Genomic DNA, 105,964 nt, shown 5'->3' on the forward strand with positions numbered 1-105,964 from the left:
TATTAGGCTTAGACTTGCCTGTTTTGTTTTATTTTGCTTGGTAACTTACTTTGTTCTGTATATTATTACTTGGAACCACTTAAATCCTACTTTTTATATTTAATAAAATCACTTTTGCTTATTAATTAACCCAGAGTAAGTAATTAATACCTGGGGGAGCAAACAGCTGTGCATATCTCTCTATCAGTGTTATAGAGGGTGGACAATTTATGAGTTTACCCTGTATAAGCTTTATACAGAGTAAAAAAGATTTATTTGGGGTTTGGACCTATTGGGAACTGGGTATCTGGGTGCTGGAGACAGGAATACTTCTTAAGCTGTTTTCAGTTAAGTCTGCAGCTTTGGGGGACGTGGTTCAGACCTGGATCTGTGTTTGCAGCAGGCTAGCATGTCTGGCTGAACAAGGCAGGGTTCTGAAGTCCCAAGCTGGCAGGGAAAATTGGCTCCTAGGTAGTCTCAGCACATCAGGTGGCAGTCACAAAGGGGTGTCTGTGACTGAACCCGTCACAGAGGGAGCCAGGCAACGTTTGTAGAATGTGGGGAGGAGGTGGTGGGTGTTGTACCGCCCAGGGACTGCAGCTCAAATTGCAGCAAGTTCTGCTCTTAGAAGTTGAATTAGTGCATTTCCTCAAGCATCATGAGGCCTTACATCAGGCATAGGCAAACTTTTTGGCCCGAGGGCCACATCTCGGTATGGAAATTGTATAGTGGACCATGAATACTCGTGAAATTGGGGGTTAGGGTACAGGAGGGGGCGGTGCAAAGGGGGGGGTGAGGGCTCCAGCTGGGAGTACAGGCTCTGGATGAGGGGTTTGGGGTGCAGGAGGGGGATCAGGGCTGGGGCAGGGGCACACGAGGCAGCCAGGGGTGCAGGCTCCAGTCGGCACTTACCTCAAGCAGCTCCCGGAAGCAGCTGCATGTCCCCGCTCTGGCTCCTATGCAGAGGCATGGCCAGGGTCTCTGCGCTCTGCCCTGTCTGCAGGTGTTGCTCCTGCAGCTCCCATTGGCCATGGATCCTGGCCAATGGGAGCTACGGAACTGGTGGTTGGGTCGGGGGCAGTATGCAGAGCTCCCAAGCTGCCCCTACATGTAGGAGCTGGAACAGGGACATGCCGCTGCTTCCGGGAGCGGCACGGAGCTATAGCAAGCCGCTGACCCCGCTCCCCAGCTGGAGTGGGGCAAGCCCCTGACCCTGCTGCAGCGGAACCTCAAGGGCCAGATTAAAAGGCCTGATGGGCCAGACACAGCCCGTAGTTTGTCCATAGCTGCCTTATATACATTGATAAATTTTAATGAAATTATTCTCTCACTTTTAAGACCAGGGCAGCTCCACTGGTGCTAGCAAACATAAAGCTTTCTTGTACCTCTCTGCCAAGCTAGCACCTTCCACATACATTCCCCTTCTACCTAGCAGACTGATTAGGAAGTAATGTGAGAAAATAGACAGACTTGTTGCAGCCTGGGTATTCCCTCCCCAGGTACCTGCACAACCTTCACCCAAACCAAATCAATGTAACTGCTTTGACTGAGGTATAACCAAAGCCTCAATAGAACAAATATCCTTCCCTTTTCTCAGGGCATAAAAGAGCTCAGAGACTTGAACTAAAAGTATCTCACAGGGAACAGCTGATGCTATTCATACAAGAGCACCACTTTGCACCTGAGTGCTCGTCTGTGGCCTTCTCCTTTTATACCCAGCAGCTGGGCCTGATAGGTCACCAAGCCCAACTGCACTTACGCCACACCCCTTAACCCTTTCCCTGCCAGCTTTTGCATGCTGCAGAGTAGACAGGGAAATAGGATTGTCTTGCAGCCAGCCAGATATGGGTGAATCCCGAGCATCCAGAGCCCTCACAACCCAGATGCAGTGTTGCCAACTCTCATGATTTTATCGTCAGTCTTGCAATTTTGCATTTTCCTTAAAGCTCCAACTGCAGAGTCATGTTGTTTTGTGAGAATCTCAGTTTAATTTTTAAAAATAACATGTTTCTAGCCCTCATGATGAAGAAAATTTTTAAAATGTGACCTGCATGTATGCCAAAGGCTCAAAAACCAAAAGGCAAATAAAAAGAACCCAAAATGAATATCTTTTAATGCTTGGTGATTTTTGGGGGGTTGGCAATACTGTTCATTCCAGTCCCAAACTATAGATAGGGTGTCACTTTTTTCTCTCCTTCAGTTTTAAGACTCCTTTACAGGATGGGCTACAGCAGGGGTGGGCAAACTTTTTGGCTCGAGGGCCACACCGGGGTGCAAAACTGTATGGAGGGCTGGGTAGGGAAGGCTGTGCCCCCTGCCCTCTATTCACCCCCTCCCACTTCCCACCCCCTGACTGTCACCCTCAGAACCCCTGACCCATCCAACCCCCCTTGCTCCTTATCCCCTGACTGTCCCCTCCTGGGACCCCCTGCCCCAAACTTCCCCCTAGGACCCCACCCCCTATCCAACCCCCGTGCTCCCTGTCCCCTGACTGCCCTGACCTATCCACACCCCTGCCTCCTGACAGGCTCCGCCTGGGACTCCCACGCCCTATCCAACCCCCCCCCCCCACTGCCATGCATGTGTGAGCATGCCACCACCATCCCCTTACCATGCCGCTCAGAGTGGCAGGAGCTTGCAGCCCTGCTGCCCGCACGGCGGCATAACTGTATTGGAGGGGGAACAGCGTGGGAGGGACCGGGGGCGAGCCTCCTGGTCCAGGAGCTCACGGACTGGTCAGGATGGTCCCACGGGCTGTAGTTTGCTCACCTCTAGGCTACAGCATTGTTTTTATTCTGGTTGCTAGAGCAGTGATGTAGCTATCACTGTTTGTCAAAACGAGAAAACAGAATGTGCAATACAGCAGATCTTCAATCAGTCTGATTGGCCATTAAAGAAAGGTCCAGCTCGCATGCTTTAAACATAAAGCAAGAAGGTGATGCTGGCTACCAAGTAGGGCAGGAGCAGATTCACGCAGTGTGCATGTTACATGCAAGTACAGAATTAGCAGGAAGTACTTTAAATAAGAGCAGAGAGGAAGGATGGTCCATGATGGTACTAGCCTCAGACTTGAGAGACCTTGGTTCAGTTCCCTGTTCTTCCACAGACTTCCTGTCTGATGTTGGGTGTGTCACTTACTCTGTCTGAGCCTGTTCCTCTGTAAAATGGAACACTAGTACTTCCCCGCCTCATGGGGGTGCTGTGAAATAAAAATAGTAAAGATTGTGAGAAGCTTAGCTGTAACTGTGATTGGGATTGTGCAAGTGCCATAGATAGAAAATACAACTTTTGGTGATTTAATGAAGTTACTGAATCAAGTGCTGCATGTCCCAATACAATGTGAAACTGTTTAAAGAAGAGTGAGATTATCAAAAGGGTAAATACTTGTTTCAAATATTGCAAAAACTCAGTGCTTCAAGGAGTGAAAAAAATAGTGTAGAGTCTGGTTTGGCAGGCACACATCACTCACTGATTACAGAGCACTTTATGATGGGCTCAATGGCAGGAGAGAGAGAGAGACGGAGAGAGATGAGTAATGGGACTGAAAAGGCAGATATGTGCTTTCGATGGCAGAGAAGACAGAATTTAGAAAGCATATGCTGTGATTTACACATCTAACACAGGGCGAGACTGTGACAGACCGCAAAAGAGTGAAATATTGTTTAAGAGTCTGGAGTGACCACTTGAATTCTGCCCCCCACCCACTGTTTCCAAAAACCACAGGTGTTAAATACATACAGTGGGGAAGAGATTGTAAGCCGGGCTGACAGGAGTGTGAAATGTTTGGGCTTGCACTATTTATCTATTTGAAGTGTGGGTAGGAGTAAAATACAGTCACTGAGGACACTTGAGAACCGTGGGCAACTGCCTAACTCTTACAGTGAAACCTCTTCTCAGCCCTGTATGGTTTCATAAATGACCATTTCATAATGTACACAGCTACAAGAAGACAGCTTCCCACTGCAACATCTCAAACAGAATAAATTGGCACTTGCCTATCTAAGCATTTATACCACACTTATCAGCATAGCACAGCCTTACAAAATTTCCATAAAAATGCACAATATATTCCTGCCTTCCTTTTATCAGACTGAATGATGATGATAGGATTTTGCATAGCTGCCATAATATAGTGCCTCATATATTGGGTCAAATTGTGCCCTCAGTGACTTCTAACTGAACTCAGTCAGGTTGCTCCAGAGTAACATCAGTGAAAATAAGGGCCCAAGGTTTTGAATCATAACCAGTGATGTCATGACAATATTTTAACAAGGGACTCCTATGAAGTTTTTTCCCATTTATCCTGTGATAAACCCTACGTACCCAAGGACTGGTTAATCTAGTCATTTATTTTACAGTTTAAACAAATATTTTCTCATAACCTCCAGCCAGGAGGGAGGTGGCACTAATTGGCAAACAACCTTATAAATTCACTGAAAGTGTTTGTTTATTGTTTGCACTCAAAATATACCAACCATATTCAGAGAATAGCAGTGTTCAGCTTGTGGAATTTGAGTGTGTGTATGGACCTTGGACAGTGAGAGAAGTGATAGTTTATCCTGTGAAACTATTTGGAAAACTCAACACACATTGTACACCAGGGTGCTTTCTAAAGACAAATGTGCTCTGATAAATTATTTTCTTGAAATGTAGTTGCAGACAGATATTAAGACATTATACAACTGCAAGCCTGAGTTCAACTCAAGGGCTACTGGGGTTATCAAATCTAGCATATGTCCATTGGAGGGTTCATGAATGTTCTTTTTCAGGAATACGAAAGCTCTTCAAATCTACCACCAAAGCCCACTGGATAGAGCACTAGACTGGGATCTAAGGCTACATCTACCCAGCACTTTGGAGCCCCCAGGAATGAGCCTCCCAGCCTGGTATGAGACACTTGTGCTAGCAGGGCTCACACTAGTGCTCTAAAAATAGCTGCATAGACAGTGCTTTGAAGTTGCAACTAGGGCTGGAGCTCAAGCTCTGAACCCTGCCGCCTCCCTAGGGTTCAGACCCCAAGCTTCAGCCAGAGACACAACTTCAAAGCGCGGCCTATGCAGCTATTTTAAGAGCAGTAGTATGAGCACTACTAACCTGAGTCTGTCGACCCAAGCTGAGAAGCTTGCTTCCAGGGGCTCTAAAACTCTGTGTAGACATACCCTGAGAGACTTGGATTCTCTTCTGTTCTATCACTGACCTCCTGGGTGATGCTTGGTCAGTCACCTTGTGACAGATTGGATCACAGAAACCCCCTTTGGGACTTCAACCTGATGTGCTGAGATTACCTCTGAGCCTGTTTTCCCTGCCAGCTTGGGACTTCAGTGCCCTGCCTGGTTATGCCAGACACGCTAGCCTGCTACAAACATACACCCAGGTCTGAACCACGTCCCGCACAAGCTGCAGGCTTAACTGAAAACCGCTTAAGAAGTGTTCCTGTCTCCAGCACTCAGATACCCAACTCCCAATGGGGTCCAAACCCCAAATAAATCCATTTTACCCTGTATAAAACTTATACAGGGTAAACTCATAAATTGTTTGCCCTCGATAACACTGATAAGAGAGGTATATACAGCTGTTTGCCCCCCCCGATATTAATACATACTCTGGGTTAATTAATAAGTAAAAAGTGATGTGATTAAATACAAAAAGTAGGATTTAAGTGGTTCCAAGTAATAACAGACCGAACAAAGTGAATTACCCAGCAAAATAAAACACGCAAGTCTAAGCCTAATACAGTAAGAAAGTGATTACAGATGAAATCTCACCCTCAGAGATGTTCCTTTTACAGACTAGGCTCCTTCTAGTCTGGGTCCAGAAATCACTGACACCCCTGTAGCTACTGTCCTTTGTTCCAGTTCCTTTCAGATATCCTTTGGGGTTGGAGAGGCTACCTCTTGAGCCAGCTGAAGACAAAATGGAGAGGTTTCCAGGAGCTTAAATAGATTTTTCTCTTGTGGGTGGAAACCCCTTCTCCTCTCCTATGCAGAATCCAGCTGCAAGATGGAGTTTTGGAGCCACATGGGCAAGTCACATGTCCATGCATGACTCAGAACTTTACAGGTTGATGCCACTTTCCCAGTAAAGCTCAGATGTGGATTGGCATCTCTCAAAGTTCATTGCCAACTTAAGTGTTTCTTGATTAGGCACTTACTGAGAATAGTCTTTTCTCAAGAAGCTGACCAAATGCTTCACTGAGGCTACTTAAAATCAAACAAGTACATAGCCAATATCCATAACTTCAAATATAAGAATGATACATGCACACAAATAGCATGAATATATTCAGTAGATCATAACCTTTGCAGAGATATGTTACATGGCATATCTAGCATAAAACGTATTCCAGTTATGTCATATTTACACTCATAAGCACATTTCTATAAAGCATTATGGGGTGCAACGTCACACACCTTACCTCCTTGTGCTTGTTTCCTTTCCCAGCCTTTATCTATATAGACGACAAGCTTTTTATAGCAGGGACCATCTCTTAGTAAAAGTTTATACAGAGCTTAGCACAACAGGGCCCTGATCTCAGTTGAAGCCTCTGTCTAATGAAACCAACAATCTGCTGGTTAGATATAGAATGGGAAATGTGAAGAAGCTGCAGTAAAGTGATCATCTTGGATCCTGTGTGAAGTCTGGTTATAGAATAAACATCATTTGCGAACCATAAAAAGGTAAGTTCAGGAGTGGGGGGATTCAGCTAGTGGGAACACCATTCCATGCTGCCCGGAGGTGAGGACCCACCTAAACTTGGGTCTAGAGCTTCCTTGAACTGGGGATTCAGAACGTCTCGTCTGTGAGGCACAGCACAGAAGACACAGGCCAGGAGGAGGCTAGAAAGGTGGCTTTAAGCCACTTTTGCCCCTCTGGGATTCTGAGCCGCTCCAGGAGTTAGTTAGCACACCAGCGCACCTCCAGCTGCCTGTTTTGCAGAGCACTCAGCCGTTCTCTCTCACGCTCCTGCCATGTCCCCACTACCCTTGTCTCCTCCCCTATTCCCTGGCATATCCCTGTGCTAGGTGGTGCACAGGTTGGGGGACATGTATGTGCACATGTGCGCCAACCCTACATTACCCCTCTTCTGGGGGGATTTCCCCAGGGCGCCATTCTGCCCCATTATGCTGCCCTGGTAACAAACAGAGGTTGTAATAGAGGACAGCATCTGACCCCCAGAATGAACAGGGTTGAGAGGCTGTATCCTTTGCTTCCTCTATGCTCTCCCCCACAAGAAGGGTGATTACTTGTTAATGCCTTGTGTTTTAACTGGGGAGTTCATGGTGTCTTTGCCACAAGTCCAGTGGGTTTTTCTTTGGGACAGGATGACTAAACTAAAGTCTGTATTTTAAGATTAAAAGGTCTGAAATTACATTCCAGTGAACTTAAGCACTTAATGTAGCTACAGTGCAGTCTAATGTATGTGAAGAAGCATATCCCTAAAGACAGATGATCCAGTGAGATGCCAGCCTATCCTAATTATTTTTGACAAAGCACAAGAAAAAGTAAGTAGCCTTGGGGATAATTTCTGCCTTCATCTACACTAGGCAATGACAGAGAACTTAACTTTTGAGTTATGCTTCATTTACAATGGAATAGAAGTATGTCAGTATGCACAAATATTTCCGCCAAAAGTGCATCCAGCAAAGTTAAGGGGGAAAGAGAGAGAGAGAGAGAGGTTAAGTAAATTGATAATATGCTACTTTGTACTTTTAGAGCACGTTCCACCCAAAGATCTCAAAGTGCTTTACAAACATTAATGAAATTTACAACACCCCTCTGAGGTACCAGTAGGAACATATCATAACCATTTATAGATGAGGAAACTGAAACACAAGGATGAAGTTTTTTGCTCAAGGACAAAGAGTAGGTCAGTGGCAGAGCCAGGAATACAACCCAAAATTCTGGCTCCCAATTCTGTTCTTTGTCATGTAAGCTCGTGATCTGAACATGTGTAGAATCTGATATACCTGTTTAAATACAAATATTTCCCCTGTATTTTATCATTTCCCTAGAAAATGAAAACTTTTAGAAGAAATACACACACTAGAATTTTCTGTGTGCTTATCCTTTAAAGAAAAATGCTGGAGCTATGGCACAGTTCTCAAAAACAGTTCTCATTTGGCACAGTTCTCAAAAACAACGTAACAAAATTATTTTTAAAACATTAGTTCAATTAATCTAATGTGACTAATTAATTTAGTCACACAATTTACTGGTAATGTTTTTTCCCCCTTTGCTATCTTTTTTCTTGAAAACAGATACCATTGGGTTTAATCTTAAATTAAAATTTGAAATGTGCTTGTGTCAGACAAGGAAAAAATAGTACATACAGAAACTTTTTCACTTGTTAGTCACCCTGCATAAAGATACACTCACACTTCCACTTGTGTGAACTTCCTAAGGACTGGCAGAATAACAAAAGGTGTACAGGAAGAGAGAAAACACAGACACAAACACACTTATACAGAGAGTCAGAATCTCATTTTTATTAATGGATTTCTTATGTTAGATATCATTTCTAGGTTATCACAGCACTGTGCCCTTAATATTTATAGCACCAAGGTTTTAAGGTCTTTAGAAACATAAATGAATCATACTCCTGTGAAATGTTAGCCATATTTTACAGATGATGGAAAAGGAGGCACAAGAAAGAGCAGGTCCTCATTTTTGAAAGCAGCCTCTAATTTTGGCAACCTCAAGCATTGCATTCCCAACTTGAAACAATTATGGCATGATTTTCAGAGGTGCTGAACACACTGAGTTAAGTTGTAACTGCAAGTGCTCATCATCTCTGACAATCAGACCGTGGTATTAAAACCAGAAGCACTCAAAATTAGAGGCAAACTCACTCAGCACTACTTAGGCAGGAATTTGCAAAGGAGCCTGAAGAGTTGTTATTCCCAAGGGGCTTGGATATCTAACACCCTTAGGGTTCGTTGAAAAGCCCAGCCTCAATTTTACACGTGGCCAAATCCATCCCTGCTGTGCAAAAATTTAAGCATGTAACTAAATGCTTTGCTGAACTGGGGCCTAAGTGACTTGCAGAAAATGATTACCAAAATGGTGCTGAACATGGTTTTTGGTTTACACTTGCAGTTAGACCATGTTCAGCACTGGTTCATTAATAACATGCATTGCCAGCAACAAGGAATTTTTCGAGCATTTTGGAGCAGTAAGAGTGGTACCTAACAGCACTGCTGGTTTGCTATTTTCACTGTTTTTGAGTTGTCCCCTAAGAAAGTAACTAATGCATTAATTTTCTTAACAATGGGCAGATAAGCAGATCAAGAAAATTCACATAATTTCATGTCTGAGGACTTGAGGTTTCCACAAATATTCAGTTTATACCGAATAGCAATTGCAAATAAAAGAGGCCCTTTATAGCCTAGCAGGATTCTTCAATCTACTCTGATGTTTCTCATTGCATTCATAGGCCCCTTATTGGCCCAGTCCTGTTCCCAGTGAAATCAACTGCAAAGTTTCCATTAAGTTGAATGAGAGTAGGATCCAGTATTATGTCCCTTTCAGGTAAAGATTCTGCCAGATTACAAATATGCAAGCAGTTTGGGATGCCAACTTCATGAATGCTGTTGTCAAGTACCTGAAGAGGGGTTTCCAGATGTCTCAGCTGAATCAGCTGTTCAAGGCATTTTCTCCAAATACTGAATGGGTATTAGATAAGGCCATATTCATTATTTTGCCTTTTCTGTGCAGTAAATTCCCACATGTGAAAAACTGCAACAATTAAATCAAAGCAAGAATTATTTCTTGTTTGTAACTAGTATTGGATACATTCCTTTAGCCAAAGCCTGATCAATTAAAAATAGCCCACATAACTTCACACTGTGGCCTTAACACATTCCTTAACCCTTTAGTCCCAGTGAAGTGGCATAGTCAGAAATCACCTAGGTGTATCACCCTCAACTGCTACAACACTTTTTTTACAAACCACCTGCTGTTTCTTTGCCCAAGACACACCTTTTCTTCCCCCCACTACCACTGCCAGCTGGCTGACCCCTCTGCCTTTGTCTACAGCTGGCAGGCACCTGCAACTCCACCCCCAGGCCAACTGGCACAGCAGCAGCTGGTAAATATGTGTTGACTACCCAATTAATCCTCAAATTCCCCATGCTCACCAGATTACTGCTGTTCCCTCAGGCAGCTGCTTTTCTTAAATAGCACCGCCCTGGCCATTCAGTCCTAGGCCTCAGGAGCCTGTTAGTTAATATTGTTCTGCCCTTTTCCTTCTACCTCAGCCTAATGAAGGATACATAAATATTTCTGGCAAATTAGCGTATGTGTGACAGCTGATGTTGCTTTCAGTCTTTGATTATGGGAAGAACTGGTTGCAAATATCTCTGTCAAAATCAAATTTTGACCCAAAAGAAACTCTGAATAATTTTGACCAATTCACTATTTTATAACCAGCTCAAGTCATGAGTGAGAAATCAGTTTTGTTCAAATGGGAAGGCAACAAATCTCCAGTCAATCACCTCTCCTCTCTGTGCAAAACATCTGGAGTACACCAAAGCAGCTGTTTAATGGCCTGATCCAAAGACCAATGAAGTCATTGGGAGTCTTTCCATTGACTTTAGTGGGCATTGGATCAGGCCCTAACTGTACACACCAGTTTGAAATGAAAAGGATATGCCAGATTCCAATGAAACTCTTGGTGTATGCTGGTAAACTGAACTAATGAGCTGCTTACCACTATCAGCACACATCTAGATATTTATGCAACACTCCACTTTCTCATTTTAAGTGACATCTTATATGTTATTCAACCTTATACAGGAACTCCAAGAGTAGTTACAGAAAGCCTTTAGAATTGTATCTAAAATGAACCATACCTGAAAAAAATACACACTTCTCTCCGAGCTGAAATGTCATTGATGGTAGTTTTAGTTGCTACTTGCACATAATAAATAAATTATCTTGTAGACATTGAGTAAAAATTACATTAAAGTCAGAACAGAAAACTTCTAAGGGCTTGTCTTTCCATCCTGCTGTATTCTTAACTATTTCCTGCTCAGCATCACAGTCCTTTATCTAGGAAACCTCTTTAAAAAGGTTAAAACAATACACTGTTTATATTTCTAGTGACCTTTGTCTTGCCTCTTTTTCCCCGGCCAAGAGATATCCTGTTAGGGAAATAGCTAATTACCGTCTCTTGAATTTGGAAAACGTCTACAATGGGACATTTGGGATTGTGTTACCTACTTCCTGTTTAAGCACTTGTCTCTTGGAACAGATGGAGATCTAAGCAAAGACTCTGTGGAAGCATTTTTACCCTCTTCCCTTCCTTATTTTGAGTGCCATTCCTCTCAGGTCTGATCCGATTTCAAGTATAAGACTGATTCTAAGTCTGAGATCTTTCCCACCTCCTCTCTCTCCATTTTACAGATTGATGACTTGAAAACATGATATTGCAGCTGTATCTTCTTGCAAATCTTATTTCAAAAGTAGTTGCTAAATTGTGTCTCTGTAGACACAAGCTTCCTCACATGAACTGAGTAAAAATTGAATAGACACACTGTTAGTTTTGGAGGTCGCAAAAAACTTGACATTAACCCATAGTGAGGGGTTAGAGATGAGGATAGAGCTAAGTGGGACCCAGATTTTCCATTTTGTGGGAAATTCCACAATTTCAAAACCATTTTAAAAAACAACCTTCTGTTCCCAATTGGAACAGAAACAAAAAATCTTTAAATTTCCTGTGAAGTGAAATTCAAATAAAATTCATTTTGGGTCTATCAAAACACGACATTCTGATTTTGACCTTTAAAACTTAAAAAAAATCTAAAAACAGTTAATTTATTTTCAAAAGGTCATTTTGAAATGAAAAAGCAAAACATTCTGTTCTTAAAATGTCAAGACACTTTGCTTCATTCGTTTTCTAAACAAAATGTTGTTGAAATGGACACTCTTCAAAATATTTCGATTTTGTAAAAAAACATTTTGAATCAAGAAACCATTTCAACGAAAAATTTCCAAACAGCTCTAAATGATGAATTCGAGTACTCATCTGACACCATATATAGGCTTCTATTTTTCATTGGAGTCAGAATTAAAAGTATCTTTCAGTTTTCATGATACAGAGTATTGATCCAGACAGGCAATATCATGACAATCTCGCAATGCATAGCAAAAGGTACTGTGAGATCTCACAAACAGTACAAGGTATGCTGCTTCCAGTGCAGAAAGACTTGAGTGTGGGAGGCAATTACATTGCTCATTCTAGATGGGTGACTCAGTGTTTGTTGCCATCCAGCATTACTCCAGGCAGGAAAATGATTTCCTCTTGGCATACTTTTTCATTGGTACCAAGATACTAACTGTAGGCCTGAGCCCTAAAAATGTGTAACTCAGAGTGTGTTTCTATTCCGAAGAGTTACTATGTAAGAATGGCACTTTCTAACAAACAAGATCTGTTCCCTTTGTATATTCTGAAAGTATCTGCTTGGTGCTTACTTTAATGGCAAAGATTAGTTTTAGTAAATTATTTTTTTAAAGTCTCCCAGTTTAAATGATCTTAAGGCCTTGATCCTGAAAATCTCTGCAGTGCATAGTAGAGTACAAGTTTGCTGAGCTCCCTCAGAGTGTGAATGAAGGTTACACACACGCACAAATAAGGTTAAGCCTTTGATATATTCCTGGGCACTGAGTGGAAGTCAGTCACAAGCCCCTTACAGGCCTATTCACTTACTTTTCAGAGTGTGGACTGAAAAAGGGGCAAAGAGTAGTTGGAGAATGGGAGTGTCTGAGAAGACACGAATTTAGACATGATCCGTAGCATGGAAAAGAACCTCTTAGCTATGTGCTCTTCTCTATGCCTTGCTTCTAGTACTAGATCTTGATTCAGGTTAGCACTTAAGCAGAAGCTTAAAGTGTAGATCTGGTCAATTTTTTTGGATTGAACAGTTTTTGGTCAGAAAATGCAGCTTTGTTGAGATCAGCAATTTGAGACACCTAGGACCTGATTTTTCAGAGTATTTAGCATTGTATACCACTTTATATGTTCAAAGCGCAGCTTCCACTGACTTCAGTTTTAACTGTGAGTGCTCAGCATTTCTGCAAATGAGATCTTAGGATCTGGAATCAGGCACCAAGAAAATGAGGCATGCACAATTAGTGACCACCTGGGAATAGTTTGGTTTAAGTGACTTGCCAAGCATTACAAAGGAACTTTGTAGCAGAGGCAGGGATAGAAACCAGTTCTCCGGGGCAGCATTCAACTGCCTTAATTCCTGCCTCATTCACTTTTACACATCTTCCAACTTCTGCAACAAATGAAGCAAGGAGTCCAAAAACAACAGTCTCCTTCACTACACAACCTTGATGCACCCCCAAAGCAGGTCCATCCTGTGCTCTGAATGAAGCAGGCGTCATGTAATTAAAGACTATCATAATTCATACACACGAGGGAGCAGAATTAAGGTTGCATAGGCACTGGCAACGGTAATTCTGTCATCTCCTAATTTTTCTCTGCTTGACTTTGCAACCTTAAAAATGTTCTTTGCATATAGTTTTTTGTGCATATTTTCCTAGGCTTTAGAAAAGCAAACTGAAAAAACCCCAGACATTCCATTATAAGACAATTTATTGACACCCATGTGGGTCATCAGCAGAGTTGGAAATTTTAGATCCACTGCACAGACTTCTGCCACTTGAGCTAACAGAGTAACTGGTAGCAATAGTAGGTTGTCATCTCCTCTGTGTACCACCACTAGACAGGGAAGAGACACACACTTTGCCAATGGGTTTCACAGATATTTGCTGACAGCAGAGGAATAGTAAGACTCAGGAATCTTGGATTTCATTCCACTCTCCAGAGGGGGGCGAGGTGCTCTAGTGGACACAGTACCTTCTGCCTGTTCTCCCAAACTTGCCTACTTCTGCCCTGTTCCTGTCTCTTCATCCCAGTCCCATTCTCCTGACCTAACCAGGCCCAGTCTTTAATCCTCAGGTTCTCCTCTTAGCCTCAGTTTCCTTGACCAACCAGTTCCAGTGATCCCCTTGCACCCCGACTTGTTGTCAACTCTCTCCCCACTTCCCTCACCCACTGGTTCCCAGTCCCAATCTCCCTGCAGATCTATGTCCAATCTCAATATCCCACATCAGTTTCCTACCCTGGCTCCCTGCCCTGCCTTTCCCAGTCTCCCTGGCTTCCAGGCCCCCGCAACTCCCAGTCTCAGTTTGCCCACACCCCAGTTTCATGCTCCTTGTCCTAATCTACTCCCACAATACACACCCCTTCAGGTCTGACTCTTGTCCCCTGTGCATTTGAATTAGGCAGCTTCCCTCTTTGCACTGCCTTGGTGTCAGCAGTACAGACAGCACAGTAGAGACAAGTCCCTGTTTTTAGTGCCAGTCCCCAGACCCAAACGCAGTGCACCCAGAGTTGCAGTGGCAGGGAAAACCCAGCTTACCCCCGAGCTCGAGCATGCGCAGTGCGGAAAGCATCTTCAATGAATTTAGCTCTGAATCTCTAGCAAGGGTCTAGTGAACACATGCAAACTGATTTTTCAAAGGCTTATAACTGGGCTAAATTTGGAAGATTTTCATAGGATGGTAAAAGTCACATCCCTGACACAAAAGCCACTCCTCTTGCCAAATTTCAAGTCCCTGTTCCAAAACATGGGGGTGCTGGAGCACCTGAAAAAAGGTCAACACAATTTTTTTAACATGGACAAAAAATATGTATATTTTCCTCTACCCTCATTCTTGGAAACTACTGAAGTGGTTTTGCTGAAATTTTCCATAAAACTTCAGCCTGAGGTAGACACCTGGCATGGACAATTTTAGCCCAAACTGGTAAAGTTTGGCAAAGTTATAATCGACTGAAAACAGGCTTTTACAATGAGAAGTGTTAGGCAACCTTAATAATAGGTGGTGCAACCAGCCCCAGCTAAAGTCTTAGTATTTGCATTATCTCTACGTGCCCATGGAAAAAAGACAGTCTGGCACTGTTTGCCTGAAACTCTGCTCTTTGAGGGTTGGTCCTCTTGGGAAAGGGTTAAATAGGTCCTGTTGACTCACTCAGGCAGGTGACTCATCACCTCACTTGAATAGAGGGGACACTTGGGTGCCTAGACTGAGTGAGGATACAGCGTGTGGGCTGAGCAGTCCTTCAGCTGGAACCCTAGGAGCACTCAAACTGAGGAAAAGGCATGAGATGGAACTTGTTATCCTAGTGTTAATGTATTTGCTAATAAAGCCAAACCCCAGCAAGGGGGTGAGTTTTAAACTTTGCACAGGGTGTAGATTGTTTTTTTTTTCTTTTTTTTTGGTGTGGGGGAGTGCTCAGTGGGAGAAGTGTAAAAATACCTATCACCAGGATTTACTGGTACTGGAAAGTGTTGCAAAAAACAAAAAATTGAAAAACTGTTAGTTTTACAATGAATGTCGCCATCACACAGGATTTTATGAAATATAATCACGTCATTTAGCTATCATTAAAACTCAGTGTTGTGCTTATCTTATTACAGTACTTGTGTTCTGGTGAAATGACACAAGCTACTCAAAGAAACATTCTGAAATAATTTTGATTCTGATTTTCATTCTCTGAAATACACAGGCAACTCTGTCAAACGTGCACACACACATCTTCTCCCTGAGCTGCTATTTCACAGGGAGTCTTATTTTCAGGAAACGTAGAGGCTTTTATATTGTAGTATTATCATATTCTCCCAAATTAAGACTCCCAGATGATATGTACATAAATTCAACCATGTATAGAGTACATATATTTCTTTAAAATACATGTTTGGGAACCTACAGAATAAAGCCTATTTTAAATAAGGAACAGTCTTTATTTACCAGTGTAGTTAGTTGCTTGTGCTGAAAACTAGGAATATTTTCATTGGAAGTGAGAATCACTTTAGATAATTACTCCTCTTGCTTTTTTAAAAAAGCCCCAGAGACATCCTTGAATATGTATAAGATCTGAAAAACGTTAGAATGTCTGAAGCATATCATATTACTTCATTTATTTGTTGGGGGAGACACCACAAACTTTATATACAGTATGTATTGTCCATTTGCACCATGGATACAATAATTCTTAGCATTTTTCTATATATAATTTTTGTCTGTACATGCATGTGAATTTGTTTGATTTTTTTTGTCTGTATGGGCAAACTACTTCTAGAGTTCCAATCTGATTCACATGAGCAAGGTGTCATTCCAGTCACAATTTACTGTAGGTGTGAATGCTGTCAGAAAACTTCAGAACAAAAAAAATTTTAATTGGGGGAAAAAAGGCCTTTTAACCAATAGGATGATAGCATGCTACTTTATCATTAGAGTTGACATTAATAATGACTTAATTTTGCATAGCACCTTTGATACAGAATGTCCCACAACGCCTTATATATAATGTATAAGAACTGATTCACTACCACTGAAATGTATATTGTTAGATTAAATTAGTAGAGCAATAATGAGAATACGTGGCAGCCCTTCGTAGAATTTTATGTAGATTAATTTAATGCCTGTGTATCTACAGGGGATGCATCATGAGCCTTTTGGAAGATCTTCGCTTTGTTCTCCATCCCATATGATTTTTAACTTCAAACAACATTATTGAATTGGGACCTCTTGCCACATCCCCCTGTGAATCTTCATGCATAAGAAACAATTATTTTTTTTCTCTGCAATTTTCTGTGATACTTCCTACCCCAATTGTGTTTCTTGTATCTACTGGTATACATATAAACCCTGTTTATCTGAATTTTGTTTTCTGTCCTCTAACTCCAATATTTTTTATCTAAAACTTTGATTATACAAAGAATTTGGATGTCTCCTGAGACAGTTGGACAGCCAGGGTATGAGTACATAGCAATTAAACACCCATGGCTGGCCCAGGTCAGCTGACTTGGGCTTGTAGGGCTTGGGCTATAGAATTGTGGTGTAGATGCTGGGGCTGGAGCCCGACCTCTGAGATCCCCCACAATGGAGAGTGTATCAGAGCTCAGGCTCCAGCCTGAGCCCAAACATCTACACCGCAATTTTACAACTCCACAACGCAAGTCAACAGACACAGGCCAGCCACAGGTGCTTAATTGCAATGTAGATGTCTATCTAGTATCACATTCTATAACAGGGGTAGTCAATAATTTTTTGTCAAGGTCCAAATTTCTTGTTCTAGGTATAGTTAAGGTCCAGACTCCAGACAAAATAATAATAAAAAGAAAACCCCAATGATAATAAGTAAATAAAAAGAATTTTTGGGGTCTGTTCGAAAGCGTCTGGTGGTCTAGATTTGGCCCCTGGGCCACCTATTGACTACCCTTGTTCTATAGGGTTCTTTAGCTCTAGTGAGTTAGAATGCAGTTGGAGAACAGAAATCATAGTATTTTTAAAAGAGAGGATAAACCATAAAATCTACATATCACAGTTATCTCTGACCACAAAGCTGAACTGTACTATATCTGCATTTGACAGAATGATGTATTGTGTATGCTTGCTTATACAGTGTTCAGGAAAAAAAATTTATTAAACTGAAAAGCAAACAAACCAAAAGATAGACAGCATATAACTGCTCAAACTGGAATTTGGCCAGGATGCTGGGCTAATACACTCACTTTTGCATGAAGTGTCACAGGCTCCCTTAAGGGTCTTATGTGGTCAGGACTGGTTGACATCTGGAATTTCGATTCCCTGGGAAATACTGACATTTAAAAAAAAAAGTTCTACATCAGAACAAAACCTCAATATTTCTTGCAGAACAGAATTCCAAAATTTTGTTTCGAAAAATCAAAATGCCATTTTACTTCGACTTTTTGAAACAAAATTCTTAAGGTTCTCTGAGCTGCACAAAAGTCCAACACCCATGCTTCCAAGCTCCCTGCCACAGAGCAGGGAGCCTAGAAGCCCTGAGAACCTAGAGCTGCCTGGCTCTGCAGCAGACCACCAGGCAGGCTGCCAGAGAACTGGCAAGAAACCTGCCTGGCTTCCATTGGAAGAGTTTGACATTGACACATTCCCACGGAACATTTTGATATAGTTGAATCGGAATTTTCCGACAGAAAACTGTTCTGTCAGAAAGTTTCCAACAAGCTCTACTCAGGATTTTTGCGTTATGTCATCAGACAGATGGCATCTCATGGACCACAGTGATCTTCAGACAACATGCTGGAAACTGGCTCCGTGCTGACTCAGAAGAATAGCTCCTATTGAATCACTAATGCTATTTCCTGCAGCACCTTGCTTTTCCTGGATGTCCTCTATAAACGGAGGGCCAGACTTGAAAAAGTGTTCAGCCTCCAGAAGCTTCCATTGTTACACTTATCACCAGACTGGCTCAAAAGTTCAGCACCCAATACACTGGTTCTTTTGAAAATCTGTCCTCTTACCTTGGTGCCTAAATAGAAGCTGAACACTCTTGCTAATTTGGCTCTGATTGTATGTACAGAGCTCCTTTCAAAATCTGGACCCTACTGTCAAATGATGGATATTGCATCCACATGCAATATCTTTGGGGACCATAATGTATTAAATGTATGCATGGTTTACATATCACTATGGGCCAGGGACTGTATGCAACTCCAGGAGGAAGCTCCAGGAACCAAAAACAGTGGGGGTGATTAAGATGAATCACTTAGGTTGTAAACACTTCCAGAGAGGTACCTCCCACTGCAGAGGCTTCATATACTGCTTCTAACTGGGTTTTCCAGAGAACCAACAGACAAAGAAAGGGCTTTTGATGTAAAACAGCTGGGTTTAAACTGACTTAGGCCTTCTTTCTGATCCAGAAAATAGACAGGATCATCTGTTCATGGGGGAGGGGAGGCAACCCTTGTGGAAGGGTTGAAAAGACTTTGGCCAATTTGGGCCCCCATAAGACTGATGGGTGAGTCCTGTTATGTTTACTGTGCTTAAATCGGTTTTTATTATGTTTTCTCTGTAATGTTTTTGCCTGAAGATTGAATGTGCTTGCTTAGGAAAAGTGGAGTATTAACTGCTGGTAAAAACACTGTCACTGCCTGCGGAGGGAAAACAAAGTGCAGGGGCTGTCCTTTAGGCAGTCTGTTTTGCTAGGGATATCACAGAGGATGGCAAGGGGTGTGCAGCCTTGAAATCCTGGTTAGGAGGGGGAGAGATGTGGTTCTCCATCCAAAAGAGGAGCTGGCTGGGAACGGGGAAACCTTAAGTGGCTGTCCTTGATGGACAATGGAGGGTAAATACAGTACCATTAATCCTGAAACTGTGTGACACTGAACCCTGCTGTCGAAGCCTACATTGGCTGGCTTATGAAATCTGACTGGATCCCATCCTTAGGCAGGATGATGACTGAGTTACCTTTGATAACACAATCCCAGCACCTAAACATGAGCCGTTTATAGTGCAGCAGCAAAGGGTTGTGATTAATGAGCACCGGTGGCCATGCAGGTGGTTCTTCAAAGAGAATCTCTTACATAGTTTTTCTAGCACCTCAAGGCTCATCCCTCGGCCTGCGCCACTTCCCACAGCCCCCATTGGCCTGGAGCGGCGAACCGCGGCAAGTGGGAGCTGCGATCAACTGAATCTGCAGACGCGGCTGGTAAACAAACCAGCCTGGCCCGCCAGGGGGCTTACCCTGGCGGGCTGCGTGCCAGAGGTTGCCGATCCCTGCTCTAGCAGCATGGTGAGGAGAGAAGAGGGAGTGAGAAGTGGAGTGAGAGACAGAACAGCACCAATCAAGGATGTTCTGGGAACATCTACCAGCTAGAGAGCAACAGTCCCTAAAGAAGTATTGGAAAGTACAGTGCTGTATGCTTTCATGACATGTATTTACTGCTGTTAACGTTATGACTAATGTTTGCCCTTTCAGTTGAAACTCTGAATCACAACTAAAGAGCCACTCTTTACCTTTAGTCCTTCATCCAATTGCATTTTTAAACAATGACCTACTGTATGGCACAATTCTTATCTGCAGACACATCTGAGTATCCTGGTCTTGAAAGTCTGAGTCACAAATCTCCACTGACTCTTATAAATCTTTTTACCAAATCTGAACTATAATGTCTATATTTTGACAGACATTAACAAAATGAGGTTTTAGTTGATAATTAAAATGGATTTGGAAAGGGCCACTGAGTCTCATTTTTATATCAGGCACCCTCTGAGAAGGTAGTTTGCCCATACAAAGTGATGCAATTTCATGCTATTGCTTTCTACTTGAACTAGAGGGTAAAGGATGCTCCTTTATTTGCAGAAATGTGGTTTGGGAAGGAGAGGGGACTGGTGTGACCAAGTTCAACATTTGAGGCTCTCCCTGAAAGTCCAGGGGTGTGATATTGTAAAATGCGCTGTTATGACTGACATAGAATTCAGCAGAGCAGTTAAATGATTGGTTTATTTGTTCCTCATGAAAAGTGTTGTACTGATGTCCTAGGGGATTTATAATTATTCACTAAACAGGGAAGGCACTGCCAGTGAATGCTCTCCCATCCCACCAATGTGCTGCCTCAAGTCACCACCTCTAGAACTCAATGGGCAATTCAGTTTCTATGCTCATTCAGCCTTTTGGACTTTCTGCCAGGACTGTATATGAGGATGCCAATTAGTACGAACTGGGATGGTGAATTTTGATGTGACCTGGGATGTTCCACTAGGAACTGAACTCAACAACTCATTTCACATAACCCACAGAACATCTGGAAGGTAACTTCTTTCAGCCACTACCAAACTAGTCAGACTTGAATTAATGACCTTTGTATTCCATTAAAGATTTCTTGAGCCACCTCACTCACCTGCCAGTAGCTTTTTATGCTGGAAATGAATATGCTGAGATAGTCACTACTCTGATGTCACATAACATCCATTATTCACACCCTGCTAAATTACAACTTCAAGGCCTTCAATACATCCTAGTTAATTTAGATTTTTAATCCCTCAGGGCAAGAACCTTGGATCAGATTTTCCCCTATGTAAGAGGCAGGAAATGCAGAGTTTGGACTCGCAGATTTTCTGCCTGATTGGGCGAAAGGGTTTGTCACCTCACAGAATGAAAAAGAATTTCAGGCCCTTTGTTTAAGCCAGGTAAGAGGACAATGAAAACGGATCAGTCCCTCTTTTTTTACTCTGTTCCATAAAACAAGGACTAGGAGGTCGCACAGTGAAACTAAGGGCAGGAATTATTTATTTTGAATGAGAGAAATAATTCTAAATCAGCATGCTCACACAGTTCCTCAATCCCTCCAGCCTTCACAACAGCATAGGATGGATCCTCCAGTGATCTTCCCCTTCAGGGGTTTACTGAGTGTCTGGAAAGGCAGGAGGCACCACTGGTCAACCTTAACTGTGTTAGTGAAGTTTTGGAACATTTAGTTTCTTGCTGGAATTCCTGCATGATTTACTCCGGAGGGCATTCTGAACCAAAAAAATTAAAAATTCTATGCACAATATTTTAAAATTCTGCACATTTTATTTGTCAAATAATTGTGGAGACTCCAGCATGGCATTGGGAAGCACTGGCCACTGGTTGCACAGAGGTGGGAGATCGCTGTGCAGCTCTCCACCTATCCCCTGGACACTGACTCAACGGTGAGGCTCCACCCAACCCTGACACAGCGCAAGGACTGGGCCTGCCTGCCCCAGAAACACCCCAGGGCCCTGCCCGTCTGTGCCAAGTGCACCAGGTAGGCTCAGCAAGTCAGGATCCATGTGGAGGAGCTTAGTATGGGGGGATCCCAGTGTGGGTTGAGAGGGTTGTGTGTGGGGCAATCTGGGTGCAGGTGGCTCAATGGGGAATCTGCATGTGGAGTGTTCTGGATGCACAGGGGCTTGTTCGTGGGTTCTGAGTGCAATGGTAATGGGACTCTACAGGGGGGTCCAGGTGGAGGTGGTTGGGGATCAGCTGGGGGGGATTGGGGGTGAGGGGGATAGAGCTCGGCAGAGGGGGTCTGCATGTGGTGGGCTCAGTGTGGGGTCCAGATACTGAGCATGTGGGGTAGAATTGGTGCAATTGGTTGTGGCTTGGTGGGGATCTGGGTGTGGGTGACTCGTTGGGGTGGTCCAGGTGCAGGGCGACTCATCGGGGGGCTTCTGAGTGCGGGGGCGGGGATGAGGGTTGGCAGGAGGGTCTGGGTATGACAGGGTCTGGATGCACAGGGGTTGGGCGGATGGGGGAGCAGCTCCCTGTACGGCGATCCTTCTCCCTGCAGCTGAGGAGCAATGGGTTGAGGAAGTGGTGGGTGGGGGTGGGTCTGACCTGGCCCTTGATGCCGTGCAGGGGAAGAGGGAGTCCCGTCCTCCCCAGCCCAGACTAGCAGATGAGCCCAGCACAGGGCCAGAGCCACCAGTCGGGTCTCCTCAAGTTCTACCTCCTGCCCCACAGTGATTTACCTCTCTGATAGCTGCCCTGGGGACCCAAAACATATTGCTGAGGAGGGTTGCATGATCGCTGTTGTGGCTTCCCTCTGCTTCCCCATCAGAAAATCATTTTTCTGTGGGGAAGCAAAGAAATCTGTGGGGGAAATAAATCCTCTGTATGTGCAATGGTACAAAATTCCCCCAGGAGTAATGGTTGAAGGGGATGATGATGTGGAGAATGGCTGCCCACTCCAGCCCTGCCTCCTCCAGATCAATGATCAAAGGGGTAGAATGCATACAATATGAGCAAAGGCTGAAAGAACTGGGTATGTTTCACTTGGAAAAAGAGATTAAGGGGGGATACGATAGCTGACTTCAGATACTTGAAAGGCTGATACAAAAAAGATGGAAGTAGTTCTTTGTCCACACCGGGCAGGACAAGAAACAGTGGGTTCAAACTACAGCATAGCAGATTTAAATTGAATCTCAGGAAAAACTTCCTAACTGTAAGAACAAGTAAGACAATGGAACAGACTGCCTAGGGAGGTTGTGGAAGCTTCTTCACTGGAGATTTTCAAAAGGAGGCTGGACAGCCATCTGCCGTGGATGGTTTAGACACAACACATCCTGCATCTTGGCATGGGGTTAGACTAGATGACTCTTGTGGGCCCTTCTAATCCTGTGATTCTAATGGAACATGGTCTCCACATGGGGCTTCCTTGGATCTGGCATTTCTCCTGCCATTTCCCTCCCTCCCCTTCTGTTTTTTGCTTACCTTGACTTGCAGAAGGGCAACTCTTTTGTTTTTTCCTTGCCCATAAGCTCCAGGCACATCTATGGTTATATAAATAAATGGAAGAACTCTTAGTATATAGAGAGAGCTCTTAACAGATAGATCTGAAACAGATAGATCTGACAGGTGTTGCCAGGCATCTTTATCCCCATTCTACAGGTGAGGAAGCTGAGATGCAGGGAGGATAGGGTATGCTATCAATTGATAGGGGGAATAGAGGGTCTCGATGGGTTTATAATACAGTTGGCTGGGAAAGGATTTTTGTTCCGGGGGTGGGGAGAAATCAGCAAATATGAACAGAATTTAGTTTGCAGTGAATTAGGTCTTTGAAGTTTTTTGGGATTTTGTTAAAACCCTGAACATTTTCGGAACCAGTTTTTGGCTGCCGGGGGGACTAAAATTATGCAACCCCCCCCCCAAAAAAACACAACCCCCCACCAAACCAAAAACTGCGTTCCACTGAAAAAAACCCACAAACCCTTTCGATGGAAAATGAGTTTCTCCGGTTAGCATGAAACTCCGCTGGGCTTTGAAGCCCTCTCGGCCCGCCAGGGTAAGCAAGTGGGTTGCAGACGGAGCCCTGCCCTGGAACATGCTGCTGCTGCTGCTGCTGCCATAAGCCCGCGCGAGCAGGAGGAGTCTGCTGCGGTTCCATACCTGTGAAGCGCGGTGGCTTCGCAGAAGAGCAGCTAAAGCACTTCCTTCTGGCGATAAGATCTTCGCTCTCATTTGTCACAGCTGGCGGCGCCTGCTGCACCGCTCGCAACTGCTTTCTCTAGAGAAGCTGCTCGGGGGGGTGGAAATAGCGAGCGGGGAGAGATGCAATGCCCGGGGCTGCTCCCCCAAAACCTCGCTGCTCCTGGTGACCCCGCTCGCCATGTGATCCCGGCAGGGCTGAGGCTGGCTCCGAAATGGGAACCTTAGGGCAGAGGCGAGAGAACCCGTAAGCTTGCCGTGACTTGGCTTCGTGATCCCTCTCCACGCGGGAGCTCCCCGGCGGCGCGAGGGGATGAAGGGGCCGCAGGCGGCAGGGAATGCAGGGCAAATGGACGGGCCGGGGCCGGTCCCGGGGCCCCTCTCCCTCCCCCACTCGCGCTGTCCTCGCACTGAAAGGCAGAGTTAACGGCCCCTGTGCCTTGGGCGCCCAGTCCCACTCCTGGCTCTGGAGAGCCCGCGCTGGGCTGGGGCCTGGCCAGAGGTGCCTCGCTGCCGCGCTTGCAGGGAGGCTGGGATGAAGCCACCCACAAGGGAGAGCACTGCCCTGAGGGTTGAAATCCAGGCTGCTGCAGTAGAGTGTCTAGAGCCCGTCGCGTTCCTACCCAGTTACTTCGGGGGAAAGAGGGGAGGGAAATGTGGTGGTAAAAACATCCTATTTCCCCATCTTGATTGTAACTTTCCCAGCTGGAGCTGGGCTTTGGCCTTGCTTTGGAAAGCGGGGTGGACTGAGAATACCCGAAAGTTGTAATAAATGGGGAGGCCTAGCAGGAGTGCTGTTGGCCTGATCTTGCGTCCCCCTGGGGCTGCTGTTGCAGGAATGTCAGAGCTGTGGAGTCTTTGATTCTGTCTAAGGACTCTAGTCACCTGTCCCTTTGGGGTAACGCGCATTAGTCTATAGTGTGGCGTGAGAGATGTCACCACTTCGGTGCTAGCCCTCTCACACGGGAAACGCCGCCTACTGCTGGGTGCTAGCCCACGAGCTGACCGTTCATTACTTTGTGATTTCTTTTTCCCTTCCAAAGTTTGCAATGGAAATCCAGGGTGGGAAAAAAAGAAGCTTCCACTCCCCTTACACACGCTGACTAACTGCTGTAAGTGGATATAGTTTTAATTAATTGATGAATTCAGCTCATGTCATTGATTAGTTACCCTCTGTACCCTGCTTTTTGAAAGCAGAAAGTTGCCATGCTGTAAGCTCTCTGGGGCGGGGACTGTCTTTATTTCATGCACGGTTCAGTTCTGAGTGCATTCTTGGTACCAGCCAAAATAAATACATGCCTGCTACATGTAACTTTTGTTTCACTGCCCCTGTAATGCTGTAGCAGCCTGGCTTGAAGGGGAGGTGGAAGGGAATCGACAAAGGGCATCTTGTAAGCTGATTGGTCCCTTCCTGTTACCTAGTCCCATAAAATGAGACCATGAGGTCACACAATAAAGCTAAGGGCAGGAATATTTAGACAAAATAGGAGACATGCTGTGTGAAGAATTCTAACTTCAACAGAATGGATGGGGGTGTTTAGCATCTGCTCTATCAGCAGCACCATCATACACTAGCTTTGTATTTCTGGTGATCTGGCTTCAAGCGTGGTTATACCTGAAATGAGTTTCATGAACTACACAGCACTGTAATAGCAGAGAAATTGCAGAAAAGGATTGTGATTCATTGCTAGAGCTATGGCATAGGGGTACTATTCTCTTCATGAGGCATGCATAACTCCCCTTGGAGCACAGAGCTGGAGTCAGGGATGCCCGAATTCTACTTTCAGCTCTGACACTAAAATCACTCCACCTGTAGTTTGTCTTCCTTATCGGTAATATACAGACAGTGGGTTTACACCAGAAACAATTTAACTCTAAAAACCTACCTTACAGGGCCCTTGCTAGACTTCATTAATTAATATCTTAAGTGCTTTTGTTAGGAAAAACTGTATTGAATAAGTATTTTATATTTACACCTGAACCTACAGGGGTTAAAATATGAGTTTCACTGCAGGGTTCGAACTGTGCATGGAGGAGATCTGCACTGCTGCTTACTGTACAAAGTTTTGTTCCAGGCAGTGCCATCTGTGTTTTACTTCCATCATCAGTAAAATTCACCCCACATATGATTTTTAACATTCTCTCTTAGAAGATGTTCCAGTGGGGTGCAGCTTACAGTCCTTGAAACAGCTAACCATTTTATCAAATAGAGCGGTGATCACTGACTGGGAACTATCAGGCCATATTTTCAAAGGCATTTCAAAATGGTGCCTGCAGCTTTGCAAATGCAAATTTGAGCACACATTTTATCTATGATTTTTGTGCCTTCTCAATCTCTTTATGTTTGCATGAAAATTGTATTTACAAATAAGGTAAACTCAAATGCTGTTTGTAAACACAAGCTTTTTGTACTTATAAAACCTTTAGGTGTGAAAAATAGACACTAGCAGAATTATGGGTGCAGTTTTAGTGGCCACCTTGGAAAGTCTGACTAATAAGATTGTTACTAATGATTGTATTAGCTTAGCAAGAAAACTTCAGAATAAGTGGACATTTACAGGAGCAGTTAAGAGTAGAAACAAAACATGTAACTATAAAATATTCCACTGTAAAATCATGCTGATATTTCAGGCATGAGCTCTATCATTATTTCTTAACAGGTTTTTTTTTTTTTTTTTTTTTTAAGTAGATGTCTTCCAGAATTGTTCAGGGTTTGACTATGGGCTTAAATCCGTTCACTTTCATCATAGTGCCCAAATGTAAATATCCATAGGCTGGATGGTCATTACTAGGACACTTTCCCTGTGTTATAATATACATTGTTTGATTTTAGATGAAGTGTCAGATTACATGAATGCCTGTTGCTTTGCTTGGGAATTATGTTTACATTAAGTTTGAAATATATAGATTTAAAAAATGAAGAGCTCTATAACCATGCTCTAAAGAGCCACTTTTCACTCCGAAAGTATATTTTATATAGAGAGGTCTCTTTGGTGCATTTGCCAAGTGGGAGGGTTATGTTTTTCACCAACCCAACTCCAGGGAGCTAATTGCCTTTTAAATCTCTCCTCCTTTTCCAACCTGCAGCGGAGGCTTGTGTGAAATTTGACACTGCCTTGCTCTCATTGTACTCACTTGACTGTTGTCCTTTCCTTTAGGAAACCTGCACAAGGATGCAGCACTGCCCCTAAAACAGCACTTGAACTGAAGCAGATCAGTCATTGTACCTCCCGTTCAAAACCTACCCAGATCACTGAGTTCAGAATAACGATGCCTTTGGGACACTTAGCCAAAGGCGCAAGCCTGGAGAACCTCATTGAAACCTGCCTTCAGTCTTTTGGTGAGTGTCGTGATTTGAAACAATAGTGTGTAAATGTTTTCAGACCTTTGTACAGTAGCAGTTTAGGTAATTTGTGAAATGTTAAGATATAGTCAAGTATTTTTTATATAAAATAGGGATCTATAAATATGTGTAATATATTATGAGAGTTTAGAATGATAACTTATTCTATTCTGGGAAGACACTCCTAATCAGTACAGTAAAGTTACCAGGCATTTTGAAGTGAAGTGATTTTCATTTCATTTTTTGTTACTCCATGTACAGAATGGAAAATTCTTTGCACGTGGATGGATGTTTAACAAGTAGATGTTGCAAAATGGAGAGTGCAATATTCTCAAACTGTGTAAATGTGTTTATATCGTCTAGTCAGAAATTAGAAGAGTTGTTTTGTGGGCTAGGTGCAGCAAAGTAGGAATGCTTGTTACTTAATCGGAAGAGATACTTAAAAAAAATCAGCTCTTAAGGAGAAAAGATTCAAGTGAAAAGCCTAATCATATACTTTTGGGGTTATGAATTATTCATGATTTTTTGCTTTCACCAGCAAAATATCTACATTGAAGAGCACCATTTGAGATGTATAACTTATGCAAAAAAAGACGCTTTCTATTTTCATTAGCAAACACTATTTTTGATATTTTATGGAATCAGATGGAGGGCTTCAAAGCCTTTACAAAGAATACAGATAGAAATCTAAAGTATTTTCAAATCATTTGTTTTTTAAATGATGTATTTCTTTGACTATAGAGTGCCATTTTCTTCTGTTACTGCCAATATTATAGCCTTCCATGCTATGTGCTGGATATTTCAGTCCCTAGCAGCAGCTTGTGGCATCCCATTTATTTGTGGAGTTCATCTTTTTATAGCTGTAAACAAACATCAAAACTGCAGATTTTTCAAATGGAGATTAAGCCGAGGATGACACCAATTTTTCTAAATGTCCAACGAGCTACTTGTTGTCAGTTGCAAAAAATAGGCAGAGCAGTGGAAGTTGTATTTGTATGTATACATAGGATGAGTTGCAGTTCGGTTTCTTTTCAGTGAAGGATTTATAGGAGTTAAATAAGGCTTAGTATTGATATGGTGCTTTACCTCTTCAAAGCACTCTACAAACCATAACTAATCCTTGCAACATCCCAGTGAGGAAAGCATGCATTGTTACTTACTGATTATAAAGAACTTGCAAGGGAAGACATATATCTGCAGAAGAAGAGAACCAACAATGCTTTTTCTCCATCTAATTTTAATCTACACATTGAATTTTACTACGTAAGAAAAGTCATTAAACCACTAAAAAGCCCTCACTCTTGCAACCCCCTGCAAATTACTAACATTTGTTTATCTCTTCAGACAAACTGAGCCAAACTAAGTACTAAAGTAAGCCTATATATACACCCACATGTATTTTATTTGTCTTAGCTCATTAACCAATCTTCTCAATTTGTACCTATATTTTTGTAAAAGAAAAAAGGATATGCATTTTATATTAAAAGATAGCAGAATGGTTGCAGTGAGTTATTTCAAATAATGTAGGTGAAATCCTGGCCTCATTGAAGTCCATGTCAAATACCACTTTGATGTCAATGAGGCCAGGATTTCATCCAATATTTCTATTTGTTTTAGTCAGTATACATATTTATATCAATTATATTTTAATCCTTCTAAATGAATAATGCATATGTAACCATAACATTTATGGAAGAGCTTGTTTGAGAGAACTGTGTTATACTGTAGAAATCCACACAATCTTATATAAGCCAAAGGCACTTCACAATGTCTTCCATTCAGTGAGCTTATACAGTCTTTGCATCCGATGAAGTGGGCTGTAGCTCACGAAAGCTTATGCTCAAATAAATTTGTTAGTCTCTAAGGTGCCACAAGTACTCCTTTTCTTCTTATGTGTTTTGTTTTCCTTGAAACTGTGCAAATTCTTAAAATATCTTAGGACTTCACAGTAGAATATTTAAATAAAGCATGAAATGAGGCTGGTACAACTATGTAAAGACATTTCTTACAGAGGGCTCTTTCGAGGGTTAACTACAAACATCTTGCAAACAACCTTCACTGGAGTCCATTTCAGGAGAGGGGATGGGGAGACAAAATTTTGCTTTGTGATCAGGTTAAAAAAACCAAAAACTGTTAGATGCTAAATTAGTACAAGTCAATCAGACTGAGTGAGTCCACTCTATGCCTGAAATTGCAATGCATGCTATCCAGTTACCTTGGACCGGGGTGGCCAACCCGTAGCTCCGGAGCCACATGCGGCTCTTCAGAAGTTAATATGCGTCTCTTTGTATAGGCACCGACTCTGGGGTTGGAGCCACAATCGCCAACTTTCCAGTTTGCTGGGGGGTGCTCACTACTCAATCCCTGGCTCTGCCACAGGTCCTGCCCTCACTCCACCCCTTCCCGCCCCCTGTCATGCCCTCGCTCCTCCCCCTCCCTCCCAGAGCCTCCTGCATGCCATGAAACTGCTGATCGGGAGGGGGAGGGAAGGAGGGAGGAGGAGGTGCTGATAGGCGGAGCTGCCCCTGGGCAGGAGGCTCTGGGAGCTGTGGGGGACCTGATGTGGGGCTGCTAACGTATTACTGTGGCTCTTTGGCAATGTACGTTGGTAAATTCTGGCTCCTTCTGAGGCTCAGGTTGGCTACCCCTGCCTTGAACAGTCACAGTTCTATTCCAGACTGAATTTTTCTTCCTTCTGCATCTCAGAAAATCACTTTAGAAAACACTCTGATTTGCAAGGTTTTATAGATAACCACCCCTGATAAATCCAGTGCTGGAAACTGTGCAGTGTTTTACTTTAATGTTAGATCTACATTTTATTAAATTAGTATTGGAAGCACCGTAGGGAAACTAATGCTTAGGGTTACTTGTTGAAAAAGAGTTCTCTGCTATGAAAATTCAGAATATAATAGCCCCAAAAGAAGGCACACAACATACTCTAAAATGCACACTGTACATTATGCTATTCCATTAATATTTGCAATAGCACCTAGAGGTCCCAGTCGGGGATCACATCCCCATCGTGTTGGATCCTGCACACAGACAAAAACAGTTTGAAAACTGATGTGTGTCTAATGGGGCAATAAAGGCTGGCAGCAGTAGCGGAGTGTAGGTGGGAGCTGACAGCCCTATTCCATATCAGAGATGATAATTAGCACAGGGCCAAGTCAAGTAGTCTTAAAAATGAAGACAAATAGTTTGCACTTGTTTTGTGTCATGCAGTGGAAAAGGGGAAACCAGTGAAGGGATGCAATGACTGAGGAAGATGATTTTTTTTTGGGACGGTAGCAGTGTGGTGAATGGATGTAAGGAGGGGTGGGGACAAGAGGACCTTTGTCAAGAACAGAAAGGAGCAAGTTGGAGTGACAAGATGTGAGATAAAAGAGGACCTGTATGAAGGTTTAGCAGTATGAACAGAGAGGAAAGGCCAGATCTAGGAGATGTGCGTGAAGGAAAAAGCAAGATTTAGGCAGAGTCTGGAAGTGTGGGTCTAGAGAGGGGGCTGGGTCAAAGACAATGGACCTCAATGTTAGGAAGGATGTTAGTGTTGTACATAGTGATGATGAAAGTGGGGCGGGCTTTAGGGGAAAGATCAAGAACTCAATTTTGGTTACGTTGAGCTTAAAGTGATAGCTAAACATCCACAAGGAATTTTCAGAAAGACAGCTTTGAATTTTAGTTGGGAAGGAATGAGGGAGGTCTGGAGTGGAAAGGTAGATCTGCGGGTATGTCTATACTGCAGTATAAGCTCAAAGTTAGTAGAACTCAAGTTAATAAACCCAGGGTCTGCTAACCTAGGGTTTGCGCATCTATACTCATTTGTAACCCAGGTTAGGAATTACGGAACCCTGGGTCTGAACCTGAGGCCACAGCATCTGTAGGGCATTACGTGGGCCTTAGTTCAACCACCCATATCCCAGACTTCCTAGAGGCCTTTCAAAATGTAGCTGCTTTAGCCCTTTGTTCAGATGCAGCCTGAGAAAAACTTGACTGTCCAGAAGACAAACTCAGCCCATGGCATTGTGGAATGCTTTTGGTGGACTCCCTGACCATGAGTCCTATGAGGCTGTGTCTACACTGCAAACCAATAGGGCTTGATCCCTGTGTCCCAGTTTGACTCAGACTTGGACATGCCTCCCCTGTGTGGTCCTGAGACCCTGGATCTGAGTTCTGGGTTAGTGTGATTAGTGTAAAGGAGGGTGGTTAGGACTGAGCCTGCGTTTGAACCTTGCACTGCAAATAGACATACCTTGAGTCATACATGTAAAGATGATACTTAAAAACATACTACTGAATGAGATCTGCAGAGATAGGGAGAAGAAGAAACAGGCCAGGAATGGAGCTCTGTAGGAACCCCAATGAGGGCTGGAGTGAGGATGAATGGGATTCATCCTGCGAATGAAACACTGAGAGCAACTAGAGAGCTAGGAGGAGAACCGGAGAAGGGTGGGAGGACAAGCTGTTAAGAACATGGTTGATAGTTGACGGCAGTAGGCAAGTTGAGAAGGATGAGAATGGAGTGCTGGTCCTGAGAACAGGCCATGAATACATGAGAGACGTTGGTGTGAGCTGTTTCAGTGGAATAAAAGGGTGGAAGCTGGATTGGAGAGACCAAGCTGCAGCATCCCGACTGCTATTTTTCACTGCACTAGCTCAAACCTTGGTAGTGTGAGTCTACCTGGGATGGGAGACTCACTCCCAGCTGCAGAACAGTCATAGCTTTAGTGTGTGGTAGTTATATACTGCCAGTTAGCGCACAGCAAGCCAGCATGCTGTAGATTTACCTACCGGCTTGCCACACACTACATCTCAGAGCAGACAAGCCAGCAGGAGAAGCAAAGCAGAAATGTGAGGGAAGGGATGAGACTGCGCAGAGAGGGAGATCAGACGGGATGAGTTGTGGCCACTGGGACAAGTGCAGGGAGTAGCGAACGAAAGCATGAGAGAAATCACAATTTCAGTGGTAGGGACAGGGAAGAGACGCTGGTGATGGGAATGAGAAAGGGACAGGGAGGTACCCTTGGATCATGCCAGTTTTCTTTTTGAAGAATGTAGCAAGACCCTGAGCAGACAGGAAGGAGGGTTTGAGTAGGTTGCAGGTGCCAAAAGGGGCAGAGGCTGAGAGTTTGGGAACAATGAGTGTGCAGAAGTTGTGCTGCTTGGCTAAAGATACAGCCCAACATTAGAGAGTGAATTTGTAGTAGAAGTAGTCTGTATTAGTGTCACTTTTCTCATTATAAAGTGCATTTCAGAAGCACAGATAACAGAACGTGTCACCAACAATGACACTGGGTCTGAAAAAGAGCCTATTGAATCCAGTGTTTTCATATCATGTCTGTTCAATTTACAAGCCAAAAGAAGGGTTTTCCAACTGATACCCTACAAACTCAACCTGGGATCTGCAACTCAAGCTGGGCTTTCTGCCTCTTACATCACTGCCAGCAATAAAGACTCTTGAAACCTCAATTTTGTTGATGATTGAGGTAGAATAGAAGCTAACTTGTTCTTCCCCAGCTGTATTGGCTCTGTGGTGCGGACCGTGTCTGATTTAAACAAAGACAGGCAATAGATATCTTGAATAGGACAGTTCCATTTTTAGTCACTTTTCTGACAGAAACCTTAACCTGTGAATCAGGCAGGCAGCAAGCTGTGGCACAGGAAGGGCTAAACACGTTTGATAAATGAACTAATTTTAAATATATGAGGCTCAGTGTTGATATTTTAAGTGCAGAAGGTGTGATATTGCTTCACAGAATAGCCTGGCTGGTCAACAGCTGAAAGGATGAATATTTCAGTGGTGGTCACTGGATGATCATGTCTGTCAGCTGTATGTACACTGGGTATGGAAATGTGAACTGTTCACAACACACTCGTCTACTCCAGCTTCTTCTGTAATTATGAGCATAGCATTCTGGGGTTTGAGATCCATTATGTAGTAGAACTCTGTCATAGCTGGTAATTTTGTACTTAATTATATATGTGTGTAAGTAAAAAGTTTGGTGATAAGAGCCCCCCCCCTTTCCTGTGATTTTTGTCTTTCTCCCAGATAGCTCTACCTTTGGGCTTATCATGATTAGGGTTTAGAGATGTCATTAGAAAACTGCAACTAACATGTTCCAAAACTAGTGTAGATCAGGTAGTTTAGGCTTTAACACATACTAAGCTCATTGAGTTGAAGCCTACAGCTAGTCTAGAATAGGCTAAAACAGGGTTGGGCAAACTACGGCCTGCCAGCTGTTTTAAGCCAGCCCTTGAGCTCCCACTGGGGAACAGGATCTGGGGCTTGCCCCGCTCCGGCGCTCCAGCCAGTGAGCAGGGTCGGGGACTGCTGCATGCAGGCCCCAGAAGCAGCCACATGGCCCCACTTCAGCCATGACGCAGTGTTGAGGGCTGCTCCATGTGGCACCAGGAAACAGCAGTATGGCCTCCCTCCAGCGCTTATGTGCTCCAGTGGTCCTCTCTGGTGCTCCAATGGGAGCTGCAGGGGCGGTGCCTGTAGATGGGGCAGCATGCAGAGCCACCTGGCTGTGCATTAGCTGGAGAAGGGACATGCCGCTGCTTCCAGGAGCCACTTGAGGTAAGCGCCGCACGGAGCCTGCGCCATTGACCCTCTCCCCACGCGTCAGTCCCCTGCTCCAGCCCTGATCCCCCTCCTGCACTCCAAACTCCTTGATCCTGGCCCAGAGAACCCTACTGCACCCCAAACTCCTCATCCCCAGCCCCACCCCAGAGCCTGCACTCCCAGCTGGAGCCCTCACTCCCACCTGCACCTCACTCTCCCGCTCCAGCCCAGTGCCCCCTCAAGCACCCTGAACTCCTAATTTCTGGCCCAACCCCGGAGCCCTCACCCCCTCCTTCACCCCAACCCCAATTTTGTGAGCATTCATGGCCCGCCATACAATTTCTATTCCTAGATGTGGCCCTCGGGCCAAAAAGTTTGCTCACCCCTAGGCTAAAAGATATTTTAAGTGTGTTAGCAAAATGTTAATAAGCATGTTTTAAAACCCTAGTGTAAACAGGGCAAGTTGTATTTTAACTTACATTAGGTAGTAGAAGTGCCCATTAGAGTTTTAAAATGTATTACTTAAAATGTTTTAAAAACCACCCTTTCTCCTAAATACAACCAGCCCCTAGGGGGGAGCATAGGCTTCCTCTCAAGCTTATATATTAGGGTGAAATCCTGGCCCCACTAAGGTCAGTGGAAGTTGTTCTATTGCCCACTGTGGCTAGGATTTGCAGATAATGTCTATCTGCTTTGTCTACACTAGAGTTTCAGAACATGAGCAAACACACCTTTTACTTATGTGACAAACCCTTCTGTCGTGCTTTAAAAAACAGTGCAGGATTCCTCTGGTGATGCTCTGAGGACCTTAAGACTTTGAAATTTATATTGTATGCAACATTCTGTCATCAGATCAGTCAGCTGCCCAAGATCTTTACTTCTGCCCTCTGAACATGTTTTTCCCCCCTTAGTGCTAATAAGATTAAACAGTGCTTTCCTATTCATGCATTTCACCTCTTCTAGACAACCCGGGGACCCTTCAGGTCTCACCACAAACCTGTAATCCTAAATAGCAAAGAAGAAAGCTTATTAGAAAAAGGATGCTTGAAACAGCTTCCTTAAATGCATGTCACGATTCACATCCCTAAGTCTGTTTCTTTTACTAAAGCTCTAACAAAAGGAAGAGCTATGGAAAGACTTATTAGAATATGTCAACCTACTGGAATGAATAGACATATGCAGAGCTTGTCTACATTTCAATCATCTTTGGATGAACAAAACTGTGCCTGTTAGAATGGCTCAAAGTGGGAAGTACTTGAATCATAAGGGCATACAAAACAAAGTTGTGGAATATAGATTTTTGTAGTCAATAGGCACTGTACATCTCATTGCATTATGCATCTGACAGTAAAAATAGCTTCCCATACCATATGTACTACAATATAACATGGATTAATATAATTATTTGATTTGGTCCTGCACTTAAAAGCCTAACTCTGAAACTATACTGGAAATAATTGTTCAGAATTGTATGCAGTACTTCCATAGCAAGATATTTCACTTGAATCGTAAAAAACAAGATTGATCATAGTTAGAGATACTGTGGTGCTTTGCAGGAGAGATAGGAGTGTTAACTCAGGGTCTTGGCCAATTTTTAAATGGGATAATTTCATTTTGTCCACAACTTCTACCTGTAAATTCACATGGTTATCGTATGCTTCACTTCCTGATAACTGATATATAGTATTGCTTGTTTAGTGTTAAACAGCACATCAGTCACTGAGCAAAGTGATATATTTATAAGCACACCTTGTAGAGTCAACATAACATAACTTGAGAAGCTCTTGAGGACCTATTTGAATGAAAGCACTATATAGATATAATATAGTGATGCGAATCTGGGAATGGTGCTGGCAGTCTGAATGTACTTCCCTCTCCACCATAGCCTGAAATTGATATAATTGCCAGTAGGTGTTTTGCAAAATAAGTTAAACATGACTGCACCTGCTCTGTAGATTAGAATACTTCTGTAGCATGTTTCCTCTTCAGAACTGTACAGAAAACTATTGATCCTCCACAGCACCTCCAAGAAGATGCATCTTATCGCTGTTTTACAGTTGGACAAACAGACATGTTAAAGATCATCCACTAGGGGAAAAAAATTAGGCGATGCCCCTTTTCTCTGAAAGGTTTGTTCAGTTTCTGCCCTCCATACCCCCTACCCCTGCTTTTTTTTTTTATTTAAAGAAACAAACCAACCACACACACTAGTCCATCCAGGCTGGCAGACACGGGAACTAGTGAAACAACTTCACAAGAGCCAAACAACTTTTATTCAGACTGCTTACCACTATTGGTTTGTTTTGTTAACATGTACTTAATTTCAATGTCTAAATAACATTTTGGAGAAAGCATCTGTATTAAACATTGGGCACCCTCATCCCCTCAGGTATTGTGGAAATACTAGCAGTATGCATCATCTGACATCCACAGTAAACCTTCCAGCAGAACCAGGGAAGATCAAAGGACAAGCGAGAATAATACTCTACATGTTTCAGGCCTACTTTATACATCAATAAAAACACAAAGGGGCATAAACCTAAATTTTTGAAAATCCTTTGTAGATGGTCTTTGAGACTTGCCAAGAACATGTGGGTCAGACCAAAAATCCATCTAGCCCAGTATCATGTCTTCTGACAGTGGCCAATGCCAGGTGCCACAGGGGGAATGAACAGAACAGATCATCATCAAGTGATCCATCCTCTGTCACCCATTCCCAGCTTCTGGCAAACAGGAGACTAGGGAGACTATCCCTGCCCATCCTGGCTAATAGCCATTGATGGACCTATCCTCTATGAACTTATCTTGTTCTTTTTTGAACCCTGTTATAGTCTGTTGTTGTCCTAGAAGAGAGACTCCAGAAAGAACCACCATAAACACAAGCTAATTCCAGACAATCTTTGCTGGTACCATACAGCAACTTCATAAAGAAAAGTAAAATATTCCTCAGAACTGAGATACCTTTATTCCAACAGCATCTTATGATGCCTCCCCCTTCTCATGTTGAAGCACACAGCAGCTACTATCAGGAACAGGCACAGCAAACCCCTCCAGCATGCCTGAAGACTTTTATAAAGACCTTCTACCTTTCCAGGAGTATCCGGGGAAAAAAGGCAGCTCTGCCCCTAGTTAGTGCCTCCCTAGTGAAGGTGTTCAGGCAGTCCTTTCTAATGTAGGAGAGCAGACAAATGTCTCCATTCCTTCCTATAGAAATAACCCCAAGTAGACTACCAAATAGCTGCATTATTAACCACCTCTCCCTACACTGCCAGGTAAGTTAAGCTAACCTTTTAACTCCCACTATCTTTCTCTACAGACCATGTCCTCACCAGGGCTACTGTACCCTAAAAACCTTAGATATTTTGTTTTCATATTAGCGGTAGAAAGGAATATATTTAGCTTTAAACACTTGAGAAATGCATGAAAAGCAGTTCAAAATAGGCAGTGTTTCTGTGACACCATCCCTGCCCACCCTGGTTAATAGCCATTGATGAACCTGTCCTCCATGAATTTATCTCTTTCTTTTTTGAACCCTGTTATAGTCTTGGCCTTCACAACATCCTTTGGCAAGGAATTCCACAGGTTGACTGTGCTGTGTGAAAAAATACTTCCTTTTATTTGTTTTAAACCTGCTGCCTATTAATTTCATTTGGTGACCCCTAGGTCTTGTAAAGTAAAGGAGGAGTAAATAAGTAAGTGTTATTTACTCTTCTCCACACCAGTCATGATTTTATAGACCACTATCATATCCCCCTTTAGTAGTCTCTTTTCCAAGCTGAAAATCTCAGTCTTATTAATTTCTCCTCATATGGAAGCTATTCCTACCCTAATAATTTCTTTTGCCCTTTTCTGAAACTTCCAATTGCAATATATGTTTTTGAGCTGGGGCGACCACATCTGTGCACTGTATTCAAGATGTGGGCATATCATATGATATTTTCTGTCTTATTATCTATCCCTTTCTTAATGATTCCCAACATTCTGTTCACTTTGACTGCCACTGCACATTGAGTGGATGTTTTCAGAGAACTATCCACAATGACTCCAAGATCTTTCTTGATGGGCAAAAGCTAATTTAGACCCCATCATTTTATATATATAGTTGGGATTAGGTTTTCCAATGTGCATTACTTTGCATTATCAACATTGAATTTCATCTGCCATTTTGTTGCCCAGTCACCCAGTTTAGTGAGATCCCTTTATAACTCTTCACCGTCTGCTTTGGATTTAGCTATCTTGAGTAGTTTTGTAACCTCTGCAAATTTTGCCACCATACTGTTTACCCCTTTTTCCAGATCATTTATGAATATGTTGAAGAGTACTTGTCTCAGTACAGACCCCTGGGGGACACCACTATTTACCTCTCTCCATTCTGAAAATGGACCATTTATTCCTACCCTTTGTTTCCTATCTTTTAACCAGTTACTGATCCTCGAGAGGACCTTCCCCTCTTATCCCATGACAGCTTATTTTGCTTAAAAGCCTTTGGTGAGGGATCTTGTCAAAGGACTTCTGAAGTATAGTATATCGACTGGAACATCCTTGTCCACGTTTGTTGACCCTCTCAAAGAATTCTAGTAGATTGGTGAAGAATGATTTCCCTTTACAAAAAACATGTTGACTCTTCCAACACATCATGTTCATCTGGGTGTCTAACAATTTTGTTCTTTACTATCATTTCAACCAGTTTGCCCGGTACTGAAGTAGCCTGCAATTGCTGGCATTGCCTCTGGAACCTTTTTTAAAAATTTGCATCACATTAGCTGTTCTCCAATCATCTGGTACAGAAGCTGATTTAAATAATAAGTTACATACCACAAGCCAGAGAGGAAGTCAGTATCAGTGCTCTTCTCAGCACTCAGGAGTTCCTGGCCTCCTGTGCCCAGACCACTGGACCACACTTATTTCTCCATGGCCAACAATCTCTGGGTTTTTTTTAGAAGAATAACATTTACTATAACTCTAGAGAGCCTTAGTAATTGCTATAGGCCCCAGTCCTGCAAAGAAAGCCATGTGGGCACCCACCCAGGCTTGAGTGGAACCCTAATGATTTCAGTGCATCTCCTTGTGACTAGAAGGGTCTGCTTACACAGTTCTCTTCGCAATATATAAGGTATTAAACTGTAGCCCAAATCATCAAGAGCCGGTTAGACTTCCATGAAGTTAGACTTCCATGCATTTAGTTGTTTAAAAAAAGCATCCTGTTTGATCTTCCAGACATACATAAGGCAAACTTAGGGTACAATATATTCATCAAATCCCATCAACCTGGCAATTTTTAAAATATTAAACATTGACATTTTAAAAACAAAGTCAGATGGTTATATGTGAGGTCAGCATTCCCTACCTGCTCAAATCCTGTTGCCACTGATGGAAAGCTTAGAAAGTCAGCTTAATTCACACAAACAGTAACACAGAATTCTGACTCAAAGGCAGTTACGTATTTTATAAATGAATACACACCCACATTGAAGTAAATTATCTTTATCATTTAGTTTTTCACTACTAGATTCACCTGGAAATGGCATTTTGTTTACCTCTTATCCTTCAATTTCTGGGTTTTTTCCCCCACCTCTTAAATATTACCATCCTAAACTGAAAATTGACGTTTCTATTAGATAAAGTACTCATCAGTTAGCTCAGTTTTACTCTGTTTTAAAATGGAATTGATCTTTATGCTTTTACATAATCTTGGCATAATTCCATCAAATATGGCATAGAAGTTTTAGTTGCTTGGCAACAGAAATTATGTTAATAAGGAGCTAATGACATTACAAGCACAGAAGAGTTGTTACTGCTCTTTAGAATGCTTAATGCTAATTTAGTTAAGTAAAGCTGATTGTGGTTGTAACAAATGTAAAACAGCCATTGATAATTTAACATTTTCCATAGGAGATTCTGCCAAAAATATGAATTAGTTTTTTAAAAAGCTGTTTAAAAAAACAAAAAAAAATTGACCCTCAATCTTATTTCTTTCCTTTAACTCAGCATGTTGACTTTGGACAACTGAACTGAAAAAAATTCTACTTTGTAGGATGATGTTGCATGTAAAATATGGGATTTGACTATGGCGTGCCAATGATTATCTCCGATTGAAGGAGGGAATATACCAAGGACTATTACTAGTCAAAATATACTGGATCGTCAGCTAGTGCAAGTGTGAATCGGTCTGTTGACATCTGTGGAGCTAGGTCAGTTTACACCCGCTGTGGATCTGGCCTTCCATGTTCAATTTTTATGGAAGTGGTTAGAAAGGATGAAAGTTCTCCCTAGGTCCTTTAGTGAATGCCTTTTAGAGGAATCTGGGAGAAAAATGTTTATATCAGTCGAGGAAAAGGATGTAATCTCTCTACATTTCGCAAAAGTTTAGGCATTTAAAAGTGATGACCAATTCAGTCTCCAAAGAAAGCAGTACTAGTGTCCATTCTTTCCTCCAGCCAATGTGTGAAGCAGCAGCAAAAAATAAAATCCAGTTAATTCCTCTCGGGACTTCCCAGTGCATCCTATTTACCCTGTGTCTATCTTGTTTAGATTGTAAGTTCTTCGAAGCAGGAACTTTCAGTATTTTGTCTCTTGTACAGTACTATCCACACTGCCAGTCCTTAAGACCACCACTACAGTATATTTTCTAGTACTTTGCACCAGTTTTAAATGACTCAAACAATGTAGCTTCCACATCCCATGGGAGATTATTACACAGTCCAATTGAGCTTGCTGTTGGAAGGTTTTAGGCTGGAAAAAAAATCAAGACATTTTTCCTAAGCTTCTTTTCATCCCATCCCTGATACCTAGTTCAGAACTTGAAGTGAGCATCTGGGGAAGGGCAAAGGGGAGGCAGCAGCCATTAGGGGCAATCCGTGCTACTCATGCATGGGAGATGGATTTCAGGAGTCTTGGAGCACTGTGCCTTTTAGACTCAAATGTACACAGAGTGAACTTTAAGTCACTGCCCAGTTGCATACATATGGTGGTGAAATGTCACATCTCCAAGTGAGGTTTTTCAGTAGGTGTCATGTCTTTGAAGTGTGGAGTTCATATGGCAGGGATCAATAATGTGACATCAAGATCTGTTTTTGCTCAGCCTTTGAACTTGACTCTCCTTCAGAACATTTATTTTGGATAATTTCTATCTTCTATAATTCCTCATTTTGGATGGATGGGATTCTTTCTCCCACTCCCCAGTGCTGATCAGCAACATTAAACATCAGCCTCCAATTCATACAAATATGTTAGTTCTTTAAAATGCAATATATTGACAAATGAAAATTGTTTAGAATAACCTACAAAATGAGCAAATTAATTATGTGTATTACTGTAGCTCCTAGGAGCTCTACTCATGGAGCAGGACCCCAATGTTCTAAGTGCTGTACAAACACAGACCAAAGATGGTCTCTGCCCCAGAGTCTAGAATCTAAGTAGATCTGGGAAAGATTTATCACTCAGAATTGAACATACTCCAACAAATCTGAACCAGCAATTAGGGGCACTCTGTGTGTGAAATGCCCATTGACTTTGAGGCTCATAGATTTCAATGAGAGTGGCCACAGAACTGGGACAGTGAGGAATTAGGATTTTCTCATGTTTTCCCCATTCAGGGCTGCTAAGTGTTGTGTCTTATGTGACACTCATGTATTCGGCAACCATGTCATATTCCTGCAGCCCAGATGAGAGGTCATGCATCCAATTGGGCTTCAGTAATAGGCTGCAAATGCAGCTGTCAGCCACCAGTGGCCACTATGCTGGGGCAGCCAAATGGCCTCTGTCTCCCCTGCTGGATCAGTGGGGAAGGCACAGCTAAGAGGAGACACTTGCTCCTCCAGCAGCCAGGGAGGAAGTGGTGAGGGGTTCAGTACTAGTACCAGGCTCTCCCAGATCCAGGATTCCTCTCCAGACACTATCTTCCCCCCTAGTCAGTCACTAGTTTTCCCCCATATATTCATCTCTCAGCAGCCCCCAGTTTACATTCCAGACAGCCTCACACCAAACTTCCCTATTCAGCCACAAGATTCCTCCCACAATATACCTACCCAGCAACCCCAGTCCCAACACTGCAACCTATCCAATTCAGCATGCCCCGAAATCCTTTGGCAATTCCATACTCCCACCACTGACCCAGTCGCTCTCCAAGACTCGCTCACCTACCATGACAGCCTCCAAGATTCTTTCCCATCCATGCCATCCATAGATACCAACTTTTGGCATCTCCATGACCTACGCACACCACTGCTTAGAGCAGAATGTGTTGACCAAAGGCTGAAGTTTATGGGGACATGCAAATTAGTTCACTATAAATTTGCATAAGATGCTAAAAGTTGGCAGCTACGGCCATTCCATATGTGTTGTTCTAATTTAGACATGAAGAAGAGAGAGAGTGGTAGAAAGGAGCTTCATATTATCAATTTGTTCTCATTAAGCCTTTTCCACTCCCTACCAAATGATTCTTCTCTATTGCTATTTAAGTCAGTTTGTCCTCTTTAACTCACTAAACTTCAAAGTCCTGATTTTGAAAACTAGCACGTAAGATTCCCACTGACTTCAGTGGGAGTAGGATAGGAAGCTTTGTGCCTGGAATGTTTGAGTGTAAGTGATAGCAGCCAGATATCTGATTGCGCCTACAAATCAGGTAGACAGACATCAAGGGTGGGATTTTCAAAAGAATGAAGTGACTTAAGTACTGAAAGTCTATGGGATTTTTTGCTCATAAATTACTTAAGTGCTTTTGAAAATTCCACCCTGGATTATGGGGTACGTATGATAAGTTATATGGGAGGACAAAAATGCACGGTGGAAGTGGGCGATAAGTTTAAAATTTTAAGGTATTAGGTCTTAACAGTGCACTTATCATCGCCTTCTGGTCTCAGGTTAAACAGCAAGCTTTGGCTGCAGATAAGTTAAATAACTTAAATGGATAGGGCTCTAGTCAATTCATGGCCATGAAAAATGCATCACTGACTGAAATCTGGTCTCCCACTGTGAAATCCGGTCTTTTGTGTGCTTTTACTGTATACTGTACAGATTTCATGGGGGAGACCAATATTCTCAAACTGGGGGTCTGACCCAAAAGGGAGTTGCAGGGGGGTTGCAAGGTTATTTTAGGAGGATTGCGGTATTGCCACCCTTACTTCGGCACTGCCTTCAGAGCTGAAGGACAAGCTGCCACCAGCAGCAATGCAGAAGTCAGGGTGGCCTGGTATGGCATCGCCACCCTGACTTCTGCGCTGCCGCTGCCTTCAGAGACGAGAGAGCGGTGACTGTTGGCCGGGTGCCCAGCTCTGAAGGCAGCAGCAGCGCAGAAGTCAGGGTGGCGATGCCATACCAGGCCACCCTGACTTCTGCATTGCTGCTGGTGGCAGCTCGTCCTTCAGAGCTGGGCTCCTGGCCAGGAGCCGATGCTCTCCAGCTGTTCAGCTCTGAAGGCAGCAATGCAGAAGTAAGTGTAGCAGTACCTTACCTACCTCCTCCCCCTCACCCCCAATAACCTTGCGACCCCCTACAACTCCTTTTCGGGTCAGGACCCCTATAATTATAACACTGTGAAATTTCAGATTTAAATAGCTGAAATCATGAAATTTATGATTTTTAATATCCTATGACAGTGAAATTGACCAAAATGGACCGTGAATTTGATAGGGCCCTACAAATGAGGTATTCACTTCAAGCAAGATTCTTCCAACATTAACCCAAATTGGACTCTTCAAACAGACTTTCATATTATTAGTTTACTAGTTAATGAAAATTTTAACAGGAAAACAATGCAAAAGAACCTGTAAAATTTTTCTTTCAGGTAACCCCACAATGGTAGAAAGATCTGTGAACAAGTTAGAATGGAAATATGCTTCAGTGCTACAAAGTAGGGCAACTAGTTTGAAGAGATGCAAAGAATACTGATCTGTGATAAAAGGAAGGGAGGGCAAAGGTGTGCAAGACAAATACACCTTCAAGTGGAAAAAGACTATATTAGCACTGAAACAGCTGATGAATGAGTACCTTGATGAGAAATCATTGTGTCTCTTACCCTGTCCACCTAAGAGAGGACCTGAGACCAGTATACTCTGGAAATACCTGAGACCCAAATACTTTGAGATGAGGCTGAAGAGGAGACTTCTGTACTGGAAAGGAAGCTTACCTAAAAGAAATTCTGGTATGAGTCTAATAGAAAGTTTCAGATATTGAGGAATGTGAAGTGGGGCTTTCCATGACTACAGATCATTTTAGCTATTTAGATATTTTTCAAACAGGGGGCCAAAAGTACACAAGCTACCTTAGATATCTGTGGGAGATCCTACCACACTTGTTTTTAAACAAGTCACTTTAGGTCTTGGTCATAATGATTGCAGAAGAGCTAATATAACATGAAAAAATAGCTCCTTGATGTCTTTCTGCATTGGAAAACTCCACCAATGGTTTTCAAGTGATTTATTCTTTCAAATAGCAACTCTTTTGGAAAACAGCTAGGAGCGACTATAAAAAGGCCAAACGTGGTTTTGAGAGGTTTGTGACATAAAGAGCAGTTCCTGCCCTTTTATAGCCTTCCTGCCTTCTGTGTCATGTGACCTCCTGCTTTGTCTCAACAGGAGAGACCACTACCAGGTGATTCTTTTGCCAGTCAGCCCATCCCCTGATAAAGCAGTTCTCTTGCATAGCATCCAGCCTTTAGTCTAGGGTGCTGCTATTTGAAAAGAAGACCATCAAGGTTTATTGTTAGCCCTTGGACACTGCCCCTTGAAATTCAAGAGAACCTGAGAAAAAGCAAATAAACCCCACATTCAAAATGACACTGGAGAATTGTTACATATATCTGTATCAGACAATTCATAGGCTGTACATATACAGATTCCCCAATTGTCTCACAGGGGAAAGGACACTCGAGAACTTTCATCCCAAAGTATGGGGTTTCTTGCAACACTCGTGTTTTATTGGCTTGTTGTTTAGGGATCCTTTTGCAGAGCTGAATATGGAAAGTGGGGTTAATATTCCTTCCCCTCTCCAAGGTCCTGGTGAATTCTCATTTAATTTTATAGTCTCTCCTCTTTGTGGACTCCTTTCCATTAGCTTCAGTGAGAGTTGGATCAGGCCCTGTTTGTGCATGAGATGGAGAGAGCTATGCCTCATGTGTGTCTGATACAAATGGAGCATGAATGGTACTTAGCTTCTCTTCCCTAAGTTCCCAACTATACAAAGGTTACTACTGTGTATGGGCCTTAGCCATCTTACAGCATGGATCGATTTTTTTCCTGCGTGCAAACAAGGTGCAAACAACAGGGCCAATAACCATGTTACAGGCCAGACCTTTTTAGTGCTGTCTATAGGATAGTACCCTGAACATGATTTGGTCCCTCTATTCAAACAAAACCCAGGAATGTTATAGCATGGTTGTCACATGATTGGGTATCCCCAATATGAATGTAATTGTAATATAAACAGAACTGCTGCAACATTCTATCTTCTGCCTCTTCCCCAAGAGAGAAAGAATCCCCCCTTTTAAAAAAAAACTCTAAGAGGCTTGATAAATGAGTGGTGCATCGTGTCTGAAGCTCAGGTAGCAGAGAAGAAATGATGGTTTACTGCTGAAAGGGAATCTCCTGAATTTAGTTTGCATGCCCCACCCCATCTATTAATATAAAGGCTGCCATAAAATGATGAGCAAATTCCTCTACCCAGATTGATCATGACCTAGTCTGGATCCATTAGGCAATCAGCAACTTAGGCCCAAATCCTCAAAAGGTATTCAGGTATTCACTTAAATACCTTTGAGGATCTGGGTCTCAGTGACTATATCTGCCATTAGATAGCCACAGGTTGCTAATTTAAAGCATCACAACTGCAGCAATAGGCAACGTGGGTAAATCTGCTGTATGAAAGATGGAGCAGTAACCAGCTCGAGACTCCAAGGACGTAGGCCAGTCGGTGGAAAGACAAGTATAGCTTCAAGAATTAGATTTTGGTCAAGTTCTTGGGGAGCTGCTGTAAATGAAGCTCAACAAAATACTTTTGTCCATTTCTTTTTCAATAAGCAAACAAAAAGATGAACCGTATATGAAAGAAAGTGAAAGGTACCTAGAGAAAAGCTTCCAGAAATAGTTTCACCTCTTGGTTGACATTAATGTAGTCATAATTTACATATAAAGTATCAGTATGACGGTTTGCACCAGATAGCATACATGTAACTTCAGGGTTCTATTTAGGAATTTCCAAGAGAGTGGGAGGCTGTATAGAGGTCTTGAAGAGCAGACCAAGGTAATAGCCTGCTTTAATATATTTAGCAAATGAGAATTCAAACCACAGAATACACAGAGGAGGGGACATTTTTTGGCTAGGAAGTCACTGAATATTCAGAACACAATGGGGGAGGTAATTTGCACAGTTTTCATAATATAAATGTCTGTCTACCAAGCATGCCCACTGGGGGCATATTCAATCAAATAAAATGTGTGTGACGAGCAAGAGGCCTGAAGACAGAAGTGATCATATACCTCAAATAGCGACTTGACTGTTGGGGGGTGCTAACTACTCCCCACTCATCCTCTTGCTCCTTCTTTAGTACTTTGCCAACTTGTTGCAAGGGTCAGTTTTTGAGTTTGAGAAGGGAGTAAATATTTTAATTTTTAAGCTAAAAACCACCAGAACCATTGGGGTTCCCTTACAGTTTCTGCCTCACATTGCATAGCATCAGAGAGAATGGGGAGTTTTTAGCAGAGATTGATTTAAAAACTGATGAGACAACATGAGGGCCTGCAATGCTATCTGTGGTGTTTGCAATTGAAGAGGACATAAATGAGTAGTACCTTTTGCGGGGCATCATAGAACTCATGACAGAGCCCCTTCCAACTTGGGTTGTTTCTAGTGTTCCTAAGGTTCTCTTTTAGTCCTGCATCTGTTTCCATCTGGAGCAGAGGTGCAGTATAATAGGCATGAGTAGGATGGTAAACAGTTTTCTGAGCTCCTGGATAAGCCTTCATATTTATTTTGTACTCTTATACATGTTTCCTTAAGATCTTTGATATGAGCTTTTGAGTGCTTTGATTCTCCCACCTGTGCTATGGAGGTATGCTGCTTTAATTATCTCCTGGGGTCAACATTTGTAACACTACGCTCCTATGATTATGAGTGTCTCCCACTATTGGGAGGTGGCTATTTAAGTCATCACAAATAGCACTTTGAAGGCTGCTACCCCTAGGAGTTCTAAGTAGTGAGTGACCGCAGCATCAAGTGAGGTGAACCTCCATGCAGCTATCTATTATTTTGGCTTAGTTATTGCAATGTGTTCTCTAGGGTGATAAGTTTTGAGAACTACTAGGAGACTTCAGGTACTTGAGAAAAGTTATTCACCTTCTTAGAGGTTTGGTTACTGAGAGCATGTGATATCAGTGCTCCATGCCTGAACTGGCTTCTGATTCACTTCAGAGTACAGTTTAGATACCACAGTGATAAACAGGAACCCCTATAGATAAAGATGTTGGTTATGAAATATCCAGCCCCAAATATGACCTCTAGGTGTTCCCTCGCTACAAGTTTTCAGTTAATCTGGAAAAAGAAAAGGAGTACTTGTATCACCTTAGAGACTAACAAATCGGATGCATCTGATGAAGTGAGCTGTAGCTCACGAAAGCTCACGAAAATAAATTGGTTAGTCTCTAAGGTGCCACAAGTACTCCTTTTCTTTTTGCGAATACAGACTAACACAGCTGCTACTCTGAAACCAGTTAATCTGGGGCACTCTTGCTATCCCCCTAGGGTTGAACTCTTATGAGCTGTCAGCCAGGCCTCAGGAGAGGGATCCTGACTGTGGAACATATTCCTTCTGAGAGCCCCTCAGAGCCCAGATGTGGCAGTCTACAGGACATGGTACAAGGCATTTCTGTTTCAGATGTTCTCCCAGTTATTGGTGACTGGATTTTTTTTTTTAATAGTGGCTGATGGTGGCAAATAGATCTAGATTGGCATGGTCTATTTTATCTGCCCATTTGAGTAGCATGCATACTGGCTGAAAAATTCCCACTTCTACATAGCATATGTATTTTACAGAAAAAAGGAATGAAAGCACATGGGTTGTTCTGGGTTTTTTTAACAAATGCAGTAAAACAAAACTAACACTTGTATGCTATTTTGCAGCACTTCCTAATGTAAAATGATATAACACTGACACGCAGCCATTCCAATTTATTTAGTATTCATTTAGTGGTTTTGCTCAGCAGGGTGTGTGGTTAGTAACAGGTATACAAGCGGAAATGAAAATGAGTCAAGAAGCTTTCAACTTATAAATGTAAAAATAAACTGCTCATTGTTAGGGGGCTTATTCCTTCACCCACTTACTTCCCTGAGCCTTCTCGCATGAACAGAGAGCAACAATACCCGAAGTCCAAAGGTGCAAACAATTCGATGTTTACTGGGGTGAACTTCCAGCAAGCATGATTCCAGTTTCCTTCCTTAGTGTCCCCCTTCCCAGCTCTGGACACCACAGAGCCTTACCTGTGGCCCTGTTCCCATTCCTGCCCTTAGCAGGACATGATTCCAATTTCCCCACCCCCATTCCCTGTTCCCATTCCCCCCCCCAACACACACACACTTCCTGATTGACTGCAGACTATATAGTAAACCTTGAGTTCTGCTTAGCTATACCAATCATTTTACTGAAATTTAACCAATCCTAACATATTGTAACATGGTTATTTAACCAATTATATCCCACCACCTTAATTAATTTACACCCAGCAAAATTAATTATACAGCATACAGAAACAATCACAGAACCAGACACCGATTATACAGACAAACAATAGGGAAATGGGGACTATAGGCATAGAACAAAGAAATGAGGATTTCACATCCCAGCTATTGATAAGTGAGTTCTTGCCAGACAGGATGCTATCAAATGAAGTTTCCTTTTACATCTTCTAGGCACTTCCCTTTCTCTGGAGGTGACAGGCATTATCAGGACAGGATTGTATTCCTAACAGCCCAATAGCACCGTATTTCAGTGTGACTAGTTTGGAATGTGAGGATCTGACTATTCGCTTCCCAGCTTATGGCTGCCTCTGCTGCTTAGCCAAAGATCTTAGCCTAAGCACAGGGCCTCAGACTGTCACAGTAAGAGAAGGACCTTACACTGGCAGACAGTGATTTTGATTCTCTCTTTTATACCTCTATAACTAGCTAAGTGATAAGAATACACCTAAATTCTTAGAGTATAGGCCTTTGCAGACAGGCCTGAATATCTATATCCTAACACTCATGGTTCAAGTGCATGTGGAAACATACAAATTCTTACAACAGGGATTGATTCAAGAAGGTGCCACTCACCTGCTCCATACATTTCATGAAGATAAACTTAAGTAAACTGTGTAATTTCCTTTCATGAAGTTATATTTTAGTAGTTCCTTTTCTAATCGCACTATGGACCATGGACCAGGTTTTCAAACAGGTACCAAACATTAAGCAGCTAAATCCATAGTTATGCTCGTAAATAAAGGTGCCCTTGTTTCCAGAGGTGCTAAACACCTGAGCGCAGTTCTTAGTTTGTGGAGGTTATCATATTGGTCCACAGAATGAAATACTTTGAGACCATTGTAGTGGGGGCTTTGAAGTCTGAGTAACGAGGTGACCCAGGGGCTGTTTTACAAAGCAGTCCACAGAATAAGAGCTCCAAACTGGCATGTGACAGTTCTGGGGGTTGGATTTGACAGCTGGCCAGTTCAGAGATGCTTGTAATTAAGACTTCAGCAAAGAGGACCTGAAAGCTTTCAGCAGCTACTGGTAGAAGGAAGGGGGGGAGGGGTGGGTTGGCAACTAAGAAAGCCAGCCCTGCAGTTGCCTTCCAAGGTGCATGTAGTGTGCCTGTGTATGGTGAGGGTGACGACGGATCATGGGGTGGGAGAAGGCTTCAGTACCTGTAGAGAGGAGGTGCTAATAAAGTGAGTGGTACAGAGTCTGCATGTCGATGGTACTTTGTTCATGCCTAGGGCTGGCCTTGAAAGTGATCACTGTAAAAAGCTCAGTAGATTGTGTTTAGAAATACAGATAGAGGAGATATCATCAAAGCATTCAAGTAGACATTTAATAGCACTCACAATGGGAGGTGCTGAGGACTTTTCAAAAGCTGGCACTTAAGTCCATAAGGCCCCAGTTCTGCAAAGCGCTAGTCCTATTGGCTTCAAAGTTAAATGAGTACTTAAGTGCTTTCCTGGACTGGGGGCCTCAATGGAAACTGTTAAGCACTCCTCCAGTGTCTCCATCCATTTTTTAAGCCACAGGAGATTATGATCTGCGCCTCCGAGTACAAGAACTGGGGGAGGAGTTGTGCTGCTGGAGGCACTTTGAACGCAAATGGTGCCACACTTAGAGAGGCTGAGGCCCTGCTTCACCACATTAACCGGTGTTGACATTCCCTATTGCCCTGTGTGAATTCTGGCTGAAGAGCTCCATACCATATTCCCAGTGCAGGCTGTGGCTTGACAGACACAAAAGTACAACTAAATAATGAATTAAATGAACTTTAAACACTAACAGTGAAGACCCAGACCTCAATATCACATTTGAGAATAGGAAGTTTAATATACAGGTCGATAGACAGCCCAAGAATCTTTGACAATAAACAGCTCTAGATATTTTAATCTACATACCTATTGATTTTGTGATTTTATTTTCCAAGATTTTGTAAAGTAAAGAGTTTGAATAAGTGGTCAGCAATGTCATGGGTCTCTTTTCTTCCCCTTTTGAGAGATTGGAAATGAACAAAAAAACAGTCATCTGATATGGAAATAGCTTATTGGCACTCAACCTATTCATAACAGCTCCACAATTTCTCCTGCTGTTTCTTCAAGAACCCTAAAGTGGATTTCTTCTGGCTTCCAGCTGCTAAGATCAACTACTAGTTTCTTTTTTTTATCTGGATACAAAAAAAGGCACCATCAGTTATGATGAATAAATATCACATTATTGCAGTAGAGATCTGGTTTATAACTGCCTCCATATGGGAACCTGCATTGCTTCAGGTCAAAATACCAATTGCTAACACTGAGCTTTAATGTCTTACTGGTTCCTTGAAGGGAATTGAAGCCTACAAACAGATGTTTTGGTTCAGGAGTCAGAATACTTTCTATCCACTTGCACACATGGAAACCAAAAGGTTGTTAATTGACTTTCAAGGACATTTCCATTTTGGGGGAATAGAGTGAGTTTATAGAATCATAGTGTTAGAAGAGACCGCAGGGGTCATCTAGTCTAACCCCCTGCCAAGATGCAGGATTTGTTGTATCTAAACCATACAAGGCAGATGGCTGTCCGGCCTCCTTTTGAAAACCTCCGGTGAAGGAGCTTCTACAACCTCCAGAGACAGTCTGTTCCATTGTCCTACTGTTTTTTATTGTTAGGGAGTTTTTCCTGAGATTTAATCTAAATCTGCTGTGCTGTAGTTTGACCCCATTGCATGTAGTCCATCTTTTCTATGGCAGCCTTTCAAGTTTTTGAAGAAAGCTATCCTGTCCCCCCTTAAACTCCTCTCTTCCAAACTAAACATACCCAGTTCCTTCAGCCTTTGCTCATATGCCTTGCCTTCCATCACTTTGTTTCATCTTTGTTGCTCGCCTCTGGATCCTTTCCAGATTCTCCACATCCTTTCTATACATTGGTGACCAAAATTGGACACTATATTCCAGCTGAGGCCTAACCAGTGCCATGAAGAGTGGTACTATCGCCTCCTGTGACTTGCCTGCTATGCCTATGTTAATGCAACCTAAAATTTTATTTGCTTTTTTTGCAATGGTATCACATTGCTGACTCATGTGGAGTCTGTGATCCACCACAACTCCCAGATCCTTCTCAGCAGAGCTGCTGCCAAGCTGGTTACTCCCCATTCTGTATTTGTGCATTTGGTTTTTCTTCCCTAAATGCCTTACATTTGTCTTTATTTAATTTCATTTTGTTGTCTATAGCCCAGTTTTCCAGTTTATCAAGATCCCTCTGAATTTTAGCTCTGTCCTCCAAAGTCTTGGCAACTCCCCACCCCCAGCTTTGTCGCATCTGAAAATGAGGTCAGTATGCTCTTACTTACATCCAGGTAATTAAGATCTGGAACACCAGGTCCAGAACAGATCCCTGTGGAACCCCACTTGAGACTTCCCTCCAATCTGACATAATTCCACTGATAGTTACTCTTTGTTTGTGGTTGTTTAACCAGTTATAGATCCACTTAATTGTAGTTCCACCAAACCTGTATTTCTCCAGCTTCCTTATCAGAATGTCATGTTGGACTATGTCAAAAGCCTACTGAGGTCTAGATATATTATGTCCACTGCATTCCCCCTATATGTTATGGGCAATTCAAAATGGTCTCCGTTCATTTATCTGCCTGCCAGAATGTCCACTACTTCTCACTAGCGGTAAGTGCACCTGCACACCCTCATGGCCCATCTAACAAGGATGTGCTGTTAGCAGGCCTGTTAAGAAGTACACAAAAAATTCTTCTCTAAAACTGCCTGCTGAGGCTTTTCCTCTTGAAGCTGTCAAAATATTCAGAGATGAAAATCTCTAAAGAGAAAGTACATTTCCATGCTTTTTACTGCCTTCCCTTTATCCTGGGGGAAATGGAGCTGGCTCAGCCCCTCATTCAAGTCAGCTTATCCTCAGGCTGCTCTCATCAGTGTACTCTACCCCTAGGGACCCTGTTCTATTGGCCCAGAGTTGCCAGAATACAGCATGCTCCAGGCTCATGTTCTCCAGTCTCTTCAGTACTCTGTCTGCACCAGGAGGAGCAGGAACAGATGGTATTAAATCAAACTATCAGATTTATGCCACCTAGGGGTTCCCCGAACAAAGGGAATCTTCAGCTGGCTGCTCAAGCCCCCTTTCTGTCCACATTATCCTGCCAGAGCAGCGTCCCAGGATATGGACATAGAATTTTTGTCTATCAAGATGCTTTTATTCAAAAACACACACTTAATCCTTTAAAGAAAGTAAGCTGTTAAGGCCAAAGTGTTTCTGTGCAAAATATACAACAGTCACCCTACAGCCAGTGTGGGTTTCTTTTGCACAACCATATGCATCCATATTATGGTGTTTTCTTTTTGCTGCTCATATGCTCTTTATATGCAGCTAGGGCCCAATTCTGCCCTCAGTTATATGACTGCAAGGCCTAGAGACTCCCACCCATGTAACTGAAGCCAGAATTGGTCCCTTACAGATTAAGATATGTGATCCATAAACTAGGCCTGTCTTCAGGCAGACTAGCCCAGTCTCAGTGGAGAACAATATAGCGGCGATATTTGTGGAACTATTAAAGGAAGATGTGTATGAAAGGGTTTAATGGAGTGCAACGAAAATGTTTCAGTTTACTGGCATGTAAATGAGTTCAGTTTGACCAGATTTAGCTTGATTGCTTATAAACGGGCTGATGGGTTGAGGAAACAACTAAAAGTTATAAATGATCCAGAAAGAAAATTAGTGCATCATTAAAAATGAAGATGGCTATTAATTCTAAAGCTTTAGTCAAACAGATGTTGAAGAGGGAACTACCGTGTAAACAATTTGGACAGTGTAATTCCAAAAACGATACAAGAAAAAACACACCACCGTTTGTCGGAGCCAGCATAACAGGCGTTACTCACCGTTGGGACACCCCTTGTGCCTGCATCTGGGAATTAGTTCTGCCCAGTCTGATACCCCTTCCTTTGCTCGCTTATGCCATGGCTCCTCTTGCTCTCTAGGAATTGCAGTGCTTTGTCTTTGTGGATTGGCCCACCAACCAGGTCACTATACAGTTTTCCCCCTTCCAGGGTAAGGAAGTCTCACTGGAGTAGCTGTCCAGGTGCCATTCCAGGCAAGTCTTCCCACTCTCCTTCCTAATCTGCCCTCCACCGGCTTTCTTTTCCAGCTTCCTCAGGGGTCAGGATCCCAGGACTTCTGCTCCCCTAATGGGTTTTGTTCTTCTCTCCTCCCTACACCCAGAAAGTGACTGCAAACTTCTATGCTGTAGCCCCCTTCTGTTCTCCCTTCCTGGCTTTATACAAGCCCTGCCTACTCCTGCCCAGATGGGCTCCATCTTCAATTAATGCTTGTTAGTCAAGCCTAAATCTCCCTCCAGGTGCAGCCTACTAGGTTAATTAGCCCCTTCTGAGCTACCTTAAACCCTTCCTGGGTGGTGTGTGGTGAACACCCCCTCACAGCCAGCAACCAAAGTAAGCAGTTCAAGAAGAAGTGGGACATGTTTCAAAATCCCACAAGGTTAAAAGGACCCTAAATTGACTTGGAGGGGTTAGGGAGAAGTTCTAGGATGTTTCCTGAGTCAATAAAAATTGGCTATGAAATGATGGTAGATCAATATCTTATTTTGTCTGCTAGATGTCCTGTATTTAGCACAGGGAGAGCCATAATACAGAAATCTTCATTAAAGTGAGTGAGCTGAGGCACCAGTGCTGAAGAAATTTACAAACTGTTGACTTAAGTGACCCAGCTTCTCCTATCTTTTGATGTACAACTCAGACACAGGAGAAAGAGGCTGAATTTGCATCCTTAGGCAAAGACTTAGGGAGGCTTTTCATCCTAGATTTTTGATTAGTAGGAGAGATTTCAGATCTGGAGTCCACCTTCCCCAGTTGGCACCTTCAGATAGCACCAAAACCCTTACCTGACATCTGCCTCTTCATTATATTGTTTTTTAGGTGGATTAACCTTGACAACACCTCCATGGGGTGATATGCAACTTGAAATGTTTTTCCTCTAACAATATATGCAGCAAAATATGCTGCGTTTCTGGGGTTTTGCCTACTGTTTCCATTTTGCCTTCTCCTGATTAAGCATTGTTTCAAGAAGATGTTTATGCTGTTTTGGTTTTCAGCTGTTCTTCTCAACTTGTAACATAAATGCAGGCTCTTAGAGGGGAATATAGTTAAAAGCACTCAAACAGATTACATTTTATTTTCAAATCGCAAGTCAGTCAAATTTTTATTTGAACCAGCCAGCCTCTCCACCATCTATTGGTCGCCAGTATGGTGTTGGTGTTCCAACGAGCAGGTAAGCCCTCTATGATGATGAAGAAGTTTGACATCGATGCACTACGTGTGCCAGGTTTAGCAACAGGTTTTGTATCAATGTCAAAGCAACACATTCTCGGCTCTAGCTAATCTGCCAGATGACGTGGAGGTTGCCTGGTCCCTGTTCACTTCTACCCGCAACCAATTTGCTGAGCAGATGATTGGCAATAGGCATCCAGCACGCCAACGCCGGGTATTGGAGGAGGCCTTCCAGATAATTAAATTGAAGGCCGCAACTCACCAGCATGGTGATAAGTGCACTCGTAATCAGCTGAAGTGAAAATTTAACACCCTGGCACTCAGCGATCATGAGGCATATTATAACCAAGTGGCGGATGATGTCGAATTTGGCTTAGCCGGGGCAACTTGAAGCTAGTATTCCATGCCATTTGCAACCCCAGGGGTCAAGAGGTAGTCACTACAAATGGCATCCTGAATGATAGCCAAGGCCATCCAGTTAAATTGGATGATGACATTCTCTCACGCTGGGTGGAGTGTTATCATAGTGTCCTGAATCATCCTTCAGCTGCCTCTTGTTCGGAGATGGATGATCTGGCAGTCACTGTGGTTCCGGCTTCAGACATTTGTACTGATGCACCAACATTGGATGAAGTGAAGTGTGTCATCTCTAAACTGAAAAACGGACACAAAGCCAGTGCTGATGGCATCCCCATAGAGCTGCTAAAATGTGCTATTGATCCTGCAGCAGAATCACTTCTGGCCATCTTTCGTCTGGTGTGGAGAACTGGAACTCTGCCAACCGCCTGGAAGGAAGGTATTGTGATCTCACTCTGTAAGGGCAAGGGACCGCGCAGTGAATGTAAGAGCTACAGGCCGATCACCTTGCTCTCCGTTCCAGGGAAGGTATTTGCGCATGTTTTGCTGGCGTGCCTGGAGCCTTTGCCACACCAGAAATGTCGTCCCCCAACAGTCAGGTTTTACGAAGAACAGGTCCGCATTAGATGCCATTTTGGCCCTTTACTTGTTGTCGGAGATACATCGTGAGTTCAGAAAGCCCCTGCATGTAGTGTATGTTGATATTAAGGCTGCATTTGATTCAGTAGACCATGTCACGTTATGGAAGGCCTTAAAGGGTGTAGGTTTCCTTGATAATGGAACCACTGCCCATGTTCGTCTGGGGAACGGGATGTCAGCACCTTTTAAATCAATATCTGGTGTTAGGCAGGGTTGCATTCTGGCCCCTGCACTCTTTTGTCAGGCAATGGATTTCATAATGCATCATTCCATCAGGTTCATAGGCATTGAGATCAGTCATCTCTTGCTCAAAGACCTTGACTATGCTGATGACATTGCTTTTTTAGTACAGAGCCCCAAAAGGTTTTGTGAGGCACTCCAGCATACGGAGTAGGAGTCAGCTAAGATTGGTCTCCATGTTTCATGATCAAAGACAAAACTGCAAAATCTAGAACCAGGTCCACCTGTGACTCCAATCTCTTTGAACAATGAAACCATCAAATCGGTTTCCAGCTTTTGTTATCTGGATTCTATGCTTACCAGCTCCTTCAGTTCTCACACAGAGGTTCTCCATTGGATTGGCATCGCAGCATCTGCCATGGGCTGTTTACAACGGATATGGAATCAACATCATCTTAGTACGACAACCAAGTTCAGGATTTATTCGACTTGTATCCTTCCTATATTGTTTTGCAGCCGTACAACATGGACAGTATGCCACACAGACTGGACAAAGCTGAAGGCTTTCCACACAAAATGTCAATGTTGTATATTGGGCATAAAGTGGAATGACTTAATCTGTAATGCAGATATTTATGGTCGTTCAGGTCTACGGACTACTGGGGCCATTGTCCGCAGGCAGCGCCTTACACTTTTCGGACATGTCGCAAGGATGCCACAAGACGTTCCAGCGAACATCGTTTTCCGTGTGGCATGTAACATCCGGGATAAAATTCCACCAACCGAGAGGTGGAGGTGGCCCAGAGGAAGACCCCCTATTAAATGGGTTTATCAAGTCTGTTCCCATGTTGGACTCTCAGACGGTCAAACCTTTGCGGTTGCGCAGGAACAGACCAAATGGCGAACTATCACTACGGCCGACAGTCTGACTAAGCGTTGAAGAAGAAGCGAAGCCTCTCTCTCCAGAGTTGGTATAAAATACCTTCTTTGAATTTTTATAAAATACTCGGTGTAATTATATTTGCATTTATGTAACAAATTTACAGTAATGTTAATTTAAACATATCTGAAATACTTGATGTCCTGGATTCTTCCCAAGTAGAGATACGGGAAACACAAATGTGTATCTAAAAACTAACAGTAGTACAGTGAATGTAATGGATAAAGTAAGAGAACTTGTATTAAGACTTTTGGGGCTAGATTTTTTTTTTCTTAAGTGGGCACGTCGCTGGACTTCTGCACATGCAAAATCTCCTGATATACACACTCTTCTTAGGATTGTGCATGCATAGCTGTGTGCAAGTGTAAATCCTGACTTCTGTGTGTACCCTAAGGTCTTGGGCATGCAAGTCAGGTGTGCAGAAAACTGCATGTGCCCTTTTAAAAATCTGCCTGTTGGGACCTACATCCAGTTCCGCTACTGATTCGCTGTTTGATTTGGATAAGTCACCTCACCTAACCTCTCCACCTCAATTTATCAATTTGTTTCAATGGTTATACTCACTTGCTTAAAATTAAACATACGCTTATGAGCTTTGCTGGATTGGGGCCGTTATACTTGTGTATCTCTGCAGGATGTTTTGAGGTTGAATTAATCTTTGTAAAATTTGGCTTTCAAATCCTTGGATGAAATATTTTATGCAAGTACAAATGATTTCTCTGCACCTCTGCTTGCAAAATAATCTCATCTCACTGATGCAACAGGGTAGCTACTAAAAAGAAAAGGAGGACTTGTGGCACCTTAGAGACTAACATTTATTTGAGCATAAGCTTTCGTGAGCTACAGCTCACTTCAGCTGTAGCTCACGAAAGCTTATGCTCAAATAAATAGTCTCTAAGGTGCCACAAGTCCTCCTTTTCTTTTTGTGGATACAGACTAACACAGCTGCTACTCTGAAACCTGAGAGTAGCTACTGTCTCTGATATTGCTTATGTGAACCAGCCTGATCAGAACAGAAAGCTGAAAAAAACCCTATCCTCTTGTATGACAAGTCTTATTATGTTCCTGATAAGAATGCTTCACCTCACTTTTCAGATTCAGAAGGAAACCTATGTAAAAACAACCAGCTGCTACAGATAACACTGACCATGCACAGAGTTATCATCCCTTCTGAGGATGTGCTCCGAAAACTAATTGATCTATATCCTTTATAATGCTCACCTGTAGTTATTAAGGTAAGGTAATACAGAAATACATTGACTGAATGGTAAGTAAAGTGTATACAACCTACAGGTCTATATTAATAAATTGGTGGATTCACCTCTGCATCTCATGATAACTGAAAGGCTAAATTTAGTGCTTAAGAAAAGTCTGCTTATTTTAAAACAAACCTAGGGAGATGTTATCAATGATCTAGGGTAGAAGGTATATGGAGAAGGCTTTCCAGCAAATTACGTGGCCGTTGCAATCTCAGACCCAGTATTTGTAATTATTTATGTACAGAAAGATCTTCATATTATGCTAACCTAGTCTATATCTGAAAATCATTGAAAGATATGCACGTGTTGAATTACCTTCTCCATGCAAATAAAAGTTAAAATGTTCCAAAAATGAAGTGGGTAAATTTTAAAACACTCCCCAGTCTAATTATCATATTTTGGGGCCTCAAAGTTCTGTGAAAATATATTTTCACAAAATGAGTTTGTGGCCCATCAGATGCTCATAAAAAAGATGCTAAAAGCATGAATACTGGCATAACTGCTCTCTTTTATCTAGAGGATTCTTAGCTGTTGGAAGATACTGCCTAACTCTATTAGCTTTACTGAATGTTTGTTCATAATTAATGGATCATAACATAATTAGGAACCAATCCTGAGAGACACCAGGAACCGCTGAGTCAGGCATTTACTTGGTAGAACTTGTTTTAGTTAGTACTTCCCCCCACAACTCTAATTGTTATTGGTTTCCAATTAGCATAGCTTTGCAAAACAGACCTGCCATGACATTAGCAGTCAGACTTCCCTAGATACCCACAATATGCAGCATCCAAGATATCAGGCAGTTACTTTTTGGGTTGTAGAATAATTGTCATTTGGGTTTTGCATTTCCTCAGAAATAACAAGATATGGGGCTCAATTCTCATGTACATTGAGCCATTCCCGTTTACAGTGTAAACCAAACAAATAGCTGACTTACAGAGGCAACTTGCTTCCCACAGTCAAGAAAACAATCCTGTTTTCAATCGGTAATAATAATAGTTATCTACAACTGGAGTAGCACCTTTGTAAGTGAAGGCAAAATTATGTCAGTCACCTGTAAATAAGATAGATAGATATAGATATATTAAAGTGAAGGGGTTTTGCTCTACAATAGTAGAAACAAAGGGGACTTGATTCCGCACCAACCCAAATATACCATGTGATCAATTATAGAGGCCTCAATCCTCAATAAATAGGAGTTGGGTTCAAATTCACTTCAAGCTGTGGCTGAGAGTCCCCACTCCTTTCTGATCATTTTTTTTAATAATGGAACAAAATAATTGTTTACATCTTCCCTATGGAACTTGGGTTTTCTGCAGTCAGGGAAGTAATTCACTTGTCAATTTTTAAATTCCACACACACAGACTTTCCAGCCAGATATATGTATTTGCAAAGTCAGTGGTGGAGTAAAGCAGATTTGAATGGATCAGCTAATCTGGGCTTTGAGGTTTTTGAAGTTGCCTTCAAATTTGCAGTTCCACCACTCTTCATCTCTCAAAAATACATGACCAGCTCTGGTCAATTTGCAGAAGATCTGAGTCCCATTTAGATTGATCTGGCCCTCTGACAGTCTGTAAATTATCTTCTTTGAATAGGTGCACAATACCTCGTAAAGAGATGCATAAAAGATCTGCAGGAGAAAAATATCCATAATGCCCATATTTTTCCTGAACTGATCTTCCATGTATACCATGGCTGTATTAGTAGGAGCATTGCCAGCAGATTGAGGGAAGTAATTATTCCCCTCTATTCAGCACTGGTGAGGCCACACATGGAGTATTGCATCCAGTTTTGGTCCCCCCACTACAGAAGGGAAGTGGACAAATTGGAGAGAGTCCAGCGGAGGGCAATAAAAATGATTGGGGGCGGGGGCTGGGGCACATGATTTATGAGGAGAGGCTGAGGGAACTGGGCTTATTAGTCTGCAGGAGAGAAGAGTGAGGGGGGATTTGATAGCAGCCTTCAACTACCTGAAGTGGGGTTCCAAAGAGGATGGAGCTAGGCTATTCTCAGTGGTGGCAGATGACAGAATAAGAAGCACTGGGGGAGGTGGTCTCAAGTTGCAGTGGGGGAGGTCTAGGTTGGATATTAGGAAACACTATTTAACTATGAGGGTGGTGAAGCACTGGAATGGGTTACCTATGCAGGTGGTGGAATCTCCATCCTTAGAGGTTTTTAAGGGCCGGCTTGACAAAGCCGTGGTTGGGATGATTTAGTTGGCGTTGGTCCTACTTTGCGCAGGGGATTGGACTAAATGACTTCTTGAGGTCTCTTCCAACCCTAATATTCTATGATTCTATATGTAAATTACCGTTTATAGAATAAAAATAAATGTTCTCTCTGCAGTTAATATAAATTTCACACTTCAGAAATATTTCTCTCCAGCATTATCTTTGGTAAATCACAACAGTTACAGGCAGTTCTCCATAAAAATGGTCCGTGATGAATTTAGTACTATTTTATAACCTTTTGTTTCATACTTTAACAAGCTGTATGAATGGATAAGTCCTAATGAAAACTAGGAATAAAATTACCAAGAAGCAAACTGAAAAGCAAAGGTTCATTTAACTACTTAACACCTCTCAGCACTTGGTGAAATACGTCAGTGTTATTTATAACTGTCCTATTTATATCTGTCTTTCACTAATGATTTCAGAAGAATAATATGCATCAGAGCCCTGATCCAATGTCCACAGAAGGCAATGGAAAAGTTCCCACTAGCTTCAATCAGTGAGCATTGGATCAGGCCCCAAGAAATGCTGAACGTGTCAAGTCTCAGATCGTGGGTGAACTGCCATGTTTTCCTTAACAGTTCTCTACATATCTGGATGCTTTAGAAAAGAAATCTTCTGGGCTTTGTGTAAAGATATGCTATTTTGTAAGGTAAGAATTTTTTGCATCGTGTATCTGTGAAATAAAATAAGTGATACAATGTCATGCTCGCTATTATTGTTCAGGCTGGTCATGTGGTGCCACAAATAAGAGTGACTTTGCATTTCTTAAGTTAGCATTCAAAAGAGGAATGATCTTCCACAGCCTTCCTTAAAGTTTTACTTGCACAAATCTCTGCACAATGGCCCACAAATCCATTAAAATCAATGGATGAATTCAGCTCCCTGTTACGGGTGCATAATTACGACCCTGAGCATCCAAAAACCTCAGCACCCTCAACTTGTATTGACATCACTGAAAGTGGAGAGTGATCAGCAGCTGGTTGAATTGGGCCCTATGTTACCATACAGTTTTCTCTTTCAAATAAAGCAATGTTGAATAATTGGGCTATATGCATTCAATAAGGAGTTGTTCTTAATCAATTGCAGTGTTACCCTAGGAAATTATTTCCTTTTTCCTTCTATTACATTTAATTTAATGGTTGATATTTTAGTTTAAAGAATGTTTTTATTAGAGAGTCAGCATTTGCCAACAGTTTTTGCATAGCACTAATACTTTCATCAGTACTTAGACCAAGAAATAAATGGTAGATGCTGGCAAATGTCGGCTTTTTAATAATGACCATTTTACTATCTCAAAAAGGGGTACTTCATTAGTGCAGAATGGTTCAGTATTTTACAGGACATTATGGAATTTTCAAATTGTGCACATGTAAAATTCACAAATGCACACACCTAGAGGAGAGTACACATGTCCATTTATTAGAGAAAACCCAGGTTGTGTGTGTGCCTGGCTTACAAGCCAAATAAGCTGAATGGAATAATGAGACATAATACATGCAATCTGACCACCTTATGTACAAGGCACTGTTTCTCAGGAAATACCTTGTATATATCAATTTAAACTGTATCACCCAAAAAGATTTCTATTTATTTGTGGGTGGCGGGTTTCCATTCCCCCACCCAATATATAATAAACAAAAATAATCCTAGAACGAGGCATTGCCTTCACTGTCAAACTAAGTGATTTCAAGAAATTATGAGTTTGTTGTAGAATTTGGCGGTACAGATAAGCACCATATAAAGAAAAAGTAACAGGCTAGATCCTTGGCTCGTGTAAATCTGTGTAGCTTCATTGAAGCCAGTGGAGCTACACTGATTTACACAAGCTGAGGATCTGCCCAATATATTTAAAGGTCTGAGCACTGAGCCAGCTCACTGTGTTGTTTGATATATATGTATGTGTAGATAATATGTTGAGATGATCAGATACGTTGAAGTTTGTCACATACACAATCATTACAAAGCAATAAGAGAGAGTTGGTAGTGTCAATACAAGTGTTTGATTCTTGCATTATAAACTCTCTATTTGATAGAACAGTGTACTTTGGAGAAGGTACTTTGAAGCAAAATTTAAAATCTGAATGACCAAAAGAGCATAGCAGTTATAAACCAGACTGGATGTTTGCCTTGCAGCATTACTGGTGTTTCAATTACACAAATAACCAGCAAAATTCTCTATTTTATTATTGTATTTTCCATTTACAATAGGTATTGGATAACAGAGTTCTGGATCATGTTCAAAATGGATTCTAGTCTAACTAACACCATGGAGGAATTTCAGAAATTGGTGAGAGCTAATGGTGAGGAGTTACACTGTCGCCTAATTGACACAACTCAAATGTGAGTGTCAAGGTTTTAATTTGTTTGGAAAACAAAACAATATTACCATCTCACTTCCCTAAAATAATAGTAACCCATCTCCAATAGCTAGATTAGGAATATTTCCAAGTGTCCTATATTAGCTATGTGCAAAAGATCTCAGTTTACTGAGCGTGAAATTTACCCCTGTGCAAAGGGCCAGCATGTGACAATTTGTCCTATTAAAGCTCTCAAAATATGGCTTAAGTTTAACTAAATTGTTGCGGAGATCTTGTGCCAATCCTCTGAACAGGGTAAACTTCACTTTAAGGCACACAGAAGACTTTAAGATTTTGAAAGACTTAATTCCTTGAAAGCGCAGTGAAAAAGGAGAACACATTTTACTCAGAGTGTACATGGGGTAAAACAGTGAACTTTTTAAAAGCCAAAGTTCAAATCACTAGGAAGACAATATAGGGTTCATTTCATTATGTCTAATTCCTAATGTTATTTTATGTGTTGTTGCTGGTCTTATTATCTGGTCAAGGATACACCTAGAAAAATAAAGTGCACAGGGGCTATCTCTCACGTGGCTCTCTCCTGAGAATAACTAAGGCATAATGGACAGACCAAATCCTGTTGCCACTGAATCCCATTGACTTTAATGGGACTGGGATTTGATTCAATGGATACAGCAAACTGGAGAGAGTTAAACACAGCAATGCTGAGGAGATATCACTATGGCTGTATTCTATTTCATAATGTAATTTTACTATCTTTAAAGAGTACTTTTAAAATGCAAGCTAAAAGCATTCAACAGGACTGTTGTCATAATATCTTTTATTGGACCAACTTCCAGTAAAAGATACTACCTCACCCACCATGTCTCTCTAATATCCTGGGACCAACATGGCTACAAGTACACTGCATATGTCATAATGTCCATCATTCATAATGAATATAAAGAAATTGTTCTTTTGAAATTCAAATCATTCATTGGTTTTCAGCTGCAATAAATCATGCAACTGATACAGTTTTGTTTTGGGGGAAATGTAAATTAGTTTTCCTGCAAAAAGCAACCTCCATTTTCATGTAAACTTTTTCCTATTTTTTATAAAAAGAAATTCCCGGGATTGGTCCCGAAAGCTTACACAGCGGATAAAGCCCAACACCAGTAAGAAAAGGAAAGTCTCACTTCTCTTTGATCATCTAGAGCCGGAAGAGCTATCAGACCACCTCACCTACCTTGAATTTAAGTCCTTCCGAAGAATATCAGTAAGTGATCAGCTTTTGGCTAGGAAAAACAGAACAAAACAACTAACCTTCTGTGCATGCAGTTGGACTCACTTTCATCATGATCCTTACTTTGTCTTTACAAAAAGTGCGTGTATTGGGTTGGGGGAGCTAGCAGTGGACAAGGCAGAGAGTTTTGATCCTCCTTATATTCAGATAGTAGATTGAATCAGGAAGGAGAGGTTGAGGAACAAGCCATGTCCTTTCACTCAAAACAGTGTTTAAGCTGATGCAAGTGGCATTGCGGGGAGGGGAGAGAGGTGGTGGTGAGGGAGACTGGAGAATGGGGAGAGCAAAGCACTACAGGAGCTAGGCTGCCTGATTGTCTCCCTGGGGTACTCACTCCACTATGACAGCAGAGGGGTGCTGCAGCACTTCTTTACAAGGGCTCCTGAAGAGCCCTGAAACCCCTTAAATATTGAAGTAACACTTTGTTTTAAACAGGCCAATGGGGGCTGTACCTGACTGTCTTTTTTTTTCTTTGTCACACTAAAGAAAAGGCCAGTATGGTTTGGTATTCTTTGTGTGTCAAACAAAAGAGTGCACAGCAGGTTCAAAGCAGCAAGGAGGGGCAGTGGGTATAGTTGCTCCTTTCCCCACCCCGGAAATATGTACAATACTGGTTTTAAAGCTGCTGAGATAAGATGCACAGCTAAAAGAACAAAGAGACTCATCTTTTGGATGGTAGCACTAGAATCTGAAGTGTAAGTTTTGCAGTTAGAGGGATGTTGAACAGATTGCAAAAAAACCTCTCCTAGTCATGCAGCAGTGCACTTTATTTTAAGCTCCAGGTACGTGACTCCTCATGTGTTAGTTAAAATCTAACAGCCTTAGGACTGAAGTCACGCATTTATGCATAGGGTCCTACCTGTAGGCAGTAATAATACTTAATGATTACATAATGCTTAACATTTTCAAAACTCTGTGCAGACACTAATTAATGATTAATGGGAATAACAAGTATGATGCACAGAGTCTTGGTTCCCTCATAGTTCTCAGCCAGTTACTTAGCTGTGTAACATAGGTTCCTGCATACTTTACTAGTGATAATCTGAGATAAAAAATTAGTTCACTGGGACTTGGTTAGGAAAAGAAAATGCTTTATCCATTAAACAATGTGATTATTTAACTCCTTGCAGAATGCCTCCCTACTATAGTAGCCTAATCTTTGTCCCTGTTATGGCTGAGACTATGCAAATTAGATGATATAATGGTAACATGAGAGTAACTATTCGTACATTAATTCATTCTAAGGCTAGAAGTTACCATCAAATCGTTAATGTTCATCCAGTATTTCCTGTATTGTGTCCAGGAGCTTGTGTCTGACTATAGCATATCTTCCAAAAAAGGCATTCAGTTTTTATACTGAGAGAGAGAATCCACCACTTCTCTTGGTAGTTTGTTCCAAAGGTTAATTACCCTCACTGGGGTTTTTTTTTCAGGGGGAAGCCCACCTCCGGACAACTGTATTTCTCTACCCCCCCCCTCCCCCCCAAAAAAAACAAACAAAACCCTGTATTTCTCATTTGAATTTGTCTGGCTTTAATTTCTAGTCATTCCATCCAAATGTGTTAATGTCAGTGTTTAATTCTCTGAGCATGTCCAGTGTGAACAAGATATTACCATTGCAAAATCACTGGTTAAAAGAGCTGAGCTTTTGAGTTTGATGGAATTGTTACAGAATGGTGGGATAACACATGTGTTTGTTCGTAGGGTGTGATAGCTATTTCGAGATTTAGGACCTATATAGGTTAAGCCATTTGAACCTAAGGAGACGCTTACAGAGAATGAGAGTTTTTTTAGGACAGTGTACTGGTGAACGCCGTTTAATGGTGTTACAAGACTTACGGTGGTTTCCATTTTACAAAAAATACCCAAGTACTCAGAAATCAGGTCTATGATATTTCACCACTGCAATGTCCCCAGCATTCTGGGCCGCAATTTTGCCATTTGAATTCCACTCCTTTTCCTATCTAGTTGTGGGATGCAACCTTGTAACAGGATTGTTAATAGATCCCCCTCCATAATTATCTAAAAAAGATACTAAGGGAGGCTGATGAATGACTGATATTCAAATGCTCCAATCTGAAAACATCATTGCTCCAATGTTGCAAGCTAGAGCAAGGACAAAACGACCTTTGAACTCAGATCTCTCACATTGGCCATCTATGAGTCTATGCTGTTTTCAGTTGTTTCACTCAGCCTTTGTCTTGTTCAGTTTGGGGCAGATGAACTGTGTTTGTTCTTAGTGCAAATACAAGTCGGAGATGAAAAGGTATGTTTATTCGCTCTGTGCAAAATTACTTTCCATTGCAACCTTGTTAAATAACCTTAATAATAATTCAGACACCAACATTCTTCTGAAAGCTTGTCTAATACATTATATAAAAATGTGCCCAACATTATAGGGAAGCCTTCTGGACTTTTCCAGAAGGGAGAACTTCTGGTAACCAAGATAATCTAATCAAATGTATTCATTATTGTACTGAAACCAATACAAAGACAATAATTTATATAGTTAAATACTGAAAAATTATCCAGCTCTGTAGAGTGGCTGCTTGGGTTCCATCTTGTTGCCAAATCTGGCTTTGGTCCAAAATTCAAACAATGGATGTGAACACTCTGTAATCTCACAGACAACTCTGCTTATTAGTGTTAAAATCTATTCCATTTTTAATTTAGCAAGGGGAACAAACCAAGGTTGTCTGTTGTCATCTCTGCTTTTTTACATGGATTTTGAATGGCTGATAGCTCTTATTAGTTTAAAAAAAAAAGAAAAAAAATAAGAAAGAGGCTGTAGGGAACATAAAGCATCTTGATGAGCTGACAATTTACTACTTTTTGTTACAGATCCGTCTCTTCTAGTTTCTGTTCTTATAGGCTTACTAGAGAAATTAATTTTCCACTTGGTATAAAATAAAATTTAATAAGTCAGAATTGTTCAATCAGGGAGGATGTTTGAACTAACCTTATTATCCCTAGCCTGATTCTTGCTTGAATATTTATACCTGCTTCTGGAAATTTCCACTACATGCATCCAATGAAGTAGGTATTCACCCACGAAAGCTTATGCTCCAATACGTCTGTTAGTCTATAAGGTGCCACAGGACTCTTTGCCGCTGTAATATTTAGTTAATTCACATCAGTCAATTTCCTTTGGAATGGGTGCATAGAAGAAAACTCAATTTGTTTTCACTAACAGTAGAAGTCAGAAGTTGCTGGGCACTAGCATTCTAAATCATGATCACTTACATACCCCACAAGAACCTCCCTTTGAGAGATCCTAATTCAAAAGATGCTTGCTGCTTACTAACAGCTCTAAATAAAAAGACAACATACCTGTCACTTTGTCTGCCTTCAAGCACAGCAGAGGAAGGTGAAACATTGGAAGCATTGAGATAGAATTCCACCACCATTCCATTTCATGAATAGTACATAGTACAGATTATGAGCTGGATTCTTTGGTTCATCACAGCCACTTTTTGCCACTCAGGCAATGTGAAGTGGACATATTTTGGCCAGAGGTGGCCAGTAGGGAGAATTCCCCTTATGTAAGAGAAATCTCAACTGGTGTCAAGTTGTCAGAGGTATAGCTTCCTGTTGCGCCAGCAGTCCTCCTTTCATCTTCGGCATTATTGCATGCTGGGGGAACAGGATAGGAACATGGTGGAACGGAGCTTTGCTACCTATATCTGACAGTGGCATAAGGTCATTTGGGGAGCATCACCTGGCTCCCAGACTGAAGCTGCTCTACCTCCCTGTGCTGAGAAGTGCTTAGGAATGGGGGAAGATTTCCGCCCTATAGATATAAATATAAAATATATAACACGTCACTGTATTTTATTTAGTAAGAAGATCTATATCTGCACACAGGCTTCATGGAATATACAAAGTCTGGATGAGGTTTAACTTGTTTTTGTTTTTTAGTTCTCAGATTACCAGAATTACATTGTAAACAGCTGCGTAAAGGAGAATCCAACAATGGAAAGGTCCATTGCTCTTTGTAATGGTATCTCCCAATGGGTACAGCTAATGGTACTCAGTAGGCCAACACCACAGCTTCGGGCTGAAGTATTCATCAAGTTTATTCATGTTGCACAGGTCAGTTTCACTTTGACCTTTTTGGGTTCGTCATATGTCCTTTCTTTGAAACTGTCAGCCCTTTAATTATTCCTTCTTCACCACTACTTGTACTCTCCAGTGGGGTCAGCTGGGAAGGAGAGTTGGCAGTGGTCTCTATTTTTATACCAAATGATCGAGCATCACCTTATTTTCAACTGCAGTAGGTCTCTCCCTTGAGACCCATATTACAGACCCGTTTGCCCAAAGCAGCTAGACTTCCTTTTGAACCACTCAATACTTTTCCTTAACCTTCCAGAGGTGTCACTATTTAGAGACCGTATTTGCCAGTGAATTACTGATAAAGAGAAGATGCTCAAGATTCTCCTGAACAGGAACATTGAACAATGTTAAAATCTTACCTTTGCACTGAAGAGAGGTGTCCTTTGGAGATGCTCTCTGCTTGTAGAATAAAAAGGCTTTTTGTATAAAGGAAGAGCTCACACAGCACTCCAACAAATGAGAACACTACTTGAGTATAAAAATGGAGTAAGATTGTTTAAAAATGGTAACCAAGAATGATGTGCTACAAAGGACATTTTTAGGAACTCCGTAGAACCAACAGTACCTAGGCCCCAGCTAAAAAGGAAAGCATAGTTTGGATGTATACATTTCACAACTTCAAACTTTAAGTAATTGATATTGTTTGTCAATACAGAAGCTCCACCAGTTGCAGAATTTCAATACTTTAATGGCAGTGATAGGAGGTCTCTGTCACAGCTCTATCTCCAGACTCAAGGAAACAAGTTCTTATGTTCCTCATGAGGTCAACAAGGTCAGTATCACTGTCCTCAGTATCATAAACGTACAGTTTAGATAACATCAAGTAATACAGATTGGACAACCTTCAGGCAAACAATTTTTATTTTTCCCCCCAATTACATTTACAGATTAAAAGATTCCAAATATGTGGTGATGGAAGTGCGGTTGGGGAAAGATGGGGAATTGATGACTTGAGGCTGTATTTTTAAGGATACCTAATTAAAAATAATCTTAATTTGTGAAGCTAAAATCTGAGGGATTAAGAGGTTCAGAATCTGAAAAAATTGGTGGATTGCTTTTTAAAATATTATTAAATGGCAGTAACATTTGTGTAAGCAGTTGTAAACTAGGTTTCATTTGAAGCCAGAAGATTTAGACCTTTAGGCTTACTTCCTTCTGTTTTGTTTTGTAAATCTTGGCTTGGCTTTCTGGAGGATAAAAACACGTCAGTGAACAATAACATGGGCTGTCTCTATACCATCTGAAGAGACAAATATGTTCACATGAATAAAATCATGAACACAGAAAATGCGATTAATTTTGCTACTTTGTTTATTTTCTTTAGGTGTTTAATGAAATGACAGAACTGCTCTCATCTTATAGGAACTATGACAGTTATCGACGTGCCTACAATGAGTGCACTAACTTTAAGATCCCGATCCTTGGGGTCCACTTGAAGGACCTGATCTCCCTTTATGAGGCCATACCAAATTACTTAGAGGACCAAAAAATTAATGTGCATAAACTGCAGTCTCTGTATAACCACATAAATGAACTGATACAACTCCAGGAGATGGCACCTCCCTTAGAAGCTAATAAGGATCTTGTTCATCTGCTCACGGTAGGTCTCTAAGATCACAGAAACAATGCCTATTTTGAACAGCTTTTCATGCATTTCTCAAGCATTTAAAGCTAAATATATACTTTGCTACAGCTAATATGAAAACAAAATAGCTAAGGTTTTTCAGGTACAGTAGGGGTTACACAGTACTCCCGGTGAGGACACGGGCTATAGGAAAAGGTATTTGATAATACAGGCTGTTTGGTAGTCTCCTTGGGGTAATTTCTATAGGAAGGAATGGAGACATTCTACATTAGCAAGCACGGCCTGCACACCTTCACTAAGGAGGCACTAACTAGGGGCAGAGCTGCCTTTACTCCCCAGATACTCCTGGAAAGATAGAAGATCTTATAAAAGTCTTCAGGCATGCTGGAGGGGTTTGCTGTGCCTGTTACAGGTAGTAGCTGCTTCAACGTGAGAATGGGGAGGCATCATAAGATGCTGTTGGGATAAAGGTACCTCAGTTCTGAGGAATATTTTACTTTTCTTTGTGAAGCTGCTGTATGGTACCAGCAAAGATTGTCTGGAATTAGCCTGTGTTTATGGAATATCTCTGCCAGGACAATGTTACTAGTTCTGCAGGGATGCTCTCCAAATTAAATTAGAGTTGGGGGTGTGTCTCAATATCATTGTTTTAGTCAAAAAAGAGTAAAGGTCTAGAAAACATGACCTATGTGGGAAGATTTTAAAAGTTGGGTTTGTTTAGTTGGAGAAGAGAAGATTGAGGGAGGTACATAACAGTTTTCAAATACATAAAAGGTTGTTACAAGGAGGACAGAGAAAAATTGTTCTCCTTAACCTCTGAGGATAGGACAAGAAGCAATGGGCTTAAATTTCTGCAAGGGCGGTTTAGGTAGGACATTAGGAAAAGCTTCCTGACTGTCAGGGTGGTTAAGCACTGGAATAATTTGCCCAGGAAGGTTCTCCATCATTGGACATCTTTAAGAGCAAGTTAGCAGGTTAGAGGATGGTCTAAATAATACTTAGTTCTGCCATGAGTGCAGGGGACTGGACTAGATGATCTCTCGAGGTCCCTTTCAGTCCTACGAGTCTATGATTCTAGTTGCTCCTAGAGTATTATCAAACTATGAAGAATTTTTGATACGTACTTACTTTTCCCAAATTGTGCTGTTTATTTTTAGCAGGTTGCAATTGAACAAGATGGCCCAGTTTTGCTTTCAGCTTACAGACCCTGTTTCAGCAAAACAATTAAATACGTACTTAACTTTAAGCACATGAGTAGCTCTACCACTGAGACTACCATGTGCTCGAAGTAAAACACCTGTGTTACTGAATCAGGACCATAGTCCGTCAGGTTTTCCTACAGAGCCTTGCTACGTACTGAATTTCCCCCAGCCCCACCCCTCCAAAAAAATAAAAATAAAAAAGCTTTTAATACCTTGTTTAAAGTGATTATGTCCCTAAACTTTCTTATTTTCCATAACATTTGAGCAAAAATAATTTTACGTATACAACTGCAGTCATTCACAATTTCAGTGCAAAGCCTTGAAAATGGTGGGTGTTTTATGACTCTCTGTATCAGATGTACATTACTCTGGGTTTGTTGTAAGAAGACCTGACAATAGTAGCTTCTCTCCAGCATTGCAGGGCCTGGGGTTAGCCTATTCCTTCCCCAGGCTCACATCGGCCTCCATCCTACTCCTTCCCATTGCCTTTAGTCACCTGCTTTTGCATCAGCAGACATGTCAGTTTGAAGAGGTGGTGGTAATTGCAGGGAGGAGTGACTAATTCATAATGAAAATATTATTTGACAAAATTAGCTTGTTGTTTTGAATTGCCAGAAACCAGTTTAAGATTTATAGGTTATTTGAAATTATCACTACAACTACTGCAGTAATATTTCTTGATCTGTAGGTTGTTCAAGTGGTTTTTTGCATATATTTGAAATCAGAAACTTGAGCAGCCTTGTTCAGTTTTGTTTGGACATGTCACATGCTATATTTCTGGGCCCTGCTTATACAAGTATGAGAGACACCATCTTGGCTGGTACAGCGGGAATTGAACTAGGGACCTCTAGAGCTAAGGGCATGAGCTGCTGAAGCTCTCGATTGGTTACAGTGGGGGACCTGTACACACATTCCTTTGTCGCTTACATAAGCATAACTCCTAGAATCAGCTTTATAGCATTAATTTGTATGCAAGAGTTCCAAATTCACTTCCTGTGAAAATTATATGCATCTGAGGAAGTGAGCTGTAGCTCACGAAAGCTTATGCTCTAATAAATTGGTTAGTCTCTAAGGTGCCACAAGTCCTCCTTTTCTTTTTGCGAATACAGACTAACACGGCTGCTACTCTGAAACCTGTGAAAATTATGTAATACCAGCTGAGAATCAGTTATTTGCAAGAACTTCCTGACACTAAGCTTATTTGCTGGAATATTTGCAGAAACCGAGGCAAAAGGGGGTGTAGGCAAGCTTTTTTAAAAAAAAAATTCTATCTCATCCAGGTGCAATAACAGCCTCCTTCTAAAATTAATGGTGGTAGCACCAGGATTCTCACTATGAATAAGCAACTCCATCTTCTGGCTCTGGCATGTACTTACCCACTGTTTATGATCCCAGCTGGGTTTGATGAATTCAAGATGTTGAAACAGCAGATTTCAGGCTGACAGCAGCATAAACTGAGGTGAAGAGTAATAGCAATGAAGCTATGTGCCGCTTCCTTCAGTTCCTGTGTCGGGTTCTCCATGTCCAGTGATGGACCCTTGCTGATGCTGTTTGAGGGCTATGATAGTGCAGTTCAACTTCCACCATTATCAGATTTAGTCTGCATCCCAGTGTCCCCTGTTGGTTGGTTGGGTTAGCCCCGCACATGACCCAAAAAATTACCCCCTTCCAGGGTCCACAAAAATAGTCAAAAAGGAGGGAAAACCCAGACACTAGGCTACAGCTTCTTCATCAGGGTCTGAGTGGACACTTTTCTTCCCTCTATTGGAGGGGCTTGCTCAGTCTTCCTGTAGCCCTGCCAAATGGTCCTTTGCTCAGCTGCTCTCCAGTCTTCTTCCTTAAGCCCCTTTCTCTTTGACAAGATCAGCACCCCTACCCTCATCTAGTCTCCTCCTGGACAGAGAGGCTCACAGAAGTAGCTACCATCTCTCTGATCTCTCCCATACTGAGGAAAGACCTTTTATACCAAACATGCTTTGTTAGCAGCTTACAGTTCCCATGATCACTGGACTACAAGACTCAGGATCGTTGTTCTTGGATAAAGACCATCTCACAAGAGTGAATCCTCACCCTACAATAGCCTCATCGCCACCACTACTGCTCCTGGCCCTCTACACTTGCTCAGAAATATCTGTTGGTGAAACTTACATTAGATGAGTCTATCCCATAAAACAATTCCCAGAAAGTAAAAATTGAGGGAATTCCAGAGGGTTGGGTTTAGCAGCCTTTGGGAGTGGAGGACTCTTCCAGAAATACACAGAACTGACACTTGGCCTTTGTGCGATGCGACAACAGAATTTTGGTCTTTCCAAAGAGATTATTTCCTTGTAAAAGGTAGTGTAATAACGTGAGACTCAAATCTCAGGTATAGCTAAACAAATACTGCAGTGTCTGGGCAATAATAACCACAGGAACTCCATATGGTGAGCCTACAGTGGAGTGGAAACCACTTATTTTCCTTGCAAAAATGCAGTCGCATATGAGACGTATCAAGCAATAGCAGCACTTCTGCATAACTGTTTGAATTATAATAGTGTAAAATGTTCTAAGCGACTGCCTGCTGGATACAGACTTATCGAGAGGGGTTAGGTATTCTTCTGACTTTCTTAACAGGCCACTCATAGGTAGAGAGCACAGCCTCTCCCTCTGAGAAACCAGTTAAAAATGGGTTTCAGAGTAGCAGCCGTGTTAGTCTGTATTCACAAAAAGAACAGGAGGACTTGTGGCACCTTAGAGACTAACAAATTTATTTGAGCATAAGCTTTCGTGAGCTACAGAATGCATCTGATGAAGTGAGCTGTAGCTCACGAAAGCTTATGCTCAAATAAATTTGTTAGTCTCTAAGGTGCCACAAGTACTCCTTTTCTTTTTTCAATTAAAAATGGCTTCCCAGACTCTGCTGAGCATATGGAAACCAAAAGAGATACCATACCACATCCACAAATAACCAACTCAGCAAGAAACTCAATAGTTCTTGGGAATGACTTCCTTGAATTTGTGGATATCGCAATAGTGCTAAAAATTACCTGTACGGCTTAGATAACTTTTCTCTTTTTGTGGGAGTTGGGGGAGGAGGGAGAAGGTGTCACTGAACTCTATAGGAGCCATGTCAATTCAGAGAGGCTAGTTAGACTACTTCTTTCTTTACAGTTACATTTGTGTGGGTCATGCTTGAATAAAATCTTTACTGAAATTAATTCTAAATAATTAAAATATTGAAAAATAATTTTGTTGCACAGAAACCTAATTTTGCCCTAAACTTCTTGGGTAGCTATTAAAGACAAATCTACCAAAATAGAATTTGAATTATAAGTGCAGACAAGCAGACATCTCTCGTGGATGTGATAGAACCCCCATCGTAATGTCATGGGGACAACAGACTGTTATCGGGTCACTTATTAACTCACACTGCCAATATCTGATTGTACTTGCGTTCATTTCTTAGGCAATGGGAACAACAGATTTGCATTTGGAAATGTGCCCATTTCAAATTGCTGCCAGCACCTAGACTTTGAATGCATGTTCCCCCAAATGTATGGTTTTGTAGCACAGCCTTAATTAACAGTTAATTCACCAGCAAGGTGTAGGTGCATTAGAAACAAGTAAATCCACGGAATAACAGCAACTGCTTAGAGACTAATCCAGTTCTATGTTTATTTTCAGCTGTCACTTGATCTTTACTACACTGAAGATGAAATATATGAACTATCATATGCACGAGAGCCAAGAACCAACCGAGCTGCAGTAAGAGCCTTTCCAGAACCTTAACAAAATGATTTAACAGCAATATACATTTCATCCTTGGTAGACACTTGGGTTTAGCCTACGGCTCATTAAAGACACTGATGTGTTTGTGGTATATTGTTGTTACGAACAACAGCATGTTAGTGAACCAGAATAGTAATAACAACTCTGTATACAGGCTTGCGTCTCCTCTCACTCTTATGATACCAGTGTAACTCCATTTATTTCAAATGATGTATTTGAAATATATGGAGTTACTCCTGATTTATATCAGCATGAGTGGAGACATCAGGCCCATGAGTTGCCCCATTGATAGCGAACTCTAATTCCTCTAAAGCAACAGGCCTCTAACAATTCCAGTAATCTACCCCAAGGCATTTTTATATTTTTATTTTTCAATTTTTTTAATAAACACCGAAAAGAAAGCTGCTTACTGTGACACTCTCTCAAGGCATCCAGAACTGTCAGTCACCTTGTTAGCCCTCTGCCTTTACAAAAGAGAGATTTGCAGATGCTAAACCAACTGACAACACCCTGCCACCCCAGTTGGTTAGCCAGCCAAACAAATGCCTTAGGACTCTGCCAGCCCTTACTTTGCCTAGCAGGTAACACTTGGTGCACCCCAGTGCCCAACCCCCTGGAAGAGCCTTCCCTTTGCTTTTCCTATTGACTTAATGTGCTTGCTTTGTTTTTGGCTTTTACCAGGCTCGACTGACATCTGAGACCTAGGCAGACAGATAAATCAACATTCCATTGTCTAGGAAAACCTTGCTTATCAGCCCTGCCTGGTTTGAACATATTTTCAGTATATACTCAACTGTGTAATGGTTACCCACACATACATCACACAGTGATTGTGATGACCAGCGTGATATAAGTTTTTTCAACTGACACCTTACACAACATTCTTTACAGATAAGTACCATGACAGCAATGTGTTAGGTTTAGTGAGTCTGTCAGGCCTGATAGCAGTTGCTTATATATGACAGTGATCTCTTTGCCATTATGCATTGAGGGGCTTTTAAGGTCACCCTTACATTGCATGAAACTGATCTACTGTTAATCAAAATGCATAGGACTGAATGTAGTAGCCATGGGGAAATTACTGCTGTTCTTGGTAAATAGGTAGAAACAATAAAAATTAAAAGTGTTCATGATATCATAGAGACTAACCATCTGTTATAAAGGAAAATTGTGCCTCACTAATTGACAGTTCAAAACGCCTTTGACAAAGTCCTTCACAAAAGGCTAGTAAGTAAATTGAATAGTCATGGGGTGGGATACATAGTATTGTCAGGAAGCAGAAACTCGGATAGAAAAGAAGAGTTAAATGGTCAGTAGTTTAACAGGATGGCACAGGCTCCATACTAAGACAGGTGTTGTGCAATATATACTCACTGAGCTGGAGCAGGGGGTGAAAAATGAAGTAGCAAAATTTGCAGATGACACAATTTTTTAGACTAATCAAGACTGAAAAATCATGTAAGGAATTGCAGCGGTAGCCAATAAGGATGGATGAACAGACAGCCATGGTGGTGGATTCGTTTGTGTTGGGAAGAAACAGCAAAGAACTGCACCTTGGCAGAACTACTCACCTACCTTATTGGGCTCTGAATTAACTGTAATAACTTAGGGAAAAGACCTAAGTACCACTGTGGATAGCTCAGTGAAGACATTCCCCTCTGACCACTGTCAGAGACAGGATACTGGACCAACTGGGCCACTGATCTACACCTGGCTAGCCATTCTTATTCTTCTGTTAGACAAAGGAAAGAACTTGGTTATTGAAAATACTTGATGAGATGGTAAGAAGTTTCTATAATGTTCATTTTAGCCTTTGACACCTTCCAAACCACCGGTAGTTGCAGACTGGGCCTCAGGCATAGCTCCAAAACCTGATCCAAAGACAATCAGCAAGCACGTTCAGAGAATGGTTGATGTAAGTGGCCATTTTACCATGTATGTTTGATTACCTCCTGTATATGATAAGATATGTAATGAGAAGCTGCATACTGAAAACCAGACATCTTCAAACCTGTGCTGAGTCTATTTGCAAACCATGTTAAAACCATTGCATTTTTTGAAAGCACAATTTCATTATAGTAGCTGTCGTCCCATCAGGGGTATCAACTAACTGCACTGCTGCTTAAACTGCAACACACACTCATTGTTTGCTAAAGTTTATTTTGATACAGAGTGTTTGTCACGACTGGGGTATGGGCTGTCTGACTGAGTGGTCAAAGCAAGAATCAGGCCAGGTTATATACCAGAAAGTCAGAGGGTGAACCAAGAGTCAAATGTCAGGAGGCAGGCAGGGTCAGGAGACAAGCTTGAGAGCCAAACCAGAGATCAGGAACCAGAGTTGGGCCAGGTCAGGATACCAGAAAGTCAAGCCGGGGAGCAGAAGCACACAGTCTATAGCAAGATGGATCCCAGTTGTATAGACATCTTCCTGTTCCTGTGCTGGGTTTAAATAGGACTTTGAACCAATCAAGCTTCCAGGACTGGGGCCCTCTGGCTGTGTTCAGCTTCGATTCTGACAAGAGTTAGTAGGGCTCTGAAGTGCAGGGTGGAACCAGATAACTCCAAAGAGCCCTATAGACCAGGATTCATGACCCAAGGTCCCTGCCAGTGTTTCACATGTGTTTTCACAAATTGCTTGATAAAAAGAATTTGTCATGAGCTAGAGGAACTTTTCAAAGTTAAGAGTTAGGACCAGATTCTGCAACCCTTATACTTAATAGATCCAAGCAGTCACATGAACGTCAGTGGTGTTATTCAGTGGGCGCAAGGGTTGCAGAAATGGCCTTAATTCAGCCAGGCACTTAAGTATGTGGGCAGTCCCACGGATGTCGCTGGGCTGCCCATGATCTCAGAGTTAAGCATGTGCGTAAGTACTTTGCTGAGTTGGGGGCCTACAAGAGAGAAGGTAACTTTTGGCTTGTCTACACATATAAGTTGCGCAGGTGCTAGTTATATTGGAGTAGTTATATCGATCCAAGTATTTTGATTGAGTGCATTCACACCATTGCACTTGCACAGGTGCAGACATCACTGGGGTCGCACAGCCTTGTTGGCATGGAAGGGATTATAGTGAACATTTTAAAGGAGGGAACTAGGAGACAGAGGCAGTGGGGGCCTGGCAGCCCAAACTGAGAGGGTGGCAGGTGATGTTGTGTGGGAGAAGGCAGAAAACACCAAGCAGAGAAAGCAGGGGAAATGGCCAGTAGTTCGTGTAGAGGAGCTATGGAGATATAGAGAAGGGAAGGACACTTCTGCCCTCCCCCATAGCTGTTTCTGCCTGGTTTCAAATAACAAAGGCAGCAGGCACTAAGAATCGGAAGGAAGCTCCTGAGCTCAGAGCTGCCCTCTTGTATCACAGGTACTGGCAGATGACCTTGTTTCGGGTGAGAGTTTCTGAGCTCTGTTTACACATGCTTCTTGCCCCAGACAGCAAGGAAGTCAATTCTCTTAACTTCAGGTCTAGGCAAATGTGCTAGGCAATATAGCCCCTTTGGTGAACCCAGGAATGCTCTGAAAGGTTTGGCGTTCTAGTGGCTTGCAAATGGGGCTCTTGGGAGTTTGTAAAACATCTTAAAGTCAGAGTGACTTTGGGACAAGCTGATGACTAGATAGGGAGTGCAGAAAAGTCACCACCCCTCAGTGCATCAGTCACTGCTGCAGTGTAGGCTAGAAGTGGGAGAATTACTTGAATTGATGACGCTATATTAATGAAACTGTGTCTACGGTGTTACTCCATTGATTTAACACTCCCTCCAATGTAGAGTTGCCCTGATAAAATAGGCTGAGCAACTATTTTGGTTTAACTACAGAGATCTAGCTCTGGGAGATGGTGTATGCATGCGCACACACCTAATCCCACTTTAATAAAGAGGGCTACAGTGGTGCAACCTTTGTGTGTGGACCTGGCCATAGTGGCTTAGAGAGGGGAGAAAGGGGCTGAGTGTGAAAAACAAAGGGATTTGTGGAAGGGAAGTACCACCATATCCAGGCAGTGGGATTGCACACACTATGGAGCAGTACAGAATTTGGTCCATGTTGTTTAGAATTTACCTTTGGGTTTTGACATCAATCCAGAATTTACGATGGTTCTATAGACTTAAGCAGGGCAGGCAGCAAGAAAGGTCCTTGCACTGTTTTAAAGAAAACCATTAAAGTTTATTTTACACTGAATGACTCAGAAGCAATACATGTTTTTGTCTGGGATGCTAATATATTTTGAACTTAATTTTTTCCCCAAAAAAGGTGATAAGTAAGTTGTCCGACTTCATTATAATTTCCTCTATTATTATCTTATCCAGTCTGTCTTCAAAAATTATGACCATGATCAGGATGGATACATTTCTCAGGAAGAATTTGAAAAGATTGCAGCCAGCTTTCCATTCTCATTTTGTGTCATGGACAAGGACAGGTGTGTGTCTGTGAACCTCATTTTTACATCTGTTTCTGCATGTGAGCTTCTTAACAGATAGTTGTTGTCATAAGAGATGTTAAAATCACCTTCCTCTCTCCCAAAATGAAAGTGGAAACGTAACTCACAAAAGCACCTTCTGAGTTAGTTGCAAATGACCTCACCCCCCTGCAGCAAAATCAAACCGTTGTCTGTTGTGAGACTCCAATACTCTGCTTAGACCGATTGAAGAAAATTGAAGTGTAATATCTTAAAGAATCTTTTATTGAATTATATTCAATAACATTAACTGTATTGAACATTTTTCTAAGGTAAAACTGTGTCTCAGAACAGGCTTTTGTTGTTGTCGTTGTTAAAGACCATATAGAGAAATAAAATATGTTTGGCACAGACCAGTGAAACCTGTGTTTTGATCAAATGACAACAGATTTGTGTGTTAGCCAAAAAATGTTCCTCAAAAATATAGAAAAATGCAGCTGTGGTCATTTGGAGTTTCTCTGACCTGCCAAGGATTAAAATTAGAAAGCAGAGAAAATTAAAATTTGACTCTGTCAGAAATGCGTGGTATCTTTTTCCTCCTCCTATGAGGAAACCACATTTCTAACACCACATTAGAGATGGTAAAGAACAGTGTGAATTCCTGTTGGAAGGAATTATTCCCTTGCTTCATTTTTTTTGCTTTGTTTTGATAATTGTGAACAGTGTTCTGAAGGTGTTGTGAGGTTGCACTTCACAAGAAGCTATTTTGTTTAGTTGTATAAACTGCATTTTAATTCATAAATGAGTTTCTGTAGAACCCATGGCCAGATTATTGAATAATTCTGACATCTACGGCTGTTGGGGGGGGGGGGAGGGGAGATGTAGTTAACTCTCCTTGTGCTACTGGAAAGCAGAGCCCCTATTAACCATCTCTCTCGTTTATTTGCAGGGAAGGTCTGATTAGCAGGGATGAAATAACAGCTTACTTTATGAGGGCTAGCTCGATCTATTCTAAATTAGGTCTTGGCTTTGCTCACAACTTCCAAGAGACCACTTACCTAAAGCCTACGTTCTGTGACAACTGTGCTGGATTTGTAAGCTTATTTTTTAAGTACATTACATTAACATCTATTAGCATAACGATGTTTCTTCTGTCTAGTAAGCAAACATTTATCATTTAATATTGAAATCTTAGGACAATTTACATGTTAAATGTTACTGACCATGTTTCAATGGAGCCTTTTCCCTCCTTGGTGGTGTTTTTGCTTCTCTAACGTTGCTCCTTCTCCCTCGTGTTCTTCTGGCTGCCAAGGCAGTCTTGTTTCAAGCTGCATCAATGTCAGGCAAAAGGTTCAAAGCCTAGCACCTCCCTCCCCCAGAGTTTGTTGGGACTGGCCCAGCACTGAGCGAAGCTGGGCCTGCTTCCTGTTTAGCAAAGGAAGACGGGGCAAGCTGACTATGCTGCTCCCTGATGACCGATTCCTGGGATCAGCATCATGCTGTTATGGGGTGATGTCTGATATGCATTAGTGATGGCTCCTGAAGGCGTGTCACAAGCCGGAGACTAGGCTTTACACAAGCACAATAGACATGACTTGTGACACCCCTGCTACTCCAATTGTGGGACCTCTTTTCAGATCGGCAGACATGATTGACTGGCAAGAAAAAGTATCAGGCTTCAAAACAAAGGGGTGGGCTTTTGTCACATTCTTGTGCCTGGAGAGAGCCATCCGACATGCCAAAATTCAATGAAATATCTTAACACAAATATGCCTTTTTTTCCTTTGTGTCTGAATTCCAGCTCTGGGGAGTTATTAAACAAGGATATAGATGCAAAGGTAATTACTACTTCCTCTTCTGTTGACTGAATGCATAGTTATAAAGGTGCCCTGCGAAATTAATGATAAGGTTGTATAGCCTGAGGATACATTATCTTTTCCATAGCCTCACTTCAATCCCCCCCACCTAAGGAGCGTCTACTGACAGAGGAAGCCATGGCCTGAGATCTGGAAGAGGGGCAGGTGGCCCTCAGCCAGTTTGAAGTCATAGGACCTCACAATGGATGGCCCTAGTGCTCTGCAAATCCCTACAGGATCTGTAATGGACACTCCTAGCGAAGCAAACCCCAGCTCCCAACAGAACTATTTGGGGAGCTCCACAATGGAAATCTTGCAGGGTTTTCCTTCCTCCGAATACGCTCCTGCAGGCTTTTGCAAGGGAGAAGGCAGTGTGACCATGCAATATTAAGTAGCCACCTGGGCCAGTACCACTCTAATGTGTTCTGCTTGGCTGAGTTTTTTGCTAGTGGGATATCTTCAGTATAAAAGTGGGTTTGAATGGTACATTGCACAGGGATGCAGTTGAGTATATTTACCATCCATTTGTGGTTTCATACCATGCCTTACAGAACATGTAAGAAGGCCTCTGCAGTTTCCTGGGGAGGTAATACAGTGTGGGAACGGATCTCAGATGCTGCAGCAAAACCACTAAATGCTGCAAACCTTGTTTTACTTGTTTACAGACTGTGGAATGAACTGTCACAAGCAATGCAAAGACCTGGTTGTATTTGAGTGCAAGAAAAGATCCAAAAGCATGACTGCTGATAACAGCCCGACCTCAGCCCTCGCTTCTAGCCTCTGCCCTGTAGGAGTCAAAGAGCAATTCCATGGTGAGGAAGGTTCAGATATCTAAGATCAAAGTGCCATATAGGACCCCTCCTTTATCCCCTCCCCCAACATGTTGATTAATTGAATACCTGGGTGGTATGTGAAGCTTCCCCTAGGAGAGGCTAGCTCTCTGTTCCGCATCTTCCACCTGCAGCCCTGCCCATGCTCCCCCCTGCTCTGCCCAGGCCCCCTCCCTTGTGAGGGCCCCAGCATCTGCCGCATTTCTCCTACCCTTACCCCTCCCCATCGAAGCCCCCGCCACTCAAGATCTCCACATCCCTCCTCTTCTCCACCCCCTCTTCCCTGATGCCCCCACGACTCAAGCTCTCTGCATCCCTCCTCTCCTCCATGTCCCTGCAGGGGTGGTGGGGGGGTGGGTGAGGAGGGATGCGGCGAGCGGCAGGTGGCCGGGTCTTGCGGGGAGGAGGTGGAGGAGAGTTGCGACGCAGCGGCTGTGCAGGCAGCCTTGCAGGGAAGAGGGGGGTGGAGAAGAGGCCTTGGGGGGAGGAGAGTAGGGACATGGCAAGCAGTGGGGACCTGTGCAGGGGTAAGGAGAGGAGAGACTCACCAGGCAGTGGCGGGGGTCTCGGGGAAGGGGCAGAGCAGGGAGCTGTGCCAGGGAAGGCTTATACCCGCCTCCCATGATTGAATAGCATTAGTTAATAAACACTAGAATTCATAGATTCATAGATATTTAGGTCAGAAGGGACCAATTCATTAACAACAATATTGACTAGTATCAGAGGGGTCGCCGTATAAGTCTGGACTGGGGCTAGAGCCAGACATAAGTAAACCTAAGTCTGGGTGCACCCACCACTATCCCTCTCCTGCTCACAATATTGCTAATTATTTCAGGCCTGGTCATTTCCTGAGCAGAGACCTCCAGTTGTGTGAAATTGTAGGACGTGCACAAATTCCCACAAGAGCTGAGCCAAGACGCTGTCCAACTTTTCTGAGCTGTGACTCAGAGGATCTGAGCCCAGCTATCTAGAAGTGAAAGGCTGATGTGTTAACTAATTGTGCCACCTTGTGACAAGCAGATTGCAGTGTGCTCTAGTTTCTACCACTTGGCAGGAAGCAATTGCAATATTAAATAAGTGGCTCAGAGTTAAATTCAAGTTTTGCTTCTGGGTTTCTAAAATCAACTCATGTACATATCAGTGCACCAAGAAAATTAAAAGCCATAATTACATTCTTTTCTTCATTTCCCTAGGTGATTTCAAACTCCCTCTTGGTCACCTTAACCTTCACTAACCCTCTTACATTAATACTCAGTTGTACAGATCTTTATTAACTGCCCATGCTTTCCTGCCTATTTCAATCCAGGAAACATGGCTTAATCTCAGATTTAATAAGTTAAGCATCCAAAAGAAGAAGTGTTTCTTTTTTGACTCAGATTTCCCCAAGGTATTCGCTCTCATCATCTTTGAGCTCTCCTGCTCTTTGCGCATCGCCTGTGTCTGTAAATCTGCCTGTAACCACACCGCCGGCATTGCCCATGCACACCACTGCCTCAACTTCTCTGATGGGGGAGTTCTCACCCATGGCTCCATATAAAGATATAAACGTTTCACAGTGATGGTAATTAACCATTGGAACAGTTTACTGAGGGTTATGGTGGATTCGCCATGGCTAGCAATCTTTAAACAAAGGTGTCAACGTTCCTCCCCCACTCTGAACGCTAGGGTACAGATGTGGGGACCTGCATGAAAACCTCCTAAGCTTATCTTTACCAGCTTAGGTCAAAACTTCCCCAAGGTACAAAATATTCCACCCTTTGCCGCTACCACCACCAAACAAATACTGGTTACTGGGGAAGAGCTGTTTGGAAACGTCTTTCCCCCCAAATACTTCCCAAAACTTGCACCCCACTTCCTGGACAAGGTTTGGTAAAAAGCCTCACCAATTTGCCTAGGTGACTACAGACCCAGACCCTTGGATCTTAAGAACAATGAACAATCCTCCCAACACTTGCTCCCCCCTTTCCTGGGAAATGTTGGATAAAAAGCCTCACCAATTTGCATAGGTGACCACAGACCCAAACCCTTGGATCTGAGAACAATGAAAAAGCATTCAGTTTTCTTACAAGAAGACTTAATAGAAATAGGAGTAAATAGAAGTAAAGAAATCCCCTCTGTAAAATCAGGATGGTAGATACCTTACAGGGTAATTAGATTCAAAACACAGAGAATCCCTCTAGGCAAAGCCTTAAGTTACAAAAGAGATACACAGACAGAAATAGTTATTCTATTCAGCACAATTCTTTTCTCAGCCATTTAAAGAAATCATAATCTAACGCATACCTAGCTAGATTACTTACTAAAAGTTCTAAGACTCCATTCCTGGTCTATCCCCGACAAAAGCAGCATATAGACAGCCAGACAGACCCTTTGTTTCTCTCCCTCCTCCCAGCTTTTGAAAGTATCTTGTCTCCTCATTGGTCATTTTGGTCACGTGCCAGTGAGGTTACCTTTAGCTTCTTAACCCTTTACAGGTGAGAGGAGTTTTCCTCTGGCCAGGAGGGATTTTAAAGGGGTTTACCCTTCCCTTTATATTTATGACAAAAGGCTGGAGGTTTTTCTAAACAATATGCACTAGGAATTATTTTTGGGAAGTTCTATGGCCTGTGTGATAAAGGAGGGCAGGCTAGATTATCACAGGGGCCCCTTCTGGCCGTGGAAGCTATCAGGCTGCTCTCACTGACCTGCTCTATGGTCTCCCTCAGGCCCATCTCTCTCCAGCCTCCAGAACATGTAGGGCTGTAACACATGCAGATATGGCCATCCATCTTGCCCCAGATACAAAGAGCCACAGCTGCATCCTTCATTAGCTTCACTGACTCCCCCGTTCATTTAAAAGTTCTCATTGTCTCCATTTCTCACCTCAAGTGCTTGCCCCACATAGTTACTGCAGTCAGACTTGCCTCTTTCCCTTCCTTTTCCCCTGTCTGTTCACACATCTAGTCAGAGCCTCATCTTCTCACATCCCATTCATGCGCCACTCCTGAAGAGAAAGTTTTCTCTGAAGTTCTGCCATCTGGACTGGCTCCCCTGTATCTCTCACCTGATCAGCTCTTCAACCCTTTTCAAATCTCACGGGAAGACCTCTCTTTTCCACTCTGCTTCTTGTGGCACCCCAGGGGTTCGCAGGGTTGTGAGGCACCTTGCCACTACCTGCCCTTACTGTGAAGCAGTCTTGTCCATGTCTGTTGTGGGTCAGCTTCCTGAAACTAGGGTTGCCAGGTATCCAGTTTTCAACCGAACACGTGGTCGAAAAGGGACCCTCTCCAGCCCAGTGAAAATGAGCGAGTGAGGGTGGGGGACAGCGAGTGACAGAGGGAGGGGGATGGAGTTAGTGGGGCGGGGCTTTGGAGAAGGAGCAGGGCCAGGGATTTTGTTTTGTTCAGTAAGAAAGTTGGCAACCCTACCTGAAAGCAACAGCTTCTGGTCCCACAATCATGGATTTCCCAGCCTCCACAGAGCTCGCCTTCTCTGTGCCAGCTAGGGCTAACCCCCGAGTGCTCCCTGCAGTGTCCAGTCCCTCTCACTGGACACTCACAATAATTATCAGGTAAGCGGTCCCCAAAGCAAAATGTACAAACAGCTTGGCTGGTACATCTCAGGATGTGATCCTTTTATAACACAACAGCAGTGTAATCTATTTCTATGCTTATTATCAAAGATTATGATTTTAGAGATATTGATACAGGATAATGAGTGGAAACAGAACTGATTACACATATAAAACAAAACATAAAATGCAATCCAAGGTCTACACTTATTAATAGTTACCTTTCCTGTTTTATAAAGTAGATCTTCTCCCAAGGATTCAGTTATGAAAGAGCTGCTGGTTTTCAGTCAAAACCAGGACCCAAGTTTTCATAATGATCGCAACACCCTTCAAGGGGTTTCCTCAGTAAGGGGATACCAAAATGAGAAATAAAAGGAGAAGCAAAAAGCCAAACTCATTGTTTTGATCCCTCAGTCAGAATTGCCCCTTCACCCCACCCATTGTGATGCCTCCAAGTTGTCTTCAGATCCTTCTGCTGATTTGAAATGCAAATATAGCTCCCCTTGTGTTTGGCTTACAGTGCTTAATCTACATATTAACCTAGGCAGACTCGTGAACATACATGCCTTTGTTTGGCAAAACCAGTTCTTCACTTCTACTGGGGAATTACACCTTGATACAAACCAAAAGGACATAATTTTTTACATATAATTAGTACATAGATATCACAACAATATTAATGATCGGCATTTCTCACTCCCTCTGCTTTCATTTGTTGCTTTCATTTTGTAACTGTTGTTTAACTCTGCAAACCATTCTGGGATCACTTACATGAAAGACACTGCAAAATGAAGTATTTCATTGTACCAATTTTAGAGGGGTAAGTTAACACACAGACTGATTTTTTCCCCAAGGCCACGGGGAAAGGAAGGGTATGTACAGGTGTAGAGAGGTTGTTTTACTTTGTATTTGGCACTGGTCTGACCACTGCTGGAATACTGTGTCCAGTTCTGGAGTCCACAATTCAAGAGGGATGTTGATAAATTGGAGAGGGTTCAGAGAAGAGCCCAGAGAATGATTAAAAGATTAGAAAACATCCTTGCAGTGGCAGATGCAAAGAGCTCAATCTACTTAGCTTACAAAGAGAAGGCTAATTCGATTACATTCTCTATGTACCTACATGGGGAACAAATATTTAATAACGGGCTCTTCAATCAAGCAGACAAGAGGTATAACATGATTGAATGGCTGGCAGTTGAAGCTAGACTAATTCAGACGGGAAAGTAAGGTGTACTTTTTTAACAGTGAGGGTAATGAACCATTGGAACAATTTACCATTCTCCATCAGTGGTAATTTTAAAATCAAGATTGGATGGTTTTCTAAAAGATCTGCTGCAGGAATTATTAGGAGGAAGTTCTCTAGTGTGTATTATTTCATTTTCATTCATAGTACATAAAAGGTTGTTGCAAGGAGGAGGGAGAAAATTGTTCTTAACTGCTGAGGATAGGACAAGAAGCAATGGGCTTAAATTGCAGCAAGGGCAGTTTAGGCTGGACATTAGGAGAAACTTCCTAACTGTCAGGATGGTTAAGCACTGGAATAAACTGCCTAGGGAGGTTATGGAATCTCCATCACAGGAGGTTTTTAAGAACAGGTTAGACAAACACACTGTCAGGAATGGTCTAATTATTACTTAGTCCTGCCTTGAGTGCAGGGGACAGGACTAGATGACCTATTGACGTCCCTTTCAGTTTTACACTTCTATGATGCTACATCATCTTAAAGACAGCTACATTTACAGTAATACTTTCCTAATTCTTTCCCATGTAAGTAATTTTGCAGTTGCTGCAGGGATTTTATGGGATTGTGAATCGGAGGAGAATGTGTCCACACTCTGGAAAAAGTTTCAGTGCCTCTGCTACTAGACCAAATTCAGAGAGATGTGAATATAAACACCCTTTCAGCTTAAATATTGCATAGTACATTGTTTTAAAAAGGCACACTGAATGACTGTGACTATATATCTTCCTTCCCAGTGTAGGTCTCCAATTAACTCAGTTCGTTGTTTCTGTTCTGTAGGGCAGGAGGAAGGACCGTTTACATTTCCTAATGGAGAAGTGGCTGAACACAATGAAGAGAGGAAGGACCGAACAATTATGCTTATGGGCGTCTCGTCCCAAAAAATCTCAGTGAGAGTGAAGCCAGCTGTTCTTGACAAGAGCACACAGACTGAGCCAACACTGGCAACTAGCGATGTACCCAACAGGCAGATGGAGAAGGAGCATGGGATACCATCGGAAAATATTTATCTACAGCCTGCAACACCATCTCCATGCCCAAGCCCAGTTCTAAGCCGCAAAAAGGCTTATGTAAAATGGGAAAACAAAGACTCAAGTCAGAAACGGAAGGACGAGCTTCGCATCTATAAACCCTCGTACCAGGAACTGGAGCAGGTACTTACCCAATGGATCATATTCTCCTTTACACTACAGTGGCACAGTAAAGAGGCCTTTAAGTTAATTTAACAATCCACTGTCACTTCAAGGGCCTTTTGCGCTGCCAGGATAACGAACTACTGGAACAATTAATAAGGGATATTTGTAGAGTCTCCATCCCTTGAAAACGTTAAATCAAGATTGGATGTATTTCTAAAAGTTATGCTCTAATTCAAGCATAAGCTATTGAGCTTGATGCAGAAATTATTAGGCCTTTCTTATGCAGGAGGTCAGACTAAATGATCACAATGATCCCTTACGGCCTTTACATCCATAGGTGAAATCCTATTCTCATTGAAGTCACTAGAGCCAGGATTTTACTCCATAAATCTAGTCATCAATTTTAGGGACACGCCAGACTGGGCAATAGTTTGCAAATTAGTTTCCACAGTGAAGATGTTGCCATTAAACTGTAAGCCACTATGCTGATGCCAGGTTAACCCTGCCGTGCCAAAAACTCTCTAGCTAAATAGTAGCACTAATAAAGCCAGACTTTACCATGAAAAAGATGTGAACTTCAAAATTTAATTGGGATCATGAAATATTATAGTTTTTATTTTTTTTGCATTTCTTTAAAAAATCCATAGGACATCAAAGCCTCCCCAAAAAAACTCTGAATGCAACTTCAAGGTGATACAGTTAATCATAAAAACCTCAAGAAATATGGAAGCTAAAGCTTCCATAAATAACCTTAACTCTGCAGAACAGAATTTAGCGTTTCTAGTTCCATTTTCTATTTAAAAGAACAGGCAAATGTATAACAGTTTATGTTGTAATATGTACACATCATAAAATTGATTGGAAGGGTAATGTGGCCAAGTTCACTTTGCTGGTGAAATATTACACTTTCCTGACTCTTTGTGATTTTTACTGTGTAGAAGTTGCATTAACAGTTTTTCGCATTTAACACCTAGAAAAGTCTGAGTGGTCAAGCAGAGAAAGAGAAATGACACTGGAGAACAAGAGGCTGGAACCAATGAAACTGAAGTGAATATACAGAAAGAAAGACATTGAATGTGTGGGCTACTCAGCTATGGAGAAAACAAGAAGGGTAATAGAAATAAGAAAGCTGAAAGGGAAAGACAAGCACATGATTGTGAGGGTAAAAATAAGAAAAAAATATCCCAAAGAAATGTAAATAAGAGAAAAGAATAGCATGGAATTCATGATACGGGAGGGCACAGATAGCAGCTGAGAATAAAACCAGAAGAGAGACAGATGAGAACTAATGATAGAGAGAGAAATAGAACTTTATAGAAATGAAAGGCATTCAGCAGAGTAAAATGGACAAACCAGACAATCAGCAATGAGGAACTGTAAAATCTATATACAATGTTAACCATTGTAAAATAACTACCTAGAAGCCCGAACCTAGATTGGGGCATTGTTCTAAGCACTGTACAAAACACACAGTAAGAAACGGTTCTTCAAATCCTGGCCTGTGTGGCTCCCGCTGTTATTGGTGCACATGTGTTCCATGACCATGAGTTTCAAACTTTCTGGTAAGCAGTGTCCACTGGGATCACACCTGTGCCCAGTACGTGCTTGTGCTCCCCACAATCCTAAGGCGTAAATGGCCACAAAAACTCCGTATGGGCAGTAAGGTGGAAACTGTGGCGTCCTCCTTTCACTTGCAACTAGTCCAATAGTTTTTTTGTTATTAATTGTATGTATAGATTTAGATTATTAGTTAATAGTTTTTCTGACCATTTGGCAGCTTTCCAGTCCCCTTTTGTCCCAGGGAATGTTCTTAGATGTTTGTGCCTTACCACCTCTATGATAGACTCCAAACCCTCAGCACTCGAGTTCTACTCTTTCTGCAACAGGCTGATTCTGCCCCCCACCCAGGGCCAGATGACACTGCCATCCTCCTTCACTGGAGCAGAATAAAGCAAAGGTGTGTAAAAGGAGCCTGGAGCCCTGTGACTCTGATAACTCTAAGGCCAAGAATATAGATCAGCTCAAGAAAGTGACCCTGACTAGCTCGCCATCTCCCTCAGGACAAGGGGAGCCCACTTCAGCTCCAGGACTGGAGCACGGTATTGACTGCCTCGGCAGCAACAGAATCCTCAGATGCTAGAGTCTCTCTCAATACCAAAAGACCTTTTACTCTCTGGTACAAGGCTCATTTAGCCATCCTGTTACCTCCCCTCAGGGAACCCTCCAGTGCTTAATTTGTGCTGGGGCTCAGCCCGGCACCTCTAGTCTTGGCACCTCTGGGCTCCCAGCCAGCAGCTGCCGCTCTCCAGCTGCCCAGCTCTGAAGGCAGCACCACCACCAGCAGGAGCGCAGCAATAAGGGTGGCAGCACACCATACCACACCATCCTTACTTCTGCCCTGCTGCTGGTGGTGGCCCTGCCTTCAGAGCTGGGCGCCCGGCCGGGCGCCCGGCCAGCCGCCGCCGCTCTCCGGCCACTCAGCCGGTGCTTAATTTATGCCAGGGCTTTCTGGGGCTCAGCTGTGGCACCTCTTTCCTTACAAATTAAGCACTGGAACCTTCCTCCTCAGTACTAATCCTCACACTGCTGATCCCATCAGCACTTTCTACAGACCTCATCTTCCCCATCCTCCTACCTCCCCCAGCTTCTGCTAAGGAGCATTCCCATGCTCTTAAGAGCCAAAGTAGGGATATCACCCCAGTTTCCCTTCAGGAAAGGCACCTCCCCCATTACACAGTTGAAAGACTTTGGAAGGCTACTTCTCCTTCTCAGTCATTCTGCCCTTCTTGGCTTTATTGGGCATACTGGGGTGCAGCTCATGTACCTCTAGGTCCCACTCTCCTGTACCTTCAGCTAGAAAAGGACCAAGATCAACTTCCATGCAAAGGGCTGCGTCGCCCACACACTAAAGATGTCTATATATACGGCAGCATGCCGAGTACAGACACTGCATGCCCAGCTAGCATGTGTTCAGTGAGACATGGCTTAGGCCAGAAGAGTGCCCTACATGCAGGAACCCCCAGGATAGATACTCTACACCCAAGCAGTGCTTTCTATGTCTACACAGGTACTTTTAGCCGTACCCTGCTGCTGGAGCCTGTCCCTGCCACAGTGAGAGCCTCCAGCAGCAGGGAAAGGCTCTGGCAGGGGGTGGGGAAAGAGGCAGCCCTTTCCTGCTCCTGCCTCCCTGCTGCTGGAGCCTTTTCTTGCTGCACTGAGGCTCCCTGTTGTCGGAGCCTTTCACTGCAGCAAGGAAAGGCTCTGGCAGTGGGGAGACAGCAGGAAAAGGCAGGAGCTGCTGGAGTTGTTCCCTGCAGTATGTTGCTACATGTGTGGTACCCGTACGCCATGCACTGTTATCAGCGTAGACATAGCCACAAAGTCAGAGAGTCAGGGCCTGAATGTGAAGAGGAGGGTTCCTCCAGAGATCTGGTTGATGAAATGATAAAACAACCTGCTGCTCAGTCATTATCATCTCCTGCTGTGGCAGACACCCCTGTACTGATCCTGCCTGCAGCTGATTTTAGGCAGTGGTTTTCTAATTTTTTGAGCTGAGCCCCCCACCTTTGGAGTTCAAATTTTGGGTTGTGTCCCCAACACAGACAAAAAGAGGAAAAAAAAAAAAGAGTCAGGGGTGGTGCTTCTTCTCTGAGCCCTGCCATGTGGGGCTGGCTGGAGCCACCTGCCACCGCCACTTTCCCCCTCTCCCCCCAAAACATTCCTCCATGCCCACCTAGGGGGGCGTGCCTCCACTGTTTGAAGACCTTTGTTTTAGGGCATTTCAAGACCTGCTTGGGAGAATAGCCAATACTTGGGTTATTGCTTTCAGTGCACCAAGAAAAGCCACCAAAGCACATGATAGCGAGACTGGTCATGCCTATCAGTGAAGGCATCTTAGAGCCAACAAAGGACTCATGGCAGACACCAGCCTCAACTCCTCCTATCTCTGAGGGCTGAGAGGAGTTACCAAGTACGCTGCAAAAGGGATATGAATGTCACTTCTCACCCTACCCCGGGCTCTCTTTTGGTCTCAGCAGTATTAGAAAAGGCCTGACAACCAGCCCTGACTCGGTCCACTCCCAAGGAAAATGATCTAAAGAGGTTGGACTTATTTGGTAGAAAACCACATTCCTCAGTATCCTTGCAACTTATCAAGCATTACTTGCCAAACACAACAAGCAGAGATAAGGTTCTTCCTTTCTCTCTCTCTCTCTCGACCAAAAAATAGAACTGAAGGCAGTGAAGCAAAAGGTTAATAATGGCCAAGACCTCTCACCAAGTTGCGTCTAATGCAGCTGTTTGATTCCTGGCCACAGCAATAACAAAGCATCCTGGCTCCAGCCATCAGGAATCCTGAAAGAGGTCCAGTATGCTATTGAAGTTCTATCTTTTCGAGGAGCCTGATCTCTTCCGTTCCCAAATTGATGAGGCTTTAAGATTAGAGAGCCATGCATAGGTCTTTAGGGATCTATACATTGGTCACTAAAAGGAAGGCAATCTGTTTCTAGAACCAAAACAGAGATCATCATCTTCCTACCAAAAAAGGTCTGCTGACTTCTCATCTAAATGGAGGTCTAGATTTTCAAGGAGGAAGACACCTTCAAGCTTCTACCTCATAGAGTCTAAGGCTATAATCCTTGCATCTTTCTCCTCAAAATAAGTAGGTTTGATGGGAATACTGAGCTCCCAACCAATCACTACAGAGCTCTCTAAAAGCCCACTTATATTTGGTTGCCATTTATTTTGCTTCTCTCGGACATGAATGGACTGGAATAGCTTTGGACATACAGGTCACGGAAATCATAAAGGGTTACCCTATACAATTCCAATCATTGCTTCCCTCCCAGCCTTCTTCCCCATCCCTTTTCAGGGACCCTTCTCACAAGAAACAGCTGGGAAAAGAGATGGACTCCTTCCCACTCACAGAAGCCCTAGAGACAATTCCTTCAGAGTTCAAAGGAGAAGGGATTCTATTCCCAATATTTCCTTCAATCCAGAAGTAATGGTGTGCTGTGCCCCATCCTGGATGAGAGACATCTCAGTAGGTACATCCAAAAGGATGGTCTCCCGAGCCTCTGTTACACCTGCTCTGAAAGCTCAATATTAGTCCATGGCTCTCGACCTCCAGAATGCATTGCTTCCACATTGCCATCAACCTTGCACACAGGAAGTATCATTTTATTTATTATTATTATTTGTATTACTGTAGTACCTGCAGTCCCGTCACGGACCAGGACCCCCATCGTGCTAGGTGCTGTACAAACAGAACAAAAAGACTGTCCCTGCCTCAAAGAGCTTCTAACCTAAGTATAACACAAGAGAGAACAGATGGAGAGAGACAGGAGTGTGAGTACTCCCATTTGGCCTGTTGTCAGTACTAAGGGCCTTCACGAAATGCCTAGCTATTGTGGTAGCTCATTTACACTGACAAAATGATCTGTACCTGGACAACTGACTCCTAAAGAGAAAGTCCAGCCAAGAAGTCTCCACAACCATCACCAATGTTCTGAATCTCTTTCATTGTCTAGGACAGATAGTGATCTATGCCAAGTTGTCCCTCACAGAGGATAGAATTTATCACGACTCTTCTTGACGAACTCAAGAAGGGCTTGCCCCCATATCAATAGATTTCACACCATTAAATCTCTTATATTTACTCTCTCAAACCAACCAATGACATCAATAAGGTTTTGCTTAAAGCTACTAGGTCATCTTGCTTCATGCACATATGTGATGCTTCTTTCATACTTTACATATGTCCACTGCAGTCCTGGCTCAGAATAGTGTAGCAGCCTTTTAGATACCCCATGGACTCTTATCACAGTGCTATACACTGGACTTTCTCAAATGGTGGATGAACCCCAGCACGAGGAGAGGAGATCCATTTCAGACTTTATGCCCAACACTAACTGTAGTCACAGATGCTTCTACGACACGGTGAATCAGGTCCCAAAGCAACGCCTGCCTTCACATTAACATCCTGGAGTTTTGAGTGATCAGGCCAGCTTTCAAGGTGTTGTCACTGATCAAGCGATCCTTGATGGACAATACATCTGCAATATTCATCAGACAAAATAGTGCTCACTCTTCCCTTTGTCAAGAAGCAATAATTTTCTGAAACTGGTGCGTCACTCACAAAATAACCCCAGGCTGCCAAAGCTAATGCCATATTTGGAAGGGCTGTTCTCAGTTCTCTCTTTGACTAAGTTAGCTAGTTAGACAAGGCACCTCAGTCTGTCCTGTGAGGATTACTGCTTGCTAGCCAGCACCAGTGGGATCCACATGGACAAGGACGCAAAGAGAAAAGAACAGCTACTTATCATACAGTTACTGTAGTTCTTTGCGAAGTCTTGTCCATGTGGATCCCATGACACACACTTCATTCCTGCTCCTTTGGAGTCCGTATCTTTGGGATTCTGAATTACTGAGGGAACAGAGTTGGTTGGATCCATGTAGCCCATTGTGTGCTTAGCTGGGGATGGTGGAAGGGAGGGGTGAGGATGTTCAGGGTGCAGGTACAGCCCCCAACAGACAGTACTTTCTAGAAAATTCTGATCTTGTGCGCATGGGACACAAGCACACCAACAGTGAGATCCGCACAGACATCACATCTTGCAGAACCACATCTACTGTAAGGTAAGTAAGTAACAGTTCTCTTCTTACAAGCTTACCTGATCCAATTCACACTGAAGTCAATGGAAAAACTCTCATTCGTCACTGGGAGTTGGATCAGACCCTAAACTGACAACACAGATAAAAGGTGGGAGAAAGCAAGCATTGTTTACCCGTTTTACTGAGAAGGGCTTCAGGCCCAGTACTATTAAGTGACTTGCCTGAGGTAATGTAGGAAGCCTGTGACACATCCAGGATTTAAACCCAGATCTGAATCTCTGTCCAGTGCTTTAACCACAAGACAATCCCTTCCTCTTACAAAAGTTAAACAATTCAAATGAAAACTGAAATTATTAAAATCCTAACTCCAATCAGCATCACTGTCCGAAAATCTCAGGCAAGCAAGAATAAAGCAAGCTCACTTCCCACAGTTTGCAGGCAGCCAGCACTTTGTGGACCTTTGCATATTAATGCATAGGGAAAAGGAAATGAGGAAAGGGTTCAACTAGTACACTGTCATTACACTAGGCAATGGAATCAAGAGACAGCCTGTCGCTGCCCCATGAAGCCTTCAGTCTTTGTGAAAAAAAAACACCACAGTAATAATCCATGTTATATCTATCTACAAACCCAAGCAGTGTCCAAAACTAAACCCTCTCCCAACCATCCTTGAAACACGGACTCCCACCTACCACCCAAATCTTCTCCCCCACCTTTGCATCTCCTATGCACTGTGTGGTTGAAAGCTCAGTACATTTAGAACAAATATATTCTGCATGGATCATATTGAAAAATACTGGTTCCAAGCATGAAATGGTTAATTTACCAGCTAACCAAATACATTCTTTAGAGATGCAAACAGAAAATTAATTGCCATTTGCTCATGCTGATCTTTTTTGTTTAACATGCCATTTACTGTTCAGTGCATAATAACCATTTGGAGAATAGTTAAATAGTCTCTCACAGAAAATGTGAGATGCCAATCAAGCAAGTGCACCAGCAAACAGGGGTGAAATCGATTTAAAAATCCAATACCATTCACATGATGCCTGCCATTCTCTGTTTTTGTTTAGGAAAGAAATATTCTAAAGGCAGAAAATGAAGCTTTAAAGATTCAGCTTAAACAGGCGCACAAAACAATTGAATCTCTCAGTATTCAACGCAGAAATCATGTATTGGACAATACACAACACAGAGACTGCGTGTAGCTGACAAGGCAGGAGCTCTCCTCTGGATGAAAGAGAGGGCTTTTTGAACTGTGACAAAGCTGCTGTATTCAAGTGAACAGGAAACAAGAGACTGAAAGATTTTAAACAGAGATATAGTCTGTTGAATCAGCGTATTTTGCCTGTTCAATATACTGCTGAATGTATAAATGTGTTCCTTTCTCTGACAGTTTAAAATAATTTATCTTCTGAACATGGGAATTAATACATTCTGGATTCTCTCTCAAGAAGGGTGATGTAGGTCCTGAAGTTTATATTTATCATCAGTAAGCAACTTCCATGTCCAATATGGATGATGCATGATGCGACTCTGCAAGAAGCTACTGTTTCTATCGAGTCCCCACTGCCCATCTACAAGTGTTACAACAAGGTATGTAATTAAGCGGACACTATCAACTCAATTTTGGCCCAAGTTCAGGTTTTCTGAAACACCTGATAAACATTTGATAAATCTAAGACTTTTGAGCAATTTTTGATCAGAGAGAAATTTCATGGACCCAATGATTGCTGCATTAAGAACTGGAAAGTGCAACTGAGTTCATTGATTTTCATCATCCAACATTAGAAATATAAACCGTCAAGCAGTGAAACGAGTAACATTTTAAGTCTTTCCTTTTTAATGCTCTAAGATGTGGTATATAAATATTTTTACAAATAGGATTAAAATTAAGCATTCCTTTAAAATCTTTGCTTTCTGAGCTGGCCTTAGAGGTTCTAGCTACCCAAACTTTTAACCCTGCAAAATTAAAAATTGTAGTGCCTCATACAGAGCACGAGACTAGAGCTGTGACACTGGAGTATTGCTTCCACTTTAAAGTTCCATGCTACCATTCAGGTCAAATAGTCTTGATACTGGCCCTGCTGGCTCAGTGGTTAATGGTTGAAGACAGATTTTATTGACAGGAGGAAAAGATGTTGACTATTTTCTTTAACTTTTCTCCATCTTTCAGTCCTTGATTTATAAGCGTGCAATATATTCTTATATTTCAAGATTTAATCATAAAATACAAATATTAAAATGAAGGAAGGGGAATTTTCAGTCCATGACAGCATTTAACTGTCATGGCCTCCAACTATGGAACCTATCAAAGTTGGGGAAGTACAAAGCCTCCTCACCATTGACAGCCTTCCTCTATAGCTTAAGTTATTGTTATTTATTATTTCTGGCACATCTAAGGGTACCCGTCAGGGACTAGGACTCTACTGAGCTAAGCACTGTACAAACAAATAACATGAAGGCGCTTCCTGCCCCCAAGAGCTCATGCTCTAGCATTTGTTGGCATAAATACAAAAGACTTTATATGTGATTACTACCTGGTTGCCAGCATTTCAGAAAAAAGTGGCCGTGAAACAATTCTGAGAAGCAAGGCTAGTGGAGTTGCATGTACATCATGGGGAATTTCAGGTTATGTTATTGTGGGTAGCTTAGTTCACTAACGGTTCAGCTAAGCAACCAGAATCCACGGCAATCCTGTCCTTCACACTAGCAAGGAGCCTCTAGCCTTTATCTCTTTTTGTCTCTCATATGGAAGCTGGGGAGATTTGGGGTTTCCTGAATCCCTTAGGATCCTCCTGTCCTGTCCCCATTCTGTATTGAATCCATGTACTCTCTCCTGGCTCCAGTCCCTGAGCAATTAATCCCCTTCCCCAAACATGCCCTCTCAAAATTCGTTTCCTCCATCTCTTCTCCCCCCACCCTTACATTTGTGTTAATTTGGTGCAATAAACAGCCTTTTCCTAAGAGGAGTCCTCAGCAGCAAGAGGTTCTTCCCTGCAATTAAATTTCCTGCTCTGCTCTCAGGACCCTGCTACACCTGCCCTTCTGCACACATTCCCTCTCTCTGGTCCTAGGTCACTGGCTGGATCATCCATCCGCTTGCTAAGGCCATTTGTAAAGTCCTTCAGCTGCCTCATCTAAACATTCATGCCAGTGTGAGTCAGATTTTTTAAACAGACTGTTAATTTGTGTGTGGAATCTGCATTTGGGGCTGTACCTAGCTCCCACTGAAATCAACAGCAAAACCTCCACTGGCTTAGCTGGGAAAAAGAACAAGCCCTAGCACATGCAAGTCATGTAACTACATTTCTGATTTTTGCACAGGTATAAAAATACCTCCCTTTGTTTCTGCAACTCGATTCTTGTCTGTAGTCTTAGTATCCCTGTATGTCTGTCAGACTGTGATAGTGCAAGAAACACTCTTTATAGGAGAGAGCTCCCCAGCCTGTGCCTTTTTGACCAAGAAGCCTGAGTGGTGGTGGTTTCAGACACTCTCTTTTCGCTACCTCTTTTTAGAAGCTGAAGGTTTCTATACCTCCCTGGGATGATCTGCCTAGAGTTCCCAAATAACAGTCTAGTTTTCAAAAGCCGGATGCTCATTTACAAAGTCCTTTTACGCTGCTCTACCAGCATAAGGGTGTTTTAATGTAAATACATTTCAGGGGGTCTTAGTTTCATTAAGCATAGAGAGGAACACATTAAAACAAGGCTCTGTATACACTATTTAATCGGACACTGTAAAATTCAGCTAGATAGGTTCTCCCTATGACAAACTCTTATCAATATGATGTATTATTTGCTGTGGGCTTGTCTATACAGGGAAGTTAATTCAGATTTAGGTAAAGCATGAATTTAAAGCAGAATAGCTATTCTTGATTAACTCCCTTAACCCATTTTAGATTAAGCTAATTCAGAATAAAGCATTCTTATTCCAGAATAAGAACATCTACACAGGGAGTTAATCAAGATCAACTTTAAATTTAAATCCAACCTTAATCTGAACTAACTTCCCTCTATAGACAAACCCATAAATAAAATGAGAGCTGTCAAGCAATTAAAAAAAATATTAATCTCGATTAATCACACTGCTAAACAATAATGGAATACTATTTATATAAATATTTATGGATGTTTTCCATCTCTTCCAATATATTGATTTCAGTTACAACACAGAATACGAAGTGTACAGTGCTCACTTCATATTTATTTTTATTATAAATATTTCCACTGCAAAAATAAAAAATTGTATTTTTAATACACCTAATACAAGTACTGTAGTGCAATCTCCTTATCAAGAAAGGAGAACTTACAAATGTAGAATTATGTACAAAAAATAACTGCATTCAAAAATAAAACAATGTAAAACTTTAGAACCTACAAGTCCACTCAGTCCGACTTCTTGTTCAGCCAATCAGACAGACAAGTTTGTCTACATTTTCAGGAGATAATGCTGCCCACTTCTTGTTTACAGTGTCACCTGAAAGTGAGAACAGGTGTTCACATGGCACTGTTGTAGCTGGTGTTGCAAGATATTTACAGATGTACTAAAGATTCATATGTCTCTTCATGTTTAACCACCATTCCAGAGGACATGCGTCCATGCTGATGATGGGTTCTGCTTGATAATGATCCAAAGCAGTGCAGACCGATGCATGTTTTCATCATCTGAGTCAGATGCCATCAGCAGAAGGTTGATTTTCTTTTTTGGTGGTTCAGGGTCTGTAGTTCCACATTGGAACGTTGCTCTTTTAAGATTTCTCAAAAGCATGCTCCATACCCCATCCTCTCAGATTTTGGAAGGCACTTCAGATTCTTAAACCTTGGGTCAAGTGCTGTAGCTATCTTTAGAAATCTCACATCGGTACCTTCTTTGCGTTTTGTCAAATCTGCAGTGAAAGTGTTCTTAAAAACGAACAACATGCTGGGTTATCGTTGGAGACTGCTATAACATGAAATATATGGCAGAATGCAGGTAAAACACAAAGCAGTAGACATACAATGCTCCCCAAAGGAGTTCAGTCACAAATTTAATTAATGCATTACTTTTTAACGAGCATCATCAGCATGGAAGCATGTCCTCTGAAATGGTGACCAAAGCATTTAGGAGCATATGAATGTTTAGCATTTCTGGCATGTAAATACCTTACAATGCTGGCTACAAAAGTGCCATGTGAATGTCTGTTCCCGCTTTCAGGAGACACTGTAAATAAGGATACCATCTGATCCTACGAGATGTGGCCAGAATCAACTCCCTACTGGCACCATGGCAGAAGATCAACGCCTTGAACACCCTCCTGATCCCCTGTATCTCATTTGTCCTGAGGGGATCTGCTGTGGCGAAGGTACCACTGAACAAGGCAGAGAACATCATCCAGCAGCTCGTGAAGAAGTGGATGTTTCTTCCCCAGAGGGCCAGCAATGAACTGGTGTACATCTTGCACAGGCAGGACGGTGCCAACATCCCTCGAATGGGTGATCTATGCGATGTTGCCATGATCACTCATGCCTTCCGCCTTCTGATGTGCCCGGACACCACGGGTGAGGAACATTGCAGAGTGCTTTAAAGGATGCCGTCAAGAAGCGAATTGCCAGGACCCCCTCCAACCAAGATGTCGCCACCTACCTGAGCGGCTCGCTGGAAGGTAAATTTGGAAGAGACAGGGGAGACTTTGCTTCGCTCTGGACTCGTGCCCGCAATGCTACGCAATGACTGGAAAAGCGTATCGGCTGCCACTGGACACGGTGCAAGGAATGCCAGAAGCTAGGAGTCCTGGTGCCACAGATGAAGAATACAGCTCACACTATCATCACTCTGAGAGCTAGAACCATGCTGGAGAGGACCCTGAAGGATGCCATCCACTGCCAATATGTGGAAAACCTGAAACGGAAGCTGGACTAGGGCAAGGCATTCAAGGTGACGTGCAAGTGGGACGCCAACAACCACTTCCTCCCCGGGGGCAGCTTCACCTGATTTGCCGATTGGAGGTTCATCCACAGGGCCAGGCTCAACTGCATACCACTGAATGGAACTGTCCACCACGGGAATCAGGACAAGCGATGCAGGAAGTGTGGCTATGCCAACAGATGCTACCCCATGTCCTGTGTAACTGCAAGCTCCATTCAAGAGCTTTGCAGCTGCGACACCACACCATCCAAGATAGCCTGGCCAGAGCCATCCCGCCACCTGTTGGGGAAGGTTGCTATAAACTCCATCATCCCCAGACCCGACAGCCAACTGCGAGTGAACATAATCACCACCAAGGAGGACTGGAATATCATCACGGTGGACGTCACAGTGCCGTTCGAGAACAGGACCCCGGCCTTCCACGATACCCGATCTTGAAAGGTAGAGAAATATCCCCCTCTGGGCAAAACCTTGAGAGCTAGGGGTTACCAGAGCAGACACACACACTGATCGCTGGAGCCTTAGGCGCATGGGACCCCAGTATGAGTGAGTGCTGAGAGAATGCGGAATCGGTCAGTGCTACCCTCGGCTGATGTGGCAACTCATGGTATCAGACGCTATCAAGTAGTCGAGGGACATCTACATAGACCACATCACTGGACATTGGTAATACCAGGAGGGATGATCTGGAGTGCTGATGAGAAGCGCAGTCAGGAAAGTAACAAATACTTTCCTCATGGATTGTATTTTCTAAATGGACAACCAACCTAATTCTCAATTACTGAGGGACAATCTCCACTCATGGATACATTTTGCTTTCCACAACCAAATCTCTGTACAACTTTTCATGAGTTATGTACTCAAGTATTCGGATACTAATATCTAAACTGTATTGTTAAATCTATTCACCTAAATTTGGGTTATTGCTGATTATGTACTCTGGGTAGCATATGACTTAAAAAACTAACTTTGTATTTGTGAATAATCTAAGCACTATACCCAGATATACAGACACTCTTTCCCCAACCTATGTATTATATACTTTTTAAACATTAGCTTTAATAAAATTTTTGTATCTGGCATGTAAATACCTTGCAGTGCTGGCTACAAAAGTGCCGTGCGAATGTCTGTTCTTGCTTTCAGGCAACATTGTAAGTAAGAAGAGGGCAGCATTATCTCCTGTAAATGTAAACTAACTAGTTTCTCTTAGCGATTGGCTGAACAAGAAGTAGAACTGAGTGGACTTGTAGGCCCTAAAGTTTTACACTGTTTTGTTTTTCAGTACAGTTATGTAACAAAAAAACAAAAACAAACTACATTTGTAAGTTGCACTTTCATGATAAATAGATTGCACTACGGTGAATTGAACAATACTGTTTATCATTTTTAAAGTGCACATATTTGTAGTAAAAATATAAAGTGAGCACTGTTCACTTTATATTCTGTGTTGTAATTGAAATCAATTTATTTGAAAATGTAGAAAAAACATCCAAAATATTTCATAAATTTCAATTGGTATTCTATTAACAGTGCAATTAAAACTGCGATTAATCACCATTAATTTTTTAAATCACAATACATTTTTTTAAGTTACTCGTGTGAGTTAACTGCAATTAATCAACAGCCCTAAAAAAAGAAAAAAAATCACCAAATTTGAGGGTTTTATTTTGTTTTTTTAATTCTGACCCTTTTGACCTCCCAGCCTGTCAAGAGTCGCATCTCTTAGCCCCCAGGCCAAGTAGAATCTTACAGCCAGCCCTTTAGTGCCCAGTCCCTTAATCTGTGACCAATTTGATATTCTGGTGTGACAAAATCCATTCCATCCTCCGGGGCAGAGGTGACATGAGCATTTCACCAATTATTATTATTCCAGTTGCACCTAGGAGCCCCAGTCATGGACCAGGACTCTGTTGTGCTAGATACTGTCTGAACATTGTAATGTTTAATTGGGGGAGTAATAGCCTCCATACAACAGCTGTGTCTCCTATAACGTCTAGCATCCTCCCCTTCTAGCTCAGTATTTTCCCTCTCAAAACCTAGCAGTTCAAATGCTGCCTTGATCTCTCCTCCACCTTACTCACCCTAAAGTCAAGGACTGGATCCTGTGTTTGCAAGTCAATTTTCCCTGGCTGAAGGTGCTAGGGTGAGTTTAACCCAGTCTGCTTTTAAAGCAAGAAAGTGTAGATACCGTTAAGAGGCAACTGAATAGTCTTTCAAATTATTGTCAGATGAACATCCATCTGGCCAGGATGAAAACTGTTTGTGTTTCAAGACGAAGAGGTTCATTAGATTTTCAGATGTATAACACATTGTTCACATTGACTGAATGGGGAACCATTATCAAATGTAATTCAACTAAATATCAGAAACTTGTATAACTGAAGGTATTTATGTGCAACATCTACTCAGAGCTCTTCAAGAATACATATTCTTGTAAAATAACTTATGTAGTCTATTGTACACTGAAGCCTTAGCTGACCGAACAAAAATAGCATGTGTACTTTGCATTCAAGTATATGGTAATAAATGTACATTTACCCCATCAAAGCAATTGAAATTGTTAAATATAAAGTGTATGTAGCTTTTATTTAACAAAAAAGTTTTAAAAGTCCAGTTGAAATGACTTGTAAAACTCTAATTTTAAATTCTTGTTTTGAACTTGGGTCTTGGGCTGGTATCTCTATTGTTGGGTAAACCAAGCAGAGATGTAAGCTAAGATGATTTGTAGGTCCAATGCTATTTTACTGACTGTAAATACATGTACAGTATGTAAAGATAATTGTTATGCATGTGACTTCTTTTTAATCAGTAGCTGTGAACTCCGTGCAGCTTCCGTTACTCATACACTAAACTTGAACTATCCAGAATAACTGATAAGCATAATAAATTGCATGTCTGGGCTCAACAAAGTAATCCCAACTGAACTTGGACCATGCTTGCAAACTTGCTTTGCCCTCTCCCTTTCATATTTCTTTTTTTCTTTATGAAAAGAAAAAAGGCAAGGGAAGTGCTCTACAAGTTTGACTAAGATGGCTTTCAATTTTAAATCAGTGGATACTACAATATAAAGCATCTGTGCTTTCTTACATCTGTAGATACTGAATGAACCAGATATATGTTGCATCTATTGTCACATATTTGGAGATTATCCAGCAAATTAAATAAAGCCTGAAGAACCTGGCTATCTGCTTAAAAGAACCCTGTCAACTAATTTTAGGGCTAAAATGATAAAAATCTGATTTCATATAATAGAAGATGAATAGAAATACATTTTAAAATTAAAGAGTTCTCTGAAGTTATGTGAATCTAACCACAAAGCCATTGTACCTAAAGCAAGAGAACCAAAAAGTAAAACTGACACAAAACAAAAGTGAAATTTATCAGCTTAACCTATTTCTCCAAATTAAGTGAAATGCTACGGTAACTTTTTATAACATACACAGCAAAAAAAAATGTATTTTTTTCAACTTTTCCACTTGTGACAACCAAAGGCATTAATCACAGGAAGAATGTATAATAAATAAATAAATAAATTTACAATCTCTTTAAATTACAATTTGGCAGATATCCCATGGGATTTTCATGCACACACGGGATTTATCCAGGCCCAGTGCAATAAACTAGCATTAGTGGTCCAAATTGTGTGTTTGGAATGAGATTTGCAGATCCTGTCTGAACCAGCATTTCTGTCCTGTAAACCACATCCAGAATCAGGGCTTCATGTAAGGAAAGGTTTTTGCAATCTCAGTTTTATTTTTCTCTTAACTCCATCTCAACTTCTCCTTTTCCCTTCTTCTATCATTTTGGTGCATGCAGTATTGTCATAAGGATATCAAAAGAGCCTAAATATGAGTCATATGTCAAAATGTCATAGATCAGAGATAAAGCTAATCAAATCTCTCCTGTTTAAGTTTAAGGACTGGCTAGACTGCCTCTCCCCACTTTTCCACATCAAGTAAAAATATTCATCGTAGTTAAATATTAAAATCCAGTCAATCAGCTGCCATTTTGGCTCTGCTATACCTGTGTCTTGATTGTCAGCTGCTTCAAACTACATTAATCATCCCAGCAAACACAAAAAAAATGGGGGAGGTGAAACTTTGGGGTAGAAATTAGATATCAGCCTGTGTACTGTACACTCAGTGGTTGTACAAGGATTATTTTAGTGACTGGGAGAGATCCATTTACAGGGGAGTGCCCAAGATAGGTATGATTGTTTCACCTATATTGAAAATATTCAACCAAAAGATAAGTAGCGAAAATCTGGAAATTTCAGGGCATTAATAGTAGTTTCAGGTACTATATCTGCCCGTTAAGTCCCTGTTAAGTGAATATTTGCAGTTTTATATTAATATTTTCCTATTTTTATATCCTCTTGCACTGTGACCCATACCAACAGCAGAAACTGACTAAATGGGGGAAAAGAACTGACTACACAAAAGTGAAAAGCACAAAGTAAATAAACGGGAAAAAAACGTTATAAATTTTTCATTTCTAGTCATTGTAGGCCTAGTTGAGACTAGAGACAAGGGTGAGTTTTTAGAAATGTGTTAGCTGACATTAGAATTGGATGCTGTCTAGAAACTAGTTTAGATAGGTTTTAACGCCTTTAAAATTGTGTTAACATATCATGACTTATCCAATTTAAAAACACCCACTTCTTTCCCTAGTGTAGCTAAGGCATTAAGATTAAAAAAATAGAAAACACAACAGAAAAAAAGGTTTAGAGAAGCATAATTTGGTTTTTTGGTTTTTTTTTTAGTGGATGGTGTCCCTGTAAAGGAAATACTGCTTATCCTTAGATTTCTAGTCTAATCATTTGAAGTGTTGATTGGTTAGTACTGGTACAAGAACAAACTAGGACTAACATTTATTTCTGTTTGCCTAACATAGAAGAGTCACGTGTAATTACTGTAAAGTAACTTATGTGTGTTGGAAAATGCAAAGAAAACGTTGCAATAGTAGCAATCTGCATTAATGTTTCTGTAAATTTGTTCGACATCTGTAGTGGTGGTAATTTGTAGAATGCTGCCTGAAGATAAATGTTAAAGACAACTGACCAAGTGTACAGATTGTAAAGATTTTTTTACATATAAGTAAGTTTTCTTTGTGTAATATTTATATTATAAAAGTTGCTAAAAACAACTAATTAATGCCTATTGTAATTTTTTTTGTCCCATAAGCATCCAAAGCCTTTTTCTCTGGCAGACTTGCCTGATGCCTAAAATACATCCAACAAGATCTCTACTCTGGAATCAGCATCTCTGCATGATGAACTAGGTGCATCAGGATATTTCTTTCACCACTTCCATTCCCATTCATCTTCCTTCAGTCTAATATCTGACACACATATGGAGGACAGATTGACATCTGAATGGTCTTTTCCATTTTTAACTACTACAATCCTTACTTTTGAACTCTGCCTCTCTTTACTCATGCAAGTTACTATGTTTTCTCAAAAGCTGTTACTTCTGAAACTCCGCAGTTGGCCAAGACTTTTGCCACACTCATCTTCCAGGCACGAAGGCTTTGTCTTCATTGACACAAAGCCTTTTTTTCCTCCAGCAAGATAACTGATGCACATTAATTATCTCACTGTAAAATCCTACGTAGAGACAAAAGTTTGGAGTGTTTGCTGAGGCAGCTAGGTGAGGTTGCACCATATCCCACTTATGATTGACCTCACCTAGTTTATCTTAACAGTAAAACTAAAGAGCCTTGCTTCCATTATGCTTTCACAGGATAGATAAAGCTTATTAGTTATTCCATTGGGGGTGGACGGACGACTATACAAACATGCTATGCTTTCATCTTTATGTTCAAAACTGTCTCCTTTTCAAGGACAGAACTTGAGACAAATTAAACATTATGCCATTTTGACTAGTACAGTAGC

General features: G+C 42.1%; 1 protein-coding gene across 1 annotated transcript; it reads left to right on the forward strand.

Annotated features, from left to right (window-relative positions):
• Positions 1 to 23,979: 23,979 nt before the first annotated feature.
• RASGRP1 (RAS guanyl releasing protein 1) lies at positions 23,980 to 95,625 on the forward strand (the record flags this gene model as incomplete). The annotated part of the gene is made up of 17 exons (XM_084629782.1): positions 23,980 to 24,011; positions 26,923 to 27,104; positions 57,886 to 57,983; positions 60,863 to 60,933; positions 62,493 to 62,624; positions 63,704 to 63,857; positions 67,803 to 67,976; positions 68,653 to 68,769; positions 69,322 to 69,597; positions 74,448 to 74,528; positions 76,363 to 76,467; positions 78,851 to 78,960; positions 79,889 to 80,033; positions 80,741 to 80,777; positions 81,461 to 81,607; positions 87,196 to 87,569; positions 95,237 to 95,625. The coding sequence occupies 17 exons, from the start codon at positions 23,980 to 23,982 to the stop codon at positions 95,369 to 95,371; spliced, it is 2,370 nt and encodes a 789-aa protein (XP_084485908.1). The 3' UTR covers positions 95,372 to 95,625.
• Between the last annotated feature and the right edge of the window lie 10,339 nt (positions 95,626 to 105,964).

The sequence above is a fragment of the Lepidochelys olivacea genome (genome assembly GCF_965140295.1).
Source record: "Lepidochelys olivacea isolate rLepOli2 genome assembly, chromosome: 6".
Taxonomy (NCBI): Eukaryota; Metazoa; Chordata; order Testudines; family Cheloniidae; genus Lepidochelys; species Lepidochelys olivacea.